The 104214-nt window shown below is 56.9% G+C and overlaps 6 protein-coding genes across 10 annotated transcripts; 2 read left to right on the top strand and 4 right to left on the bottom strand.

Annotated features, from left to right (window-relative positions):
* Positions 1–4535: 4535 nt before the first annotated feature.
* UPF1 (UPF1 regulator of nonsense transcripts homolog (yeast)) lies at positions 4536–37612 on the top strand. Of its 2 annotated transcripts, none has more exons than XM_012654025.1 (24): positions 4536–5036; positions 17452–17591; positions 19096–19185; positions 21386–21553; positions 21927–22107; positions 23256–23417; positions 24352–24436; positions 24614–24712; positions 26022–26130; positions 26338–26497; positions 26586–26704; positions 27184–27348; positions 27432–27546; positions 28131–28274; positions 28663–28876; positions 31550–31667; positions 32091–32247; positions 32954–33096; positions 34054–34228; positions 34847–34928; positions 35969–36130; positions 36366–36583; positions 36869–36991; positions 37512–37612. In XM_012654025.1, exons 1-23 carry the CDS (start codon positions 4806–4808, stop codon positions 36986–36988), a joined length of 3357 nt encoding a protein of 1118 aa, XP_012509479.1. In that variant the 5' UTR covers positions 4536–4805; the 3' UTR covers positions 36989–36991; positions 37512–37612. The 2 variants fall into 2 exon arrangements, with proteins under 2 accessions (XP_012509479.1, XP_012509478.1); XM_012654024.1 differs by having other exon boundaries at positions 24352–24469.
* A 1843-nt stretch (positions 37613–39455) lies between these two features.
* GDF1 (growth differentiation factor 1) lies at positions 39456–67446 on the bottom strand. Its single transcript, XM_012654022.1, has 8 exons — positions 67126–67446; positions 64952–65111; positions 59057–59237; positions 57028–57189; positions 56299–56446; positions 55977–56086; positions 40929–41550; positions 39456–40300 (listed from the first exon to the last, which is right to left on the bottom strand). Exons 7-8 carry the CDS (start codon positions 41248–41250, stop codon positions 39504–39506), a joined length of 1119 nt encoding a protein of 372 aa, XP_012509476.1. The 5' UTR covers positions 41251–41550; positions 55977–56086; positions 56299–56446; positions 57028–57189; positions 59057–59237; positions 64952–65111; positions 67126–67446; the 3' UTR covers positions 39456–39503.
* CERS1 (ceramide synthase 1) lies at positions 55970–67374 on the bottom strand. Its single transcript, XM_012654023.1, has 6 exons — positions 67126–67374; positions 64952–65111; positions 59057–59237; positions 57028–57189; positions 56299–56446; positions 55970–56086 (listed from the first exon to the last, which is right to left on the bottom strand). Exons 1-6 carry the CDS (start codon positions 67372–67374, stop codon positions 55973–55975), a joined length of 1014 nt encoding a protein of 337 aa, XP_012509477.1. The 3' UTR covers positions 55970–55972.
* Positions 67447–70312: 2866 nt separating the features above from the next.
* Positions 70313–85428, bottom strand: COPE (coatomer protein complex, subunit epsilon). Of its 2 annotated transcripts, XM_012654020.1 has the most exons (10): positions 85178–85428; positions 79923–79985; positions 78679–78779; positions 76380–76532; positions 75307–75360; positions 74623–74704; positions 73458–73613; positions 71657–71725; positions 70614–70688; positions 70313–70459 (listed from the first exon to the last, which is right to left on the bottom strand). In XM_012654020.1, the coding sequence occupies exons 1-10, from the start codon at positions 85301–85303 to the stop codon at positions 70412–70414; spliced, it is 927 nt and encodes a 308-aa protein (XP_012509474.1). In that variant the 5' UTR covers positions 85304–85428; the 3' UTR covers positions 70313–70411. The 2 variants fall into 2 exon arrangements, with proteins under 2 accessions (XP_012509474.1, XP_012509475.1); XM_012654021.1 differs by lacking the exon at positions 75307–75360.
* A 217-nt stretch (positions 85429–85645) lies between these two features.
* Positions 85646–92738, top strand: DDX49 (DEAD (Asp-Glu-Ala-Asp) box polypeptide 49). Its single transcript, XM_012654019.1, has 13 exons — positions 85646–85806; positions 86674–86797; positions 87481–87566; positions 87661–87782; positions 88049–88236; positions 88347–88487; positions 89416–89491; positions 89773–89849; positions 90054–90151; positions 91010–91084; positions 91991–92079; positions 92159–92230; positions 92330–92738. Exons 1-13 carry the CDS (start codon positions 85692–85694, stop codon positions 92498–92500), a joined length of 1434 nt encoding a protein of 477 aa, XP_012509473.1. The 5' UTR covers positions 85646–85691; the 3' UTR covers positions 92501–92738.
* Positions 92739–93375: 637 nt separating this feature from the next.
* On the bottom strand, positions 93376–101948 carry HOMER3 (homer scaffolding protein 3). 3 transcript variants are annotated; one of them, XM_012654015.1, is made up of 10 exons: positions 101768–101948; positions 99958–100039; positions 99718–99874; positions 99365–99496; positions 97214–97321; positions 95941–96062; positions 95181–95337; positions 94812–94922; positions 94632–94718; positions 93376–93816 (listed from the first exon to the last, which is right to left on the bottom strand). In XM_012654015.1, exons 2-10 carry the CDS (start codon positions 99969–99971, stop codon positions 93625–93627), a joined length of 1080 nt encoding a protein of 359 aa, XP_012509469.1. In that variant the 5' UTR covers positions 99972–100039; positions 101768–101948; the 3' UTR covers positions 93376–93624. The 3 variants fall into 3 exon arrangements, with proteins under 3 accessions (XP_012509469.1, XP_012509471.1, XP_012509472.1); XM_012654017.1 differs by lacking the exon at positions 101768–101948 and adding an exon at positions 101054–101692; XM_012654018.1 differs by lacking the exon at positions 97214–97321 and having other exon boundaries at positions 101768–101930.
* Between the last annotated feature and the right edge of the window lie 2266 nt (positions 101949–104214).

The raw sequence follows: 104214 nt of genomic DNA, 5'->3' as shown, positions 1-104214 counted from the left end.
CAGCCAAGAGTTCAAGGTTACAGTGAGCTATGATTACGCCACTATACTCCAGCCTGGGGCAACAGAGCAAGACCGTGTTTCTTCAAAAACAAAACAAAATGAGATACACAGACACGCACACACACACACCCCTTCCAACAAAGAGAAGCCCAGGAATAAATGGTTTCGCCAATTTATTCTACCAAACATTTAAAGAAGAATAAACAACAATTTTTCTCAAACTCTTCCAAAAAATAGCAGAGTAGGGATCACTTACTAACTCATTCCACGAGGCTATGATTATCCAAAGCCCAACGAACACATTACAAGTGAAAAAATCTCCAGACAAATATCCTTTATGAATATACATTTTAAAACTCCCAACAAAATATCAGCAAACAAAATCCAGCATCATATATAAAAGGTATTACACCATGACCAAGTGGGACTTATTCCAGGAATGCAAGGTTGGTTCAACACAGAAAAATGAATTAATGTAATGCATCATATTAATAGAACAAAGGAAAAAACATGGTTGTCTCAATAGACACAGAAAAAGATTTTGGCAGAATCCAGCATCGTTCCGTGATAAAAACACTCAATAAACTAGAAATAGAAAAGAACTTCTCAGTCTGATAAAGGGCATGTATGAAAAACCCACAATTAACATCATAGTTCATGGTGAATGACTGAAAAATTTCCCCTGAGATCAAGAACAAGACGAGGATGTCACTCTTGTCATTTTGACTAAACATTGTATTAGTGGTTCCAGCCAGAGCAGTTAGACAAAAATAAAAGTAAAAATCATCTACCATTGGTAAAGAAGAAGTGAAACTATCTCTATTTGCAGATGACATGATTTTCTTTTTATTTTTTTGAGACAGAGTTTCACTCTGTCACCTGGGCTAGAGTACTGTGGTGCCAGGATAGCTCACAGCAACCTCAAATCCTGGGCTCAAGGGATCCTCCTGTCTCAGCCTCCCGAGTAGCTGGGACTATGGCCCATGACACCACGCCCAGCTAATTCTTCTAGTTTTTAGTAGAGAAGGGGGTCTCACTCTTGCTCAGGCTGGTCTTCAATGCCTGAACTCAAGCGATTCTCCCACCTCGGCCTCCCAAAGTGCTAGGATTACAGGTGTGAGTTGCCAAGCCTGGTCTAATTTTTTTTTTAAGTATGGGTTCTCGCTATGTTGCCCAGGCTGGTCTCAAATTCCTGGCCTCAAGCGATCCTTCCAAAGCGCTGGGATTACAGGTGCAAGCCACTGTGTTCACCCTGTTGGAAGTTTTTTGATTACTAACTTTACTCGTTTTACATCTATTTAGGTTTTCTATTTCTTCTTGAGTTAGTTTTAGTAGTTTGTGTGTTTCTAGAAATTTTTCCATTTCGTTTAGGTTATCTAATTTGTGATCACCCAATTGTTCATACTGTTTCCTTATAATCCTTTTTATTTCTGTTAAAGTCAGTAGTATTGTCCTCTCTTGTATTCCTGATTTTAATAATTTGAGTCTTTTTTCTCTTTTCCTTGGTTAATCAAGGTAAAGCCTTGTTAATTTTCTTGATCTTTTCAAAGAACTAACTTGTAGTTTTGTTGATTTTTTCTATTGTTTTTCTATTCCCTATTTCAATTCTCTCTGTTCTAATCTTTATTTTTTACTTCCTTCCTTTTCCTTTGGATTTAGTTGCTCCTCTTTTCCTACTTTCTTGATGTAAAAGCTTAAGTTATTGATTTGAGATCTTTCTTCTGCTTTAATGTAGACACTTACAGCTATAAATTTCCTGCCAAGCATTGCTTTTGCTGCATCCTATAAGTTCTGGTATGTTGTGTTTTCATTTTCATCCATTTCAAAGTGCTTTGTAAATTCCCTTGTAATGTTTTCTCTAACTCATTGGTTATTTAGAAACATATTGCTTAATCCACATATTTGTGGATTTTCTAAATATCCTTGTGTTATTAAGTTCTAATTTCATGCCATTGTGGTCATATAACATATATTGTACGACTTAAATCATTTTAAATTTATTGAGACTTGTGGTCTGACATTTGGACTATTCAGGAAAATGTTCCATGTGCATTTGAGAGGAATGCATATTGTGCTATTTTTTTGGGTGGAGTATTTTATAAATGTCTGTTAGGTGTAGTTGGTTGATTGTATTGTTAAAGTTTTCTATTTCATTGCTGACGTTCTGTTAAGTTGTTCTATCCATTATTGAAAATGAGGTATTAAAGTCTCCCATAATTATTGTTGACTTGTTTATTTCTCCTTTCAATTCTCACTTTTTGCCTCACATATCTTAGGGCTCTGTGGTTAGGTGCATATATGTTTATAATTGTTGTATCTTCCTGATAGATTGAAGCTTTTATCATTATACAATGTTCTTTTCCTCATGTAATAATTTTAGCCTTAAAATCTATTTTGTCTGCTATTAATATAGTATAGAGTGCTCTCTTTAGGTTACTGTGCATAGGATATCTTTTTCTATTCATTTACTTTTTTTTTTTTTTTGAAACCAGGTCTTGCTCTGTCATCCAGGCTGGAGTGCAGTGGCATCATCATAGCTCACTGCAACCTCAAATTTCTGGCCCCAAGTGATCCTCCTGCCTTGGCCTCCAGAGTGCTGGGATTGCAAGCATGAGCCACTGGGCTGGTTTATTCATTTACTTTTAACCTATTTCTTTGTTTTTCTTTTCTTTTTTTTTTTTGAGACAGAGTCTCAGTCTGTTGCCTGGGTGAGTGCCATGGCGTCAGCCTAGCTCACAGCAACCTCCAACTCCTGGGCTCAAGCGATCCTCCTGACTCAGCCTCCTAAGTATCTGGGACTACAGGCATGCACCACCACGCCCAGCTAATTTTTTCTATATTTTAGTAGAGACAGGGTCTTGCTCTTGCTCAGGCTGGTCTGGAACTCCTGAGCTCAAGCTATCCTCCCGCCTTGGCCTCTCATAGTGCTGGGATTACAGGCGTGAACCACCGCACCCAGCCCCTATTTGTGTTTTTGAAGCTAATGTAAATCTCTTTTAGAGAGTATATAGTTGGATTATTATTTTTTTAATTCTTTCTGACAACTTCTTCCTTTTAAGTGGAGAGTGTATCCATTTATATTTAATGTAATTTCTGATGTCGTTTGTTCAATTCCTCCATTACTGACTTTTGTGTTACATTGGTATGTTCCAGTGTACTATACACAATGTCATTTTGGAGATATGGGTGTATACAGGAAGTAAGAGGAGATTCTTAGAAGTGAAGCTGCTGCATCAAAGCGGGGGAGGAGGTGTGCAATTAAAACTGTAATAGGTGTTACCACATTTATCTGTAATTCTACAAATTCAATTGGATATTTTCCAAAGAGAGCTTTGCACTTTACTGAAAATTACCTGTTGCCTTGTCAGGATTTCCCCTTAGAATGTGTCTTCCTGGAGAGTGGGACCTAATTTTATTCATTTTCTACATTCCCAGTTTAGTGCACAGGAGTCCCCCTCAAAATGTGAAGGAAAACAAAATCTCTTTTCCTGTCATGATAAATAGGAAAATTGGAAAATGAGGAACCACAGCAAGATTGGGAACTTTTAGCTCAGCTGTGCAAGCCAGGAGCCCTTCCAGCTGACTTCGAAGTATTCAGAGAACCCCAGAATCTTGGGACAGAAAGGGAAGTGGCGGGGGGGGAGTTTTCCAAGGTACTTTATAAAAGAGGAAGGCTGAGGCCTGAGGTTAGGAGATTAAGGCCCATGAACCAATAGCCGAGCTCGGATTTAAAGTCTCTGAAAACTTTTTAGTGAGCATCTACTGTATGCGGCATTATTCTCCCCATGGGGAAGACCATGAGGAACACAGCCAACTCCTTGTCCTCATGGAACTTTCCTTTATAGACACTTAATAACTACTGAGGGAGTGAATAGTAGCTCACTTATTCCCTAGCCCATCTTAATGGCACAGGAAACCCTTGACTCAGAGAGGTCAAGTCACTTGCACAAAGTCACACAGCCAGTAGGTGGTTAGGTCTGGATTTCACCACAAAACACGTGCTCCCAATGGTTTTGCTGTTTACTACCACAGCGATAATATAACAGTAACAGGGTGAGGACAGTGTCAAAGGCATCTGGAGCAGCGGCAACCATCATTTCCTCATGTCCTCAATCGTTCATGCAACCAAGGCACACGCGGAGCGCCTGCTACGTTCCCGGCACCCCCATGTTACAAACGGGGAAACTGAGGCCTAAGGCGTTTGCCGCGAGGCGGGAACGAACCACCGCCGTGCAGACCTTCCGGCTGGGTGTTCCGAAACCACCTATGTAGGGCATTCAGTTAGCGCTCCAATAACCGGAAACACCGTCGCGGTCCCCGCCAGCGCAGACGCACGCGGCCGCGGGCGTCACGAAGCAGCGGTTGGGGCGGGGTCGAGTCCCGGAGCGGCCGCCGGGGCGGCCGTTGGAAGCCTGGACCCCCGCGCATGCGCAGTGCACGTCCCGTCGGCTCCCGGGGTTCCGGGCGTCCGGGCGCGGTTGGCTGCGTCTGCGAGGAGCGCGCGCGCTTGCGCCGGCGTCGAGCTCGCGCACGCGCACGGCGGCAGCGGCGGTGGCGGCGGTTCCGGCCGGGGGCTGCGAGCGGCGGGTGACTTATAAGGGAGCAGCAGCGGCCGAGGGACTCGGCGGCGGCGGCTCGGCGTTCGCGGTTCTCGGCCCGGCTAGCGCCGAGGCGGGCGTTTCGGTCTGGTCCGGGTTCGCGGCGGCGGCAGGAGCGGTCACCCGAGGCCTGCGGCCTAGGCCTCGGCTGAGCGGCGGGCTCGAGTGCGGCGCGGAACTGGCCTGCGGGCCCTGCCTGGCGGCACCATGAGTGTGGAGGCGTACGGGCCCAGCTCGCAGACGCTCACTTTTCTGGACACCGAGGAGGCCGAGCTGCTTGGCGCCGATACTCAGGGCTCCGAGTTCGAGTTCACCGACTTTACCCTCCCCAGCCAGACGCAGACTCCCCCCGGCTGCCCCGGCGGCCCCGGAGGTGGCGGCGCGGGAGGCCCGAGCGGCACGGGCGCGGGCGCTGCGGCGGGACAGCTCGACGCTCAGGTGAGCGGCACATGGCGGCGTCGGAAGCCCGGGCTCGGCCTCGGCGCCCCGGACCTTCCCCGGCTCCCTCTCTGGCCGGGCCTGGGCCGACCTGCCCCGGCCCCCCACTCGGGCTGTGTCTGAGCGGACTTGTACCACCAGTTCCTTTACTCCGCCTGGGTTTGCCTCTCTGACTGGGCCCGTGCTGACCTGCTTCGTGTCCCCCAACCGGCCTGGCCTGGAGTAACCTGCCTCGGTTCCCCCTGTCCGGCTGGATCCCCAACTGACCTGCCTTGGTTTCTCCACTCCAGCCGTGATCGCGCTGACCTATCCTGGTCCCTCTCCTGACGGCTTCAGTGATCCGCCCCGAGTCTCGCTACGGCTTGGTCTGGGTCTTGCTCAGGCTGGATCTTACATGACCTGCTCTCAGTCCCCTTCCGGGCGTGTCTTGGGTGACCTGCCCTAGGTCTGTCTCTGGCCCCATCCGGGGTGACCTGCCCGGTCTCCCCTCTGGCTGGTCCGGCCGCCGTATCCCACCCACTATCTGTGGTCGCAGCCATTTGGGCATCCCCTTTTCCCCCTCTTCACGCCCACCAAGCTGCGGGTTCAAATTTCCCCCTCGCCCCAGGCTCTGGCAAAGTGAAGGTTGAGGCTGCCTGAACCGAGAGGAATTTTCGCCTCCCGTGGAGAACCACACACTCGCTGGCTATTAAGATTATTCAAGAAGCAGGTTGCGTTTTGTTTTTCCTTCTTGCATCGCCTGTTGCTGAAACCGAGCTGTTACATAACTCCACAGCCCTGCCTTGGAAAAGTTGGGTTTGAGTTTTGTTCTTCCAATGGAGCAGTGATAGTGGGTTTTACATAAATGGGTCTGCCGCATCAAAAACTTCTATTTTTATTGATGTGGATGTTTAGTGGGGGTTACTTAGGTATTTTAAATTGGGATTTGGGTTGTGAGAAGGATAGGGCATGCACTTCCTGCACCTGGGTTCCTGCCTAGGGTGGGAGAGGGGCAGGCCGGGGTCCTGGGGAATGTTGCCCCCATCCTCTGGATCTGATTGCTTTCACTGGAGGCTTGTTTGGTGCTTGGCCCCTCCCTCAGGTTTATTTTCCTGAGTGCTCCGCCAGGGAGGAGCTACTAGGCTCACTTTGTCACAGGTGTCCCTTGGCACATGCTTGTGTTCTGGAGCTGCAGGAACCACCTCTTGCTCAACCATAGTGAGCGCAGACCCTGCCCTTGGGGGGAGGGGGGCTAATGTGCTAGTTGGTTGAGTCACTCCCGTGGGTAGACCACCCACTTGGGCTTTCTTTTAGCCCCCAATGGAAGCAAGAAACATTTGACTCATTCTAACCCCAGATTCCTTGAAATAGAAGGTCTTCGTGATGGGTGGGGCATCAGGAGAACAGGTATACAAGTAGGGGTGTTTTTTTCAGTTTTGTTTACATTTGGTGAAGGGAGGTGGAGAGAGGGGACTTTGCCTCCAGAAGAGAGCTGGAGCTGCCGAGGCCCCACCTCGTAGCTTTCGTGCTCCGCATACCTCTCTGTTTTGGCAGCTGTAAAATGGGGGTGGCAGTTATGTTTTTCTTACTTTTAAACATAAGGGAAATCTGGACTTATGTGTAAAACTAGTAGATCTGTCTGTACCTTGTGGCCAGCCTGTCAGGAAGGCTGAGGATGAAGATCTGTGTGGCGTCACCAGGGGTCGGTGGGGGTGTGGTGAAAGGTAATTGCTTTCCTTGTGAGTCCTTTTAACAGTAGAACAGCAAACCTGGGGCAGCTTTGAGTTCTGCTTTAGTTCCTCGAGTTATGTTTGCAATTAATTGTGGGGTGTGTCCTTCTCTTTCAGTTAAAACAATCAATTTATTTTCTTGTCTCTGAACACTGGATTGTACAAAATGAGAGCATTAAAATGCTTCCCTGGAGGTAAACATTGCAATTGATCTCACTTGAGTGATGACGTCAGAGGCTTGTCCTTAGTTACTTTTAATTGACTCTGATGACCCACCCACCTGCAGCCTGTGTTTGGACTTGTATTTGGGGACAGGGAGTGAATGCATTTGTATCACAAGTAGAAGGCCTTAATCTGGGGCAGGAAAGTCTGAATATAATTGGAAAATGGAAAAAAGTTATCTCCTGTGCCAGTTGGTGGCATTGGCTGCTTAAGACACTTGGGAATATTTCCCACACTTGTCCTCAGGAGTTGGCTGCGTAACCATCCAGAAGATGAGGGCTTCCAGAAAGATTTAGGATCTCATTTTGCCTTTTCATTTTATCTTATTGGGTGAGTGACTGTCAGTTTTTAAGGGCTTCGCAGCCACTTCATTACCGGCTTTGTCGAGGTGGAGTTCACATGCTGAACCGTGCAATTCACCCGTTTAAAGTGCACCAGTCAGTGGCTTTTAGTACCGTCAGAGTTGTGCAGCTGTCACCACAGCCAACTTTAGAACATTTTTATCACCCAGAAAGAAACCCTGTACCCCTTAGTCCCTCAATCTTACCTTCCCGGCCCCTGGCAGCCACTGATCTGCTTTCTATCTGTGGATTTGCCTGTTCTGGACATTTCACATGAATGGAATCGTGGAGCATGTGGTCTGATTTGCGTCTGGCTTCTTTCCTTTAGCAGCATGTGCTCAAGGTCCGTGCACGTTGTAGCTGGATCAGTGCTTGCTTTTTATGGCTGAGTAATAGTCCGTTGTGTGGAGGGACCACATTTTTGTTTATCTCCTCATCTGTCGATGAACATTTGGGTTATTTCTACCTCTTGGCAGTTGTGAATAGTGCTGCTTGGAACATCTGTGTACACATTTCTGAGTGGATGCAGTTCGTGGTGAAATTGCTGGGTCGTGTGGTCACTGAGGAACTGCTAGTGTGCAGCCACTTTTTTTTTTCCTCTTTTCGCAACAACCCGTTCCAAATGAAGTGCAGGCACTTTTGATGCCAGCCCTGCCTATATCAGCTTTGCACAGTTGATTTTTCCTTAAAGTCTGTTTCCAGGCAGAATGTGTCCCAGCCAGGGTGGGAGAACGGCAGCAGGGGTGACTCCTGCTGCACCCAGAGCTGTTCAAACAACGTTCCTTTTCTTGTTTATGAAATGAAACTGGCATTTATCAGAGCCCTTGAGATACTGGGATGAAAAGTGCTGACACAGTTCTGCCAAGTGTCCCTAAAATAAAGAGACAATTTTCTTTTTGAGAATCTGACCCTGTCCTGGGCTCTCCTCCACCCTCCCGCCCCCAGGACAGTGAAAAGTAATGTCAGAAGTCCTTCGCATAATAGCTGGTATTGCAAACCTTTTGGTCTGCCTGGTTGGAATGTTTCCTCTCCACTGGCGCTGCGCTGTTGGTGCTGTCCAGCTCCTCCAAACAGTGCAGTTAGGGTGAAATCTAAGAGTAGGAAATACCACTCAGTAATAAAAGGGGAATGAACTACCAGTACATGCATCAACCTGGATGCATCTCAGAGTAATTACTCTGAGTAAAAGAAGTATTCAGACAAAAAAGTGTATACTCTATGATTTCATTCATGCAAAATTCTGAAAGTGCTAGCTAGCCTACAATCATAAAAAGCAGACTAGTGGTGGTGGGGACAGAAAGGCAAGAAGGGCAGGAGAGGGGGTGACAGGGCACAAGGAGACTTGGAGGTGATAGATATGCTTGTTATCTTGATTGTGGTGACAGTTTTATGGGGGTTTACATACACTGACATGTCAGTTTCTAAAAATGACATACTTTAAATATACACCATTTATGGCCTGTCAGTGATATCTCAATGAAACTGTTAAAAGTAAAACCACACAGAGATACCACTACCCACTCATTTCAGTGGCTCAGTCTTTTTTTTTTTTTTTTTTAAGAAAGGCTGAAAGTGCCACTGGAACTCTCATGCCCTGCTGGTGGGACAGGTGCCCATACACCTACCTATGACCCAGAAGAGAAATGAAGGTGTATGTCCGTGTAGGGCTGTGCTCAATGTTGACAGCAATCCCAATGAATGGATAAAAAGAGTAGTATGGACACCCAGTTGGAAAAACTTGTGCATGTTGGTTTCATTTGCTTTTTTTCTTAGCTCACTTGGAAATGTTGAGATTTGCAGATAGGTGCAGTCCTTTTAGACAGGAATGTAAGTGTTTTTGTGCAGGTGTTCCAGGTGACCTTGTAGATGCTGCTTGCAATCTGAGGGGTCCTGGCCTCGCTTTGTTCCTTCACCCTCAGGTCAGGCCTGTGCCGTGTGTCCCCTCCACTTGGCATAGCCTGTGAGCAGCACAGCTGGGACAGTCATCCGTGCTTGAATTTTACTTTAAGTGCAAGAGTTGCTTCCTTAGGAAAAATGTCATCTTTCTTGATTGTAAGGGACAGAATCTTGGGAAAGCTGCTTGCTGACCTGTTGTCCTAGCCTTACCTGTCCTCCCATCTGCCAGGCTCTTAGGTGTTTCCTCTGCTGTTCTGGTCTTGAGTATGCAAACTTGGGCTTGCTTTTTCTTTTCAAGTGGTAGAATACTTAGGATAAAAAGTTGCCACCTCATCTTTAAAGCCACGGTCCTGCCTGCCTTCAGAGTTCACAGGTGGCTGTCCCGGCCTGTCCTTGACTATCCAGGTGGACAGACCATCTCCCCCTGCCTGCTGCGCCCTGAGGTTGTAAGTCATACTAAGACCAGGACGGGTGAGCTCTGTACAGCCCTGGGTTCCTAAAAATGGTGAGTTTAAAATTTGCACATGACTTTGTCCGTTTTGGTTTTGCGAATACTCGGTAGTCCAGCTGTGATCCCTGCAAGCCGCAGGAACGTTGGAGATAAGATGCTGCTGACCAGCGCTGTGCTGGCAGGTGTCATGGCACTTGCCCGGGTGGCTTCCAGATTGTGAGGACTCTCCCCGCGGTTATGCAAAAGTAGCCAACACTTTACAGTGAGTGGTAGATACTCAAAATGACTTCTCACTATTTTTGTCTCAATTTCTTTACCCAGATTTAACACGATTGTGGGGGCAGTTAACACTAATACTATACCAGTGGTAACTAAACAAAGTTCCCTCTAAGTCCAGCTACCATAACCAAAACAAAGAGACATTTTTCTTATTGCTTTATTGAGGCCTGGTCACCTACCATGGAATTTTCTTGTTTTTAAGCAGACGACTCAGTGTTTCTTTCTTAGTAAACGTACAGGGTTGTGCAAGCACCGCTGCAGTCACCGTCTTTGATTTCTCTTTCGCTCTGCCTTTCCTCCTCTGATCTCTCGCCGCGTGCCCGGCTCGAACGCATCGGCTGCCGCTTGCACGTTAGGGAGGTGGGCCAGGCCCTGTGCCGGGGGTCAGAGCCGGTGGCCAAGCCCTGGCCCCACGTTCCCGGCCTCAGTGGGTGCCTGCCTTTGAGCCCTTGTGCGTGTTCATGTTTACTGCTGTGCTCTCTGCGAGCTGGTGGGCTGGCCTCTCCAGCCTGGCCCTGGACTGCAGCCTCCCTGCACTTTTCTTGCTTCTTGGCCTTGCTGTGCTTAGTGGGCTGAGGGCAGTGACACTGTTTGATGGGGAACGAGGCCTTTGCCACCTGCAGTGCACTGTAGGAGAGCTGCACACGCTGCCTGGCCTGGGTGTTGACCTTGGGAATGCTGACGGCCCCAGGACGGGGAGTGGTCTGCTCTGTGAAGGGAAAGCCTTTGCGAGTGGTGGTCCTGGAGTGCTTGCCGGGCGAAGGGGTGAGCACGGTGCACCGTGTGGAGCCAAGCTGAGTCCTGGAGCCCCGAGGAGCTGCTGACAGGTGCCGGGACTGAAGCTGGGAGGAAGGGCCCTCGGACGGCAGCGGCCGCGGAGGACCGTGGCTGGGAGGTCGGGCAGGGTGGCCAAGTGCGGCGATCCCATGAACAAATGGAGCTGAGGTGTAGGACACCGGGTCAGGGATGTGCGCGCACCTGCAGGTGTGAACGCGTGAGTGCGTGTGCCTGTGTGGGAGTGGCCAGGGCGCCAGGTGTCTCCTCCCAGTGCACGTGCTCAGCACCGCACCTGGCGCACCGATGCCCCTGGCCCTCCTCACAAGCGGTTGCAGACTAGAGCAGACCTGAGCTCCTACCTGTGGTTTCATCAGGGGCCACGACCCCCCTGGCTGGGTCAGGGCTCCCTGCTGGTGGGGAGGCACCGCCCTGAGAGGGCCCTGCGAGGGGCAGAGGCCTCCCCAGAGCAGTGTGCACTGAAGCTGGAAGGGCACATTCTGGGTGGCGGTTCACCATGGAGGGCAGTTTGTGATTGTCACCATGGTGAGGATGCTGTGCTCTGACATTCAGAGCCGATTTGCCTAGCCTGGAGGGGCCACAGGGTCCATGAGTCTGGGCCTGATCACTGGTGCTGCTCACAGCTCTGCTCTCACTGCGAGGTCACAGCTCTGAGCTCCCTCTTGCCGGTGGAGGTTTCCTCTGAGAACAGAATTCTGCTGCCTCCAGTAATCAGAGCACTGCTGGGTCCTGGGACCCTGGGGCTGGCAACAGGTCCTTGTGCACCCCCACCCCTTTTTTTTAAGAGATGGGGGTCTCACTACGTTGCCCAGGCTGGGCTCCCATTCTTGGGTTCAAGTGATCTTCCCACCTCAGCTTCCCAAGTAGCTGGGACTACAGGTGCGTGCCACCATGCCCGGCTCCTTATGCCTCTTACGTGTGTCAGTTGAGTAGTGGCTTAAGAACTGGATGAGTGAGCTGGGCTTCCCATGGTTCCCTGTGGACCTTTGCCGGGACCGTGTCTGGACGTGCAGTTGGTTGGGCTGCTTGCTGGCTCTGGCTGGTCTTTGCCACAACCGAGGACAGCACCGTCCTGAAGCATCAGGTCCTTGCAAAGCGCAGTGGGCAATGCCCAGGGTGGCTCCTGGTCCTGGGTGGAGGCGCTGAGTCGCAGCTGCGCTGCCGTGTCCATCCTCGCCTCCTTCGGGTACGTGGGTCCGCAGAGCGAGCGCGCGTTCTGGGCGGCCACCTGGTCCTCCGCGTGGAAGCACTTAGGATGGGTTCTCTAACGGAAGGGAAGGGAACGCAAACCCTGTGTGTCCGTCTCCTTCGTTCAGCAGTAGTGAAGGTTTCCCTCTCCCTGCCCTTTTTTTTTCTCACTAGTGTGTTTGTTTTGATGATGTATTTTTAAAGCCGGTTCTGTGGGTCTTTTCATCCTCACCTCTGAGAGGTCGAGCCATATGGATTGGTGATCCTTGGCCATGTTGACCTAGAAAGTGTAGTATGCATTTCTAGAAACAAAAAAAGGGCATCTCTCCTTCATGGCTGCAATGCCGTTGTCAAACGAACAGCATCGACAATGGCTTTACAGGATCGTCCAACATGTGGTGACAATCAGATTCTCTCCGTGACCAGATTCTTCCCTCAGACCCTGTCACAGTCTGACGTGGAGATGCTCGCTGTGTCTCTGGGCCCTGCCTTCGGAGCAGCCCTTCCCGCTCCTTTTCGTGCCACTGAGCTGGGCTCTGGTCCTGGTCGTTGTCTTGTGAGGTGTCCACCTTCTGGACCAAGGCCTTTGTCATCACACCCTGGCCTCTCCCTGCATGTGTGAGGTGGATTTCATCTCCGGCCCTGGGCTCCCTGGACAGGGGCTGGTCCAGGGCTGGACAGGCAGCCAGGAGAGCCGGGGGACGCCTCGAGCACTCGGGTCACGTTGAGGACACTCTTGAGTGTGGAACCTGAGGGGCGGGCTCCAGTGCACTGACTAGAACGGGGGTCTGTGGGTCCACAGGATGCCAGCAGGGAGGGAGGTGAGGAGGGAGGGGCTTCCTTTCTGCTAAGAACCAAGTGGAAAGCAGAGCCTGGCGCTGCCTGCTGGGTGGGGCCATGGGAAGTGGCCTTCTCTGCAGGTCAGAAATGGCCCCGTCCCAGTGATTTCAAGTGGTTCGGACTAATAGATTAAAGGAGACTAAAGAGACATCACAAATTATGTGCCGTCGTTAACTGGATCTTAGATCGAAAAAAACTATAAAGGACATTGTTAGGACATTGGGACAATGCGCACGTGTGTTAGCCAGCAGTGTCATAGCCATGGTGAGGTCCTGAGCCAGCTGCTTGTGTTGTGAGGGTGTGGAGAGAGCCCTCGTCCTGTGGCTCAGAAGCGGGTCAGGAAAGTTAAAAGTACGTATGCGCAGAGCGAGAGGGGGACCGAGAGCCTGGCGGCATGTGATGGAGGGGTGTCTAGGTGAAGGGGGTGTGGGTGTGTGTTTTCGGTAGTTTTGGAATTTTTTTTAAGTAGAGGGAAATGTCAGGTAGAGTCCTTCCAGGTTGGGGCCAGTCTTCCTGGCAGGCCCCCCCTTGGGAGGGCTCAGAACCCTGCAGTTCCTGGCAGCCAGCTGCCCTGGGGGGTGGTAACTTCCCACCCTCTTTTTTATTTAAACCTTGGCATCAGAGAATAAATGATGAGTGACTTCGCATCTGGGCCTTTATGTTTTAAAGGACGAGGAGCCGTATTCATTTAGCCAACACTGCTGTGGGCCTCCTTGGGGTATGGGCTCCACCTAGGTGTTGGGCTCATAGCAGGAGCAGGACAGTTGTACCCCTGCGGCCCCATGATGGGGTCAGAGGAGGCCTGCCTGGGAGGCACCCCGTGGCCCAAGTCCTGAAGGACATCAAGCCAGCTTTGCCGAGGCTGTGGGGAAAGCATGTGCAAAGGCCCCGGGGCACTGACATTGCAGAGACCGAGGTTCAGAGTAAGAGTCTGTGGTCTCAGAGTTTATGCCAGCATAACGGGGTGATTTTTGAACTTTTGTGCTGTCTCTCTGGGAATGAAGGGACCATTCTTGGTACTGCTCTGATGTACGCTCTGTGTTGGAAGTAACTGTCTCTGGGCAAAAATCCCTGCAGACCTTGATCAGCTCAGCCACTCTTGGCTGGACTTTCCCAAGTGTGGTTTTAGTCAATGCTGGGTTCATATTTGGAGCAGGACTAAAGGATTTAGGGACCCCAGCTCTGGGGCCTTGTGTGGGGCTAGGTACTGGGAATTCTGGAATATGCCTTTAAATACTGTGTCCAGAGCAGAGGTGATGGGAACTGCTTCCTGGGCTTCGTGACCCGGTGGTGGGTGCCTGGAGGTGGGCGCAGGGAGGCCTTGCCCCTCTGGAGCCTCCCCGGTGAGGCGACGGGTTGACAACCTTGGAGGACTTCAGTTATCAGCAGTGGCGGCCCTGTGTCAGCCAAGGACCACGGCCCTGTCTCCTCCGCCCATCGTGTCCCTGGCATGGACTGAGGGCCATCTCTGTGCCCAGGCATTGACCCCTAGTGCTATGTTTTAACTTATTTAATGGTAGTTTCTAGGATCAAATGTGTTTCTGAAATTAATGTTTTATCTTAAAACTTCTCAGAGAGTGGAGAGAGAGACGCTAACCACGCAGCTACAGAAGTCAGCTTGTGTTGTGGCAGATCACTGCCTGGCCGCAGTGGGGCCTGGGGTGCAGAGAGAACACACCTGTGCTCCGCAGCTAGGTGGGCTCGAGGGACCTCTGGGCCTTGGGGGATCTGGAATCCTCTCTCCGGCCTCCTCGGTTTCAGTGGGGGTGAGGTAGGGTCCTCCTGGCCTTGTATCCATGCTGCGTGTCTCCCCAGAGCTCCCAGAGTGGACTTAGGGGTCCTGTCCCTTGTTACGCCTGAGGGGTAAGTTCAGAGCAGAGAGAGAGGGAGACCTAGGCCTGTGCGTGTGACAGACAGGGAGACTGGGCTTGCCACCTGCCAGTCATGCTCGTGGTCCTCGTGTGCCCTCTTGGGGAGAGGAGGGCAATTTGGGCGTGGACAGAGTGGGCAGGATGAGGGCACCCAGATGGGTGCAGTTTTGTGTCGTTGCACATGCAGGAAAGTAAAGATTGAAATATCGTCAAGGATGTTTCTTTATGCATAAAAATCCTGACAAGGAATTTTAGGAGCTCTTCTGGACTGAGCGAACATTTTCTTAAAGGCCCAGATAATAAATATTCTAGGCTTTACAGGGCAAGAGGTAAAGTGGAGGATATTGTTAGAATGTGTTTAATCCAGCCATTTAAGGATGCACGCATCCCGCAGATCCCCGTGCTAGAACGGCGTCAGCCTGCTCCCCGCTGCGTGCTGTACCACGCCGCCCTCACCGCGCTGTGGGGAAAGCCGGCGCCATGGCCTATGCACCCACGCTTTCAGAAACCAGCGTGCCCGTGCCCAGGCACAGCCACGCCGAGAGACACGATGCGACAGTGTTTTCCCTGTCCACAGCCTCACTGCGTCAGTGCCGCTGCACGTGCCAGCTGGCGCCGTCCCACGCTGCTGAGCGTGGAGCGCAGCATCGGCACACGGAGCGGGAGTGTTTGAAGTGCTAACCAGCCGTCGGAATTTCAAAGAGAGCACATCTCAGCGACAGAGCAAACAGCCTGATTCGGAAGTGGATGAAGGACTTGAATAGCCCATTTCTCTAGAGAAGGTAAATGAGTGGTCAGCGGCACATGAGGAGATGCTCCACGTCACTGATCATCGGGGAATGGAAATCAGAACCGCTGGGCGATGCCACTTCCCACCGCCAGGACTGCTGGAATCGGAGCAGAAAGCAAGCGTTGGTGTGAGGCCGTGGGGAAAGCGGAACCTGGGCTACTCCTGGTGGGAATGTGAAGTCACGCACCTGGCGTGGCGAAGAGCGTGACGGTTCCTCAGAAAGGTAAACACAGAGTTGCCACGCGATCCAGCAGTTCCACTCCTCAATGTGTGTTTGAGGGAACTGAAAACCTGCACCCACACACGTCTTTGTACCCGCGTGTCCATGGCAGCTCCACTCACAGCGGTCCAAAGTGGAACGACCCATGTGTTTGGCGCGTGAATGGATAAGCAAAATGTGGCACCAAAAAAAAAATACGGTCCGTCCATTACAATGGAGTATTCTTTCAGCCTTCAGGAAGGGAATTCTGACACCTGCTGAAACGAAGAGGAACCTTGAGGACGTTCACTGCAGGAAACTACTCGGAACACGAGCTGCCGTGTGATTGCCACGTACATGCAGTCCCCAGAGCAGGCACATGCGTGGAGACAGAGTAGAATGGCAGGTGCTGGGGAGAGGGGAAAGGGAGTTAGTGTTCAGCGGGGACAGTTTTAGTTTTGCGAGATGGTAAAGGTTCTGAAGGTGGATAGAATGCCACTGAAGTGTACACTTAAAAGTGATTAAGATCCCAGCATGGTGGCAGGTGCCTGTAGTCCCAGCTACTCAGGAGGCTGAGGTGGGAGGATCGCTTGAGCCCAGGAGTTGGAGGTTGCAGTGAGCTTTGATTGTGCCCCTGCACTCCAGCCTGGGGGGAGAGAGAGACTCTTATCTCTTTAAAAAAAACAAAACAATAACAGAATTTTTTGTATTTTACTACAGCGCTTCTGCTGCCTGACCCAGCCTCGTGTTAGGGTCAAGTGGCCCCTGGGGGGCAATTCTGGGGACCGTAGACTGTGTCATTTGAGGTGGTGGTTCCTGGGGGCACCTTAGGAGCTCCTGCTCCCCTGGGCCCCAGGTGGCCATGCAGTCTCAGTGCTGGTGTCCTGTGCAGTTTGTGGCGTGATGAGCTAAAGTCATCTGTGTTTGCTGCTGTAAAGTAGCAAAGGCAGTACTTGTAGTGAGAGTGTGGCCTGGAGGAGGAAGGCTCTGAACATTGTTCCTACTTCATTATCAAGAAGGGCAGTGGGCCGGGCGCGGTGGCTCACGCCTGTAATCCTAGCTCTCTGGGAGGCCAAGGCGGGCAGATTGTTTGAGCTCAGGAGTTCGAAACCAGCCTGAGCAAGAGCGAGACCCCATCTCTACTAAAAATAGGAAGAAATTAATTGGACAACTAAAAATATATAGAAAAAATTAGCCGGGCATGGTGGCACATGCCTGTAGTCCCAGCTACTTGGGAGGCTGAGGCAGGAGGATCGCTTGAGCCCAGGAGTTGGAGGTTGCTGTGAGCTAGGCTGACGCCACGGCACTCACTTTATCCCGGGCAAAAGAGTGAGACTCTGTCTCAAAAAAAAAAAAAAAGAAGGGCAGTGGTTGAGGGCTGTGGCTTTCCCACGTCTCCAGGGCAGGCAGCCTTCATGAGAGCGCTTGACGAGCTTTCGCTGTAGTGGGGCTCCAGGCCCCGGGCTGTCCCCCAGGTGCACTGCGATGGGTTTATAAAAGTCACCTTGTTCCTTGTGGTCCTCAGTCACCTTGGCTTCTTGGTCGTGGGCCGTGAATGTGGCTCTGTGGCCAGGTGGGGCTTAGACTGTTTTGGGGGGAGCGGGACGTGGGTGCCCTAGGCCACCAGTGCCCTGTTCTTGGCGGGACAGGTCTGACAGGGAAGAAGAGTGTACGAAAAATCCAGTCAGAACAAGGGGACCTGTCTCAAAGCAGCGAGCAGGCCAGTGCGTCACAGGAGGGTTGCTGCGGCTGCTCCTTTTGGGAGAAGCCATGTGCCCAGGCTAGGTCCCAGAAGCTGCGGCTTCGCTTGGGTGACACTGTCATTGCGCTGTAGGTCGGACCCGAGGGCATCCTGCAGAATGGGGCCGTGGACGACAGTGTGGCCAAGACCAGCCAGTTGTTGGCCGAGTTGAACTTTGAAGAGGATGAGGAAGACACCTATTACACGAAGGACCTCCCCGTACACGCCTGCAGGTGAGTGGCACAGCTGGGCCCCGGCCCGCCGGCCCCTTCTGATAGAGGGGTGGGGTGGTGTCCTTGTTCTCTGACTGCTCTGCGACTCCTGGTGGCTTTGTCCTTGGGAGTAAGGAAGTTGCTCGGCACTCATGCACACACGGTCCTTGTCACTGGTCAGGAGAGTGGGCTCAGCACCCTTCGACACCCTGCATTCACCCAGCTGGTGGGGAGAGGCGCCCTTCGCCCTGGCCCAGGGGGTGGGCTTGTTGCCTGGTACCTGCCCCCTCACTCACTAGAAAGAACGTGTCACATTGGGTGAGCCTTTGGGGTTAGAGGGTGAGCAGAGCAGCCGATTCTCCTACGCAGGGATTGCTCTGGGGCTCCATGGTGTACCTGCATCCCCGACGTCTTCACCGTGCCTGGAGAGTTGGGAGTAAGTCGTGAGCGGGCAGACCTGCATGTTAACCTAATTTGGAGTTCTCATCTCTTGTCTCTTACGTTTGGGCTTATTCTTGCTTTTTCATTACACATGTGTGAGGACGTGAAGACCAGAAGAGGTGAAGTGATTTTGCTCGGGGCACCTGGCCAGCCAGGGCAGCGTGGGGCCTAGCCCTGACTCAGAGCCCACTCCCCGCTGCTCCCCTCCTTCCCTGTCGGTGCCACCAGGGCTGCTTCCCTGTGGCCACGTGGGCTGGCCGGTCAGCTCTCTGGAGCAGAGGGCGGCGCGTTTGCCTGTATTTTGCCTCTTGGGTTCTCGTTTCCAAATGTTTGACGGTGTGACTGTGCTCCTGTCACACACAGAGGTGCCTGTGAAGGAGCCCAGGGGAGCTGCAGGGACCTCAGCTGCACAGCCTCTTGCTCTCCCTGCTGTCCCCATGCCGTGAGCTGGGGGGGTCCTGAGAGCCCTCCCCACGGTGTGGGGGTGGCGTGAGGGTTGCTGGCTGAAGCACACTCTGGTTTGAGACTGAGTCTTGGCTTTGTACACAGGCAGAACTCTGGGGAGCTAGTGTTTTTGGTTCTGGTGTGTCAATTTTTAGAAAAGTGTGGGTGGCATTGGGGGGCTCCCCCAAGGTTCCCCCTGCATAAGCATCGGGTCACCGAGCCCTGTGCCTCCACTGTAGGGTCGGCTGAGTTCCCCGGGAGCACAGTGCCCTCTGCTGGAGCCTGGAGTTCACTGTGACCACAGCGCCAGGGTTGGGGCTCCTGAAACGTCAGGCCAAAGGGGAGGGACTGGAATGGACTTGGGCGAGTGAGCCCCCTTGGGCAGCTCTCCCTGGAAGTAGCTTTGTTCATCCAGGCTGTCCCTGCGGAGCCCCTGCCGCACACCTGACCCCTTCCCTGTGTCCTCGGGATTGGGGCACCTTGGTTAACTCGTTTGATTTGGTTATTGCGATTGTTGGATTTGAGTATGTGTTTAATGAAAAACTTAAAAATGTTGTAAGAGGAAAGAATTTTACATCCTGCCAAATTAAAACCAGAGAGCAACCTTCCAACTTGAACTGTTGATGTTTTGATTTTCTAGTTACTGTGGAATACACGATCCTGCCTGCGTGGTTTACTGCAACACCAGCAAGAAGTGGTTCTGCAACGGACGGGGAAATACTTCTGGCAGGTAGATAATCAGACTTGCATGTGTCTTTAATCAGTGCTGTGCTTGGATTTGTGTGTGAACTATGGAAATGTTGAAGCGAAGCGCAATATAAAATCACGCTAACAAACCTGGTTTTTTTCCTCCTCTGACTGGTTTAACTTGAAACAGATGGTGGTGTGTGAATGCCTTAATGTATTTACCCTTGATTTATTCTCTGTGGTTCTTTTTATTATGCAAGTAGGGTTGGCTTAATTCGCGTTCCCAGTTTTTATTTCTCTCTTTCTGCAAGATGAGCTCCTGGCACGCCCATGGATCTTCATTAACAGGAGGATGTTCCCGGGGCAGTAACGGGCACGCAGGGGAGCAGGTTTCTGAGAAGGCTTGCTCTGGCCTGAGCTCATCTGAGCCGTCCAGAGGCTAATTCGGGCCAGATCCTGAATCATCGGATTAAATCAAGCTCACTTGACCGTCGGTCAGCTGGGTTTCCCTTCCTGCTGGTGATCAGCAGCAGCTGGGATTGGGTCCCTTGTCCTGCGTTTGGGACACGACCAGTGCTCTGCCGGTGCTTGAATTCCAGGGTGGAGTCCGATTGTCTTGCCGGAGTGATGGGGCTCCCCTCTGGGCTGCCGTGGTCACACGGGGTGGGTCACTCCACTGCTGGGGAGAACCTCCACGTTGCCAATGAGGAGATGGAATCTCTTTCTGAGGGTCACGTTTTAGAGAGTGAAAGTGACAAAAGCCTGCAGGCAGCTTATTCCTCCACCTTCCTGTGCCTTCTGCAGCTGTGGGTCGTGCAGGGACATGCACAGAGTGGTCAGATCTTGTGGCATCTCTGAGTTAGTAACTTGAGGTGTTTTTGTTCTGAGCGAGGCAAAGAAGGGGCTGGTGTTTTAATGTAGACGATTTTAAAAGAAAAGTATCTTCTGGGTAACCAAAAGACATTTGTGTCCTGTGTTCAGAATATTCTGGGTAATTTAAGTGTCGTTGTGCTTGCATTAGTTCCTCTCTTGCAGGAAAAGCAACTAAATAAAACTTTCTTAGCTGGCAACCCCAGCTTCCGGTCAGCACAGCCAAGAACAGGGAAGTGAGTGAAAGGGCCTCCAAGAAAAAGCAGGCTCAGCCAGGCGCCCTGTGCATTGTGTGCAAGGCCGCGTGGGAAGGGTGGCAAAGCAGTCACCGCCTTCAGGGAGCGTCGCGCATGACAGGGTGAGGTGGGCACAGAAAGGCAGCAGGAAAGCACTGGCTCTGGTCAGGTACCCAACGCAGCTGCTCCAGAGAAGAGTTGGGCTCTGGGGATACCGAGAGCAGCCACAGCTGGTTAGGTGATCTGTGGCGGCGAGGGAGGTTAGAAAGTTGGCTTCTGAGCTAAAGCTTTGAGCAGGAGTATTTTCCAGAAGGGAAGAGAAGGGGCGCAGTGAGGAAGGCTCGGAGGCCGGGCAGGATGTGTTTGGGGTGTCTGCCCAATGGCAGTGACCAGCAGTCAGGCTCAGCATTGCTGAGGCACTGGGAAGCCTGAGGGCAGAACAGGGCGTCGCGTGGCTGTGGATGAGGCGAACGGGGCCCTGCACGTGGCTGGCCCGGCGTGGGCAGCGCAGCAGCAGGCACGTGTTAGGTGGGCAGGTTCCTGGCCACGTGGCAGCAGGGAAGGAGAAGAGGCAGCCACGGCTTCAAACCCGGCCCTTGGCTTCTGTGGCGTAGCCCAGAGCCCCCACTCCGTATTTTTTTACTATGCTCAGGTTTCTGATGTGTCTGGTTATCAAGTTTCCCGGCCTGCAGCAGATGGGAGAGGCCGCTGCTCCTGGAAGTGGGCACAGGGCCTCTGAGAAGTGACTTTGGAGAATAGCAGAGGTGGCAGTGAGGCAGCCTTGCGGAGCCGTCACTGGCCCCACCACAGCCCTGGCCCAGCAATAGGTTAAATCAAGCCTGATGAGTTCGGTTTAAGAGAACAGGAACTTAAAAAAAAAAAAAAAGCAAAAGCAGGAACTATGCAAAATGTGTTAAGGAAGTTTTCCTTAAAAGTGGTTCAAATTGGGATTGATTTTGCACTCGGTGGGGAGCCAGTTCAGGGGAGAGCGGTCCCTGGGGTGCCAGATGGATGAGGTGCGACGGCCTCTGCTAATGGACCGTGAACGGTACCGGAACTTTTAACAGGGGCCCGAAAGTTGCAAGTGGTGAAAAGCCAAACTTTGGGTGTTAACTATTTATTGTTTCCTGGTTTCAGCCACATTGTAAATCACCTCGTGAGGGCGAAATGCAAAGAGGTGACCCTGCACAAGGACGGGCCCCTGGGCGAGACGGTGCTGGAGTGCTACAACTGCGGCTGCCGCAACGTCTTCCTCCTCGGCTTCATCCCTGCCAAGGCCGACTCGGTGGTGGTGCTGCTGTGCAGGTGAGGGCCCCAGGTGTCCCCGGGGCGACCTTTTAGCTCCAACCCGTAACGCTGTAAAGGTGGTTTCTGCGAGGGGTGAGGTGTCAGAACGAACCTTTGGGGTCTGAGTTTGTTAGGGAGTTGGGAGTGCCGAGTAACTTATCGGGGTGTATTCTGGTTAGATCATAAAAACCATTCCATAAAACCAGAGTCTGCTCTGAGTTTTAAGAGTTCAGAGCTCAAGTGCGCGGGGAGATGCGATTTATTACTAACAATTTAAAGGTAATGTGGTCACATAATAAAACTCAGGGAACGTAAGCCCCTGTGGGTAAAGGTCAGCAGGGAGCCCTCGGTGAGGGGCACTGCTCCTCACGGCCGCCCTCCTGCTCTGTAGGCAGCCCTGCGCCAGCCAGAGCAGCCTCAAGGACATCAACTGGGACAGCTCACAGTGGCAGCCGCTGATCCAGGACCGCTGCTTCCTGTCCTGGCTGGTCAAGATCCCCTCTGAGCAGGAGCAGCTGCGGGCACGCCAGATCACGGCCCAGCAGATCAACAAGCTGGAAGAGCTCTGGAAGGTGAGGCCCGCTGGCCAAGTGCACCGGCCCTGCTGCTGACGGCCAGTTGGGGGTCGTCTTCAGAGACAGCTTGACCCATGAGACTACTGGAGATTCTGGGAGGAACTCGGGTGTGCCTAGACTGGTCCCGGGGCGCCTCAGGCACCTGCCTGTTCGTCCCTGTCCAGCAGCGTTTCCTGGCTGAGAGGAGCCTGGCCTCTGGGAAAGGAAAGGAAAGCTCTGGGGTTTTCGTGCAGAAGTGAGGTTGGGTGGTGGGAGGGGGAAGGGATGGCACTGGCCGTGGGTGGCTGTGTCAGGCAGAGTCTGGACCTGCTCAGGCAGATGGGGAGAGAGGTGCCCTGTCGGGTAGTGGGTTGCCCGTCCCTGCCCACACACCTATGGGGACCCCACCCTTCCCCATGGAAGCCCTTCTCTGGTCCTGGCTAATGAGGATTTTGTGATAAAGTAAGTTCTAATAGCTCGGCTAGGAGTTTTAATTTGGAACCCAACCAGAAATCTCAAATAGGAATTTACTTTTACTTTGAGTACAAGTCCGAATTTTGTTCAAGCGCTTTCTAGCTGGGTACCTTTGCACGTGGATGTCCAGGTTGCCAAAATTATTTCATTGTTCCTGTTTATAGCCAAACAGCATGGATGCTCCTCTGTCAGCACCGGCGTGGAGCTCGCTGAGGGCGTGGACGCTGGGGAAGAGCTGCGCACCCGTGTCGGTCCAGCTCAGCGTTGGCGGGTCGTGGGAGCCAGGCCTCCCATGCCGCAGGCCCGGTGAAACCTGGTCTTTGTGGCTGCTGGGAGAAGGGGTCGCTTTTCCTCACTGGCCAGGCGGGCTTGGAGAAGGCAGCCAGGTGCCCTGTGTTCGGATGGCTGTCACACTGGGACTTCATCAGCAGATCCCCAGTGCTGGCACGTTGTCAGCGGTAGGAGGAACAGCTGAGGCCGCAGCTGATGTCTGGCCTCCTGTGCAGCTTGGAGTTCCCGTTACCAGGGCTGTCCTTGCAAGGTGGACCCCACACTGTCCACCTGGAGCAGTGCCAGGTGCCCCCACTGTAGAAGCAGTGCACGTGCTCTGTCCTTCTGATGCCACCGAGCTCTCATTCGTTTGCATGTAGGTAAAAGCGGGGATGAGCGGTGCCCATGTTCTTGTCTTCTAGGAAAACCCTTCTGCCACGTTGGAGGATCTGGAGAAGCCCGGGGTGGATGAGGAGCCGCAGCACGTGCTCCTGCGGTACGAGGACGCCTACCAGTACCAGAACATCTTCGGGCCCCTGGTCAAGCTGGAGGCTGACTACGACAAGAAGCTGAAGGAGTCGCAGGTGACGTGGCGTGTGCAGGGAGGCTCGTCGTGGCCTGGGCTCTGGCTTTTTTTTTTTTTTTTTTTGGAGACAGTCTCACTGTGTTTCCTGGGCTAGAGTGCGGTGGCGTCAGCCTAGCTCACAGCAACCTCCAACTCCTGGGCTCAAGCGATCCTCCTGCCTCAGCCTCCCGAGTAGCTGGGACTACAGGCATGCGCCACCATGCCTGGCTAATTTTTTCTATATATTTTTAGTTGTCCAATTAATTTCTTTCTATTTTTCGTAGAGACGGGGTCTCGCTCTTGCTCAGAGCTGGTCTCGAACTCCTGAGCTCAAACAATCCGCCCACCTCGGCCTCCCAGAGTGCTAGGATTACAGGCGTGAGCCACCGCGCCCGGCAGGCTCTGCCTTTTTAACAAAGCATCTCTCCCAAGGTTTGCGGAGGGCGCGAGCTGATGTGGGCCGAGGCCCTAAGGGGCGGAGCCTGCGGATCAGGGCTGAGTAGCTCAGTGGTGTCTGGGCCGGTGCCCTGGCTCTCGGAGCAGATTATTTTCTGTTTTTAAATCCAACAAAAATCCCTTCCAGTGAGTTCACAGCTTTGTCCACAGCTACGAGAGACCTTGTGCCAGGTCCCCATGAAGAATATGTTGAGGAAACAGGAACCCTGTGATGTTACCCTCCTTCCTTCCCTCCCACAGCCACTGGCTGGCTGTGGCCCACGCGGAGGCCTCCTGTCGTGTGCTGCGAAGTCTCCAGACGGATGTGGGGAGTCCTAACTGCTTCTCCCGACGCGCCCTCGGTGGCGTTCGAGGCTGTCGGGTGCCGCTCACGGTGCCCCAGCGTCGTGGCGGAGTCCCAGTAGGACTCTCGCCTCTTGGAGACCTGGACCCACGGAGTCCAGGCCCGTGCCTGCGCTGAAGGCGGCTAACCAGGCTCTTGTTTTTCATGTGCTCAGACTCAAGATAACATCACGGTCAGGTGGGACCTGGGCCTTAACAAGAAGAGAATCGCCTACTTCACTTTGCCCAAGACTGACTCTGGTAATGAGGATTTAGTCATAATTTGGTTAAGAGGTGATTTTAAGTTTTAAAATATTTGTGACCATAAGTAGCATAAAATTCCTAGTCTTGCCCTTGTAAAGTGTCCCTTAATTTGAACTCTTTATAGTGGCAGCCACAGCACACGCTAACCACTGCTCTCTTGCCTTTTCCTGGAAGACATGCGGCTCATGCAGGGGGACGAGATATGCCTGCGGTACAAAGGGGACCTTGCACCCCTGTGGAAAGGGATCGGCCATGTCATCAAAGTCCCTGATAGTATCCTTCGTGTGAAGAGGGCGGGCTGGGCTGGTGGGGGAGGAAGGCTGGGGGTCTGAGAGGCTCCCCCGACATCTGGCGGGTGGCAGCGGCGCTGCCGTGGCTTTGACGGCCGTGGCTATGCCAGAATCGCGAGCTTACAGCGGGTGCTGGTTGGCCCAGCCCTTCGCTGCCTCGGAAACCGTGGGCCTCACTGGCGGGGCGAGGTGGTTGGTTGTACAGTTTCTGCTCCTCCACCCAAAGGGCGTGTCAACATTGGTGACGTCACTTGTGCCTGGGGCAGCTGGCTGCTCCTCTCCTGTGCGGCTTGTGTGCGTGCCTGCCGTGCACACGCGCTCGTTGGGAAGTAGCTGCTGCTCTTGGAGAGGCCCTGGTTAGACTCCCGAGGCTAATTTGGCTCTGAGAAAGAGCCTTACCTGGGCGCTGAGGCTATGCATGAGATTCTAGAAGCCTGCAGTCACATGTAGATGCTCTGAGTGCACATTTGCTCTCAGGCCAGGCATGGGAACATGCTGTGACCTCAGCGTGATCCACCGTGCTGGCCAGAGGGGGCCGTGCAGCATCCGGGTGGCGCAGGTGCAGCGAGACACCTGGGCTGGGGAGACGCCCTGGTGGACGCCCTGGTGGACACCGGCAGGTTCCCCTCCTCCCTGGCGGTGCTGGTGCCTCACAGCCCAGCGCGGCCGTTGGGTATAGGGGTGCGCCATCCCCTGTACCCACCATCTGCCTGTGTCTCTGACAGCCATATCGGTCTTGGGGCTGAGGGTGGAGGGAAGGGTGTCGCTCACTGGCTACGGCCTCTAGGTGGGCTGAGGACGTGCCCAGGGTGGGCTGCGTCCTTGTTTCAACCCCAGTCCTGTCTTCAGTTGTGCTCGGAGGGTGCATGTTTGTATAAAACTGGTAAAAGCAGCTTTGGCTGCAGCTGGGTGCTCTGAGCCCTGTACCCCAGCCCTGCTGGCCACGTTTGGAGAAGCTTCCAGCTGGGAGCTGGGGCTCAGGCTTGCTGCTCCTTGCTGGTGAGGGGATGGCCTCTCTCCGCCCTCTGCATCCCCGAGAAGGGCTGGGGTGAGCGGCCAGGAGATTGCTCTGGGTGTCACAGGGAGGTACTCTGGGCCTGGCTGAGGGCCAGGTTGTGGGCTCATTGTAAAGGCAGATCCGTCAGCGAGGACGCTGTCCTCTTCTCTGGTCGTCGTCGGTTCTTCGCGTTGTCAGCGTTAGGTGCAGAGGAGGGGTCCCCTAAGTAACCAGGGGCTCCTCCGAACAGCCAGCCTGGCTTTTGACAAGGACACAAACTTAACTCAGCGCACAGATTATGGTGATGAGATCGCCATTGAGCTGCGGAGCAGTGTGGGTGCACCCGTGGAGGTGACTCACAACTTCCAGGTGGATTTTGTGTGGAAGTCCACCTCGTTCGACAGGTACGTCTGCCTTCTGCCGCTGGGCGCTGCTGCCGTCTGATTCGCAGTCACCTGCTCTTCCCAGGTCACCGTCCGCCGCCTGCAGCATCCTTATGAGGCCTACCCCGTCACGGTGGAGCGGGTCTCCCCACCCAGCTTTGTGAGCTCAGGACGCCAGTGACGAGGGTCACAGCTGCACGTGTGGCTCACCCCGTGCTCTCCTCACAGGATGCAGAGTGCGTTGAAAACGTTCGCTGTGGACGAGACCTCTGTGTCTGGCTACATCTACCACAAATTGCTGGGCCACGAGGTGGAGGACGTGATCATCAAGTGCCAGCTGCCGAAGCGCTTCACAGCGCAAGGGCTCCCCGACCTCAACCACTCTCAGGTGCTCGCTGTCGCCGGGGCGGCAGGGCCTCTCCCGCCTGGCCATGGCATAGCTGGTGGCCACCCCTAACGGCTGCTTGTATTTGAAGGTTTACGCGGTGAAGACTGTGCTGCAGAGGCCACTAAGCCTGATCCAGGGCCCGCCGGGCACAGGAAAGACGGTGACCTCGGCCACCATCGTCTACCACTTGGCTCGACAAGGCAATGGGTAGGGCCGGGCACGGCCCCTGCAGTGGAGACCTGGGGCAGGGGTGAGGTGGGAGGCCTGTCTGTTGGGTGCTTGGGACGTGTCCCACTGAGGACAGTGGATGTCCACGAGTGTCCCCTGTGTTACTCATGTCAGATCAAGCCTTGTGGTTGCTTTTTAATGACCAAGCCTGCTGATGGCCTCAAGGACAGTGCTGGGCCGATGCGTCGTGAGTCTTGTGCTGTCGTTTAGCTCAGAAATGCAAAGGCAACTTACGGGGTGGACGGGAGGGTGAGCGTGAGTTGGTAAAAGCTACTCTCAGGCTGCGTCCTCACAGCGCTGTGAGAGCAGCGTCGGGGGCAGGAAGCTCTGGGCTGTCCCAGTCCAAGCTCCCTCAGCATCCTGTCGTTACTGCTGGTTGAAAGGGACAGTCTTAGCCGAGTCTTGGGTTCGCCGAGCTTCCCTTGGGCAAACGCTGAGCTGTCCGAGTCGCGTTCCAGGCCTGTGCTTGTCTGTGCTCCGAGCAACATCGCTGTGGATCAGCTGACCGAGAAGATCCACCAGACGGGACTGAAGGTCGTGCGCCTCTGTGCCAAGAGCCGCGAGGCCATCGACTCCCCGGTGTCGTTCCTGGCCCTGCACAACCAGATCAGGAACATGGACAGGTGGGCGTCCAGCTGTCCTGCCCAGTTGACCCGGAGCCCTTGCGGGTGGAGCACGTCCCTCGCTGACGTGCGTGTGCTTCCAGCATGCCGGAGCTGCAGAAGCTGCAGCAGCTGAAGGACGAGACCGGGGAGCTGTCGTCTGCCGACGAGAAGCGGTACCGGGCCCTGAAGCGCACCGCCGAGAGGGAGCTGCTCATGGTGAGCCCCTGCTGCCCGCAGCGCGGCCCGCGGAGCGCCTTCTGTTTGTGCTGGAGCACCTGTACGCGTGTGTTCAGCCTTCGGAGGCTCCCGTGGGTGGGTCTGTTGCTTTGATTTTGAGAGGAGCACTTAGACGCCCCTGTCCTCTGCCTCCTCTCGCTGGATCGCAGTCAGGACCTGGCGTGCATGGGCTTCCAGGGAGTTTCTGCTCCCGGATGGCCTTGCTTCTGCTGGCCCCGGGAACTTGGTCCACACGCCAGGGCTGGGTCTGCTCACTCTTCTTTCATAACCCACCAAGCAAACTGGAATCGCAGCCCGAGAGTAGCTTTTACCAACTCAGTGCTGCCCCTTAGGGGCTGTCGTGAGGCATGGAGTCCTTTCTGTGCGGAGAGGTTGCTTTCCACAAAGCGTGACTGTTTAGGACCTTAAAAGTTTGTGGTCACCGCAGCCTGGACCACGTGTCTTGTCTGGGAGGGACGCAGTGTTTTGTAGTTGTCAGGGACAGCAAGGGATGGAACCACTGCTGCGTCTCATCCCACCTGTACAGTGCAGGTGCCCTGATGCCTCTGCACCCCCTTCCCCAGAACGCGGATGTCATCTGCTGCACGTGTGTGGGCGCTGGTGACCCGAGGCTCGCCAAGATGCAGTTCCGGTCCATTTTAATCGACGAAAGCACCCAGGCCACCGAGCCGGAGTGCATGGTTCCTGTGGTCCTTGGTGCCAAGCAGGTGGGTTGCCTCACCTCCACCAAAATCGTTTGGAAGCCAGTGTGTGTGATTTTTCATGCTTGAAGTTAGTTTTTAAAAATGTCCTGCAATGCAGCATGATGCCCGCAGAGCATGGAGGAGTGCACACTGGGCCCTCTGAGGGGGTCTTTGGCGGGTGGGCTCACGGGGCCCCTAGGCTTTGCCTGCTGCACCCAGAGCCCCTCTGTGCCAGGGCCGGGTGCACTGCGTAACCTTGTCCTGCTCATGCTGCAGCGGGTAGTGAGTGGTCTCCCACACCGTGGCAGGGGGTGCCCTGCGGACCCAGGTCCCCTAGTTCCCTGGTGATGGTGCACATTGAGGATAGTTCTCACTAGAGCTGCTTGACTCGTGGGGGCCCCTCTCCCTGCAGCTGATCCTCGTGGGTGACCACTGCCAGCTGGGCCCGGTGGTGATGTGCAAGAAGGCAGCCAAGGCCGGACTGTCGCAGTCGCTCTTTGAGCGCCTGGTGGTGCTGGGCATCCGGCCCATCCGCCTGCAGGTCCAGTACCGGATGCACCCGGCGCTCAGCGCCTTCCCATCCAACATCTTCTACGAGGGCTCGCTCCAGAATGGCGTCACTGCAGGTAACAAGGCTCTCCGCCTGGGGTGGTGGCTTCTGTGGAGAAGGGGCATTGAGGGAATGCAGCCTGGGGAGAAGAAACCAGCCCGTCACTTCTTCCCTGTGTGCTTTTACATAGTGACCCCTCGCACGTGGCACCCTGTGATCTCCTCAGTGTGGTCAGAGGGCCGAGCGTCTGCTTCAGGCTGTGGGTGTGGGAGCCCACGTCCTCCCTAAAACTGAGAGTCACCACCTGACATCCAGCCAGGGCTCTGCAGCCTCACGAGTAGCAGCAGGGACAGGAGTTACAGGAGCTGACCTCTTAGTCCATCCTTTATGTTGGGCCTTGGGTCTGCCGCTTTACGACGGGTGGCTGTCTCAAAGCCCCAGGCCCTGGGGGTCTGCACGACCCTTTCTGGCTTCCCTGAGGCCAGAGCCACCTCAATACATGGAGGCATCCTCTGCCTTCTTCACGGCTGACACGTGCTGCTGGTGACCTGCGGGTGCCTCCGCTCAAGCCAGCACGGAGCCACTAGGCCCTGCCAGGACCTGTGATGTCACTGCTACCAGTCTGTGAGAAATGCCCTGGATGAAGTGAAAAGTATTCATCTTACTAAGCCCTGAGTGCACGTCCTTTTAATGTCCAGTGTGACCAGAAGGAAGTACTCGTAGCCTTCTGGGAGGCCGAGGCGGGAGGATCACTTGAGGTCAGGAATTTGAGACCAGCCTGAGCAAGAGTGAGATGCCATCTCTACTAAAAATAGAAAAAATTAGCCGGGCGTGGTGGTGCGTGCCTGTAGTCCCAGCTACTCGGGAGGCTGAGGCAGGAGGATCGCTTGAGCCCAGGACTCTGAGGTTGCTGTGAGCTAGGCTGACACCACGGCACTCTAGCCCAGGCAGCAGAGCAAGATTCTGTCTCAAAAATAAATAAATAAATAAATAAAAATAAAGAAGTACTTGTGGACACACCCTGGGTGTTCACTCTGGGGTGTTGGACAGATGTTTTCCTGAAGACGATCAAAGCAAACTTGTTGCTTCCAGGAAAATAAGTGACAGTATTTGTCACCAATGATAAAATCTGAGGATTCAAATGAAAAGGAGGGTGTAGGAAAACTTTAACGATACCTTCTGCGAGCTTGGTGTCTTCCCAGTGTCTGGAGGCTCCTCTGATGAGATCCTGGTGGCAACAGATGGAATGTTCTTGCCGTTGTCCATGAAATGTGTCAACCTTTGGATGGTCTGCTTGAGTCAGCGGGCAGATCCTTCCCAAGTGACCAACACAGAGTGTTGCAAAGTCACGCAGGGACCAGAGACCTGTCCTGGGTGTGGGGCAGAGTGGTGAGGAGTCGTAGCAGGCCTGCTGTGCTTTCAGGGATGGAGACCCACCGTCGTGCAGACAGGTGGTGAGAACATGTTGCCCTTCCCAGTTACGCGTGTCCGTGGGCCCGACTCCCTCTCGCGCTGCAGCCTCTCCCCGGGGAGAGCTGAACACAGAAGCAGATCCCAGGGCCCAGCTGTCTTCGATTAAGCCAGATAGCAAAGAGATTTGAAAAACTGGAAACAAGAGCACTCTTCTTGCTTAATTTATTTTTTGGGAAATAGGGTTTTTTCCATAAAAAATGTTATTTAACACGTAATTTATTTTGTCATGAATTAACACGTATTTTAAATTTCTAAGATCTGAAATACTGCTGTCTGCCAGACACTGGGTCCTGAGAGTCATTGCCACTGTCGGCGTCTGTTGTCCCTGCTGCTTGTGAGACTCAGGCGTCTGAGCTCCAGCTGGAAAAGGCGTGGCCCAGCGCAGCTCAGACCCCTCTCTGGCCCCAGGACGGCAGCTGTACGGGTGCCCGGCGCTCAGTGAATAGGGAATTCTTTATTGAGGTGTAAACACGTGTCCGGCTTGATGAGTTCTCACTAAGCGAAAGCACCTGCGAAACCTGCGCCTGACCAGCTCCTGGGAGCCACCTTCACGCTTGAGGGTGGACACGCAGGGCGGTGCTGGAGCCTGTGTCTGCCGCTGAGGGCCGTGGTTAAATGTGCACCATGACCCTGTGAACAGCTGTCGCCAAGCTCACCCTGTGGGCTGTGGCCTCACTTTGCTCATGCTAACCAAAATCCCCAAGGCGGGGGGGGGGGGGGGGGGACGCGTGCGACTTGGCAAGCTGGTTTGAAACGAGGAGGACACGAACAGGGCTCAGAGCAGCCGAGACGAGCACGGAGAGCCCAGGGAAGGCGGAGACTCTGGGACACCGTCCAGCCCCGGCCCAGTCGGAGTCTAGAGGCACAGCCACTTGTCCGCGGGCCCTGAGCGGTGACGAGTGAGGCTGTAGGGCAGCAGGACAGGGTTGGCTCAGCAGTGTCACACACAAGTCAGCTGTAGGGGTTTATGGAGCCTTTAAAGTAGTAAAGCTTCTAGAAGGAAACAGGAATATCTCTGTGATCCTGAGGTGGGCGAAGATGTCCAAGATGCAAGAAGGCACCAGCCAACAAGTGTTCGTTAGTCAGGGAGCCAGCTCTGAGCTGGGCACGGTGCTCCGAGTGGCCTCTGCGTGGCCTTGCGCAGTCCGGGGCGTCTCTGGCCAGGGCGCCACACCCTCTGCCCATGGTGGGCAGCGTCCGTGTTGCGCCGCTTCTGAGCGCAGTCCACGTGGCTGCGCCTTTTGAACCGTTGCCTCTCTTCCTTCCCCCACGGTAGCGGATCGCGTGAAGAAGGGGTTTGACTTCCAGTGGCCGCAGCCTGATAAGCCGATGTTCTTCTACGTGACCCAGGGCCAAGAAGAGATCGCCAGCTCGGGCACCTCCTACCTGAACAGGTGGGCAAGACGTGCCCGCCGACGTCTGCAGGCTTTGGGGGCAGCTTGTTGAGAGGCGCTGGCTGTGTACCTTTTTGTGAATGTTGAAATTTGTCTTCCCCTCATCATCCCTGTTTTGTTCAGACTCTAAACCACAGCATTTTACTTCCTCCTCGTTTTTCCAGTGTTCTTCCATTGCGCAGACACTTTATAAACCCACACGTGAGCCTTTTCTGTCCCTTGTCACTCCCCCTAAAGGATGGGCAAGCTCAGCGTGGCCACTCTGAGTGTGGGGCGGGCAGTGCTGGCAGGGCCCTCACAGTATCACGCTGTCCTGCTGACACCCGCTGCCCAGGTGTGGCACCTCTGTGCCCCTCACAGCCTGTGGCCTCAGGTTTTGGGACCCCAGGGGTGAGCTAGTCACTGAGAGCCTGGTGTCCTTAGGACGGAAGCGGCAAACGTGGAGAAGATCACCACAAAGCTGCTGAAGGCGGGCGCCAAGCCGGACCAGATCGGCATCATCACGCCCTACGAGGGCCAGCGCTCCTACCTGGTGCAGTACATGCAGTTCAGCGGCTCCCTGCACACCAAGCTCTACCAGGTACGCTGCGTGTGCCCTGTGGGCGTCGGCTTCGGCCTTGAAGTTAGCCAGCCGGCGGTGCCAGTCCTGGCCGAGCGCAGGCTGGGCCCAGGAAGCAGGAGTCAGCCCAGCTCTCAGGAGCGCACACGGTGGCGCGTTACCAATGCTGCCGGCAGAGTCTGCATGCTCGCCCGAGACCCCGAGGAGCACGTCCCGAGGGTCGGAAACGCGGGCTGGCGTAGGTGCACTAGGGTGTTTTCTTGGGATTTTTGAAACGAGTCCGAGCTGGAACAGCAGGGGCCGTTGGCCCCAGCCTTGGCATGGGTGTCATCTAGTGGTGAAGGTGGCCGTCACACCTGTGTTGACACCCAGTAAGATGCACACTGTGTGCGTGTTGAAAGGAGGCGGAACTCTGTGCGTCTCACGCGGAAATGAACCTGGATGCTGCGTCTGCGTGGTCACGTCGCAGTGGTGCCGGTCCTGTTCCTCTGGTGCCGCCGTGGCTTCTCTGTGACGAGCACATGTGTTGTTTTTGCTGCGAAACAAACCACTGTGGCTAAAAGGAAACAAATGCACAAAGAGCCAGGAGAGCCCAGAGGCACGATGGACAGGCGCCAGGTCCCGGCTCCCAGTGGGATTGGAGGGCGTCTCTCGTGTGTTTGCTGTGGTTTTGGGGGTCCCGGGAGGCAGCCTGCTGGCTGATGGTGGCTGCGTGGTTCCCTTTCAGGAGGTGGAGATCGCCAGTGTGGACGCCTTCCAGGGCCGCGAGAAGGACTTCATTATCCTCTCCTGCGTGCGGGCCAACGAGCACCAGGGCATCGGGTTTCTAAATGACCCCAGGCGTCTCAACGTGGCCCTGACCCGAGCAAGGTAGGGAGGCGGCTGGCCGCCTGGCGTCCCCTCTCTTCCTAAGCCTCATCTCCCAGCCCCAACTTGGGCTGGTCTTGGTGGGGGTGCCGGGGCAAGAGGTTGTCGGGCTCCGGGCAGCGACTTAGAAACCACGTGTCACTCGAGTCTGTGTCCGCGGTCTGGTGGTTGCCATCCGCCTGCTTCCAGCGGGGGGTCTTTCACGGTCCTCCTGGTCCGAGATTTAGACCGAGTGTGCGTGTTTGCGTCACTGAAAATTTGGTCTTGCCCACTTTTTCTGGTTCTCAAATGTCACTTTTCTGAAATGATAATAGAAAGGATCCAGAGGACAAGGTGGCCACTGTGCCAGTCCCCACGTAAAGCTAGATGGCAGCAGCTCACCAGCTGGAGCCTGGGGGCCCGGCCCAGGGCTCAGCGCGTCCCGAGGGGAAAGCGGTGGCTACTTCCGGCTCACGTGCACACGTCGCTCCTTCCCCTCGAAGGTCGTGGCTGTTTTTGATTTGTCACCTCCTCCTTGTGAGGTGCCCTCTGCTCCGGTGGTCAGTACCAGTGGGGCCCCGGCACACAGCTGTGTGGTGAGCTAGAAGGGCCAGGTGTCGAGGTGGCGCCCACTGCAGCCTGCAGGGCTGCCGTGCCCGGTGCCAGGAGCCACCTCTTGTCCACAGACAGTCTTTGTCTCCGAGTTCAGCTCCCCGGGCAAGTTCTGGTGCTGGGCTACTTGGACGTCCGCCAGTGAGCTCTGTGCAGGGCCAGAGGTTTGCGGTGGGCCAGCCTGGCCTCTGCGACAGGGCTGGTGGCCCCCAGGGCTCTTGTTTGCCAAACACACGTGTGTGGGGGGTGGGCTGTGTGCTGGGGGTGCCAGGCTTGGGCTTCCGTTGCCTTGGATTTGGATTCTGAGTTTGCAGCCCCACCTCGTGCGCAGCAGTTGGCCACGGAGTCCTCAGCCCTGTCCTGTCACAGGTACGGTGTCATCATCGTGGGCAACCCCAAGGCGCTGTCCAAGCAGCCACTGTGGAACCACCTGTTGAACTACTACAAGGAGCAGAAGGTGCTGGTGGAGGGGCCCCTGAACAACCTGCGCGAGAGCCTCATGCAGTTCAGCAAGCCCCGGAAGCTGGTCAACACCATCAACCCGGTGAGCTGCCCTGCACCTTGCGTGCCGTGCCCAGGCGGCCAGGACGTGGCAGCCCACGCGCCTTGGGAGTGAGAGTCGGGGTCCACTGGCCCCACCGCTCTGGGGTGCTGTCCTCGTGCACAGCGTGCGTCTCCTCAGCGGGGCGGGGAGGGCCCTTGGTCCCGAGCCCATGTTCTGGGAACGCTGTGGTGTGGCTCGTGGCACGCCGAGACCCCCCAGAGGGCCCTCCTGGAGGAGGGGCTTGGGAGCGAGTCCCCCATGCCCCACACCTGGCGTGATTCATGGGCTGGTGTGTCATGGCGGCCTCAGGGAGTCAGACTTGGGCTGCTGTGCCGCAGCAGGTGGGGACACAGACACAGCAGTTAGGCTGCTCGGGGAGCCCAGGGTGCGCTGGGTGATGGAGGGGCGTGCCTCTGCCTGGGCCAGAGCGACGGATCGAGGTGGTCATCGCCGGGACCCAGTTGGCCATGGGGGCAGCTAAGGCCCAGAGCCCCCGCCCCTGCTGAGCCCAGCCCAGTGTCCACACCTGAGAGCTGCACACCTGCCACTCACCACCAGTGTGTGGGAAGTTCTTCCCGTGTTGCTGACGAATTCCTCACCTACCTGAAACCTGTGCAGGGGGCCCGCTTCATGACGACAGCCATGTACGACGCGCGGGAGGCCATCATCCCAGGCTCAGTCTACGATCGCAGCAGCCAGGGTGAGTGCCCCGCGGGGCTGGGCCGCCCGCGTCCCCCGCGCCGAGGTGTTGGCCGTTCCCACGCCGGCAGCTGTGATTCTGTTGCTCCTGGGTGGCCACACAGCCTCAGTCCTCAGCAGCCTGCTGGACAGCGTGCCTTATTTGAGATCAAATAACTTCCTTGCTGGTTTCTGAAACAGGGCGCTTTTCCCAGCAAGACAGTGGTGCCGTCTGACCCAGCGCTTCCTCAGGCGCGGGCACCTGCCTCCCTCGCTCCTTACCCGCAGGTCCCACCCCAGCCCCAGGCGGGTGCAGCTCCCCTCAGTTTCCGCCACCTCTTCGAAGCTCCATGTGCTCTTCTGCGGGGAGGCCGGGAGGCCTTGGAGCCCGCGTGGAGTCTCTGTGTGCACCAGGGCCGAGCTGTGCCCTGCCTCCGGGCGCCTTCCCCAAAGGCAGCACCGAGCCCAGCAAATGCTCGAGGCCAGTTGGGCAGGCCCCTTGCCGGGCCCCGGTATTCTGGTTGCTGGGTTCAGACTGTGGTTTGTGTTCTTCAACAACAAAATCTCTGCCTGCGCACAGCCAGCAAGTCATCGTGTAGCTGGGGGTGTCCGGGGACCGTCCCTTGTTGCCCAGCCCTCTATGAGCCTGGCTCAGGCTGGCGCACTGGTCACTGCGAAGCCTTGCTGCCCTCACGGTGACAAGCCGTGGCCCAGTTATTTCACCTGGCCACTGCCCTCTGGTCTTTGACGCGGCCCCTTCCCTCCCTCTGAGGGCATCTCCAGGCCTGGCCGCACCTGGGGCCTCGTCTGCCTTTAGCCAGGGTCTGTTAGATCGAGTTTCCTCAAGATGGATCTCAGATGTTTTCTGGTTGTTTGGCGGTAGAGGTTGCATGAGTACGAATATAAAATTTTCCGTCAAAAGGATTTGTTTTTGTAAATGCAGCATGGTTTTCAATTTTTGACATTCCTATAGGTCCCTGATTCTCAGCAGCCTCCTGGGGAGAAAGGACACATGCTGGGCACCAGCCTCAGGTGACACCCACCATCCGCTGTGTCTTGCAGGCCGGCCCTCGAACATGTACTTCCAGACCCACGACCAGATCGGCATGATCAGCGCCGGCCCCAGCCACGTGGCCGCCATGAACATCCCCATCCCTTTCAACCTGGTCATGCCGCCCATGCCGCCGCCCGGCTACTTCGGACAAGCCAACGGGCCGGCTGCAGGTGGGCGCCCCGGTGCTGTACGGGCAGAGCGAGCTGGCCCTGTGGGTTGCACGTATCAGGGTCTGAGCAGCTGCTTCCCCGCCAAGCCTCAGCCCTGTGGTCGCTGCTGGGCGTGTGGCCTGCCCCGGGGGCCCGGCCTCCTTGCCCCCCCAGGGCTGCCCTCTGCCTCTGGCTAAGGTCGTGCTTGTCTGTGAGGCTCAGGCCTCCTCAGACAGCCCTGGACTGTGTCTTTCAGGCCGGGGCACTCCGAAAGGCAAGACTGGGCGTGGGGGGCGCCAGAAGAACCGCTTCGGGCTTCCTGGGCCCAGCCAGACAACCCTCCCCAACAGCCAGGCCAGCCAGGACGTGGCGTCCCAGCCCTTCTCCCAGGGTGCCCTGACGCAGGGCTATATCTCCATGAGCCAGCCCTCCCAGATGAGCCAGCCCGGCCTCTCCCAGCCGGAGCTGTCCCAGGTGAGCCTCCAGTCCCCACACCAGAGCCCATGGCACCTCCCTCGGTGGGTGGGGCTGTAAGTCTGGAACATTCCATCCATGGTGCTGCCCTTCTGATGGGTCCTGGGCAGCTGGTCTGGCTCACGTCCCCCGTCTGGGTTGCTGGTCCCCGTGCTAGGGTGAGTGGGGTGGGTCTCCCGCTACTTAGGCTTGAGGACGGGGTTTTCGGGGCTGGCGAGGGGCCCAGTGGACGTGAGCGCCCTTGGACTGTGGCTTGCTCACGTCCCTGACCACCCTGTCTTTCAGGACAGCTACCTCGGCGATGAGTTTAAGTCACAGATCGACGTGGCGCTCTCCCAAGACTCCACGTACCAGGGAGAGCGGGCGTACCAGCATGGCGGGGTGACGGGGCTGTCCCAGTACTAGAAGGCAAGGCCACCCTGCAGCGGGCCTGGGCCCCGCCCTCCCAAGAAAAGGGATGGGAGCCACTGGGGGTGTGGGGTCTTCCCCGGGGGGCTGGACTCCTGTGCTGTGGGAGTCTTATGCCCAAGGGGACAGCTTGTCCCGTGACCCTCAGTTTGGGTCAGGGCCCATCTGCCAGGGCCACAGCCTGCTGTTCTGTAGAGAAAAACCCTGGGGCTCCCTGGGGAAAGGGATGTGGTGGCCTCGTGGCTACCTCTGTGGGCAGGGGGGACGGTGCCCACCACAGCAGCCTCGCTCACTGGATGGGGGTTCAGGACACCTACCGGGCTCCACCGCCTGTTTCCCCCACGGGCCTCAGTTTCTTCATCACAGTGGCTCAAGGGTGGGCTTGGGCTCCCCACCCTGCCTGTGTGCCAGGCCACGGGGGCACTGCCACGGGTCAACGTAGGGCGCTGTCCCCGCCAGGGAGGACCCCGAGAGCTCTGTCCGCTGGCCCTCACGGCTGCCTGCCCTTCTCCCTCCACAGGTGGTGGCGGAAGAGCTAAGCTACGTGGCTTAGTCCATCAGCATCTTATTCTGGGTAATAAAAAATAAAAATAAACGGATACCTGTTTTCCACTGCTAAAACTGAAGCACCACTGTGTGAGCAACAGGAGAGGGAGAGGCCGAGCGAGGGAGAGGAGGAGCCCAGCTGAGCGCGCCCTGCTGCCCCGGCCGCAAGGAGCAGAAGGCAGCGGCGAGGGCCGGCCCGCCGGAGCCCGGAGTCCTGCCCAGCCCGCGCCGAGGAGGCCCCGCGCTTGCGTCCAACCTGGGGCTGTGGCCAGGGCGGAGGGAGGAAGACCCTCATCTCAGAGTAGCCCTTTCCTCTGTTCTTTTCTTTTTCTCTTTTTATTGAAAGGGGACTACGTTTTAGCAGGAAAAAACTTCGCCTTTCTGTGCCCGAGCAGGCTTGCAGGCGGCCGTGCCGGGCAGAGCCCGGGTGGGGAGAGCGGCATCTGTCCAGCCGCCGGAACCGCAAGGTCGCGATGCCTGTGTTCTAAGAGGGTTTTCATTTAAGAAAATACGGTGTTTGGGGTTTTTCTGTTTGTTTTTTTAAAGATTCTTTCAAAGGAGTACTGAAAAATATTTTCCTAAGTTTGTCTCTGAAATCTTAGTGGTGGACCTGGGAGATGCGAGAAGCTTCCAGAAACGAAGTTTAAACAAGTCAGCGCAGCTGGAGACTAGGATCAACACCTGTGACGTGGTCTCGAGGAGGATTTTTGTTCTAGGTCTTAGCTTCCTGCCGGCGGTTGCTGCAGGGCGACAGGTCTGTGCGGGAGCCACCTGGCCGAACCCGGACGCCGCACGATTTGCGATCTCCGCTGGACTCTGAGGAGCAAAGCTGCTTCCTGCAGCGGACTCCGCGCGGGGCTCGGCTGCCCGGGAGGAAGGTGCCCACGGCCCCACTGGAAGGGGCCTTGGCCAGGACCGGCCGTGAGGCCAGGGGGCAGGAGGGTGGCCATTCCCAGGCCGGTGGCTTTTTCCCCAGGGTCCTTCTGAGGATTTGATGGAAAGCAGCAGCCAAGAGGGCCTGTCCCCGTCCCCAGGAGGCACTGAGTCCCCACCCTTAAGTGTGGAGCCTCCACCTGCCTGCACAGCGCCGCTGACCTGGGTGGTCTCTGCCTTTGGGGCAGAAGGGACGGGTCAGCAATGAGTCGGTTCTGTGCTGCGGGGGTTGGAGGCGTTTGCCGTTGGCTGGCAGAGGAGACCTCTGCCTGCATCTGCGTTTTAGCGAAGAGAGTCGCCCCAGCTCCTTGCACACTGGGTTGGGGTGTCCTCCCTAGTGATCCCACCCCTGCCCGCCCCTCCCAAAGCCTCCAGATTCCAGCTTCTACACGGGACAGACGGGGACGCCAGGCCACCTTCCTTCTGGCAAGGACTTATTTATTGCCATTGCTGTAGGGCTTTCGGTTTCCCCTTCTTTTGGTAGCCGCCTAGAGGCATCCATGTGGGGCGCTTCCCGCTGTGACCCTGTGCCCGCCCGCCCGCCGGGTGGGGACGGCTTTGCCCCTGCCTGTGCCCTTCGCTGTGTTCTCCACCCTGAGCAGCGTCAGTTTTACAAATGGAGCATCTGTACCAGGCAGCATAACTTTTGATTTTTGGTCTATTTGTTTTAAGCTCTTTTGTCACCAATAAAATATTAATAAACAGTTCTTGCCTTCTCGTGGCAGCTGAATGCACTGCAGGGTGGGGAGGGCATTGGTTGGAGGGTGGTGTCGGGTGTGGAGGCGGCTGAGGCCACCGCTAATGGCAAAAGCCCAGGAAAGCCAGAGCTGCTGGACCCCTCCCGGGAGTGAGCAGTGCCTGGGCCTGCGGCCGCTCGCCTATGGCCATTGGATGTTGGGCGGGATGGGGGCGGGGGGTGTGCTAGGGCCACGTCGAGGACGAGTCCTCCCCACCCCCAGGAGACAAGAGCCAAGGAGCCCAGGGGAGCAGACCACGCAGTGTTTATTGTTGGTTCCACGCCCCCCACCCCTGGTCAGCGGCAGCCGCACTCGTCCACCACCATGTCCTCATAGTGCCGCAGCACCACGTTGTCGCTGTTGTCGAAGAAGAGCATGGAGATAGGCGACAGGCGCGCGGGCACGCAGCAGGGCAGGCCACCGGCGCGCGGGGTGGCCGCGTGCATGAGCGCGCGCAGCACGGCGTGGTTGAGCGCCGGGGGCCCGCCGGGGCCAGACAGAGCAGCGGGCAGCGCGCACTGGCCCTGGCAGTAGTTGGCCAGGAAGCCGCGCGGCGCGATGACCCAGCGGTGCCAGCCCACCTCGCGGAAGCTCACGTAGAGCCGCCGCGCGCGACACGCGCCCCCGAGGCCGCCGCCCGCCACAGGTTCGGCCTTGCGCCGGGGCCGGGCCAGAGGGTGGCACAGGCGCGGGTCGAGGGTCACCAAAAGCAGAGAGGCCTCGGCCAGGCGCGCGCAGGCGGCAGGGGCCCGCGGACGCAGCGCCAGCGCCAGGCGGAGGCTGCGCGGCACCGAGGCGTTAGGGGCCCAGGCGGCGCCCAGCAGCTCGGCGCGCACCGGCGACTCCAGGGCGGGCACCGCCTGGCGGAGCAGCACCGCCCCGGGGTCCGGGCCCGCGGCCTCACCAGCCCGCGCCACGCTCAGCTCCCAGCCGCTCGCCGGGGCCGCCGCCGCCGCCGCCGCCGCGAAGCGCAACTCCAGGCGAGCCCGGCTCGGGCGCTCGGCGGGTTCCACAGCCGACAGGTCGAAGACGACGGCCCACTCGGGGCACTGCGCCGCGGCCGAGGCGGGCTCCGGGGGCCGGGCGGCCGCACCTGGAGAGGCAGGAAGAGGACTCCGCTGGCGCTGCGTCCCCGCCCAGTGCCCAGCCTGCCCGCGATGGGGTCTCGGTTGGGGACAGGGAGGAAGGTGAGCGCCTGGGGCTGGGGGCACAGATCTGTTGGAAGGCGTCAAATAGTGTGAAGCGCTGGGGTGGGGTGATGGGGTTGGGGCAGAGCATGAGTTGAAAGGAAGGGGCCCTGCGGGGTGCGGAGAGGTGGCTGCCCTCCCCTGGGGACACAGGCGGGGGTGCGGAGGGCGGGTTTGAGCGAGGAGCGCCTGAGCCGCTGGCCAAGGGATGCTGGGGCGGTGGCATCCGCAGGAAGGCATCAAACGGTGTGAAACGGGTGGGGGTGGGGCTGGAGTGGGGGCAGGGATGCAGCTGCCAGCAAGGGGCCCTGCCGGTGCTAGGGGGCCTGATCTCGGTAGCCTCCTGGCGGGTGTCCCTGGTGTGCGAAGGACAGGGAGCGGGTGGGATGCGGGGGCCCAGGTTGCTAGCGGGCCTGGACGAGGCGGGTGGGGACTCTCGGGACCGCTCCTGCCTCCCCTACCACGCTCGAGGCTCACCCCTCGAGCTCTCAGCCTTCGGGACCAAAGCCCCCAGCGAAGACCCGCCCTACTCACCGCGGTCCGGAATGTGGCGCACTATGTTTCCGGCGACCCCCAGCTCCTCCACGTGGCACGGTTGCAGAGTAGCCCCTGGAGGCGTCCGCCGCAGGCCCGACCTTGTCTCCTGGGGGTCGCGGCGGCGGAACAGGCGCCACATAACCGGGGGAACGGGCCGGAGCGTGGGGGCGCCCTGGGGCGCATCGCGCAGCCCGAGAGCCTGGAGCAGGGCGGCGGCGGGGCCCGGGGGCACAGGAGCGCGGGCCGGGGATGGCCAGGGCAGCAGCAGGGCCAGGAGGAGGAAGAGGTGGCGGCCAGGGCGTGGGCACAGCGGTGGCATCTTCCTCCCAGGCGATGGCCGGAGAGTGCGCGGGGTCGCTGTGGCCCCCGACCAGTGGGCTGGGGCGTGGCCGCGGTCTTAGGGGGCGTGGCCGCGGTCCGGAGGCGGGGCCTGAGGGGGCGGGGCGGGGTCCCAGGAATGGCTGGGCCCGGGAGGAGCGGAGCTGGCTGCAGCCAGGGTCCCGGGGGGATGGGGCGTGGCCGAGGTCCCGGGGGTGGGGCAGGGTCCATGGGGGCGTGGTGGGGCGGGGCGGGGCATCAGAAGCGCCTGTTCTTCACCAGGCCATTCCGCAGCGGCTTCCTGGGGGTCAGAAGCGGCGAGTTAGCTGGGGAGCCCCACGCCGCGCCTACGCCCCACCGGGCCCTCCCTGTCCTCACGTCTCAACGACCCCGCCAGGTGCCTTCATCCGATCAGGCCCGGGCCCCGCCTGATGTTTCCTCCTCGCGATCACCCTACCCCTGCCGAAGGGCCGGAAGACCCCGCGTGTCGTCCCTGCTCCCTGGCACCTTGTTCCCTGCCTCCTCCCTAGGCCGCTGCAGGGCAAAGGCCACCCACCAGCCTGGCCTCACTTAACTCCACCAGGACAGGCCTGTGTACAGGACACATGGGACAGATCCTCCTCTGCTCCCGGGCAGAGTCCTCTGCCACCCGCCCCACGCAGGACTGTCCTCGGCTCCGGTGGCCCTGGCCAGCTCTCCCGACCCCCTTCCCTCTGCCTTCCTCTGACGCCTCCTACTGTCCTTCCATGTTCTTAAAACAAGTTGCCATGTTTTAAAACTAATCAGCGCGGTCAGTGTGCAGCTTAAGATCCCAGAGAAAGACCCCTAACCTCCAAGCGGACTGCATACTTCAAACTGCAAAGCCATCTTCTCTGACAACTCCTGTTTCCCAAAACTGCAGTCCTATCTCCCTCCCTGTGGCCACTGGTGCTCTCAGGAAAATTCCATTTTCCCTGGGAGAGGCAGCAGCAGGACTCAGGATTTGGTGGGGAAGGGATCTCGCTGAGGATCTGTCCAGGGCCCCCCTGCTGGACACGACGGGGTCCCGCCCCTGCTCCTTGATGTCTTTGCCAGCCCTGGAGTTGCACCCTGTTCTACCGAGATGGCATCTTGGTCTCGAGGCCGCTGGCCAGGCCCGCTCTCACCTGCGGGGACTGCTCCCGCCCTGGCAAATGTTCTCTGGGTCTCCGTGTAGAAGCGGCTCCCACAGTCGCGCTTACATACAAATGTATTAAGGTTCTTGAATAGGTCCGGTCATTGAGACATCAGAAAGTGGGAAAAGCTCACAGTTCCCCCAAGCTGCTCCTTCAAGTTTCTTGCTTTTGGGCGCCCTTGCAGGAGACAAGCCCAGATGTGCACGGCTGCTCCCTCTGCCCCATGGCTTTGTGCAGGGCTCCATCCCAGCAACCCTTCGATAGAAGCAGCTAGAACTTTCCCAGGGAGGTCACTCTTGGTCATTTTAATTCACTCTTCCCTTGGGACTGAAGCTCAGCCTGCCTGCAGAGCCGAGTGGTACCTAGTCCTACAGGTTGCTGGTCTTTATCTGTGGGGCGAGAAGCCCTGCTCAGGCGGCCCATCTGTCTTCTGGCTTTGCCCGTGGTCCTTTAGAACATGAGCCTTGGTCCTTCATCCACCTTTGTGGCCTCTCGATTCTTCTCACAGTCTAACAGCTTTCTCGGTTCCTCAGTGACACACTTTCCCATTCCGGCTCAGGGATAGCCCCATTCCTACACTGACGCTTTTGGTGCATGGCAGATTTGCCCTGGGGGCTCAAGTGACACAAAGACACACCTTTGCTCTTTTCTCCAAAAGGTCCCCAAGTGTTGTCCCAGGGCCATCCCGACAGACCTTCCTTCCTTCTGGGTGCTTATTATTTGCTAAAGGCTTCACAGACACCGTGTCCCTCTCCCCGGCTGCTGACTCCTGTGCTGGCAAGGGTAGTATCTTCAGGGCTGGGCCCGCCCCTGCCTGTCTGCGGGAGCGTCCCGCCCATTCATTCTTTTCGGCTTTTCCGCACAAGCTGCCAAGTCGGCTGTCAGTATTCCCCTTCTGGGGCAGGGAGCACACCCACCTTGGGGGGGCGGTGGCCTCTCTACAACAGCTTTAGGCCTCTGCTGTGGCGAAAAGAGCATCACTGTGAGGGTGGAAGCTGGAGAGGTGCACGATGCAGGTGGCTTCTGGATGTTTCTTTTCCAATGAGGAGGACAGGGAGAGAGGGGAGCTCCCTGGGGTTTTGCAAGGTTTTTGCCAAGTTGCCATTGAGCACAGTGGATGAATGTTCCAGAGAGGTAGTCTGGGGTAGGGCTAGGGGTTGGTTTGAGCTATTTTAGAAGATGCTGGAATGTCAGGCAGACAGGGAATGGCGCTCGGGGAGCTGGGATAGCTGGCAGAGAAATCTGGAAGTGCCTCGCCCCTCGCGGAGACAGGCCGCTTTTGTTCTACAGAAGAGCTGCTCCTGAGCCATTGCAAGCCTGGGAGGGAGGTCTGGAAGGAAGCAACCCCGCTGACACCTTGACCGTGGAATTCTGGCCCCAGAATTAGGAACGGTCGCGAAGGAGCGGGGCCCTGGCAGAGAGCAGCCCCTAGAGTCTTGCAGCCCAGCGAGGGGGGCGGCGCGGCTCGCTCCCGCCCGCGTCTCCGGCAGGCAGCGGCGCCCAGCCGCCGCCGCCAGCGAACTGGGAGCTTCGTGAGGACGAAGCGCCAGGCAGCGGGTACCCTGGGGTCACCTCCAATCACCGCAGGTGCGAGCCGCGAGGGCGGCGCCATGTGCTCCTCCACCCACCGGGCACCTCTGTCCTCCGCAGCGGGCCTCAGCCCTCCGCTCTTCGTCTCGCTCCGTCCCAAACGTTTCCCAACTTGGGCCCAGACTGCAGGAGCCACAGCGGGCCGGTGGCCCCGGGGATCGGCGTGACCCCACGGTCTGGACATTCTGGTGGGCCGCCTTCCGGAGAGAGGGACAGAGACGACCAGAGTTTTCTTCCACTCAAACCCTTGTGCTCCCCGTCCCCTGCCCCGCCGTGCCTGCTGAGAGGTGACCGAACTGGGCTCGCAGGAACTGCTTCTCCTCTCTGTTGCTGCATCCGCCACACCGGGGCTTGCACAGAGAGTGGGGCTCGACCCTTTCCAGACTCTTCTGCCCTTCCCCACCCCACCTGCTGCTGCCAAGAGAGACAGCTGAGCCTCCACTGCGAGGCTTCCGCACAGATCAGGCCTTTCCTCTGGGGCTCCCGCGGCGGACCGGGGGTGCTTGCGCTGTGAGCTCCCTGCCCACCGGCCTGGCCTGGGGACTCCATCGGCGCAGGGCACGCCCCGAGGCGGAGGGACATCGAACCTGCGTGGGCACCCTGTGGGCAACTCGGGACCAGGCACTTCTCCCTGGCACAGTCAGGGATTTATCTTTGGGAACTCAGGGACAGGCCAGATCCCAAACTCCAAGGTCTCAATTGCATTGCTCTGATGCAAGGAGAGATTTGTGATTGGGTGAGGCCACTGTAGCCCCTCCCTGGCGGCTTTTCCTAGAAGCTGGGAGCAGACCTTTGACCCCTGCTGAAGCAGATCCCTCGCCAGCTTTGGGGGAGACTGAGGGCAGGCTCCCCAACCCAGCCCTGCCCAGCCGCACTCCCTGGAGAGCCTCGCTCCCCTGTGGCAGAGAACAAGGACTCACTTGAAGTTCCAGGGCCCCACCCACCACCCGGGGCAATCAGGTGTTTCTCCTGAGGGACTAGAGCTGGTCAGGACCCCCAAACAACATTGCAGCTTGTTCCTTCTGGCAAGCGCCACCTACTGACAGGGAGGTCAATTTGCACACCCTTTTACTGCAGCTACTGACTCATCATGCACGGTGTGGTCGATCCTCGCCCACGAGCAGCACCCACTTGCTCAGAGATTAAACTGGGCGTGCCATTATCTAATCAAAAGAAAATCCAAAAATAAGCAGCAAAACCTGCTCCATATAAGAAGGAATCAGCGAAAGATCTCCGGGCACATGAAAAATAACAGTGATCTGATCCTTGCCATTTGAGTAAAAAAAAAAAAAAGAAAAAATCACAGTGAAAGGACACCCCCAAAAGAAAACAATGATCCCATACCAATGGAAACCAACCAAATCGAGAATACTGAAATGACTGATAAAGAATTTCGAATATGGGCCAGGTGCAATAGCTCATGGATGTAATCCCAGCACTCTGGAAGGCCGAGGTGGGAGGATGGCTTGAAGTCAGGAGTTCGAGACCAGCCTGAGCAAGAGTGAGACCCTGTCTCTACTAAAAATGGAAAGAAATTAGCTGGGTGTGGTGGTGCACGCCTGTAGTCCCAGCTACTCGGGAGGCGGAGGCAGGAGGATCGCTTGAGCCCAGGAGTTTGAGGTTGCTGTAAGCTGTGATGATGCCACAGCACTCTACCCAGAGCTACAGAGTGAGACTCTGTCTCAAAAAAGAAAAAAAAAGAAATCAAATTATTAAAAAAAAATCAAGCAGAGCTTCTGGAAATGAAAAAATTCATTCAAAGAAATACAAAACCCAGTGGAAAGCCTTAAGAATAGTCTAGATTGGCCGGGCGTGGTGGCTCACGCCTGTAATCCTAGCACTCTAGGAGGCCCAGGTGGGAGGATCGCTCAAGGTCAGGAGTTTGAGACCAGCCTGAGCAAGAGCAAGACCCCATCTCTACAAAAAATAGAAAAATCAGCCAGGCCTCGTGGCAAGCGCTTGTAGTCCTAGCTTCTCGGGAGGCTGAGGCAGGATGACCGCTTGAGCCCAGGAGTTGGAGGTTGCTGTGAGCTAGGCTGACTCCATGGCACTCACTCAGGCAACAGAGTGAGACTCTGTCTCCAAAAAAAAAAAAAAAAAAAAAAAAAAGAATAGGCTAGATCAGGCAGACGAAATAATCTCAGAGGCCTAACATAAGAATCATAGGCATCCCTGAGGGTGAAGAAGAAAATACACATGGGCTGGAAAACCTATTTAGGGGATACTCGAGGAAAATTTCCCAGGTCTTGCTAGAAATCTGCACATCCAGGTACTAAAAGTGTGATGGACTCCTGGGAGATTTGTCAGCAAGAGGCGATCGCCACAACACGCGGTCATCAGACTGGCCGGAGCTAACACGAAAGAGGAACTCCTATGAATCATAAGTCAAAAGCATCAGGTAACCTACAAAGGAAAACCCATCAGAACAAAGGCAGACTTCTCAACTGAGACCTCACAAGCCAGAAGGGACTGGGGCCACATCCTCACTCTTCTCAAGCAGAATAATGGCCAGGCTAGAATTTTGTATCCTGCAAAATTAAGTTTCATATATGAGGAGGAAATGAAGACTTTCTCAGACAAGCAAACACTGAGGGAATTTGTCAAGACCAGACCTGCCGTGCAGGAAGTACTCAGACTTGCATTATACACTGATCAGCATGGTAGACAGTCACCAGTGCAAAACCATCCAAATGCTAAAGTTCAGAGCCCAGATACCACAATGGCTCAAGAGGTAAAACAAAGCAATAAATTTCTATTGGAGGATGAACAGAAATCCATGCCATTTAGCAATTCTTTCAATAAATGTGAATGGTTTAAACTCCCCACTGAAGAGACACAGGCTGGCTGAATGGATTAAAAAAACAAAACAAAACAAGCCAAGTATCTGCTGTCTCCAGGAACCATATCTAACCCACAAGGACTCATTCAGACTCAAGGCGAAGGGATGGAAAACAATATTCCATGCAAAAAAAACCAAAAGAAAGCTGGTGTAGACAGTCTCATGTCAGATAACATAGACCTTAAATCACGAGAGTAAAGACAGACAAAGACGGTCATTATATAATGGTGAAGGGAACAATTCAACAAGACGTAAGAATCCTAAATATCTATTCGCCCGACAGAGGTGCACCCACGTTCATAAAACAAGTTCTACTTGATCTAAACAAAATGATGAACAGGCAGCATAGTAATAGCCAGGGCTTCAACACCCCACTGACAGAACGGGACAGATTCTCCAAACAGAAAATAAACAGAAAACAATGCACTTAAACAGGACCCTAGAACAAATGGCCCTAAGAGACATTTACAGAACATACTGCCCCCAAACTACTGAATGTATGCTCTTCTCATCAGCTCACAGAACATTCTTCTAAGATTGATCACATCCTAGGCCACAAAATGTGTCTCAACAAATTTTAAAAAATAGAAATTATACCATGTATCTTTTCAGACCACAGTGGAATAAAATTAAAATCAACTCCAACAGAAACACTCACCTCTACACAAAGTCATGGAAATTAAACAACCTACTACTGAATGATTATTGGGTCAAGGAGGAAATTAAGATGGAATCAAAAGATTCTTTTAACTAAATAACAAAAGGGACACAAGTTACCAAAATCTGTGGGATTCTGTAAAAGCAGTCCTAAGAGGAAAATTCATAGCCTTAAATGACTATGTCCAAAATACAAAAAGATCACAAATCAACAATCTAATGAGTCATCTCAAATTGGAAAAGGAAGAGCAAACCAATCCAAACCCAGCAGAAGAAAAGAAATAACTAAGGTCAGAGCAGAACTAAATGAAATAGATTCCAAAAGAATTATACAGGAGATTAATAAAACAAAAAATTGGTTCTTTGAAAAGATAAAATCAATAGGCCTCTCATTAGGCTAAGAAGAGACAGAAAAGACCCTAATAAGCATAATCAAAAATGAAAAAGGAGATATTACAAAAAAGGAGATATTACAAAACATCATCTCTGAATACTATAAAAATCTCTATGCAGGCCAGGCGCGGTGGCTCACACCTGTAATCCTAGCTCTCTGGGAGGCCGAGGTGGGCGGATTGTTTGAGCTCAGGAGTTCGAAACCAGCCTGAGCAAGAGCAAGACCCCATCTCTACTAAAATTAGAAAGAAATTAATTGGACAACTAAAAATATATAGAAAAAATTAGCTGGGCATGGTGGCACATGCCTGTAGTCCCAGCTACTCGGGAGGCTGAGGCAGGAGGATCGCTTGAGCCCAGGAGTTTGAGGTTGTTGTGAGCTAGGATGATGCCACAGCACTCTACCCTGGGCAACAGAGTGAGACTCTGTCTCAAAAAAAAAAAAAATCTCTATGCACATAAACTTGAAAACATTGAGGAAATAGACAAATTCCCGGAAACACACAACCTCCCTAGGTTCGATCAGGAAGAAATAAACTCCTGAACAGAAAAATATCAAGTAACGAAATTGAAGTAGCAATAAAAAAATCTTTCAATGAAAAAAAGTTCTGGACCAGATAGTTTCACAGCAAAATTCTACCAGACCTACAAAGAAGAACTGGTACCTATACTGCAGAAGTTATTTCATAACATCGAGAAGGAAGGAACCCTCCCCAACTCATTCTACAAAGCCAATATCACCTTGATACCAAAGCCAGGAAATGATACAACAAAAAAAGAAAACTACAGACCAATATCCCTTATGAATATAGATGAAAAATTCTCCTAGCAAACTGAATTCAACCACATATCAAAAAAATAATCCACCACAACCAGGTGGGCTTCATCCCAGAGATACAAGGATGGTTCAACGTACGCAAATCTATAAATGTGATTCACCACATAAATAGAAGCAAAAACAAATACCACATGATCCTCTCAATATTTGCAGTGCAGAAAAAGCATTTGACAAAATTCAGCACCCTTTTATGAAAAGAACTCTTAAAAAAATAGGCATAGATGGAACATACCTCAAAATTATAAAAGCCATATATGACAAACCCATAGCCAACATCATGCTCAACAGGGGAAAATTGAGAGCATTCCTGCTTAGAACTGGAACCAGACAAGGTTGCCCACTGTCACCACTTCTATTCAATATAGTGCTGGAAGTCCTAGCCAGAGCAATCACGTGAGAGAAGGAAATCAAGGGTATCCAAATGGGGAAAGAAGAGGTCAAACTATCACTCTTTGCTGATGATACGATCTTATATCTAGAAAACCCCAAGATTCTGCTAAGAGACTCCTGGAATTGATAAATAAATTGAGCAAAGTCTCAGATTACAAAATCAATGTACACAAATCAGTAGCATTCCTATATGCCAATAACAGTCAAGCTGAGAATCAAATCAAAGACTCAATACCCTTCACAGTAGCAACAAAGAAAATAAAATACCTAAGAATATATTTAACCAAGGAGGTGAAAGACCTCTACAGGGAGAATTACAAAACACTGAGGAAGGAAATAGCAGAGGGTGTGAATAAAAATGGAAAAATATATCATGCTCATGAATCGGCAGAATCAACATTGTTAAAACGTCTATACTACCCAAAGCGATTTACAGATTCAATTCAATCCTCATTAAAATACCAACGTCATTTTTCACAGATCTAGAAAAAATAACTCTATGCTTCGTATGGAACCAGAAAAGAGCCCAAATAGTCAAGGCAACCTTAAGCAAAAATAACAAATTGGGAAGCATCACTTTACCAGACTTCAAGCTATCCTACAAAGCTACAGTAACCAAAACAGTGTGGTGCTGGCACAAGAACAGAGATATAGACCAATGGATCAGAATAGAGAACCCAGATATAAAACCATCCTCATATTGCCATCTGATCTTTAACAAAGCAGACAAAAGCATACACTGGGGAAAAGAATTTCTATTCAATAAATGGTGCTGGGAAAATTGGATAGCCACATAGAAGGAACAGGATCTGCACCTCTCACCACTCCCCCAAATTAATTCATGATGGATAACAGACTTAAACCTAAGGCATGAAACTATAAGAATTCTAGAAGAAAATGTTGGAAAAACTCATAGACATTGGCCTCGGCAAAGAATTTATGAAGACCCCAAAAGCAATCACAGCAATAACAAAAATAAATAAATGGGACTTGATAAAATTAAAAACCTTTTGCACAGCCAAAGAAACAATCAATAGAGCAAATAGACAATACAGAATGGGAGAAAATATGTGCATGCTATACATCCAATAAAGGGTTGATAACCAGAATCTATAAAGAATTCAAGCAAATCAGCAAGACAAAAATCAAAAAACCCCATTAAAAAGTGGGCAAAAGACATGAACAGAAACTTTTCAAGAGAAGATAGACTAATGGCCAGCAAACATCAAAAAATGCTCAATGTCTCTAATCATTAGGCAAATGCAAATCAAAACCACAAAGAGATATTACCTAACTCCAGCAAGAATGGCTTTTATAAAAAAATCCCAAAACAACGGTTGCTAGTGCGGATGTGGAGAGACAGGAACACTTATGCACTGTTGGTGGGACTGCAAACTAGTACAACCTCTATGGAAAGTAGTATGGAGATACCTCAAAGAACTAAAAGTAGAACTACCATTTAATGGAGCAATCCCACTACTGGGTATTTACCCAAAGGAAAAAAGGACATTTTGTTAAAAAGACACCTGTACTCAAATGTTTATAGCAGCACAATTCACAATTGCAAAGATGTGGAAACAACCCAAGTGCCCATGAATACATGAGTGGATTAATAAAATATGGTATATGTATGCCATGGAGTACTACTCAGCCATAAAAAAAATGGTGAATGAATACCTCTTGTATTAACCTGGATGGAACTGGAGACCATTCTTCTAAGTGAAGTATCACAAGAATGGAAAAACAAACACCACATGTACCAACCATTAAATTGGAACTAATTGAACAACACTTATGTGCACGTATGGAAATAACATTCATTGGAAGTCAAGCAGGTGAAGGGGATGAGTAAATTCACACCTAACGGGTACAGTGCACATTATTATCTGGGTGATGGGCACACTTCTAACTTTGACTCAAACTGTACAAAAGCAATTTATGTAACCAAAATGTACCCCCATAATATTCTGAAATTTTTTTTAAAAGTGGGGTGCAGAGAGCAGACTGGTAGCTGCCAGGGGCTGAGGGACACCTCCTTCAAGTGGGGAGTGACTGCTGATCGCTATAAGGTGTCTTTGGGGGGTGATGAGAATGTTCTGGAACTGGACAGGGTGACAGCTGCCTAACCCTGGGAATGTACAAAAAAATCATTGAATCCACACTGTAACTCAGTGAATTGTATGGTATGTGAATTATACCTCAATAAAGCTGTTTTTTAGAAAAAGAAAAGGAAGTGACCCACAGGGATAGCACCCAGAAGGCCATAGGGGATATGGACAGAAACAGTCTTGGAACTGGGGGGAGGAAATCCCAGGAGCAGATGGGTTTGAGGATCGAGAAGCATCTAGGAAAATCCTGCAGTTGCTGTGAGGGAGGGAGAGAGGCTGATGAGGCTGGTGGAAGAGAAGAGTGGAGAGGGAACGTTTCTGTCCTTGGCCAAAATGTCCTTCAGAAGACGAAGGTGGACATCCTTGGCCTCGGAGAGAGAGGGGCTGTCCACTGCCGCAGCTGGCCAATGCACAGCTGGATGTCCTCGCCTGGCCACTCCTGATCTCTTAGGGACATAGAGGCTAGAGCATGGGTGCAGAGGATTATGATGGGGACAGTTGATAGCCAAGAACTCTTGTGGGAGTTGATGGAGTACAGTAGTGTGATCATAGCTCACTGTAGCCTCGAACTCCTGGACTCAAGGGATCCTCCCACCTTGGCTTCCCAAGTAGCTGGGACTATAGGTGTGAGCCACTGTGCCCAGCCATGGGCCACTGTTCTTTAGACACTGCAAGTGTGGCAGAGGCAGAAGTGGGATTTACAACGTGCTGGGGTATCATGGGGCAGGTCAGCAAAGCCAGAGAGAGGCGAGGGTCCCTGGATGGAGGGCCAGTCCTGGCAGCCCCTGAGAGGGAAATGGGGGCTTTGGACCGAGGTGCCACATCACAACAAAGACATGGGGGCCACCTGAGGAGGCTCGGTTGGGTCAATTTCTAGAAATGTTCCTGTGCTTAAAAAGAATGTATGGGCCGGGCGCTGTGGCTCACACCTGTAATCCCAGCACTCCGGGAGGCCGAGGCGAGAGGATCGCTTGAGCCCAGGAGTTCAAGACCAGCCTGAGCAAGAGCGAGACCTCGTCTCTATTAAAAATAGAAAGAAATTGGCTGGACAACTAAAAATATATAGAAAAAATTAGCCGGGCATGGTGGCACACGCCTGTAGTCCCAGCTACTCGGGAGACTGAGGCAGGAGGATCGCTTGAGCCCAGGAGTTTGAGGTTGCTGTGAGCTAGGCTGATGGCACGGCACTCTAGCCCAGGCAAGAGTGAGACTCTGTCTCAAAAAAAAAAAAAAAAAAAAAAAATTACAACTGAACTTCTCTTCCTGTCCATTTGCTTGAACCTTTCTGTGAGCTGAAGTTTTGGTCTTTTAACCAGTATAGAGGTGGATTTTTTTTTTTCCAAAGCAATCTCATAACTGTCATGATTATTCCATGTATGTTTATTTTGATGCCTAATATTTGCGATTCTTGCTACACTTTTACTTTGCATTATTTATCTTGCTTTTTCTAACTTTTTCCTCCTTTCTTGTCCTTTAAGTTGTTGTATCTGTTTTTGTCCCATTCTCCCCTCTATACCTGAAAACTTTTTACATATATCCTTCATTCCCACCCTCTTGAAGAATACAAAGCCCCCGATCCTGTTCTGATAATGTTTGATATTTCTAATTTTTTTTAAATCTCTCAAATTAGGCACTGAAGAATTTTTACCCAAATATATGCCCATGCTTTTGCTTACCTACCTTTTGGATAGTTCTCCTATTTTCTTAAATCTATTCCATAGAGAAGATCAGCTGGTGGGAAACTTTTTTAGTTTTTGACAGTGTGGGTGTCGTTTCTCCTGAGTAATTGTTTTTAAAATTGTGTGTAAAATTCCAGGTCAACTGTTACTTTCTTTCAGCACTTGAGGTGGTATTTTATTCCATTATCTTCCAGCTATCCTGGCTGCTATTAGTTGGCATTGTTTTGTGGGTCAACTATTTTTTTTCCTGTGGCTGTTTTGTATTTTCACTATGATGTATTTGGAAAATGAATGCCTTCTTATTTAACCTGTTGGTTATTTTTGTCTTGTTACTTCCGAAAATTTCTCAGCATTACATCTTTTTGTGTTGTTCCTCCCTGCCTGTCTGCTGTTAGAATTCAGCCAAACTAGATATTTCTTATAATGCTAGCTTTCATATTTTCCATGTATTTATGCTGCATTCTGGGTAATTTCTTCACAGCTTACAATTTGCTGATTCTCTCTTCAGCTATATCTAATTGGTTTAGCTTCAACATCTGTAGTAAGTTGAATGGTGCCCCCCAAAAAGATACGTCCATGATCTAATCTCTAGAACTTTATTTGGAAAAAGAGTCTGTGCAGATGTAGTTAAATGAAGAATTTCAGGATGAGATCATCGTTTTGGGAGGGCCCTAAATGCCATGACAAGTGTCCTTATTAATAGAGAAGACAGAGAGAAGAACAAGAGAGAAAAGGAGAAGGCCATGTGAAGATGGAAGACAGAGATTGGAGTGATGTGGCCACAAAAGCAAGGAACACTTGGAGCCACCAGAAGCTACAAGAGGCAAGAGGGGTCCTCCTTCTGAGTCTTCACGGGGAGTGCAGCCCTGTGACCTTGATTTAGAACTTCTGTCCTCCAGAAATATGAGGAAGTAAGTTTCTGTGGTTTTAAGCCATTGAGTTTGTGGTACTTTGTTACAGCAACCCTAGGAAAGTGATATAACATCCAATGCCATTTTGATGGCCTCTCACGCCTTTTTTTTAAATAAGCTTTTTATTTTAGAATAATTTTAAGTTTGTGGAAATGTTGCAAAGATGGTACAGAGAGCTCCCGGGTACCCTTCATCCAGCTTCCCTAACATTACATAAGACGTCTCTACAACAGTACGGTTGTCACAAGAGACCAACACTGGGGTATTGCTATTAACAAAACCCTACATGTTATTTGGATTTCACCAGATTGTCCACAGATGTCCTTTTGTTGGTCCAGGAGCCCATGTCACATGTAGTTGTCACATTTCCTTAGTCTCCTCTGACCTGGGATTGTTCCTCAGTCTTTCCTTGCTTTCCACGATCTTGACAGTTCTGAGGCTCTTTTGGAAGATGTCTTGTAGCCTGAACCCCTGGACCCTACCCTGTTTTATACCTACCTGTACTAACCCTCGCTGTCCTTGGAGAATCCACTTCTGCTGGTGGTGCCCAGGGGGCGATCATGGCAAGGCATTCCCTGGTGTGCTCTGTCACTTCTGTGTACAGCCCATGCTTTGTCGTCCTAGTGGAAGCGCTCTCATGTGAGCCTGGGGGTGCCAGCCCTCACCCCATGTTCTGGCTGGACATCCTCAGAGGAGACAGAGCCAGGCACTGGTGGGGCCAGGAGGTCTGGCTTGCCCTTGCCTTGGGCTCTGCATTTACAAGGATGTCTCCAACATGAGTTCACTGTTCCATAGCAAAAGGATCTTGCAGATGTTTAGATTTGGCCAAACAGGTGACCCCATTCTCTTTAGCCACTGCTGCCTCTGGAAGACTCCTTGGTGAGACCTTGCTGATCTCCATGTACAATTCCTGACTCACACTCAAGGCACAGCTACAATCCAACACTCTCAAAGAAGGCTCCCAACAGCCCCCATCTGCCAGCACACATGGCCCTGCCCTGATCCCATCTCAGGCAACAGCAGCTTGAACCAAAAGTCCTGAATTGTGTTTCTTTTTTTTTTTCCTTTTTCCCTTTTTTTTCCCCCCTAGGCTAGTCAAGTGAAGCAGTGGGAGTGGAGAAGGAACAAAGTCTCTGATTCTTTTATTTTTGTTTTACCTACACCCAAAGCAAGTCTGTGGTTCTCCCTTCCAGAGCTGGGATCTGATCACATTGGTCCTCCTGGCTACAGCCGGGGTTTGTTAAATCTCTGCATCTCCTCCTGTTCCGACTCACTTCATTGAGCTCTGAGCCCACTGCCTCCCTGAAACCGTCATACCAGGTCACCAATGGCCTCACTGGCCAAAATCAGAGGGCCTGGCTAGTCAGTACCTTCTGGGACCTTCTACAGCCTCCTGCTCAAACACTCCTCATGTTGACTCTGGGGTGCTGCACACCCCAGACCCCGCTTGTCACCCAAACCTGCCCCATTAATTGCTGGGTTGGGCGCCGCCCCCCACCCCTTGCCCCAGGCTTTGGACACCATCTGGCTCTCACCCCAGGGTTGCTGCAGGGCCCAACGGTGCAACCAGCAGGAGGCTCACTGAGGCCCCTTTATTTCTCCAGCCCCAGGACTCCCTCCTGAGCTAGGCTGGCTCTGAGCACCCAGCCCCACCTCCTACCTGGCTGGCCACCGGGCTCCCTGTCAGACCCGAGGCCAGCACGTCTCAGCACGGACACAGCCTGGGCTCTCTCTGCAGCCCTTGGCACTCCCTCCTCCCACCTCCACTGCCACCCACTCCAGTGGGGACATGGGTCAGAGGTCATTGTCTGGCCTGGCCAACGGCTACTCCTCAGGAGCCATGGATCACTGACTTGTGCACTCTGGCCACGCGGGCCACTGGGCCTGGCCTTCACTGCCCCTGCCCCCAAGACCCTGCCTCTGGTCCCTCGCTGCTCTGCCCCCTCCCCAGGCCCCTCCCTCCCCTTCCTCGCTGTTCTCTCCTTCACAGCAGTTCACTCTGTGGCTATGTCCCCCACCCCTTTATCGAAGTCTCTGTTTCAGAGTAGGCTCGGGCAGCATCCGCGTCGGCCTCATCCGCTACCGGTCTTGGGGGCCTGGCCACAGAGTGCACTCGGACGGATGTTGCTAAAGGAACGAACGTGGGGCAGAGGCCCCTCCACACTCACTCAGCCTTGCTGGGCTTGGGGTCCTGAGCCTCGGCCGCGTCGTACTCCCGCAGGTCTTTCAGCTCGCGCACCTGGCCCGTGAGCACCTTGGCGGCGAACGCCACGATGTACTGTGGGAGGGGAAGGTCCGGCTGAGAGGGAAGCCCCTTCCGCGCCCTCCTGACAGCGGGGTGGGCGCTCCCGCCACAGGCCCTTTGCGCATGGTGTCCCCCCCGCCCCGGGCCTGCCTGAGAAGGACCTGTGGCTGCACTGCTACCTGGGGACAAGCACAGCGATGGGGCGTTCACAGGACTGCTGACCGAGCAGGGGCCAGCTGACTCACCAGGAACCAGTAGAGGTTCATGAGGGTGAGCAGCAGCAGCAGCGCATTGAAGAAGAAGTAGAAGGGGATGTCAGGCACGGAGCGCAGGCTGCAGTGGACCGTGGCGTACAGGACCTTGAGAGGGAACCAATAGAGGCGGAACCAGAACCTGCAGAGGCAGGGCCAGGTCGGGAGGCGGTGGAGGGAGGGGGACGGTGGCCCCACCTAGTTCCTGTCCCGTCCCACCCTGGACCCACTCACTTGTATTAATGACTGCACATCCCCGCTCACCTCTGTCCCCTTGTCCCATCCTGGCTTATGCAGACCCATCTGGCTCCCCTTCTGCGCTCTCCTGCCGGGCCCAGCCCTGCCTCTTCCCCACTCAGACCCTCCCCTGCTCTGCCTGGCCCCACCCACCCCATTACCTTCCCTGCCTGGCCCCACCCCTTCTAAGCCTAGCCCCTCCCCTTCAGGGCCCCATCCACCTCACCAGGCCCCACCCACACTAGGCCCCTCCCCTTCCCTGTCGGGCCCCACCCACCTCAAGGCCCCACCTCTTTCCCTGACGGGCCCCACCTACCTTACAAAGGCCCCAGCTCCTTTTCCTCTGGGCCCCACCCCTTCTAAGCTTAGCCCCTCCCCTTCAGGGCCCCATCCACCTCACCAGGCCCCACCTCTTCCCAGTCTAGTCCTTCTCCTCCTGGGCCCCACCCACACCACTAGGCCACTCCCCTTCCCCCGGCCACGCACCAGCTGAAGCAGAAGCCGAGGCAGCCCAGGTCGGCCGCCAGGGCGTGCAGCCGGTGGTAGGAGCCGCCGCGGGATTTGAAGTAGACGTTGAGCTTGGTGAACTCGAGCAGCACGTCGCTGATATCATGCAGGAAGACCACAAGGATGCCCACGTTGTGGTACCTGAGGGGGCAGGATGGGGAGAGAGAGGGCTACTCACACTCAGGACCCCCACTCTGCACAGGCCCCCAGCACAGGCCCCCTGGGCCGCACCTCCAGACTCCCTGTGGGCCCCTCCCTGGCTCACCTGCCCTGCCCACCTCCCTCCCCAGGAGTCCCTCCCCTCACCATCCCACCACAGCCTCGTCCTCCCTGCTTCACTGTCCCCACGTGGGCCAGGAGCCTTCCCAGAAGTTCCTTCTTCGAACTTCCTCATCTCTGTGACCTCTGACCCTCTGTGACCCCAGACTCTCACAGGCTTGGGCCATTCTGCGTTCAGATGCCCCATGAGCTCATTCCTCACTTTGGACACTCCCAGGTGTGCACGTGCAGCCTGAACATCGCTGCAAGCTGCAGACTTGCCTAGGAACGGCCTCGGCCACATCCCCACTAGGGTCTTAAGAAGCCTGAAGGCGTCCCCATCCCTCCCCAGAGTCTCCACCGGACAGTTGCTCGGGTGAAGGGGCCTAGATTCAGCCTGGATGTGGCCAAGTGCCTCCCTCCCTCTTGCCAGGTCCCTGTCCCCACTCTGCCCTCCTGACTCCTCCTGGACTCCTGCCACAGGCCCTTTGTACGTGCCCCTCCCTGGGCTCTCAGCACCTCCCTTCACTTCTTTCAGTCTTCTCTCACTGTCACCCCAGACCACCCACCTAGACCTAATACCCTGCAGGCCTGTCCTCTGACTTGATTTTTCTCCATAGTTTTTATCACCTTCCCTCTAGAGAGTGCTGATAGAACTTTCTAGAACCATGAGAATATTCTAAACTTCTGTCATCCAATATAGGAGCCACTTGTCACATGTGGCCACTAAACACTTGAATGTGGCCCATGTGGCTGAGGAATGGAAATGTGTGCTTTTATTTAAGTTTAAAGTTGAAACAGCCACCTGCGGCTGGTGGCTACCATATTAGTGCAGCTAGAGCTGCTGGTCCCGTAGGAATTGAATGTGAGCGGCATATGTCATTTTAAAGTTTCTATCAGCCACACTTTTTTTTAAAAAAGGCAAAAAGGAACAGGTAAGACTTTTTTTTTTTTTTTTTTTTGAGACAGAGTCTCACTTTGTTGCCCGGGCTAGAGTGAGTGCCGTGGCGTCAGCCTAGCTCACAGCAACCTCAGACTCCTGGGCTCAAGCGATCCTCTTGCCTCAGCCTCCCGAGTAGCTGGGACTACAGGCATGCGCCACCATGCCTGCCTAATTTTTTTTCTCTATATATATTTTTTTAGTTGTCCAGATCATTTATTTCTATTTTTTAGTAGAGACGGGGTCTCGCTCTTGCTCAGGCTGGTCTCGAACTCCTGACCTTGAGCGATCCGCCCGCCTTGGCCTCCCAGAGTGCTAGGATTACAGGCGTGAGCCACCGCGCCCGGCCACAGGTAAGACTTTTTAAATAGCACATCCTAATGAACTCAGAATATCTGAAATATTGCCATTTCAATATGTAATTGAGATAACAAAAGGACCAACAGGGTGTATTTTCAGTCTGGTCTGTGTATGAAGCCTTTGAATCGGGTGGATTTTACACACACGGCACCCTGAGGCTCGGATGGGCCTGTGGGAAACGCTCGGTGGTGGCCGCAGTGGGCTCTCAACATCTGGGTGGCTCTGCTGTGTTCGCAGCTGGCCCTGGCACCTGTGCAGAGCAGGTGCGCAGTCCGCCTTCACCGCGTGGCCCTGTCAAGGGCGAAGGCCAAGGGGGACGGGAGTGCGGGATGCGGCAGTGGCTCTCTGGGCCTTTTTACCCTGTCCCTCCAGAGCCTCTCTCTGGAATCTCTGGCCCCGCAGCCCTCCTGCAGCCCTCCTCTGAGCCCCGCCCACTGCTCCTGTCCTCACCGGAAGGCGTAGGAAGAGATGATGAGGGCCAGGGTGACCACGTGGTGGACGAGCATGACCACTGAGTCCTTGCGCCAGGTGTCCATGTACAGCGTGGCGTAGAGGGAGTGGCCGTAGAAGCTTCCCTGCAGCAGGTAGGTGGCTGCGATGTCCCGTGGCACCGCCACGCCTGGTGTCCAGTCTGGGGGGAGCCGAACCTCACCATAAGGGACCTGCGGGGCCTTCAGACACCCCCCGAGTGACCCCACGACAACCTCCCAGCTGTGTGTGCGTCCTCCCCGTACCAGGGTCACCATGCATCTGTGATCCTGGGTTTTCCATCCCCAGTTCTCTGCCTGTTATATTTTACTAATGGGTGTTTTTTTCGAAGAACAGTTTTGGGTTTCTAGAAAAATTGAACAGAGGACAGAGAGTTCCTATATCCCGCTCCCTCGCAACACACCCACGGGTGAGCAACACCTTGCCTCAGTGGGGCACGTTTGTTGCAAACGATGAACCAATAGAGACACGTTACCATTAAATAATTCCCAGCTGTCTTTCCTCACCTGGAGGCGCTCCTACCCTGGAGTCTGTCACCTGCAGATTGCCATCTCTGCCCCGGCCCCCTTCCTGCCTCCTCCTACCAGGCCCCTGTCTTGCCAGTGTCCCGGGCCCCCCTCCCTACAAATCCCCAGCCCGACAGAGGATGTTGCCTGCCTAGCTTCAACATGTGACATGCCGGGCGCCATGCCGCCGAGTGTGGGGTCTCCCACCAGTGGGCCCTGCCTCCCTTCCCCTCCTGATCCCCACCTCCTCCCCCACCCCCTTCTCGGCCACGTCACCAGGAACCGGCAGACACCAAGGCCAAGGGCCATGCTCTGCTCTGCTCAGCTCACACCACCCTGGAACTCTCTGGGCTGTTCGCTCTCTGGTCACTCCTTTTCCGCCCACCCCCTCCCAAAACAGAACCTCCTGGCTCCATCTGGGGCCTCTTGCTCCCCCGTGGGGGATAACCCGCACCTGGAGCCCAGCTGTCCCTGGTCGCCCACACGCCCCCACCTCAGCAACAGCCTTCATCTACGCCTGGACCTTCTGCAGCCGAGACCCACCTGGACCCCACCTAAGGGCCCCTTTTCTGTCCATGCCTCCGCTCGCCCCTCCAGCCCTGCCGCCCCTGCCCGGGTCCAGGCACTGCCGTCTCCCGCCCACACCGCCCCAGCACTGCCTGCCACCCGCGCCCGTCTGCCCCATCCTCACACAGCCCTGATGGCCGTGAACACACAAACCATCCCACGAGACCCAGCAGGTCCACTCCAGGCGCGCATCTGAGGGAACGGAAAAGGGGACGCAAGCAGATACGAGTACGCCTGTGTCCACGGCAGCACGACGGCCAGCGGGCAGAGAGGACCCGGATGCCCATCAGCGAATGAATGACAGAGTGATGTGTCCACGCAGCAGAATATTATCTGGCCAGAAAAGGGAACGGAGCTCTGACACCGGCTCGGCGCTGAGCGAGACGGACGCGGGAGGCCGCGTGGCACGTGAGCGCACTGTCGTGCTGTGTCCAGAAGGGGCCGAGCCACAGAGACGGGAAGCAGACTGGCGGCTGCCAGGCGCTGGGGGAGGGGCAGTGGCTGCTGATGGGGACGGGGTCTCCTCTTGCAGTGATGACAATGTCGTGGAACTAGACGGAGGTGATGGTTGTGCAACACTGTGAATGTACTAAATGCTGAACTGTCTGCTTTAAAATGGTTAAATTTTTTAGATTGTGGTAAGATAGATACAGCACAAAAGTTACCACCTGAGCCACCTGTAAGTGCACAGGGGTGGCACGGAGCACATTCGCGTCACTGTGCAGTCATCACCACCATCCATCTCCGGAACTTTCTTAATCTTCCCAAACTGAAACCCGGTCGCCACGAAACACTAACTCCCCTGCCCTCTTCCGGGGGCGCCCCTGGCACCCACCATTCCATTTTACGTCTCTAGGAATGGGACAACTCTAGGGACCTCGTGTAAGTGGAATCACGCATACAGCATTTTTCTTTTGTGACTGGCTAAAGTGGTTAATTTTATGTTATGTCAACTTTAGCTCAAGAAAAAAATGCCAAACACCCCACAAATCCGATCTCTGCCTCTGCACCCCCACTTACACCATCCAGAGGTTCCCGAAGACTCAACAGCAAAACCCACACTCCCGGCTGGGCCCACGACCTGCGCTCCGTCCTCAGCCGCTGAGAATGCTGCGATCCTGAAGGTTCCGAGCTCTTACACCCCACCACACACACCTGGCAGGTGGCTTCGTCCCCCTTCAGCCCTCAGCTTGCAGCTGTGCCCACGGGCACCCCGGTGTCACCATCCCCACTGGACCCCAACCCCCCTGGGCTCCCACCTGCGTGCAGGACGCCCCGCTCCAGGCAGCACCCACGAAGCCCCGGGGAGGGCTGCATCCTGAAGACCCACTACCCATCCACGGTGGGGGCTCCAGAGAAGAAAGAGGAGGACCAGGTGTGGACCGTCCCTGCAGAAAACCATCAGGGGCTGTCGCCCGGTATCCCCAAGGGAAAACACACGCAGAGGCCCAGAAGCTCCGTGCCTGCTGCCAGCTCTGTGTCCTATTACCGCGGCTGGGCTTCCTTGGCCAGCCTCGATCTGGGGCAGAACCGGAGTTGGGGGGCATGCAACGTACCTTCCAGACGGTGCTGCTTCTCAGCATGGGAGTCAACACCAGGGTTTGGTGACACCCCCGGGGCATCCAGGACCAAGGCCACCTCACCCGATCATGACTCCTCTCCTAGGCCACTGAGGCATGAGACCACTGTCCAGCACCCCACCCTATCCTTGGCACGACAGGCCCTTGGATTTGAGGTGACTGCCCCTAGCCTAAAAACCTGCCTCCCTGGATCCCACAGCCCCCTCTGGCCACCTCCCTATTCATTCATTTATTTTTTTGAGACAGGGTTTCCTTCTGTCGCCCAGGCTAAAGTGCAGTGGCATCATCCTAGCTCACTGCAGCCTCGAACTCCTGGGCTCAAGCGATCCTCCTGCCTCAGCCTCCTGAGTAGCTGGGACTACAGGTGTGCACAACCATGACCGGCTAATTTTTCTATTTTTAGTAGAGATGGAGTCTCACTCATGCTCAGGCTGGTATCGAACTCCTGGCCTCAAGCGATCCTCCTGCATTGGCCTCCCAAAGTACTAGGATTATAGGCGTGAACCACTGCGCCTGGCCCTTCTGGAAACTTCTGAGCCCCGGCTTTTGTTCAGGGCCACCAGAGTCAGCACAGCCTCCTGACTCGCTCCCTGGCCTTACCTTTCCAGCCGGCTGCCCCCTGCCCCCCTCCTTTCTCTGCACCCCCTCCCCACGACACATGACAAACGGGTGCGTCCAGGTTTAGTCCAGGGGTCTCCCGTTCCTCGCTGGGAACTCTTCAGACAGTTGCAGGATGTTCAAGCTGGGAGCCGGACCGGACCCTCTTCACTGAGGCTGCTGCTGCGGTTGCTCTGCCTGGGCTCTCCCCGCAGAGGCAGCTGCAGCAGCTGGATAAGGCTGCTGTTGGTTCCCGGGCTGTGGGTGTTTGCTCAAAGCAGGTACAAATGTCCCGGCAGCTGGAGGCTGGGGGGGGGGTCCTGGTGGGGCACTGGACTTTGGAGCAGCTCTCCCAGCCCTGGTTTGGTGGCAGAGGCTCTGAGGTGGGGTCTTGGGGTCCAGGTGCAGCACTGGAGACTTGGGGATGGTGTCATGGGCCTGGCGGGATTTCTGGAGGCACAGGGGTGGAGCCTTAGGCTCTGGTGTGACAGCCTCAGAGCTGGGACTGGGGAGGAGCCGGGAGCAGAACCTGAGCCACGAGCTGAGCGGCGCTCTGCAGAAGGCACTGACCTGACCTGGAGCGGGGGTCAGGGCCAGGCAGGCAGGAGGCAGCGGGGGCCTGGAGGGTGGGTTCGGGGCTGAGCAAGCTGCAGGCTGCTACTCAGGCACAAGGGTCCCCTCTCACTAGAGATCCCAGACCCTAGCATTGTCCCCACACTCTTCCTCTCTCACACCCACCTCTGGTTTGGCAGCAAATTCTATCAGCTCTGCCTTTTAAACATTTTTTTAGAGACAGGGTCTCGCTCTGTCATCCAGGCTAGAGTACATTGGTGCGATCATAGCTCATCGCAGCCTGGGACTGCTGTGCTCAAGCGATCCACTGCTTCAGCCTCCGGAGTAGCTGGGACTACTTTTAAAAATTTTAATTTTTAAAATTTTTGTAGAGATAGGGTCTTGCTATGTTGTCCAGGCTGGTCTCAAACTCCTGACCTCAATTGATCCTCCCAAAGTGCTGAGATTATAGGCGTGAGTCATGGTGCCCGGCCAGCTCTGCCTCAAATCAGCCACTTCTCTCCCCTTCCCTCTCCACCCCTGGGGCTATCCTGGTGGGAGCCCCCCGGAGCCTGAGCTCCTACCCTCAGTTCCCTCCTGGGCCCCTGGCAGATCGCCAACCGAGAGCACATCCCTCTCAGGTAAGTACAGTCCTTGGTCCTCAACAGCAGTCTTCATATTTCCTGCCTGACTCCAGCAGTCTTCATATTTCCTGCCTGACTCCTTCCTCCAGGTCCCCCTCAGAGCCACCTCCAGTGGGGCTGTCCCTGTCCCTGTTGAAAATTCTCCCCTCCCCACCTCCTCAACACCCCACACCCCCTCCTCTCTCTGCCCAACTTTTCTCAGAGGAAGAAGGGGGCTTTCTCTGACCCGCTCCCAGCTGTGTCCAGCACAGTGCCTGGTATGCAGTAAGCACTCCATAAATGCACATTGAAAGAAGCAGCTAACTTATGAGCATCATTTATAAGAAACCAGAGACAACTCCACGCCCAAAACATTAAGAAAGAAAGTTCAATTAGGGGCCATCTGTCTATAAAGAAAATGGAGCAGCAGCTGACACCGTCCCTCTAGGGACTCGCGGTGTGTTACAGGGGAAAAGTGGCCCCATGGGTGGCACATCCACTATAAGTTCTGGGCCCAGTGCCACGAGGAGGCCTCTCACAGTAGGCTGCTCCCATCACACAGCAGAAAACACCATTCATGTGCCCAGGTGGTCAGCATGAGACAGAGAAGCCCGAACCCTCATCACAGATGGGGTTTCCTACCAACCTGCCCATTGCTTGTGCTGGCCCCTGCCCTGCCTCCTCCACTGAGACAGGTCACAAAGAACTCGCTGGAGTCACCTTCCTGCCCATCCCACCCAGGGATCAGGCCTTGACGACCCTGACATCGAGTCCGATCAATTGGATGTGGCCACTTCTGTCCCTATCTCCTTGCCAAGATGGTCCAAGCCACAGGACGCTCCCTGCTTCACACAGCAGCCAGAGGAGGCATTTTTAATCCACAAAACCCAATCCCATCCAGCCTGGCTTAAATCCATCCCATTCAGAATGAAACTAACTCCCACCTCAGCTCTCTACAGCCACCCTCCTGTCCCCATGCAACAACCTTGTGTGTGCCCCAGGGCCTTTGCATGTGCTGTTCCAACACTGGGAATGCCCGTGTGGGCTCAGACAGGGGTCATCTCCTCCAGGACATCTCCCCTGACCCCAACAGGGTAAGGTGCCCCTTTGCTGTCCCCAGCGCCCTATGATCACCCTTGTCTCGGGGCTGGCTTGACTTCCAAGATATTCTTGGGGTCTCTGAAAGTATACAGCTCCCCTGTATGCCTTTCTCTGTGCTTTCTTTTTTTTTTAGATAGGGTCTCGTCCTGTCGCCTAGGCTGGAGTGCAGTGGCGTCATCATAGCTCACTGCAACCTCAAACTCCTGGGCTCAAACGATCCTCCCACCTCAGCCTCCCAAAGTGCTGGGGTTACAGGCATGAGCCACCATGCCTGGCCCTTTCTCTGTGTTTCAGGAGAGCCCTCCCCACCCATCCTGGCAGGGCTCCTACCGTAGAAGACAGATGGCGGGTCATGGAAGAAGGGGTAGTTAGTGCCGAAGAGCAGGTAGGAGGTATAGCTCCAGGAGCCCAGATAGAAGAGAAACTTCCAGGCGCTCTCAGGCATCTTGGAGGCATCTCTAGGCTGGAGGCGGCACCGCTTGGCCAGGGGCTACAGGGGAAAAGGCAGGTGGGCAGCCGTCAGCACTGGGGGCCAGAGGCACTCCTCCAGGGTGGGGAAACTGAGGCCCTGGGACTCCCCAAGCTGGGCAGCCCCTGTGCCCACAGCCGCCTGGAGCGAAACCAGAGCCCACAGGCGCCTGCCAAGGGCTAAACTTAGTGCCCAGCTGTCCGGCTGCAGTGGCGCTGGGGAGAGGAATAAGGGGGGGACCCTGAGGGGGAAGGAGGAGGGTTGTGGAGGCCAGTGGGGGACCAATGGGGTCAGCCCAGGGGAGTAGGGGGGCTGGGTGATGACAGGGGGAGCACGACAGGAAGGAGGAGCAGATTTAAGACATCAGAGGGGTTGTGGGGGTTGACCCATGAAGGCATATGATGGAGGAGGATGTGAGGGCACCTAGGGGAACATGTGGGGACCCCCACGGGGCTGATAAGAAGGGGCAGAGAGAACTTGAGAGGAAGAGGTCGCTTCTAGGGGAACCACAAGACAAGGGTGAGGGCGGAGGAAGCTGCAGGGTGGGGGCAGGGAGGGGCCTTCAGCCCCCAGGGGCGGGGCTCCAGAACTGCCGGGCCAAGCCCCGCCCCTCCCAAGGCTGAGGGGGCCGGAGCCTGGAGCCCAGAGCGGTTGTCATGGAGACAGCCAGAGCCAGCTCCTGTAACCCCTGGCAACCAGGCTGCTGCCAAGAAGATGAGCTTTGGAGAACCCGGTAGCCCCTCCACCGATTTCTTGGAAAGGGTGAGCCTCCAATTGGGGCCAGCATCCCCACCCAGGCTGGGGAGGGCCTGGGGCCGGAGCTTGACCTCGGGGGATTCTAAAGGTGAGGGGTGCATGACTTTGCTGTCTCTGCCCTGGTCGCTGGTAGTCCAAGAGTGGCCACATCCCCTCCCTGCCGGCTGTACCCCTCCCAGCCTTCTGCTTCCCAGCTGGAAACTGGGAAGCGGGCGCAGAGTCAAAGCAGGATGGATGAAGACTGAGGGGCTCTCCTCGGCAGGCCTGCCCACCCCCCACAGCAGCGTGGTGGCTGGGGTCTCTCCCCCATGTGGGTGACATGGGGACGGGGGCAGGGAGAGCAGCAGCCAGACAACAGCCCCAGCCCATCCTCGACCTAGTAACAAGGGCCAGCCTCTTCCCGGCCAGCAGAGAAAGGCCCCTTTGTTGGCGCTGGGCACTCTGTCCTCGCACCCTCTACCACCTCCAGCCAGACTGGGGCGGGGTGACCCCAGCTGGTCCGCGGGGGTGTCAAGCAAGCTAGAGGCTCAAAGGCCTTCCCACCAGCCCCTGCAACAGCGACCCCTCCCCAAGGATCAGGTGCCAATGTCACTACCATGGTCACTCTGGCCGGCACAGTGGCTTGCCAAAAATGGGGCAATTCTGCTGTCGTCCCGTGGAGGCAGCACAGTCCAGCCCTAAAATCCCAGGCCACATTACCTCCAAGGGAGCGACCACCAACGTGGCAGGGCGCCCATGCCTTTGCCATCCCTAGTCGGACAGTGGCGCTGACCCCAGACAGGCTGAGGCAGCGACCTGGCAGCTCCTGCCTCTTACAGATAGCGGCAGGCCAGGCGGCCCCGCCGCTGCACGGACACCGCAGAGACCCGGCAGCAGACCCCGCTTCGGGCCCAAGCGCGTCCCGAATGGCCAGGAGGCACATGGCGCAGGCGACCCCAAGGCGTCGAGCCCTCCCCGTTCCCGTCCTGGCTCCTCTGTCCAGGGCTCGGCGCTGCTCAGTAGAGCGCGCAGAAACCCGAGCAATCCACTGCCCGGGGCCTCCTTGTTCCAAACTGACCGGAAAGGGCTCCCCCCACGTCCTGAACACCCTACCCGTATCGGGCCCCCCTCGTCCCAGACTCACCCCGGCCCGGCCACACCCCCGCATCTACCCCCAACCCCGACCCCGCAATGACCGAAAAGGGCGCGCGGCGCCCCAGTTTTCTCCGTCCCAAGACCCCCACCGCCCCGGCTTCCCCCAGCCCGGGGTCACCCAGGTCCGGCCCCCTGCCACACTGACCCGAAAGAGGCGCGCGGTGGCCGCCGAGCGCAGTGCGGTCCAGCCGAGCGCGCCGACCGCCAGCAGCAGCAGCTCGGGCGGCGCCAGGTGCGCGTGCTCCGCCAGGCCGCGGCGGGCCAGCCCCCAGCCGCAGTCCGCGCAGCCCCGCGCCGCCGCCAGCGCGCTGCCCCAGCCCCGCTGCACCAGCTGCGCGTAGCTCGGCATGGGCTCGGGCCCCGCCGGCCCTGCCGCCGTCCCCGCCGCCGCCATGCCGCCCGCTAGCCGGCCGTTCCCGTCGCCTGCGCCTGCCCGCGGTGGCCTCCGGAGCCGCGCGCTCCGCGTCACGCGCCGCTGCTGGGCCGGGGGCGCGCGGGCGGGAGCTCCGAGGGTGGGGCGGGGCCGGCGCAAGCTCCGCCCCGGCGGGGGTCGCGGCCACGGGGACGCGGGGTGTCCCAGAGGCGGGCCCGCGCTCGCGCTCGGTTTTCAGCGGAGGAAACAGAGGGGCTGGGAGGCGGGGAGTCGGGGGGGGGTGGAGCGGGCCGGGCGCCCGCCGGGCCTGGACCCCGAGAGGCCCCGCGTACCCCCGTGTCGCGTCCCCATCGCTCCTGTGCCCACTACGGGTCCACCCCCTCACCACTGTGTCCGAGGCGTGGGGCATGGTGGGCGCCAGCAGGCGGCACCTCGGCCGACACCCCCTCTTCCCAGCCCTCCCCCTCGCCTCTCCTCTACGCTCCGGGCCAGGCCCAGACCTCACCATTCCCTGGGACCCTCACCACCTCCTCATCGGCTCAGGTCCTGGAACATCTTGGCACAGTCTCGGGACCATACCGTGGCCTTCCCACCCTTAGCAGGCGTAGGGTAGATGAAGGTTCTCACTCTGAAAAAGGACATGGCCCACCCGAGGGTGTGGAGACACCATCCTCCACTCCATGGGACTCCTGGCCACACCTGGCACTTGGCAGTGGGGCTCCATCCTGGACTGGGGACCGTGACACTTCCCAGGCCTGCTCCTCCGTCTCTGGCAGCTACTGGGGACTCAGAGACAGACGGTGAGGGAGGGGCTGCTCATGTTGGGGGTTTCCTGGAGGAAGAAGAGGGCTGGGTCCTGTCGCAGGGCCACCTGCCGCTGTCTGCAGCCCTGGGGACGGGGCAGGCCTTGCAGGGAGGCCGAGGGAGTGCGTCCTGATGTGGGGGGGACTCAGAGAAGCTGGATCAAGATCATGACTTCACTGGGACCCCACAAGTGACCTTCCAAGATCTACTGACCACGCCCTGGGCCCAAAGCCCCCAATGGCCATCAATGAGGACATCACCTCACTTGGCACTGCTGGCCCTCGATTCCAGCACCCAGGACTTCCCCTGCCACCTGGCCTTCAAGGTGCAGGATGCAGGGATGGGCCCCGCAGGAGCTGGGCTGGGTCCCAGCCACCAGCCCAACCTGACCTTCAGGCACACAAGTACAGAGGAGAACGGGGGCTTCCGCTCCTTCCGCTCACCCTGCATCCAGGTCCTACAATACATCCAGGGGGCCCCACCCCGAGACATGCTGGAGTCTGGCCACCTCTCTGCACCTGCGCAGGCTTGAGCTGCCCTGGGCCACCCTCCTACTTCCTCTCTGGTGTCCTGGCTCCTTCCTTGCCACACGCAGGCTGGAGGGAGCTGCTGACACTAAGGCCAGCTCCTCTGCTCACGGTGCTCCGTGGCTCACCACTCACTCAGTGAAAGCCCGGCGCCTCACCACCTGCCCTCACAGCCTCCCTGGTTCCTCCGGCCACGGCCTCCCTGCTGCTCTTCCCATACGCCAAGCTCAGTCCTGCTCAGCCTTTGCACAGGCTGTTCCCTCTTCCTGGAATGCTGTTCCCCTAGGTACCTGCAGGGCTCTTCCCTCACCTCCAGGTTTTATACATATGTCGCCTACCTGGTGTGCTTCCTTGACCCCCATCTAAAACCCTCTCCCACCATCAGTCTCCCCAGCACTTGTCACCATCTGTCCCATGTACATCCCACGCCTTTGTCCTGAATGCGCACTCCTCGTGGGTAAGAGTCTGTCCATCTGTGAGCTGGGGCAGGACGTGACAGGCCCAGCATGTGGGCAGTGAGGCCTGACCTGGTCAGGAGTTCAGGCCCCAGCCGGAGGCTAGAGATGTGACTGGATGTGCTGCCAGAGGCCCCCGGACCTTCCCAGCCACCTGCCCCCACCCTCCCAGCCGGCACTATCTGGTCACCATGGCGCCCATCAGTCATGGGAGAGGCACTGCCCGCCCACCCACTGGCCCCAACTCAGCCTCGAATTTCTTTTTGGCGGGTTCAACAGGAAGGCTGCCAACAGGTGGGTGCAGGGCAGCGATGTAAAGTGGCTCCTGAGGCCACCTGGGGAGGGGCCAGGCCCCCGCTCCCTTGGGGGAGCTCATCCCCAGGACCCTGGTCCTGACCCCCTGCTGGGGGGGGTCTGCTCCACTGGGTAGGGAGGTGCCGGGGTGCCGCCGCTGCTGGAGATGGGGTTGCTTGCTGTCCTGTCCTTGGCAACCAGGGACAGGGTTCAGTTTCAGGCAGCCACCCCCGAGACAACTGAGACCAGGCCCAGGTGGGGCAGGGAAGCCTAGTGTCCTATCTCCTCCCTGGAGATAAGCAAAGACACCAGCCAAAGGACAAAGGGCGCTGGCCCTGTCCAGCTCCCCTAGACCTCACAGCCCAGGGCAACCTCAGGCCCTTTGCACAGGTCTCACCTGCTGCCCGGGAGGCTTGGCCCCCAAAACCCAGCCTGACAGCTCCTCCTTGTTGTTTGCGTGGACCCAGCTCAAAGGTGACCTCATCTGAGAGGCTTGGCCAGCCATCTCCTCCGCCCCTGCTGCCCGCCACTTCCCTCCCTATTGTCCGCTGCCCATATCACAGCAGTGCTTGCTCACTGCAGGGGAGCTCGGTAGTGGCCAAGGCTGGCCGTCCCAGGGCCCGAGGGCCGCGACCACAGCAGGCGTCCATCTTGGCAGTGACTCACCAGCCAGCAGTGAACCGCGGGTGCGGAGTTCATGTTCACTACACACAGACCTGCCCACCACGTCCAGGCCACTCGAGGGTCTGCTTTGAATCTGGTAGCCCCTCACAATGGCTGCATGAACGCCCTGTGCCTCAGTTTCCCTGGACTCACCCTTGGAGCCTTAGTTCCCACGTGCCCCCTGCAAAGTGGCCAGAGCACAACATTGGGTGGGGATGCCCTGGAGGTGGGGCATTTATTGACGGATGGGGGTGCTAGCGCCAGGCTTCCGGCCCTGAGAGAGGACGGGGGCGATGCCAGGCAGGGAGGGCAGCCTCAGGCACAGGGAGCGTACTGCAGCACCAGCCGGCCGAAGTCCTTCTCCTTCAGCAGGATGAGACGGCGGGGGCGGGGTGGGGGTGAGAGACAGAGACAGAGAGAGGATACGAACGTGTGAGCCTGGTCTGAGCTCTGGGCCTTCCCTGCCCCTGCTTGTGGGTATCTGGGGCTTGGGGACGGGGCGCCCACACTGGCTCACCTTGGCCTGGTACTCCTTGATAAAGGGGTGGGACCTGTGGGAGTCCTTCAGCTGGGACAAGTAACGGTTAGTCACCTGCAGGGGAGGCAGGGCCAGGTTAGCCAACTACGGCACTCCACAGCGCTCTGACCTGGGGGGGGGGGGCAGGAGCCCTGGTCTCCTTCCCACACGGCCCCTCCCCCAGGGCTCCACACCTGGCCCTGGGATCGGGCTGATGCGGGGCGGGAAATACCACGTGGAACAGTGCCCCACACAGCTGGCACTCCACCCGCAGCTGGTGGGTGCGCCACGGGGTTCAGGTGAGTGGGTCAGGCAAGGTCCGGGTGATGGGGGGGCAGGGCGGGTTGGTGAGGGAGATGGTTACATGAGGGGAGCTGGGTTTGTTGTGGGCACAGGAAGACTTCCCAGGGCCCTGTGGATTAGAACCTGGACCCCAGGCAAAGCTGTGACTCCCAGCCTCGCCCCACGACTGCATGGGGCTGGAAGCATCTGTCCAGTTCTGTCTCCCTGGGACCGGGGGTCTGGAGCTATTTCTGGGGCCAACAGCTGGTTTCCCAGCCGCTGGTGGTCAGGGCTGTCTCTCTCCTGCACCACCACCCCCGCCCCGCCCCGCCCCACCCAGGGACCTTTCTACAAGATGGGGAATGACCATCACACAGCTCTGGGACTGGGGGCCTGGGCAGCAGGGTCACAGTCACCCATACCGAGCAGTGCCCCAGCCTCTCCCCGCCCAGGTGACTTGAGCTCACCAGAACCACCCTCCCAGGCCCCTTTCCCCTGTCCTGTCTCCCACCCGCCATCCTGAAGTGACATAGGCCAGGGTCCCAGCCCAGCCAGCCCTGGCCCAGGCCCTCTGAGCCCGTCTCTCTGTTGGACTCTCAGGAGCAGCTGACCCCACTGCCTGTGGCAGGGCAAATTTCTGTCCCAATCCCAGGCCAACTGTGATGTCCACACCCTGAGACCCCAGACTGGCCCCAGGTTGGCACTGTGGGGGCTAGAAAAACCCCCCGCATCTGGCCTCGGGCTGGGCTTGGGGGGCCTACCTCAGGGGGCTTGCCCAGGTGCTGGGACAGGACGATGAGGTTGATGAGCGTCTCTGGGTGGCCGCTGTCCTGGAAACACAGGGACACAGGGCAGGCGGGGTCAGTGACTTCTATTTTAGGCAGGACGATGTCCACTGCTGCCCTGGGGAGGGTGTGTGACCTGCACAAGGTCACCCCCTCAGAGGTGGGGTGGGCCCGGGGCTGCCGGAACCAGAGTTCCCCTCCTACCTCCCCCACCCATTCTGCAAAGCGGTGACCTCAGGGGTGACACAGTGCCAAGAGGCTGGCAGCCCCGAGCCCCCCAATTCCCCAGGCCAGCCACTTCCCCTCTGCACCTGTTTCCTCATCTGTGGACCAGCCTGGGACACTGCTCCCTTCTTTGTGGGGACTTGGAAGGGGCGTTGTCACACAAGTCTCAACTTGCTGCTACAGATGAACCCCAGGGCCATGGGGTAGACCTGCCATCCCATCTACTCCCAAGGAGCAGGTCTTGGTGGGGAGCTGCTGGAAAACTACCAGGAACTTCCAGGTGGGTGACCTTACCTGGCCTGGCCCACTCGTGCTGGCCTCCAGGGCACACACAGCCCTGGGAACTGCCTTGGCCAGAAGACCCAGCCAGAGCCTGGTGGCTGCTCAGAGCGAGACGCACCATCTGGGCTACACGGAGACCCGGGCCTGCCCCAGGGACGCCCTTGCCCGGACACCTTTACTGAGACCCGACTTCTGTGCATCTCGGCCTCGGCCTCCTTGACTGGACAGCGCTCACGTTCACAGGAGCAAGTGCGGCTGCTCCGAAAAGATCGGAGAGGGCCCCCTCCAGAAACCCCTCAAGAACATGGGCAGCCAGTCATAGGGAGTCCACCAGGGCCACGGGACAGCAAGCCAGCCCTGGGCAGTGTGTCAGGGCATGAGGACAGATGGGAATTGTCTAACTGGCAAGTCACGGGACGTGTCCCCTGTGCAGTGTAACAAAAACCCCCATAGGATGTGGTCAGGAACACAGACTACACTCAAGTTCTCGGGTGGCAGTGGTGGGGGACCTCGCCAGCATGACCCCCACGGGGTGACGGGGGACACGGAGCCTGTCCGAGATGCGAGGAGTTTCAGCCCTGACTGTTTAGATATAAAGAAGGACCCTGCCAAGGAGGAGGAGGAGGAGGAGGAGGAGGAGGAGGACACAGCCTGCCAGAGGGCGCTCTACAAATCGCCTCTGACGGTAACTCAGCCCAGCACAGAGCCGACGGGGAGGAAGTTACCAGCGCTTCTCTCTCATTAGATTAAAAATGTTTCTGCAAAACGGAAGTCTTCTCATCACAAAAAGAACACAAACTCATCATGAAGACTGCAAACACTGGTCAGGAGACAACTGCTGTCACCCTGGGGGGACAGCAATCTCTTCCCCTTCCTGACAAGGTCGGGCCCTTTCTCCTCTGCATGACGACTGGGGGCATCTCTTCAATGCTGGGTACAAACACAAGTGAGGGGCCCACTCGGAGGCCCCCAACCACGCAGCCAACGTGACAGCGAGGACAGGGCAGGGTGCAAGTATCTACTCAGCCCAGGCTGCCCAGATCCTGTCATTTCCAAGGGACGCTGGAATCTGCATTTTCATTTGTATTTCCTGATTCTTAGGTCTTGGCAGCTGACTGGGCAGTAGAATCCCTGTGGGGCCACGTGGCCTCCTGCAGGGTCTCTGCTGCGCCAGTTTCTACCCGTCCTGATCCCCACCCTCCAGCTACCTGGCCTTCCTGCCGTCCCCACTTTGGGGACGGGGCGTGGAGGTGGCTGGGCCCACACTCACCTTGTCGAGCGCCTCCTGCAGCACACCCTCGGCGGCCTCCCAGCGGCCCTGGGCCATGTGACAGGCCGCCTGCCCGTTGAGCAGCAGCAGGGTGGACAGGCACTTGTCGGCCATCTCCTGGAAGATGTAGTAGGCGTCCTGCAGCTTCTCGCCACCCTGTGGGGACAGTCTGGTGTCATCACTGGTCACCCTGCTGCCCGACCCTCCCCTGTCTCCTCACACAGTGGAGGCTACAGCCTGGCCACCGCCACGCCGCAGACACCCCCTCCCCACCCCCATGCAGCCTGTGCTCTGCTGATGAGGCTGAAAGATACACAGCCACCTCCCACCCAGCTCCCCAAGTGCCCGCTTTATGGATGCGGAAACCGAGGCCTCCAGAGGGAGACTCAACACACAGGTGGTGGGGCCGGGCTCAGCCTGGACTGCCAGGCCACAGGGCCCGTCAGAGGTGGAGGCAGCTCCGTGGCCAGTGGCCCTGAGCTGCCTACTTGCTAATGACACCGAATGACACTTGCAGGGGGAGCCTGAGGCCAAGGTAGGCTTTGAAGAAAGGTTAAAGTACCAGAAAGAGCTGCTGGGTTTGTCCCACTAAACGGGATGGACACTGCACATCCGTCGGCTGAGGGAGGCCCCACCCCCCTGGGCACATTGTTAACAGGCCCGTACAAAGAGCGACTTGGAAAGGAAGCCGAGTCCCAGGAACCAGGAGGGGCTGCTGCCAGGCAGGGCTGCCCAGGCCAGGGCTGAGGACACCTCCGCAGCTGCTATGGGAACACTCTCGCCGTGGCTGGCCGTGTACCAGGAGCCCAGACAGCAGAGCTGAGCGGGGGAGGGGAAGGACATGCTGCCAGGCTGGCGCAGCCAGGCTCGTCCGGGACAGCCGCGCCGCCTCTGGCTCCGGACCGCCCCTCCCCCACCGCTGCCCACTCGCTCTGGCTCTGGCCGAGTCAGTTGGCTATGAAACGCCCAAGCTGAGGCATGGCTCAGGGAAGCCGGAGCCGTGCCAGTCGTGAGGAGGGTGGTCCCTGGCCTATTCCTGGAGCCCCACTGGACCACGGTCCCCACAGAGTGGCCAGTGGCCGGGGCACAGATGGGGGTCGCCCACAGACCCCGCTGGGCTGGGGACCAATGATTCCTGCCACCCCTGCGCGGCCCTGGGGCTCACCATGGCCAGGTTGACCCAGGCGGTGGCAAGCTGGGTGAGGGTGGCGTCCTCGTCCTGGTCCTGCATCCTCTTCAGCTCCTTCCTGGGGGCAGGGAGAGGACGGGAGGGTGCTCAGTGGCCAAGGCACTGGCCCGGCGCTCTCCACTTTGGCAATGTCCCGCTACACACTCCCCTGCACGCTCGTAGCACTTGGGCAGCATGTGCCTGCCCTACCTGCTGCCCCCGAGGGCACCCAGCACCAGGTGGGGGCTCAGGAGGGAATCGACTGAACTGGGGACAGTGATGAAGGCACAGTGTGAACAAGTCCTGGGCAAGGGCCTTGGACCTGCATCGAGCAGAGTCCTCAACAGCCAGCCACAGCCTCCAACCCAGGGACGCCACCTCCAGGCTCTGTTCTGAGAGATGACCCCAGCCAGGGAATGCACCCGTGATGTGTGCTGACAGGCACAGCCTCCTCCGTTCCCACCTCACAGAGGGACACTGAGGCACTGACAGCAACGCCTCTCATCTCCCATGACACACCGCAGAGAAAGGTGGAGTGAAGGGCAGCCAGCGACCTCGTGGAACAGAATAGGCAGGAACCATGGAGCAGCAGGGGCTAGGGGCTCGGGGCTCTGGGGGCATATGGGGTCCCGACAAGGCTAGACTGGCCTGCCCAGGCGGAGCGCGCGGGGAAGGGCTCACCGGGCGAGGTCCAGACGGTCTAGCTTCAGCAGAATCTGCACCGTCATGGCCGTGCTGCAGGACAGGGCGGGCGGGCGCTCAGCAGGTGGCTGCAGACACACCAAAGGGCCCCCTCCCCGGACAGGGGCTCGCTCCGTGGGTCCGGAACGTTCCTCATTTCTCTGAGTTCAGACCCCTAGCCCTGCCCTGCATGGGTGGCACCCTCACTCCCACATTTTGCCGCTGAGCCTGCTCAGGCCTGGGAGCTCTCGTGGGTCCCCAGGGTGCGCGCTCCAGGCTCCCGGCCCGCTCACTGCCCACCCCGAGGAGGAGCCATCTGCAGACAGAGACCCATCCTGGATTCGTCAATAGCTCAGGAACACGGCCCCGCAGAGGAGGAGCACACAGTCGCGCCTGTCTCTGCTGTGGGGCCCTGGGGGCCACCCACTCTCTCAGTTCCCCTCGTCCCCAGGCAGCTGTAACCACCAATCACTCAGGGGCCACTTGCTGTTTTCCCACCAGAACAGGAGCCAGCACCGAGACCAGCACCGAGTGCTAACTCGCTCGCCGCACACCGTTCCTGCTTCAGGCCCCTGCAGGTCCCTTTGCGGATGGAGGTGGGATGTGAAGGAACACACAATGACCATGTGACGGCCAACTGACAACTCATGGAGGAAGGCAGGCACTACAGGGACAGCTCAGGGGGAAGGGCAGGCTTGCCGGTCTGTGACCAGCACCCTAGACACAGCACGGGCCCAGGGTCCCATGCTGGGTGGAGGGTGGCACTGACCACACCGCAGTGGGCTCCAGCACCCCGCCCGCAGAGAGCCCTGAAATCGGGCTGGCCCAAGAAGGCCTGAGAGACCAGGCCCAGGGCCTCGGAACAGAGGTGGCAGGGGGAACAGAAACCATGAGCAGAGACAAAGGCGCTTTCTGCTCTGCCCTCGGGAACAGAAGGTTTGCAGCCCTGGGCGCTGTGGGAGCTGGAGCGCGGACAGGAGACCTGGGCCTCGTTTCAGGGCTGTCTCATTCACTGCTGCCATGACAACGGCCAGCAAGGCTGTGTGCAGCTTGGAGGTGGGGGGGCCACTCACCACTCCAGGCTGTCCCCCTGGTGCAGGGCGCGCAGGGCAGCGTCTGGGTTCTGGTCGTGGAGGTAGACCGAGGCAGCCATGAGCAGGAAGGTGGTATTGGTTACGTCCACACTCTTGCTCATCTCCCGGTCCAGCTCGGCCACGATGGCATCCCTGCGAGACACAGATGCTCAGCGGCCCCACCTGGGGCCAGGAGGGGGCCAGGTCCCCACGTGACCTCTAAGAGAAGGCGAGCCAGGCCCCAGGGCGCACAGCAGCACCCGACGCTCACCTTCCCAGGAGGTACTTCTTGCCCTATACAGATGGGGAAACTGAGGCCAGGAGAAGCGGGGCCAGCTGCTCCAGGCCTGGAAGGAAGGATATGCTGCAGGAGAGGCCGTGCCCAGCTTTGTCTAGGAAGCATAATGAATGACCGCCAGGGTCTCGAGGTCCCTCAGCACTCAGGGGCTGTGGTGTCCATGGCACCCTGGGCTCAGTGGGAACTGGATGACATGGCAGGTGCCCCCGAGGAACATGAGAGGCACCGTGAGCATCACCCGCCTTCGCCAGGAGGCTGGTAGTCCTGGCAGGGACGTCCGACCGTAATCAGTCAGCCCTGTGGGCCTCAAGGCCCAGTCTTGGAGTGGGACCTTGGCCTGGGTGCTGAGGGTGGCTATGTGGGCAGACAGGAGCCCCCAGATGATGGCCAGCAGGGAGCACTTGGGCACCCCCACTGCCAGGACGGCCACATTTGGTTCCTGAGAGCCCAGAGTGTCAGCTGCACCCCTGGGTGGACAACGTGCCAGGGGCCACGCCTGGGCTCGAGTCCTGGCAAGGCTGAGGACCAGCTGGACGCTCCCCTCAGGCCGCAGGTCGCCTGAGCTTCTGTCTCCCTAATTGGAAAACAGAGCCAAACCCCTACTTCCCAGGGCTGCTCAGCAGCTGACAAGAGAAGGCAAAGGAGTCACTGTCAGACCAAAGCCACCGCTCCTCTGAGTCCACACGAGTCTCTGTGACCCCGTAAGAGTCCACATGGGTCCCTGGAGGACTGTTTACCAGGCATCTGTGTCTGATGGCCCCCCGAGGGTGGGGCACATTTGTCACTATCTAGGCTCCACTGAGAACTGGCTGCACCACCAGGCCCTGATAGACAAGTGACTTCAAGTCTGAGCCTGTACCACATCCCAGGTGGCTTAAGACAGCAGGGATTTATTCCCTCTCGGCTCAGGAGACCAAGCTGGCGGCAGGGCTGGTTCCCTCTGGGGGCTCTGAAGGAGAATCCTCCCAGGCCCCTCTCCTAGGGAGCAGCGCCGGCGACGTGGGGCAACCCGTGGCTTGAGGGGTATCACCCCATCTCTGGCCCCTTTTTCACATGGGCTTCCTCTCTGTCTCCTTCTGTCTCTTATGAGGACACCAGTTGTTGATTTCAGGGCCACCCTAAATCCAGGGTGACGTCATCTGGAGATCCTTACCTTACTTTCATCTGCAAAAACCCTTTTTCCAAGTAACGTTCACAAGTACCTGAGATACTACAAGGATGTATATTTCTGGTGCCACCAATCACCCCACTGCACCACCTTTGCACATGAGTCAACCCCCAGGAGTCTCTGCCTCCTCACGTGAAGGGAGACGGTGCTGAGGGTGCTGCCTCCGTGGGACAAGGAGGGGGCAGGACAACAGCAGAGTGTCACCCCAACTCTCGTTAGCAGGAAGGGACTCCTGGGTCTCCATAGCCTGGCCCCCTCTCCCCCTGTGACTGCCACCCATGGGTGACCAACACTGGTCTGTGGCTCAGAGACAGGACTTGGCACAGCCTCACCCGCCCCCCACCCAGGCTCTGGAGCAGATAATCCACAGGTGGCACGGCCACCTCTCTGGGCAGACCCGGAGCTGGCTGGGAGGGGCCTGCCCGAGGGCCTGGGGTGAGCAGTGCTGGTCAGAAAACTGGAGAAGCCCCTGCCCTCACCACAGCCTGGGCTGTCCCAGGGGAAGGGGGCTCTCTCAGGGCACCCAGTGCTGCGCAGTCATTGACATTTGCAGTAGTAGGTTCAGAGAGCGCCCCCTAGTCCCCAAGGCATCTGCACACACATCCTTGTCTCCCTGACCCTCCCCTTTGAAGCAGGGTCCACCTCTGCCCCTCTGCTGTGCAGGGGAGGGAAACTGAGGCACAGAGAGGTGAGGGGACAGGGAAGAGAAACACCCCATCTGAGGGACAGCAGAGGATGGGCACTGTGCCCTCCACATGCCCAAGGTCATGACGAATAGGCCTTGGAGAAGCCCCTGCGCCCAGGCTGGCCTGCCCTTCCCTCACGGGCCTCACCTCCGGCTCTCGTGGGCGAGGTACTCGGCGAACATGCGCACAGCCTGGAGCTCAGGGGCCGAGGAGGGCTTGATCTCATCCAGCACCACGCCGTACTTCCTCTGCAGTGGGGACAAACGGGTCAGCTGCGCCAGCCCTCCCTGAAGGATTTCTATGCCCTTGGCCTGGCTGTCAGCATCACCTCGGCAGAGCCCCCAGACAGGAGGCCTTTGTCCTGCCAGGGACCCATCTGCCCACCAGGGACCACCACTGCAGTGCACTGAGGAAGCTAGCATGGCGTGACCTGTCACAGGCAGCAGGTGTGCCCCCACCTGTCAGGTCACGCTGCCCAGTGCTCACGCTGGAGACCCTGGCAGGTTACTACCCCTCCCCTCCCCAGCCGTCTGCCTCTGGCGGTGAGATGACAGGCAGGGATGGGTGAGCCACCTGGGGGAAGGCAGTGGCTTGGGGGGGGGGGTCAGGCACATGCTCCTACAAAGCAGAATGTGCCCCTGCCCCGCCTGCCTCATCCACAGGCCCTCATGCTAACACCAGACTGATGCCTGCGGTCCCTTCTGGACCCAGGGGCCTGGTCCTCGCTGTGTCCCTTCCTAGACAGCTTCCATTCTTTTGTTGTTGCGTTCCCATGTTAATTTTCGAAAAACACATCCGTACAGGTGCACGCGGTACACGCATATGCACGGGTGCGTTTAACCACCCTGAAGACCTGCCAGGGCATGCCAGCTGCACACACCGTCTGGGGCTGGGCTCGCCCCTCGAGGTTCAGGCACGGGGGCAGGCCCGTCAGGCTCCAGAATGCTCCGCAGGGAAAAGGTGCTCACAGACCAGGGAAACTGCCTGATGCCAATGACAGTGCAGCAACACTGGAGCGTCACCAAATGTCCCACACTAACGTAGGACGTTAACGATGAGAGGAACTGTGTGGGTGCGAGGGGCGTAGGGAACTCTATGTGCTATCTGCTCAATTACTCTGCAAACCTAAAACTGCACTAAAAAAACAAAATCGATTAATTTTTTTAAAAATCAAGAAACCCCAACATAGGCCCCCGGCCTGGGGGCCCAGGGCCTCGGTGACACAGCCACCTACCTGTGGCAGCCACACTGACTGCCTGTGGTCACTGGACCCTGCAGGCCTGGATGCCCTCTCTGTGGCCCCTTCCTGCACTCCGGCCCCGCCCCAGCACTCTGTTCGTTACTCTCCCATCCCGAGTTCGCGCTGCCCCGGGTCACGGGCCAGCACTCACCTGTGCAAGGTATGCTCTGTACAGGAAGACGTCCCTTTCTATGTCTCTCTCTGAGCTCGACAGCTGTGGGAACAGAGGTGGGTCAAGAGGCAGGCCAAGGCACAGCAAGCCCGCACAGGACCCCCGGACAGGCCCTCGGAGACTGGGAGCAGGGAGCCTGCCTGGCGGGGTCCCGGCCCTGGCCCTCCACTGCACATGACTTCCAGTAGTGTGAGAGTGGCCACTGCTGGGGGCACCCTGCATGGAAGGCACCTGATCTCCTGCCCCAACACCACCCTGGGAAGGAGGCTCGACCAACCCTCCTGTTTGACCCAAAGTGCAGTGGTCGCTCCAGCCACACAGTGAGGAGCTGGGGTGGCGCCGGTGCCTCCGACTGCCTGCGGGGCACGCGGGCACGCGAGGCTTGTTCCCGTTCTGCTTGTGCTTCAATACACTCTGAGCTCAGTGTGGCTGCCCCAGTGCAGCGACAACTGTACCCAGTGAGGCCAGGGGAAACCCAGGGACTGCCCCGTACTTGGGCCATGCCCCCTTGGCCCAGCCACTGCAGAGAACCAAGGAGCAGAAGGGAGGTGACCTCCCACAACATTCGGTTTAGGGCTGTGAGGACACTGCCCCGAGCCCAAGCCAGGCAGGGAGGCTGGGGGCCCTTCCTCGGGAGAACAGCTTTGAATGCTGCCCCGGGGTGCTGCCTGACTTCCAGGTGGGCACAGTGTAGCTTAGCCCGTGGCTCAGGGCCTTGGCACAGGCCACCTGGGGCTGGGAGGGTCAAGTGCATGTGGGAAGCAGGCCCGGCCACCTCAGGGTCACCACCCAAACAGCCTCCAAACTAAGGGGCCTGGGAAAGTGCGCAGTGAGATGGCCCACCAGCTCCCAAGGCATGAGGACAAAGGATCCAGTGCCCCAAAGCTGGGAGCGCACCAGGAATGCCATCCCCCAAGGCTGAGAACCACAGATTCTAAGCCACCATGCCCTCCTCCTTCTCCCTAGCCTGGGGCAGGGGTGTGGGTGGCAAACATGTTCTCAGCCCAGGCCATGGGAGACCTGGCCCCAGCTCAGACCGGTGTCACCAAGGGGCCCTGGTAGCAGGCTGGGCAGCTGGCCATGATTTGGAACATGGTGCCTTCTGAATAAGCAACTCTCAAGTGACCCTAGAAGGTGGACATCAGCAAGGAGGACCAGCCTGGGGCAACATGCTGCCACCCTCAGTTAAAAGAGACAAACGCCAGCTCTTGGTGTCTTTTTTTTTTTTGGAGACAGGGTCTCGCTCTGTCGGCCAGGCTGGCTGGAGGGCAGTGGCACAGTCATAGCTCACTGCAGCCTCGAACTCCTGGGCTCAGACGGTCCTCCTGCCTCAGCCTCCCGAGTACCTAGGACTACAGGAGCATGCCACCATGCCCGGCTAACTTTCGTGCTTTTTGTAGAGATGGGGTCGCGCTCTTCCAGATAAGAGATCATATCATCAGCAAAGGGCAGTAGTTTGACCTCCTCTTTCCCTATTTGGGGGTCTCACTCTTTCTTAGGCTGGTCTTGAACTCTGGACCTCAAGTGCTCCTCCCACCTCGGCCTCCCAGAGTGTTGGGATTACAGGCGTGAGCCACCGCGCCTGCCCAAGGGTCTTGGTGAGGATACAGTGGCGTGTCATAGGGGTACCAGGGAGGCCTCAGCTGGCCTGTCCATAACACGCACAGTGCCACTGGCCCTGCAGGACGGCCAAGGTGTCCGCAAGACCCTGGGTGCAGAAGCACAGGGGCTGCTCAGTCCACCCGAGACAGCGCCAGGAAGCGTAGCAGGACAGAAGTACAGAGCAGGGACCCTGACATGAGGCTCTGGAATGATCCCACCGTAACGGGAAGTGATGCGTGTCTCCCCAGGGTGGGACAAGCTCTGGTCTTCAACCCCAAGGGCTCATTATAATTCCCTGGGAGCTCAGAAACTAGCCAAGCCAGGAGGGCGATGTCCACCAAGGTTGTCTGACCCCAGGGTGGCCCCAGCACTGCCCCCAGGCAGCTTGGAGGTGTGGCCAGGGCTGCAGACTCTGGGTACTGGCTGGGAAGGCCAGTGGTGGGGTGGGGGGTTCTGCAGCCAGAAACCTTGGGGGTGGTGTCCCCTCCCTCTACTGTCCTTGTGGCCATTCAAGTCACCTGACCATACTCCACCTGAGCAACTCAAGGCTTTGCTTCCCGCTTTAACCCCAACACCTGGGCGGTGCCTGCCATCTTGTGGGCACTTGACAAATGTCTGACAAAAGGGGAAATGTCATGACGGTGCTACCATAGATAAAGGACAATGACACTACAGGTGGGCCTGAGTTGCTGGGGCTGCGGTAATGAACCACCACGGCCTGGGTGGCTTGAAACAGAAATTTATGCTCTCGCGGTTCTGGAGACCAGAAGTCCAAACTCAAGGCACTGGCAGGGTCATGCCCCTCCAAAGGCTCTAGAAGGATCCTGCCTTCCCCTCCCAGCATCCGGCGGCTCTGATGTCCCTTCGCTTGTGGCCACATCCCTCCAATCTCTGCCTCTGTCTGCGTCTCAAATCTCCCTTTTGATTTAGGGCCCATCCTAAACCCCAGGTGATCTCGTCTACAGACCCGTCCCCTAATTACATTCACAGAGACCCTTTTTCCAGATAAGCCACATTCACAGGTTGCAGGTAGACACATGTTTTGGGGCCCCGTGGGATTCAGGTGGCCCATGGACCAGAATTAAATCACATCGAATGGCTCAGCAGGGACAGTAGCCTCCTCCTTCTGGATGCACCACGGAAAACATGTTAGCTTAACGTCAGTGTGTTCTTGTACCACATCCCTCCAGCTCAGCCAGAGCGAGACCGCTAGTCTGGTACCCATGACTTTATTTTTGGTCACTATCTACGTAAAGCAGGTCACACTGGTTCTCCCTTTCAGCAGCAATATGAAGCCTTGGTGTCACGACACCGGAATAGTCAAACAGCACGTTGCTACGACATAAGCAGAACAGACTCACGGCAGAAGCCAAATGGCTGCGTGCAAGCCTGATGTCGAATCTCACTATCTCGTGACCCTAATGAGATAAGCGTAATCATTGCCATTTGACAGAAGGATAAACTGAGGCTCAGAGAGGCGCAGTGACACACAGCTAGAATCCAGGTCTAGGTATCTATCAGTCTTGTATCAGTCGACAGTACCCCAGCAAGGGGGTAATACAATTGTGGTGGTGAGCTGAATAAGGGACCCCCGCAAGAGATGTCTGTGCCATCATCCCTGGAACCTATGAATAGTTTATACTACATGTCAAACGGGAGTTTACAGATATGATTAAAGCAATGGACCCTAAGAGGTGGAGATTGTGCTCGGGCATCCAGGTGGGCCCAGTCTAACCACACAAGCCCTTAACAGCAGGGAGTGGGCCGAGGGGATGGAGCAGAAGGGGAAATCTGAGAGATTCCAGGTGGGAGAAGGATTTGACACCCCGAAGCTGGCTCTAAGATGGAGGCCCAAGCACAAGCTTTAGGGTTGGAGACAAGCTTCTAGGAGCTAAGGGTGGCCACCGGCCAATAGCAGCAACCTGAATGAGCTGGGAAGTAGATTCTTCCCCAGAATCTTCAGAAAGGACACAGCCTAACCAACACCTTGATTTTAGCCCGTTGAGAGCCATGTTGGCTTTTGACCTACAAAAACCATGAGATGACAAATGTGTTGTCCCAGCCCAGTACCATGGCTCATGCCTGTAGTCCCTGCAACTCTGGAAGCTGAGGTGGGAGGACAACTTGAGACCAGGAGTTCAAGACCAGCCTGGACAACATAGTGAGACCCCATCTCTTAAAAAATTAAAAAAATGTCTTAAGCAGTTGTTTGTGGTAATTCGTCATGGCAACAAAATTAATACAATTGTACAAATGTTACTTCAACAAATCCCAAGAGCCTCCTGAAGTCTGTTTCACGTTTTATCCCTGCTATATGGACAATGCTTGGTGCTCTAACGGCCACTCACATCTTTGGAATAAAATCCAAACCTGCGCCATGGTCCCCAAGGCCCTGCACTCCTTTCTGTCCTCTCCCTCTCTCGCCCCTCTTCTATCTGCCACACTGGCTTGACTACCCCAAGCTCATACCTGCCTGAGCACCTTAGCAGCAATCTATCAGGTTAGACCTTTCTGAAGGTTCAGCCTCAAGTTCAAATGCACCCTCAGAGAGGCCTGGCTTGATCTGGCCATTCCTGTGTGAGCAGGGCCCACGGTTATTCTCGGACTTGGCTCTTTTTATCTCCCTACCCCCAAAGTGCCCACCTCTAGCTGTAACCACACATTCACTTGCTTACTGTTGTCAGAATGCTAGACTGTGAAGGCAGGCAAAGACCCTGCCACGTCTGCTGCTCTTAAACGTTCTCCAACAGCTCACCCTCAAAGTGACAGTCACACCCATATCCCTCCCTAAACATCCTTCAAGAAACAGCCCCTGAGTGTTACAGCTCTCTTAGAATTTGTCTAGCAGGTTTTCCGGTTCTCATTGGAAGACCTCCCCTCCACATGCTATCAAAGTTTAATTAATTTAAAGAATAATTATAATAAAGAGACAGCCCCTGCTGCCCTCTGTCCTGTCACCTGCTCCTCACAGCTTGGCTTTGCCATGATGGGCTATTTTCTGGTCCTTCAACAACCAAGCTAATTCCCACCACTCTCCATCACACCTGTCTCTTGTCGCTTCCTGACTTCTTGTTCATGTACTTGTTTACTGTCTGCCTCTGTTGCTGGGCTGGGGTTTCCAAGAGAGCTGGGAATTTTGTCTATTTTGTCACTCTCTGAGCCCAGTCGAATGAATACAGGGCCTGGCCCATAGAGGCGCTCAACGAGGAATGGATGAATGGGCGAGCTCTGGGGAAACAACATGGGTAGTCGGGCAGGGTAACGCTTCTCTCTCTGAGCCTTGGTGTTCTTATCCGTAAAATGGAGATAAACATCAGTCCCTACCTCGCGGGAACTGAGTGTACGGCTCAACGAAAGAGAATTATTACTCTAGTGGCATAAACATCTTCCTTACTCAAATACCTTCCAGGGCGCAGTGAGCGCTAAATGCGAAGACGTAAACTGTTACTGCCTTGGGTTTTGTCATGGGACAATGATTAATTCCCACCGCACTATTAAGAAGCGTGCGGAGAAAAAAACTCCAAAAGGAGAAGATGGAAAGTTCTCAGAAGCAGAGCGCGGCTCGCGGCCACCAGGAAGCGTCCTCTGCCTCCGCCCCCAGCGTCCCCTCGCCCCTGAGCGCCCGCCCGCACCTTCACCCGCTGCGCCTCGTTGATGCACTGCTGGTAGCTGCCGATGTAAAAAGCGTTCTTCACGTCGAAGAGCTCATCCACTTCCCCGGAGCCGCCGGACGCCGGGCCGGGGGCCAGAGGCGCCATGTCGCTACGGTCTCGCCCGCTCCTCTTCCTGAGAGACACGTCGGCCGGAAGCAGAGCGTCACTACCGGGAACGCTGGGAAATGTAGTTTACTCAATTCCAGTGGCAGGGAAAGAAGCCAACGGGAGTCTCCTCAATGGGAGCAAGGGGGCGGGAGACACAAGTGCGTCTCGCAGGGCGTCTCGAGAATTGTAGCTTAATTTGTTCCTGCGAGCCACTGGGATCCAGGGAAACATGATGAGGCTATGGTCCTGGCTGGGAATGGCCGAATGAGCTGGAGAAGGTGGGACCACATAGGACGCCGATCCAATAAACGGGAAGGAGTTTTCGTGACGTAATCGGCGCGCGCCGGAAGCGCGATTCACACGGGTCCCACGGCAGGTGGCGTGGATGGCCGGCTTCGCTGAGCTCGGGTTGTCTTCATGGCTCGTGGAACAATGTCGGCAGCTGGGTTTGAAGCAGCCTACGCCCGTGCAACTCGGCTGCATCCCCGCCATCCTGGAGGGTGAGTGTAGCCAGGCGGCTTTCCTAAGAGGCGTTATCGCTCCTCTCGCCTCCCTTCCCTACTAGTAGCCTTTGCCCACGCCGGTCCCACGGGACGAGGGGCGGCCTTGGGCGTTGCTGGGAGCATGGGTTCCGGAGGCAGACTGGGCAGTGTTGACGTTTGGGCTCCACAACTGACTCGTTGCGTGTAGGCACACAAGTGACGTAATCTCTGAAACTTTCATAGTCTCAGGACAAGGAGAGTTTGACGAATAACTTGTTTGATAGTGCCGTGAAGGTTCGGCAGAGCTGGCACTACTATCTTCATTTTACAAATAGGAACTGAGGCTGTCGACACTGCTAGTATATCCAGGACTCCGTGGTCTTATGACGGGTCTCCCTGCTCTTCTGGCTAAACCCAGTTTTGCTGTTAAAAAGATGCCCACAGGAAGCCTAGCATGTGACAAGTTGAGAGATCGAATAAACAGAAATGAAAGCGTCAACAGGGCGCATAGGCTGCGTATTGGAGAAGGGAATTCAAAGTCGGATGCTCCAGGAGGGATCAGTATGAGGGTGGTAAGCTGCAGGCATCTCGGGTCAGATGGATATGGATCCCAGTCCAGCCTGCTACTCGTCGGCTGTGTGTCTTAAGAAAGTCTCTGAGACTCAGTTTCCCCTTTTGTTAAATGGAGACAATAATGGCTTCTCCCTTGTATGATTTGTTAGTTGCCCGTGATGGAATGTGGTTGGTGTGCCTGCAATGGAAAAGGCATAGGCCAGGACTGGGCTCGCAATAGCTGCTCATTAAACGCAGGCTATTGTAAACTATGTCCAATGGAACGGCTGTCTACACATAGAGTGTGTTGATGCTGTGTTGCTCTCCACCCAGGTCGGGACTGCTTAGGCTGTGCCAAGACAGGCAGCGGCAAGACAGCGGCATTTGTTCTTCCCATCTTGCAGAAGCTGTCTGAGGATCCCTATGGTATCTTCTGCCTTGTCTTGACACCCACTAGGTGAGCCTTCCAACGGGTCCCCTGGGTGTGCATTAACCAGCTGTGTTCTCTTGAGCAAGTGCCTTTCCCTCTCTGAGATGCACTTGCCCCATGTGTGAAATGGGGACAGAAATCGTGGTCACCTCGTAGGGGGGCTGCAGAATTAAGATAGTGTGTGTGACAATTTCTCAGCATAGGGCTTGACTTAGGGCAAGTGCTGGTCAGAAGGGAGATGCCAGTAGTTTTATAGTTCAAGAAATAGACGTGTCCCCTCCTTGGACAGCCAACCACAGCAGTTGACATAATAAGTCTCATAACGGGAGTAGGAGTGGTGGGCACAGCATTTCTTGATGGTGTGGCTTGGGGGGTTGGGAGGCCGGGGAGTCGAGGAAGACTTCATTCAGGGGGTGCCTTAAAGATGAAAAGGGCCTTGCAAAGGGAAAGGTATTCTAGGCAGAGGGACCTGCTGGTGCACAGATGCAAAGACATGAGAGCAGCAAGGAGCGGAAAGGGTGCCGGGGGCCGGGCACATTAGAGACAGTTCGAGAAGGGCCTTGAATGCCAAGCAGAGGATTAGAATTGATTCTGAGGGTGTGTGAGCAGAAGAGGGCAAGACAGGAGGCCAGGGAGAGGCATGAGCAGAGCTCATGGACGGAGGGTACAGAGCTGTGATCTGACCCAGCCTGGCCCCTTCGCACCCACAGGGAGCTGGCCTACCAGATCGCAGAGCAGCTCCGAGTCCTGGGGAAGCCTCTGGGCCTGAAAGACTGCGTCATCGTCGGTGGCATGGGTATGGGGCCGGGAGGCTGGGGGACCCTCTGTGTATGGGACCTCTGCAGCCTCAGACCACTTGCCCAGCCCTGCCTCTCCCCCTCTGCCCCCAGACATGGTGGCCCAGGCTCTGGAGCTCTCCCGGAAACCACATGTGGTCATTGCCACACCAGGGCGCCTAGCCGATCACCTCCGCAGCTCCAACACCTTCAGCATAAAGAAGATCCGCTTCCTGGTAAGCGGCCTGGCCCTGCCTTCTTGGACCTCGTGAGCTGGGGTCAGGGCCTCTGGGCCCAGTGTCCGCCTGGGATACTATCTCATCCATTTGGGAAACGTGTGTCCCCTAGACCACCTGGTAAAGTGCTAGGAACAGTGACGAGGACTATTCAGGGACCAAAAAGAGGGGGGTTCTGAGACTTGGGTGAGGAGACAGGCCTCCCAGACCTGGGGCCACAGATGGCACCCTCACCTCCACTCCCCCTTGCCCCCACGGCACTGCAGGTAATGGACGAGGCCGACCGGCTGTTGGAACAGGGCTGCACAGACTTCACTGCGGACCTGGAGGTCATCCTGGCGGCCGTGCCGGCCCACAGGCAGACACTGCTATTCAGCGCCACCCTAACCGACACGCTCAGGGAGCTGCAAGGCCTGGCCACCAACCAGCCCTTCTTCTGGGAGGCACAGGCCCCGTGAGTCCACAGCCACTGACAGGGCAGGCCAGCATGGGGGGTCACACCCAGGCGGGGTGAGGGGGCAGCTCCATCCATCAGAAGCCAGAACTAAGGCTCGGTGTCCCCAGGGTGAGCACCGTCGAGCAGTTGGACCAGCGCTACCTGCTGGTGCCTGAGAAAGTCAAGGATGCCTACTTGGTCCACCTGATCCAGAAGTTCCAGGATGAGCACGAGGACTGGTCCATCATCATCTTCACTAACACGTGCAAGTGAGCGTGGGTGGGCAGGGCCCTCCTCTCCCCGCCCATAGGCCTTCACTGCAGGAGGTGGCCCAGTGTCACAGGTCTGGGACACACAGCCCGTCTCAGCACTCCCCAGCCTCTGCTCAGACCAGAGGTTATGGGGGCTTTGTTCAAGGAGCCGGGGTCACCTCATCTGAAGGTAGCGCCCTCTGGCTTCAGAGTTCCTCAGCCCCACCCTTGATGGAAGGGCCAAGAAACCCCCGCAAGCACTGTTTCAGCAACCTAGTCATTGTGCTCTGGGGGTGTCACTGAGCTTTCCTGGGCCTCCAGTCCCAACTCGCAGGAAGTTGTGACAATTAACTGAGGCCTGATGTGTGTCAGCAGCAACATAAAGACCCCCGGGGCAGCTTCCATCAGCTCCTCCTTTGAGCTATTTGGGGACGTCATCAAGAAGTTATAGGCTATTCCAGCATTAGCCAGGACAACAGGGCAGAAATCAAGATGGTTCAAATGTATTGGCTCCCCGAAGAGAAAAGTTTGGCTGTGAGGTGGCTATCAGGCACAGCAGGATCCAGCAGCTTATGTGATAGTACCAGAGGTCTCTCTGTGCCCATCTCTGAACTCTGTTTTCCTCTGCTGCCTCCTTGGGAGGCTATGCCTTCTTGATGATAGTAACTACCCCTAGCAGCTCAGTTTCCAGCCCCCCAGCCCTGCAAACCCAGCAGAAGGAAAGAGATTACACCTGTTCCGAAGTCAAAGGAGCAGTCCCAGGCCTAAGGAGGGGTCAGCAGCGAGGACATCAGGCAGGGAGGACCTCTAACACCCTGCATCCTGCCTTTCCTTTCTAAGCTGAGCAGGGCCACCCTGCTTGGTGTTTCGGGGCTGCGTGCGGGCAGGAATGCCTTCCCAGGACCCCAGAACTTGGAGGGGTTAATGGGTGCATCCTTCCCACCAGGACCTGCCAGATCTTATGTATGATGCTGCGCAAATTCAGCTTCCCTGCCGTGGCTCTGCATTCCATGATGAAACAGGTGAGGCAGCTCGCTCTATACCCACCAGCCTCAGGGCCTTTGCACAGACTTATCCCTCTGCCTCGAACCGTCTTCCTACTGCCTTTTCTCTCCTGGTCTCAAAAGGCCACTGCTCGGCGAGAGCCTCCCTGAATACATCTCATTCAACCACTGTTCAGTTGTCCTTGTCTGGCCTTTTCACGGTCACCTCCTTCAGTGGACTGAGCCCCGTGAGGGCAAGGACTGTCCTGGCCTCTGCCCTCCCCCCACCCACTGGCGTTTCTCTCCCTGACCTGGCACAGAAAGAACGCTTTGCCGCCCTGGCCAAGTTCAAGTCCAGCATCTACCGGATCCTGATTGCGACAGACGTGGCTTCCCGGTGAGCGGCCCCTGGGTCTGGGCTCCACCCCTGCCTGGGTCACTCCCCTACGACGGCCCGGCGAGGCCCCAAGGCAGGGTCAGAGGGACAGGCTGGCTTTGGGTGTGGGTCAGGCAGCCCCAGCTTCTGAGAAAAGTGACTTTGGTGAGTCCCCGCCTCAGTTTCCCCACGTGGGTGTTGGAGCTGATTGGCCTCTGCCTGCAGGGGCCTGGACATCCCCACAGTGCAGGTGGTCATCAACCACAACACCCCCGGGCTCCCCAAGATCTACATCCACCGAGTCGGCCGGACGGCCCGTGCAGGTGAGCGGGCTGGGCAGCGTCTGGGCACCTGTCCCTCCAGCACGCCCAGACCCGAGGACCTAAGTTGTGAGCCGGTGGGACGTGGGTGGGATGTAGCCCACGGGCGAGAGCCACTAGGGGTAACGTTTGCAAGTTAGGGTAATCGTCCTTTCAAACGCAAAGGCGAGGGGTGTTCTGCTTGCCCCACGTGACCTGGGTCATGCTGAGTGGCATGAGGCTGTCCTCTGGGAAGGTGGCCCACACTGCCCCAGCCCCCTTTTCCTGTCTGAGTTCTCAGTCGGGGCCCGGCAGCAAGGAAATGAAAAGGCCCGAGAATAAGAACCTGCCCCTCAGGATGTGACGGCCAAGTTTGGTCCCTCACTGTGACCTTGGCCCAAGGGCCAAGGAGACATTCTTTTATCCGATCCCCAGCCTTGCCCGGGAGAGGCATGGTGTCTGTGAGATTCTGTCACACCTGGCACCTGGAGAGACATGGTTCCTGAGGACAGACTGGGCCTGGCCATTCTTTCCTGACCCCGTGGCGTCGGGCAGGTCATGTCTGTTCCCTGGGCTTCAAATGGCGGATAGCAATAATGATGATGCATCTTGGGGGCTGCTGTGAGGGTCGCAAACCTTGTGAGCTGTCAGTGCCCTTCTAGCCCGCGTCAGTCACAGAAATGGGGAGCAGAGATCTGGGCTGAGGTTCATGAGGACTAATGGCTGAGATAACTTAGCCCGGGCTCCCTGGCAGCCAAGCCAAAAAGGGAAATCAGCCAGTTACCAGCCTCTGTGTAAGGCCAGGCTGACAGGAGAGCTGCCTCTTTCTAGCATCCTACGGCTCCTCTGGGACAGACAGATAACTGTGGTGTGTCCCCACAGGGCGACAAGGACAAGCCATCACACTGGTGACACAGTATGACATCCACCTGGTGCATGCCATCGAGGAGCAGATCAGTGAGTGAGGCAGGGTGGGTAGAGAGCAGAGGTGGGCGCCTCTGGGTTAGACACCTGTTTGCCCCCATCAAACGTTCCTTTTGGGGCCGGGCGCGGTGGCTCACGCCTGTAATCCTAGCACTCTGGGAGGCCGAGGCGGGCGGATTGTTTGAGCTCAGGAGTTCGAGACCAGCCTGAGCAAGAGCGAGACCCCGTCTCTACTAAAAATAGAAAGAAATTAATCGGACAACTAAAAATAGATAGAAAAAATTAGCCGGGCATGGTGGCGCATGCCTGTAGTCCCAGCTACTCGGGAGGCTGAGGCAGGAGGATCGCTTGAGCCCAGGAGTCTGAGGTTGCTGTGAGCTAGGCTGACGCCACGGCACTCACTCTAGCCAGGGCAACAAAGTGAGACTCAGTCTCAAAAAAAAAAAGGTTCCTTTTGCCCAGTTCTTGAAACAGAAACTCCCCACAGTGGCCAACAGCAGCTGAAAGCCACCTCGGACAGGAGGGGACTTTGGGTTTTCAGACTGAGGTGTGTGGACGGTCCTTGAGGCCATCCACTGTGACATCAAAGGCCCCAGTGACAACCTAGGCCTGGGCCTATTAAAGACCCTTTCAAGTGGTTTAATGTGTAGCCAAGACAGAGAACTACTGATTGGGGTGTGTCCGATCACAGCACAGACTGTCCTAAAATTCAGAACCATTTCGACTTTAAAAGACATTGTTTCCAAGCAAAGAAGAGATAGCAGGCCGCTCCTTCCTAAGGCCCGACATCCCTGGTCTTGCCCACCTAACTCTTAACTGATACGACCCCGTGTGAACTTGTATGCCGCACTGCACGGGGAGCTCACTACATGGCCGAACTCCTTCCCTCCCTGTTCTGTTTCCTCCCCACCCCTGCCCGGGGCTTGGCTGCCCCCGCAGAGAAGAAGCTGGAGGAATTCTCGGTGGAGGAGGCCCAGGTGCTGCAGATCCTCACGCAGGTCAACGTGGTTCGGAGAGAGTGTGAGATTGTGAGTGTCAGAGGCGGGGCCTGGGGTGCCTCCTTCAAGACAGGGAACCCCTGACCAGCTTCTCCCTGCCCCCCCCCAGAAACTGGAGGCGGCCCACTTTGACGAGAAGAAAGAAATCAACAAGCGGAAGCAGCTGATCCTGGAGGGGAAGGTGAGGGCCGAGCTGGCGGGGGTGGGGAGGGAGGGCTGCAGGTGGGTTCTCGGTGCAGCGGGGAAGGCGCCCAGCTCAGCGACCTCATTCCCACGCCAGGACCCTGACCTGGAGGCCAAGCGTAAGGCCGAGCTGGCCAAGATCAAGCAGAAGCACCGGCTCTTTAGGGAGAAGGTGGAACAGACGCTGCGGCGGCAGAAGGCAGCAGGGCGGGCTGCCCGGGGCGTCCACCCAGCACCCCGCCCGGGGCCCGCCCAGAGCCCAGCCTGAGCCCCACACGGCCCCTGCCTCCCCAGTTTGAGGGACCTCTCCTGGGGTCTGCCCAGTCCCCCTCAGCAGACCCTGTGGGCAACGAGCCCCTCGTCCCTGTGCCCCCCGCTGTCCCCTTCTTGGAGCCTTGGCCGAGAGGCCGCAGAGGAGGAAGGAACACACTGGCCAGGAGGTTGGACTGAACTCCATGTAGTACGCCCGGGCCAGGGTCACCCCCAGAGGAGCCGTGTGCAGCAGGCGCTCAATAAATGGGTCTTTTCGACTTGCTCAGTGTGATTCTCCAAGAACAACAGGGGTGAGGGTGGGAGAATACGGTGTGGCCGCCTGTGCCTCTCTGGTCCCCAGGACACCACGTCCACTTCCTGCAGGCAGCCCCTACGCTGTGCGGACAGACCACCGGCCTGAGCTCCAGGCTGTGCCCGGGGCCCTCGTGGCGGTGAAGCCCCTTCTCTGGGTTTCTCCAGGTCCCGCAACTGCACCGCTCTCCAAACGCGTCGCAAGGTGTCACGGTCACCCTCGTGCCTAGTGAACGGCTATGTTCTGAGCACTTCCCCACCTGGCCCCATCTGGGGGTCGCGACCAGAGTGAAGGGGAACTTCTCCAGGGCTACCTGAGTCCAAACCTGGCCAGACAACGCGGGCTAAGCCGAAGGGGACGGGCAGAGGTACCGGGCAGAGCCAGGCTCCCGGCGGCCTACTAGGCACATGCCTCGGGCTGTGAGCCTCACTCCGCACCTGCAGGTGGCTAACAGTTGCCATGTGGACGTGGGGTCGGCTCAGGTGCACCCCAGGGGAGGCGTGTAAAGAGGCTGGTGACAGATGTTAGGTGCCCACACACCACACGTACACAGCCACGCTTAGAAATGTAATCTGGGCATCAGTACACACCCCAGGGATCTAGAAATTCTACACAATGGAAAGCTCAAAAACAGCCCCCGGCTGTGAACGGCCAGGGCCGGCTGGGGAGGTGTGGCCAGGCCTGCCCCGGGCTGAGTGGGGACCCCCAGTCCCTGCTAGGGCGAATGCGCCTGCCTGCCGCCCGCAGCCTGGCCCACGCGGTGGGCCGGAATCGTTCCTGTACAAGCAGCCGAGGGCCCTGCTCCCACTCAGACGCGGCAGCCAGGATCAGGGCGCGGCCTCAGCCAGGCGGGCCAGGCCCTCACGCAGCTCGCTCAACTCGAACAGCCGCACGTCCAGCAGCTGCGCCGCCCGGCCCACCTCGGCCCGCGCCCGCTCCCGCTCCGCCCGCGCCTCCTCCAGGCTGCGCTCCGTCACCCGCAGCTGATGTTCCAGCTCCGCGTTGCGGGTCTCCAGGTCCTGCAGGCAGAGGGTGGACAGGGTTGGGGACCCCAACAAGTCTCGAGTCACCAGCCTCGCCTGAGGCATCCAGCATCTGACGGCCATCCCCAGGGCCCCTGCTCTGGCCCAAGCCCCCTCTGCTTCCCCGCCTGCTCCCCGCGCCTCTGCTCTGCTCACAACTCCCTGTTCCCCTGGCCATTTGGGCCATTTTGAACACCACAGAAGTGATCATGTCCTTCCTCTACTGAAAACCGTCCTGTGGCTCCCATCACACTGGGACTAAAACGCACACCAGCCTCACTGGCCTCTTTGTCCCTGGACACCCAAGTTTCTTCCCACCTCAGGGCCTTTGCATGTGCTGTGCCCTCTGTTCTACACACTTCCCCAACTTGTCTCCCCCAGCGACCCTTTTAGGGGATTCAGATCCTTGAACATCTCTACTTATTGGGCTCCCAGGAAGTGCTCACTGAACATTTCTTGGATAAAGGCTTCAGCCAAAGCCAAGCCAGCCAGACCCGGATTCAAATGCAGGAGGCTCTGTGATCTCGGGCCGAGGACATGTGAGGATGTGACAGGGTCAAGCATCGGAATTCAGCAGGAACTCAAAAGTTGCTTGTTGAACTCACGGACGGATGTGAAACTACTACTAATCGTCGGTTACGAAGCACCTGCGGGCCTGGTCTTCCCGACAATTTAGTCTTAGGTAGACACCGTCCTGACTCCGGGTGCAGGCGGGAGACTGAGTCTCGAGGAGGCACGGAGCTGCCCAGGACCCACCAGGAAGGCAGATCTCCTCGGCCCCCATCACCCCACCTCCTGGCGCCCACACACACCTGCACCTTTTGCTGCGTCTCCTCACGCTCAGTGGTGTCCGGGGCCTCTCGGGGCCCGCCCGTCTGTGTCCTCAGGGTCTGGATCTCCTAGAGGAGGAGGGTCCCAGGGTCTGTCCGGGGTCCTGGCTCCCCCGTGGGCGGTGAGGGGAGGCCAGGCCCAGGCCGACACTCGGTGCTCACCTGGTCCTTGGTCTGCACTAGTGCCTCCAGCTGCTCCAGCGACTGAGCCGGCACTTCCTTCTCGCTGACCTGGGGAGCCTCCGCAGCTGCCTGGGCCTCCAGTTCAGCCACCTGTGCGGACAGGAATCTCAGCCCCTGATGCTCCAGCCAGGACCCCTGGGGAATCTGCCTCCTGCTGGACTTTAGGGAAGCTGGCATTGTCTCAGACCCATTTTATAGAGCAAGAAACTGAGGCTTGGGGAAGTGAACTGCTGAGGCCACACAGCCAGTCCACAAACCCAAGGCAGATGGGACAGGTGGAGACGCGGGCTACACAGTTGCTGCGGTCTCTGGGAGAGGTTTCTGGGAGGGAGGGGTCTCTGCCCTCACCCGCTGCCGCAGCCGCTCAGCCTCCGCTCGCTGGGCCTCCAGCTGCTGCCTCCACTGGGCGGCAGCGGCGTTGGCCTCTCGCAGCGCGCCCGCCAGCTTGTTGTTGCTGTCCTGCAGCGCGAAGAACTCGGCCTCCCACTGTACCTCGCCCACGGAGCTGCAGGGACGCGAGGGTCAACAAGGGGCGACCGCGGGCCGGGGGCCCGGGGTCCCAATTGATGCTAGATTAGGGGGCGGGGTGACGCTGGGCTGGGGGCGGGGCCGGGGTAGGGTGGCTCTGGACTGGGGGCGGGGTCAGGGCGACACTGGGGCGGGCTAGGGGCGGGGCCAAGGTAGCGCCGAGCTAGGATTTGGGGTCCCGGGAGGCGTGGTCTTGTCCGGACCGGGTCCAAGTAGGCACGTGGAGTCCGCCCAGTGAGACACTGTCCCAGTGGGAGACGGGGGAGGTGCCAGCCGATGGGGACACGGTCAGAATGGGGTTGGGGGTGGGGAGGCGCCCCAGGATTTATCACCGGCCTGGACCGGCATAGACGGCGCGGGTTTAGCCGAGAGGAGCGGCCGAGAAAGGGGCGGAGTCATCCGCGGAGGCGTGGCCAACGCGGGGGCGCGGTGGGCTGAGGACTCGGCAGGACCCGGGCGGGCGGCCTCCTCCGCTTCCCCAGGTCCTGGGTCCAAAGCCAGATCCCGCCGTCGGCCGCACTCCCCGGACTTCTGAGAAGCCCCCTCCTCGCCACCCCCCACGCCCTGCCGGGCCCCTCACCCCTCGGACAGCATCTTCTTGAGCCGCTCTCGCTCCGTGGGGCCGGGGGCGTCCGCGCTCTGGCTGCGGAACAGCTTCTCCTCGCCGGGGCCATTGGCACTGACAAGGGGGGTTGGGGGCACCTGTGGGTGGGGACAAGGATGGACTCTTTTTTTTTTTGAGACAGAGTCTCACTGTGTTGCCCGGGCTAGAATGAGTGCTGTGGCATCAGCCTAGCTCACAGCAACCTCCAACTCCTGGGCTCGAGCGATCCTCCTGCCTCAGCCTCCCGAGTAGCTGGAACTACAGGCATACGCCACCATGCCCGGCTAATTTTTTCTTTATATTTTTAGCTGTCCAATTAATTTCTTTCTATCTTTAGTAGAGACGGGGTCCCGCTCTTGCTCAGGCTGGCCTCCAACTCCTGAGCCCAAACGATCGGCCCGCCTCGGCCTCCCAGAGTGCTAGGATTGCAGGCGTGAGCCACCGCGCCCCGCCAAGGATGGACTCTTGATAAGCGGTGGCTTCAGTCAAGAAGAGGTTAGAAGATCATGGTTGGGGTGCCACTGGAGTCGTGACTCAGGTTAGGGGGTCCGAACTGACCTATGGCCCCAGCAGGTCCTGCCCAGCACAGGATCCAAGCGCACCCCTCACCACCTCACCCACCCTCCATGGCTCCCCAGGGCCCGTGTGCTGGGAGTCCCGTGCCCCACCCCCACCTTGCCTGCCTGGGCTTTCACTAATCCCCCAGGAGCAAACCCGCCTAAACCCGCCTAAACCCGCCTAAACCCGTCTAAACTCCAGTGAGGAAACACTCAGAAAGCTCCCCCCTGCTTCCTCATAGCAAAGCTCTTCCCTGAGGCCAATCTTCAAGATCACATTTATGACGCCAGCAGGAAGGGCCCTGAGGGCAGAGGCCGGCCTGGTTTTTCATCTCTGTAACCCCTGTGCCCAGCCTTGGGCCTGGCACACAGCAGGTGCTCAATAAATGATGTCGAATTAATTAATGTGGGAAAACACCCAGGGGCGGTTCATGGCTCTGCTCTGTGCCCAGCCGTTTCAACTTCTAGTCTTCAATGCTGCCGTCTGAGCTGGTTTTGTCACGGGCACCTACTGGGTGGCCTCCCTGACCCTAGGCTAGGCCCAGCCCCCCATGACATGTTCCCATACCCCTCCTCTGTGGTCACCACCATGGGTCTAACTTTATGTCATCTGGGAGCATTTGGTCTTGGGTACCAGCATGGTGCCCAGATCCCCAATACGGGTGGGCATGGGAGGGACAAGGAATGCCCACCTGGTGGGAGGCGAGCCCCAGGGCTGGACTGGTGAGCTCCCCACCATCCTGAGATTTCTCCCGTGCCAGCCTCGCCGCTTCCTTCACTTCCTGGAACTTCTCCGCAAACTGGAGGGCCGAGGGAGGGAAGGAGAAGAAACAGACAATCAACAAACCCCCAGGTCACCCCCATCCAGGGACAGCCCTGTTGCTTTGGAAAGAATCTTCAGAACTGTAACCATCCCCTTATCACACAAACTGTAAGAAGGAAAGAAGGTTTGGAAAATGATGATGTTCCAGCAGAGGAGGTATTACAGCAGGCTGCCAGGTGGCATTAAATCACAGAGGTGGCACGAAGTACATTGTGCCACACTGAGAAACGGATTCCCTTTTCCTATCTGACTTATTTCAACAAAGAGAGACTCAGGTTGGTGCTAATCTGTCTTTAACACCTGTTAAAAATCCCTTTATAACAACGAGAGAGTAGGAAAAAAGAAAAAAGAAAGGCGATACAAGGACACATTTAAAGAGAGAGAGAGAGAGAGAGAGAGAGAGAGAGTAGGTCTTGGGCTCTGAGAAGCATCCGCAATCAGTGAGAGAATAATCTCCGCTTCTGTTTTCGTTGTACTAAATGATTACGTCTACCAGGTGGTAAGCTATGACAAGCAACACCAGGTTTCCAGTTAGGATAGGATATGATTTTTCCCCCCATTTTAAAATAAATTTCCTTAGTTTAAAAATAATTTTGTTAAAGAAAATCTTAACAAATAGCCACTTGATTTGTGCAAAAGGCATCAGTGTCATTCACGAAGGGAAAATGATCTTTTCAAAAAATGGTCCAATGGCTGGGTGCGGTGGCTCACGCCTGTAATCCTAGCACTCTGGGAGGCCGAGGTGGGAGGATCGCTTGAGTTCAGAAATTCGAGACCAGCCTGAGCAAGAGGGAGACCCCATCTCTACTAAAAATGAAAAAATTAGCCGGGTGTGGTGGTGTGCCTGCAGTCCCAGCTACTCGGGAGGCTGAGGCAGGAGGATCGCTTGAGCCCAGGAGTTGGAGGTTGCTGTAATCAAGGCTGACACCACAGCACTCTGGCCCTGGCAACAGAGCAAGACTCTGTCTCAAAAAACAAAAAACAAAAACAAACAAAAAAAAATGGTCCAAGAGCAACTCAACATTTATATGGGAAAAAAATGAACCTGGACCCCTTCCTTGCACCACCCACAGAAATCAATTCAAGACCTAAATGAGGAAGATAAATTATAAAGCTTCTAGAACAAAACAAAGGAGAAAATCTTGATGACCTCAGCAAGGCACAGAAAGCACTAATCATCAAAGAAACAATGGATAAAGATAATAGGTGGCTCACGCCTGTAATCCTAGCTCTCTGGGAGGCCGAGGCGGGTGGATCGCTCAAGGTCAGGAGTTCGAGACCAGCCTGAGCAAGAGCGAGACCCCGTCTCTACTAAAAATAGAAAGAAATTAATCGGACAACTAAAAATAGATAGAAAAAATTAGCCGGGCATGGTGGCGCATGCCTGTAGTCCCGCTACTCGGGAGGCTGAGGCAGGAGGATCCTTTGAGCCCAGGAGTCTGAGGTTGCTGTGAGCTAGGCTGACGCCACGGCACTCACTCTAGCCAGGGCAACAAAGTGAGACTCTTGTCTCAAAAAAAAAAAAAAAAAAAGATAATATGGAAGTATAGAGACAGCAGAGGGTGGTGGATTATGCAGTATTGCTGGGGCGTGTGGGGAGGTGCCCAGCCAGCCCAGGCACTCATTTGGGAGTAAGGTGAGTAGGTGAAGAGTAAGGTGTATTCAAAATTGGAGCAAGTGGCCAAGAGAACTGGGACTCAAACCACGGAACCTGGAATAGGCTTCCAGTTCATCTAATGTCTTTTTTAAATTAATTAATTATTTTTTAAGAGATGGGGTCTTGCTATGCTGTCCAGTCTTGCCTTGTAACTCCTGGGCTCAAGTGATCCTCCTATCTTGGCGTCCCAAAGTACTGGGATTACAGGTGTGAGCCACCACACCCAGCATTCTGGCTCATCACACTCAGCCTGCCTATTCTGCAGGGAGACAGAGGCCTGGGACCTGCCCGAGGTCCCCCAGTGCACAGAGGAGAAGACCTAGGCCCAGCCCTGTTCCTCCCTCCACTCCTCTCCCAGCCTACCTGTGTCAGATGCTGCTCAGAGGCAAAGCCAAGGCCGTAGACAGTGTTGGCACGACTGTCCGCCCACTGCCCGAACTTCTGGGAGGTTTTGGTAAAGGTCATGTTGGGGGTGACGGTGCTGTTAATGATGGCCTGGGCAGGGGTGCAAAACAAAGTTCAAGGTTGATGGGACTGATAATAACAAACATGAAACCCCCTGTATCACCTGCGTCAGGGTCTCGGAGCCCTGAGCCATTTCAGGAGAGAGAAACTGAGGCCCAGGAAGGCTCAGGGTTTCCCACCCCCTGTGGCAAACAGCAAGGTCTGTCGCCAGGACCCCTGGTGCCTATGCCCCGCCCAGACCCTGCCTGGACCTTGGCACCCCCGATGCTGATGATGCGGTAGACATTGCGGGTGGCATCGTAGAAATAGGAGACAGTGAGCGCGTGCTTGCCGGCTGGGATCCAGTTCCGCTTGGTGGCCGGGTCAATCTGGAACACGTGCGCCCGTGTGCTGAAGATGGGCTGCTCCCTGCGTGGGGAGAGGGTGCTCAGTGGGGGCCAGGCACCCCCGCCCAGAAGCTGAGAGCCAGGCTGGGGGAGCTGGGAGCTCACCTGGCTGTGGACATTGGTCAGGCTGGGCTGGGAAGGCTCTAAGCGGCAGCCAGAGGGGTGGCAGGAGCCGCTGGCTTGGCCCCTGGGGAGAAAGGGGGCCTGTGAGTGTCCCTCAGGCCTGGCTGAGGAAGGCCGAGCATGTCCAACCTCAGGACCCACCGCCTGGTGCACCGTTCACAGAACTTCCAGCCAAAAGGCAAGAGAATTAGTACAGGTCACTACACTAGCCAGGGGACCCCATCTTTCTTCATCTGGGGGAAGCCCTGAAACACCCTGGGCAGGAGGACATGGCTCTCTGAGAGCAGCCAAGTGGCCCCCGACATCCCAGTGAAAATTCTCATTGTCCCGGTTACTAGACGCCGAGTGAAGCCGCTACATCCTGGGACTGGGCCGGGACAGCCAAGGCCCACGCTGCCCAGTCCGTTCGGCCACGTTCACCCATTACGTCCCAGGGTAGGGCCGTCCATCAAAAAGCGGAGCGCGGACAGGTTCTTACTGGGAGACCAGTTAGCCACCAGACCGGAGAGGAACCCCTCAGCCCTCACCCCACGGCAGAGGCACACCTTGGAGTCAGAGTCCAAATCCCCAGGGAGCCCCCAGCCTAGTTGAAAAGACAAGATATAGCCAAACAGCAGACTCCCCCAGTCCACCGTGCGGGCCAGGACAGGAGCCAGGACGGGAGACTGGGCTCCCCAACCTCCCATCTGGTTCCGCTAGCCGCCAACCCAGGAAGCCAGGAACGATGCTGGGAGGGGACTTCCTGATCCTCCCCCCGTACCCCAAAACCTGCATCCAGGGGATGTGCAGGGGACCCAGGAGGGGATTGGGGGAGGGGAGGCCCCAGCCCAGCGGCCTCCGTGGTCAGAGGCGGGTGCCCCCCCATCCTGTCCTGGGCAGCTGCTGTCCAGGTCACAGGGTCTGAAACCGGAGCCCCCGAGTGGAGGAGGGGTGGCAGGTCTGGCCTGGGCTGGGGGCGGGTCTGGGCCGCCGAGGTTGCGGAGGTTGCAGCGGCGGTGCACGGGGATCCCCGGAACCCAGGCCCTTCCGGTCCGGCCGCTCCTGCCGCGACTTGCCGCGTTTGGGGAAAGTTACTCACCAACTAGTCATGCGCCTCGGACGCCGCCGGACGCGGGGCTCCCGGAGGGGGGTCCGACACCGCCCGGTGACAGGAATCCCCAGTCAGGCCGGTGGGTGAGGCCCCGTCCCACGCGCCCCACTTCAGGGGGGCTTGATACTCATTCAGGACCCAGTCCTCACCCGCATCAGGACACCAGTGCGCACCCCAACTTCGGGACGCGCGCCCCGACCGTGGAACTTCCGAGATCCCCGCGATGCCCCCCGACTCTGGGTCCAGAACTTCGGGGACACCTCCTCTACAACCCCAGGTCCGTAACTTCGTGGACCCCCTCCCGCGCTGCCACCTCTAGCCCCAGATCCAGAACTTGGAGACTCCCCCTTGTACCCAACTCCTAGACTTCGAGGCCCCCCCTGCCACCCCTCCAGTCCCCTGTCCGGAATTCCGGGACCCCTCCCGCACTATTCCGCCACCCCAGGTCCGAAACTTCGGGGACCCCTTCGCAGCCTCCTCCAACGCCGGGTCCAGAACTTTGGGAACCTCCCGCGCAGTCCCCGCCCGGACCCCGACTCCAGAACTTCGGGACCCCAGCGCTTTCCCCAGCCCTGGAACTCGGGGGCCTCGCACGGCCCCCAGGCCCCGCGGGCGGAACTTCGGGGGCCCCCGCGCCCTCCCGTGTCCCCGGGACTCCAAGGCCCCCGCGCTCCCGGCGCAGGCTCGGCCGGCCGGGCTCACCCTGCCGGGTCGGCGCCCCGCGAGTGTCCGGGCGCCGGTCGGGTGCGGCCCGCGGCGCTGACTCCGCGCAGCCGGGCGCCCCGCTCGCTCCCTGGCTCCCCGGCCCGCGCCCTCCGCGCCGCCCTCCGCGCCGCCCGCGCCTTTGTCTGCGCCGCCGCCGCCCGCGCCGCCTCCGGTCCCATCGCGGCCGGTCCCGACGCGGCCGCCGCCCGCCCCGCCTCCCGGGCCGCCGAGGCCGCCCCGCTGCGCCCCCTGCCGGCCCCTGCAGCTGGGGGCGCGGAGGGGGAGGGGACGCGGGCTGGGGGCTGGGGCGGGGGGCCAGGGTTGGGAGCAGGGGGCGGGAACAAAGAGACAGACATCCGGGATGAGAAAGGGACCAGGGACAGGCGGAGACAGACAAGGAGACAGGAAGCAATGGACAAACAGCTGGACGCATAGAGATGCGACCGCACCCTCCTTTCACCTTCTCAGGGGCAGCCCTGACCTTTCAGGTCGCTGCTGCCTCTACCTGGGGTCATGACCTCCGGCCTGTGACGGGGGCAAGGTTCCTCCTGGCCTGCCTGAGGGGAGTGGAGGTGCAGGGTTGGGGCGCGGGGCGCTGGTGAGTGAGGCCTAGGGTCTGCATACAGTAGGTGCTCAGCGAGTGTTGCCAGGAGTCGAAGGAGACCCTAGTGGGGGAGGGGACCGGAAGCCAGGCAAAGAGAGAGAAGCCTTCCCACCTGTTCTTCTGCCCTGCCCTGATCCCGTGGCGGGGACATCTGTCCACCTCTGTCCCCCACCCAAGAAAATGATACAAATGCCAGCTATGGTTGGATTGAGGTTATTATTGCTGCTGTTTAGCGGGTCCAGAATCCAAGGGCTGAGGGGATGTCAGTGTCCAGTGTGTCCCCTCAAGCTCTGCTGGCCTGGGTTTGTCACCTCTGGTCACAGGGAGGCCCCCTTACTACACTTGGTGCTTCAGGACCTGAGCTGGGATCCTCCTCCCCAGGCCGAAGCCCAACCGAGGGTCCCACATGTCAACCCCGTTGCGGCCCTTTCTCTGGCTTCTTCCCCAAAGTCACACAGTGCCATCGGGTTTGCGGGCAGAGGCCATGTGTGTCCTCAGAACCAAGGCCTGCATTCCCAGGAGCTCTGAGCTTTGCGGTTGAGTTTTCCAGCAACTTGAGAGGTTTGTCCTTTTCGTGTCTGAGACCTCCACTCATGTCTCCTCTCTCTGGTTTTTTTGTTTGTTTGTTTGTTTGTCTTCAAGACAGGTTTTCACTTTGTCACTTGGGCTAGAGTGCAGTGGTGTCATCATAGCTCACTGTAACCTCCAACTCCTGGGCTCAAGCGACCTCCTGCCTCAGCCTCCCAAGTAGCTGGGACTACAGGCGTGAACCACCACACCCGGCTAATTTTTCTATTTTTTGTAGAGACAGGGGTCTCGCTCTTGCTCAGGCTGGTCTCGAACTGCTGACCTCAAGCGATCCTCCTGCCTCGGCCTCCCAAAGTGCTAGGATTACAGGCGTGAGCCACCACGCCGGGCCTCCTTTTATTTCTGTTTCCTCCTAACAAAAATCACACGTCTGCGCAGATAGGTTCCTTCAAATTACCTGTAGGTGGATTCTAAATCATGTCTCTGGAGACTTACTCCCAGGTCAAGATCTGAAGTCTCCTCCTGCAGGTCTCTGCCCAAGCTGTTCCCTCCACCTGGAATGGCCTCTCTGCTGGCATCTGTCCTGCCGTGTCCTTCCAGGCTCAGCCCCTCCGCCCCCTCCCGTCCTCCGGGAAGCCTCTCTGAGTATACTGGGCTTGTGAGGGAACTTGCCCTCCCCTGCCCCACGTCCCAGTCCCTTCCTGTGACTCCTCTGGGGCTGGCCCATCCATCCCGGAGCCCCGGTCTGACCCAGCACGAGAGTGACTGTTTGTCCCTCAGTGGGGGAAACTGAGGCATAGACTTGGTTTCCCCGGCTGCTTCTAACTTCACGAGGCGTGTGCACAAGGGAAGAATTTGGCTTCGCTGTCAGGCCTGAAGCCACGAAATACTTGAACACTGTGTGGAACAAAGAAAAGACCGTCTGTTCTGTGCAGAGAGTGACTTTTCCTTATTACCAACAAAATAATTAAAAAAAAAAAAAAGTATCTGGGAAAGCTGCCAGCAGGGCTGAGGCTTCTGGAAGCCGCTCAGAGTTTGCTAAGTGCCCGGCTGGCTGCAGCGCTGGGGCCATGTGGCTATTCTATGGGGGTGGCAGGTGAGGGGCCCAGGTTTGCTCCCAGTGTGGGCGAAAGCAGCAGTGTGAGAGAGGAGCAGGCCTCTGGGAGGGGCCGGGACAGTGCTGGCCTTGAGCAGCCCTGACCTGTAGCTGTCTCAGCCAAATCCAGGCTGAGGCATTGGCTTCCTCAGTGTGGACCTCAGTTTTCTCACCCGGAGAATGGGCTGATGCTTGCAGAGCTGGAGGGACGGGGGG

The sequence above is a fragment of the Propithecus coquereli genome, unplaced genomic scaffold (assembly GCF_000956105.1).
Source record: "Propithecus coquereli isolate 6110/MARCELLA unplaced genomic scaffold, Pcoq_1.0 Scaffold438, whole genome shotgun sequence".
Classification (NCBI taxonomy): Eukaryota; Metazoa; Chordata; class Mammalia; order Primates; family Indriidae; genus Propithecus; species Propithecus coquereli.
This window is presented reverse-complemented; position numbering and strand designations above follow the sequence as displayed.

Coding starts and splice junctions, on each gene's coding strand:
- HOMER3 (XM_012654015.1), bottom strand. Junction 97,322..99,364: donor CTGAGCAGCATCTGACACAG/GTAGGCTGGGAG, acceptor TCGGCCCTCCAG/TTTGCGGAGAAGTTCCAGGA. Junction 96,063..97,213: donor TGGGGCTCGCCTCCCACCAG/GTGGGCATTCCT, acceptor CCCCACCCACAG/GTGCCCCCAACCCCCCTTGT.
- CERS1 (XM_012654023.1), bottom strand. CDS start 67,374: ATGGCGGCGGCGGGGACGGCGGCAGGGCCGGCGGGGCCCGAGCCCATG. Junction 59,238..64,951: donor CCCGCCATCTGTCTTCTACG/GTAGGAGCCCTG, acceptor GGCTCCCCCCAG/ACTGGACACCAGGCGTGGCG. Junction 56,447..57,027: donor CTCGGCTTCTGCTTCAGCTG/GTGCGTGGCCGG, acceptor CTGCCTCTGCAG/GTTCTGGTTCCGCCTCTATT.
- COPE (XM_012654020.1), bottom strand. CDS start 85,303: ATGGCGCCTCTGGCCCCCGGCCCGGCGTCCGGCGGCTCCGGGGAAGTG. Junction 71,726..73,457: donor TGCAGGAGGCGCTCGACAAG/GTGAGTGTGGGC, acceptor CTGTGTTTCCAG/GACAGCGGCCACCCAGAGAC. Junction 70,460..70,613: donor TCAAGGAGTACCAGGCCAAG/GTGAGCCAGTGT, acceptor ATCCTGCTGAAG/GAGAAGGACTTCGGCCGGCT.
- UPF1 (XM_012654024.1), top strand. CDS start 4,806: ATGAGTGTGGAGGCGTACGGGCCCAGCTCGCAGACGCTCACTTTTCTG. Junction 27,349..27,431: donor CAGATCAGGAACATGGACAG/GTGGGCGTCCAG, acceptor GTGTGCTTCCAG/CATGCCGGAGCTGCAGAAGC. Junction 34,229..34,846: donor TGGTCAACACCATCAACCCG/GTGAGCTGCCCT, acceptor AAACCTGTGCAG/GGGGCCCGCTTCATGACGAC.
- DDX49 (XM_012654019.1), top strand. CDS start 85,692: ATGGCCGGCTTCGCTGAGCTCGGGTTGTCTTCATGGCTCGTGGAACAA. Junction 87,567..87,660: donor CGTCATCGTCGGTGGCATGG/GTATGGGGCCGG, acceptor CTCTGCCCCCAG/ACATGGTGGCCCAGGCTCTG. Junction 92,080..92,158: donor TTCGGAGAGAGTGTGAGATT/GTGAGTGTCAGA, acceptor GCCCCCCCCCAG/AAACTGGAGGCGGCCCACTT.
- GDF1 (XM_012654022.1), bottom strand. CDS start 41,250: ATGCCACCGCTGTGCCCACGCCCTGGCCGCCACCTCTTCCTCCTCCTG. Junction 40,301..40,928: donor GCGCCACATTCCGGACCGCG/GTGAGTAGGGCG, acceptor CTGCCTCTCCAG/GTGCGGCCGCCCGGCCCCCG.